Source organism: Callithrix jacchus, chromosome 5, assembly GCF_049354715.1.
Source record: "Callithrix jacchus isolate 240 chromosome 5, calJac240_pri, whole genome shotgun sequence".
Taxonomy (NCBI): Eukaryota; Metazoa; Chordata; class Mammalia; order Primates; family Cebidae; genus Callithrix; species Callithrix jacchus.
This window is the reverse complement of record NC_133506.1, coordinates 82,960,083-83,081,978: the sequence shown is the minus strand read 5'-3', so window position 1 is coordinate 83,081,978 and position 121,896 is coordinate 82,960,083. Positions and strand designations below refer to the sequence as shown.

Below are 121,896 nucleotides of genomic sequence, written 5' to 3'. Positions count from 1 at the left end.
GTGGTGGCTCACAAGGGCCTTGAGTGCCAGGGACTAGGGCATTACAAGAGGCACCAGGGTTTAGGAAAAGATGGAGGGTCATTGGCAAATTGGTGAATTGGGGGCCAGTATCTGGTGCCATGAGACTCAGAGCCTGAGCCAGCAGGACGGCTTTACCAGTCCTCCAGATGCCTCTGTTTTACAGATGACAGAATGTGGGCACAAGGGGGCCCCACTCCCAGAGCTTCAGGGAGACTCCCCCGGCACCATTCCTGGCACCTGGGGGCTGAGGTGGGGACCGAGCTGGCTCACAAGCCTCTGTTCTGTGACATGTCTCTGTTTCCTGTTTCTCCCCCATCAGGGGCAGTTTCAGTCTCAACTTCAAAAGAACAAACACGCACTCAAAACAAAGGAAGACGGTCCTCGACTGCAGAGGAAGCAGGAAGCTGTCGGCCTAGCTCTGAGCCCAGCTGCTGGAGCCCAGAGCAGCGACATGGAGTCCGTGGCCCTGTACAGCTTTCAGGCCACAGAGAGCGACGAGCTGGCCTTCAACAAGGGAGACACACTCAAGGTAGGGGGGCTGGAGCCAGCTGAGTTGGCCCCACATGGGTGGGCGTGGATTTAGGCACTGAGGCCTGGGACCATCCCAAGCAGACGGTGGTCACTGGGAGACAGGCCCAGCCTCTCCAGTTATTGGCTGTGTGACTCTGGACAAGCCACCTCCTCCCTCGGAGCCTCAGTCTCTCCATCTGGGAAATGGGGAGATAACTAATGGCTCTCCTTTGGGGCTACTGTGAGGATTCAGTGAGATATTGCCGCAGTGTCTGGCTGGAGTTAGTTCAACCCCCAGCTTCCCAGGAAAATGTTTGAAAAGAAAATTGTTGAGAAAGGGAGAGAATGAGAGCTAGAGAGAGAGGCAGACAGAATGTGGGAATGAAGGACAGAGGGAGAAAGAGGGAGGAGAGTTCTTAGGAAAGAAGTACACACGTTCACCTAGTAGGGCTAAAACAGCTACGATGAAAGCGTCAAGGATGAGCTTCCCAGGAGTGTAGAGAAAAGGGAAAATAGAGTCATACTGCAGTTCATTTCTCCTTGTCTGGGCTGCTTTTGACAGATATTGCAGCCTTCCAAGACGGTCTAGACAGATGGGCCTGTGGAATCTGTCTCTGGAAATGTCCTTGTTTAAGGTTTGCATGTGAAAGCCAGGCCCAGGATTCTGGGACTGGCCATGCCAAGTCTTCTGCACTGGAGTTACCACTAAACCACACTAAGGAAGTCGCTGCCCTTCCCTGGGCCTCAGGTCTCCCCGCTGGAGCAATGGGTGTCACACTGGATGCCCCTCCATGCTGAGCCCTGGGCACTGCTCTTGGCCACAGCTTCAAGCACATCACGCCGTTATAGCCAGGCCCTGAACTCAGCAGCATGCCCCACGTCCCATTTAAGCAATGGGAACTGACACCCCCATTTCACAGGTGACTAAACTGAAGCACAGGGAGGCGACATGAACTGCTTGGTATGGAGTCAGTTTTGAAGCTGTGCGTCTTTGACTAGAACCTGCGCTTGGTCTGCGCTGGGCTGGGGGTTGGGGTCCAGAGGAGAAGGAGCAATTCCTCCTTCTCTATGTTGGGGTGCTGGCACCTGGTGTCACTGCAGAGCTAGCTGTGGGCCTCATGGACATGTGGCGAGATGGGGACAGGGCCAGGCTGAGCACCGGGGCTGTGAGCCCAGGCGTGGCCCTCTGCAGAGGTCCAAGTCTTGGTTTCTCATCTGAGAGCACCTTGAGGTCTCTAGACCCAGGTTTGGTGTTGGGAGGGAGCAGGGCGCACAGCGGGCACGGAGCCAGGCTTAGAGGGATCAGGTGGCCGGGGTGAAGGCTGAGCTCCGTGAACATCCTGTCCTCTTGTCCAGTGCTCCCTGTGGGTTATCCCCTGCCGCTCCACCACCTGCCTGCCGAGCAAGTCCAGCCTGGAGGAGTGGGCAGTGAAGCCCATTCTTCAAATCTCAACCTTGGTCTTGGTTGAAAACTCGGTGACTCATAGACTCACTCCGGACAAATGGCCCCAAAAATCACCTCCCTGGGGCAAAACCTCCCTCCCTGATGGGCCAGGTGTTTCTGGGTGCACTGCATGCCCCTGCAGTGGCCAGCTGGAGGGACATGTGGGTGGTGGCTTCACTGCCATCTCCCCAGGAGCAGCCTGGATACTGAGACCCAGACTTAGGAAACCCTTGTCACCTTGACCTCCTTGGGAAAGGGCGAGGGTCCAGACCCAGCTCAGCCAGCCGGGGCTCCTGCACCTGCTTTCTGCAGCTCCTCATTTTCTTGTCGGCAACTCTGGCAAAGCCCAGCTGAAGCCCCTCCTCTGGCCCAGGCCTCCATTGTCACTCACCTGGCCTTGAGCAGTGGCCATTACTCAGAGCCTGGCCCTCCCCTGTGCATCTCACACCTGCTCCTCCTCCCGCGGCTCCACACAGCCTGGCCTCCTTCCTGTTTCAGGAACACGGCTTGCTCCACCTCAGGGCCCTGGCACTGGTTTTTCCCTCTGACTGGGACACTGTTCCCTACGCTTGCTTTCTTTCTCTTTCTCTTTCTTTTTTTCTTTCTCTCTCTCCCTTCCTTCCTCCCTCCCTCCCTTCCTTCCTTCCTTCCTTCCTTCCTCCCTTCCTTCCTTTCTTCCTTCCTTTTCTCTCTCTCTCTCTCTTTCTTTCTCAGAGTCTTACTCTGTTGCCAGGCTGGAGTGCAGTGGTGTGATATCGGCTGACTGCAACCTCCACCTCCTGGGTTCAAGGGATTCCCCTGCCTCAGCCTCCCGAGCAGCTGGGACTACAAGCACCCCCCACCACGCATGGCTAGTTTTTTTGTATTTTAGTGGAGATGGGGTTTCACCATGCTGGCCAGGATGGTCTCTATCGCCTGATCTCATGATCTGCCCTCCTCAGCCTCCCAAAATGCTGGGATTACAGGCGTGAGCCACTGCACCCAGCCGTTCCCCACATTTTCTTACCACTGGTTCCTTCTTGTAATTTGGGTCTCAGCTCCCATGTCACCTCTTCAGAGAGGCCTTTTTGGACCACCCCACCTGTCCCGTGTGGACACTCTCCCCGCTCCCACCCAGCCATTCTCCATCTGTCACCTGATGTGCATTTCTCACAGCACTCACGGCTACATTAAACTACCTGGACTACTTGTTTCTTCCCTTGTTTGTGGTCTGTCTCTGCCCGCTGGAATGTGAGTTCCTTGTTCCCTGCTCTGTTGTGGGGTGCCTGGCACACAGTGGGTGCTGTCAAGCAGCAACTGCACTGGGTGAAGTGGGACGGCAGGGCCAAGGCTCGGGGCAAGCCAAGGGCTGCCTTTCACCTTGAGCAGTGGTGCTCCTCCAGAGTTGGCCTCCCTCCCCTGTGAGAATTCCCGGGTCTCAGAGGGTCTGGGGCTTTTGAAAAATGTTCACAGTAAGAAATCAGCTCATGTGAGGTAAAGAGATTAAGACCAGCCTGGCCAGCATGGTGAAACCCTGTCTCTACTGAAAATACAAAAATTAGCTGGGTGTGGTGGCATGCGCCTGTAGTCCCAGCTACTTGGGAGGCTGCGGTGGGAGAATCGCTTGAACCCGGGAGGCAGAGATTGCAGTGAGTTGAGGTCACACCACTGCACTCCAACCTGGCGACAAAGCGAGACTCCATCACAAAAAAAAAAAAAAAGAAAAAAAAAAAAAGAAATCAGCTAATGTAACCAATGGGACATTCCTGGGTCCTCTGAGTGCAGATGACAAGGAGATAAAATGAAGCAGGGATTGCATGAGGTATATTCCATGCCATGTCCACACCGCTGCATGCAGGCCAGGCCATAAATGCGCCCATTGGATAGATGAGGACACTGAGGCCAAGGCACAGAGTCAGAAGCAGCCAGAATGTTCTGGAGCCCCAGGCTCCCGGGCATCCTCCTGGAATCCATGGCTGTGGCATGTGGCCTGCTGGCCCTCATTTTCTCCTTAGACTGGGGGAGTTGTTTCCTTTTGTTTGGTTTTGTTGAGATAGAGTCTCACTCTGTTGCCCAGTCTGGAGTGCAGTGGTGTGATGTCAGCTCACAGCCTCCACCTGCTGGGTTCAAGTGATTCTAAGAAGCTGAGATTATAGGCTGCTCCACCATACCTGGCTAATTTTTTGTATTTTTAGTAGATGGGGTTTCACCATGTTTGCAAGGCTAGTCTCAAATTCCTGACCTCAGGTGGTCCGTCCTCCTTGGCCTCTCAAAGTCCTGGATTATAGTCATGAGCCACCGTGCATGGCCTGTTTTGTTTTGCGTTGAGTGAAAGTTTCCCTGAGTCAGCCACCTGCTTCCGTTCGCCCCTGGGGTTGCTGACCTGGCCCAGGCTGCAGGGGCAGGAAGGAAGGGGCCGAGCCAGCCTAGCCTGGCGGACAGAGCAGGGGCAGGGATGGGGTTGCAGCGGCCACCTGTGAGGGTGGGGCCTCAGGCCTGGCCCTAGGACGCCAACCCAGCTCCTCTTGGGAGAATCTCACTGCTGGAGCGGATGGCCTGAGCCTTTGGTACCCCATACCCACTTTTTTTTATCTCAACAAGTACCCCCCAAAGGATTGAGCTGACATGGAGCCTGCTCCAGAACTGACAGGAAAGATGTCCCCTCAAGCTGGGTTCCAGAGACAGAGAGGACTGGAGATGAAAATTGGTGGAACGGGACCCCCCGTGAGCCAAAGACCCCAGGCCTTAGAGTCCTGGCTGACCAAACAGTCTCTGCCTCTCCCCTGCTGTGTGGCCTTGGCCAAATCACTTCCCCTCTCTTGATGTTGACCTTGGGGGGCTAAATGAGAATCCGGGGACACACGGAGGGCATGTTCAGGGAATGGAGGAAGGAGCTCCACCTTGTGCTATGCCCCTCCCTCCCGTGCCTGGCCCTGCCCCACCTCAGTCGCTTGGTTGCTCCCCCCCAGGGACTCCCACCCCCGCTCCTGCTATTTCAGTTCCTCCGGGCCCACCTATGGGACGACGGGGGCCTCACAGGCTGGGAAGAGGAGCCCGCGTGACCAAGCAGGCCATGCTAGGGCTGAGAAGCAGTGTGTCTCAGACCAAAGCACCCCCTTATCTGCTTCCCAGAGCCTGAAATCCCCCCACTGAATTGTCACCCCTGAGCTGTTTAAACGTGAGGGACCCTAAGTGACTGCTGGTGGCAGTGCTCAGGCTGGACCCCCCCCGACCTTCACCCCAAGGCTCGGTGTGTGACATCCAGGTGCTGCGGGCCTCCCAGACTCAGGGGCACAGCCCAGGAAGGGACTCAGGTCCCCACTTCTGTTCCCCCAAATCCCGTGGTCCGCAGAGCTCCGGGTGGTAGATCCTGAAGGTCCGGTCCAGCCACCCCAAACCTCTTATGAGTCCCAAGTCCCCGATGTGCCTCCCTTGGAGTCTGCGGATAGCCTGAGGATGGACTGCCCTGGGGCTGGGGAGTGGGCAAGACTTCGGGACGAGATTCTAACTCAGCCCTTGTGACTATGGGCAGGTCCCGGCCCAGGCCCCCAGCCCTTCTCTGTGAGAGGCACAGAAGCCGGTGCAAGCGAAGCACCCCTGGGGCCTGGCGTGCAGTGGGATCTCCGTGGTGATGGCCGTTCCTTCTGGTGATGGCGTGGCCTTGTGTCTCCTGCCCACAGATCCTGAACATGGAGGATGACCAGAACTGGTACAAGGCCGAGCTCCGGGGCGTCGAGGGGTTTATTCCCAAGAACTACATCCGCGTCAAGCCCCACCCGTGAGTGGACCCCACCACTCCGTCTCTGAGGCTCTCTCTCTCGCCATGGGACCCCCCCTCACTCCTGGGCCTCTGTCCATCTGTCTGAGGCCCCCAGGCTCCACAGAAGCTGCCAGCCTGGGCAGGCACAGGATACTGAGTTCTGAGGACTTGCTCAGAGTGGGGGCAGATTCAGGGCAAGCCCAGGCCTCCACCTGAGGACCTGAGCACCAGAGGATGTCCAGAAGGTCCCCGAGAGAGGACAAGGCCCTGGGCTTTCAGCTGGCTGGGCCACTGGCTGCTGTGTGGCCTCAGGCAGGTCCCTGCTCTCTGTTCCTCAGTTTCCGTATCTGTAACCCCAGGAGGGCAGACACTCCAATCTGTTCAGACTGTGGAGGGTTCTAGAGCTCTTGCTGAGAGCTGGCCCGGCCCTGGGCAGGGGCTGGGTAGAGGGCAGGCCAGGAAGCAGATCCTGTAGGCCCTGCCTTTAGGGTATCGGGGGACTCACATTGGCAGAGCAGAGTTTAGGACCAGGGTGGAGGGGGAGGGGGTAAAAATAAAGATAGGGCTAGGGTGGAGCAGGAGTTGGGGCTGCGGCCCAGCTATCCTGGGGCCTGGGACCTGCCGGCCTAGGGATGTCCCAGGTTGGGCTCTGGGCGGGTGACGGCCAACACTGCTGCCCTGAGAATGGCTCCAGAACAGGCATGGGGCCCAAGAAATCTATGCGAACTAATCAGATACACTTTAAATGACAGCTGAGGCACCCCAGAGACACAGCCACTTAGTCATTCACTAAACACTGGCCACAGCTCCAGGGGGCCCAGCCCAGGTGATGCTGGAGACACAAGGGGTCAGAGCAGCATGTTCTGGGGAGAAAGACAACATAAAGGTCATACCACACGGGAAGACAGTGAGCATTAAGGTGATTTCCCAGGGAAGGCTTCTCAGAAGAGGTGGCAATGAGTGAGGTTTTGAAGGATGTATAGGAGTTGGTTAAGTAGAAAAAGAGAAAGGTGTCTCTGGGAGAGGGTCAGGATGAGCAAAGGGAGAGCAATGAGAGAGAAACTGTGGTGTGTGGCACTGGCAGGAGGATCTCAAATGCCAAGCCATGTGGGGAGCCGTGGAGTGTTAGGGTAAGATTCAGTCAGATGTGGAGACAGGTGACAGGGCCAGGCAGGCTGGAGGGACAGTTTGGGAGCTGAGATGTGTGTGTGGCTGTGGGGTGGGAGAGGAAGGAGGTTCAGGGCCAGGGTGGGGCCTGACAGGTATTTCCTCTTTATCTCTCTTTAAGTTAGTTCCAAAGCTGCCACCACCTCCAGCTTCCTGTGCTGGGCGAGGCCCCTCCCACCCAGGTCCTCAGCCACCTGCCCAGGCCCCAGGCACTCCAAGCCTCCCCCACAGAGGCTGCAGCTCCCACTCTGCAAGCGGGGCTGCAGCCTGGGTTCCAGGCCCCGCTACGTCCCTTGTGGCTATGTGACATTGGGAGGTTTTTGTGGTCTTTCTGTCAATTAAAAGGGAGGAGGAGGGGAGTCTGTAAAGAGAGAGGGACAGAGAGAATCCGACCCAGGGCCACAAGCTGGAGCCAGGCCCCCAGGCCCCTGGAAGCCAAGGGTACATTCAGACAGGCCAGGCCAGAGGGCACGGCGGGGAGCAGTCTCCTGGACCGAGCTGTCAGGGAGGGGCCTTCAGGTAGAAGAAATGGCCTGGCAACGTCTGGAAGGCCGGCCCGCAGCTGCTAAGAGAGTCGCATTTGCTCAGGCAGAGGAGAAAAGATGAGAAAAGATGGCAGTGCCCTGCCAGGCCTGTTGCGGGGATGCCAGTGGTCGAAGCAAGACTTTAGCAGGGCAGTTGGGAGCCATGGAGGGTTCTAGCCTCCCATGCCTCTAGGGTCATCTCTGGCCACTTGTGTCTGGGACAGAGCGGGAATGGGGTCAGGCCCTGACTAACCTGCCTGAAATGGTGCCCAGGTGTGTCCTCAGCTGACCTCAGCACCTGCTCTGCTCCCAAAATAGCTATGGGGAAACTCCAGCTCCACACCTGACTCAGCTCATAAAGGCCCCAGGATGTGGGGGCAGAGGAAGGACTGGGGCCTCAGAAGTTCAGAGGTAGGCCTCATGCCTAGACCAGGCCCTCTCCTTCCCTGAGCACCCCCTCTCACCCCTGTCAACCCCAGGAGCCCCTGGGGGAGGCACAATCTACGCCAAGTGCTCCAGCGCGAGCCCCGTCAGCAGTGGCACCTGCCCCAGCCTCACGGCCTGTGGGTGTCAGGGATGGCTTCCTAGAGGAAGGCTGTGGCCCGCTGGGCCTACGAGTTCCAGTAGAAGTCTGCAGGGCAGGCAGAGACAAGCCTGGAAGAGCATGTGTGGGAGGAGCAGCAACACCCGCAAGCAGCAGCCCATTCATCCATCCTCCCAAGGCCCTCTGAGCTGAGCACCACCATCGCCATTTTTCAGATAAGCAGACAGAGGCACATAGAGGTTGAGTGGCTCTCCAGGATCTCACAGCTGGCATGAGATCGAGCAGGACTGCAGCTGTGTGGCATGGCCCTGGGCTGGGACGCCCTGGAGGGCAGCGGGGAAGCTCATAAGAACAGCTGTGGGGAGGCCAGGCACCGTGGCTCATGTCTGTAATCCTGGCACTTTGGGAGGCCGAGGCTGGCAGATCACCTGAGGTCAGGAGTTTGGGACCAGCCTGAGCAACATGGAGAAACCCCGTCTCTACTAAAAATACAAATAATTAGCTGAGTGTGGTGGTGCATGCCTGTGCAATGGTGCAATCCCAGCCACTTGGGAGGCTGAGGCAGGAGAATTGCTGAAACCAGGAGACAGAGGTTGTGGTAAGCCGAGATTGTTCCATTGCACTCTAGCCTGGGCAACAAGAGCAAAACTCCATCTCAAAAAAAAAAAAAAAAAATGTGGGATGGGGAGAGTCCCAGGCCATGCACTTGCTATGCAATCTCATGGGGTGTGGGGGTGTCTCTGCCCCTATCTGGGCCTCAGTTTCCACATCAGTAAGACAGGGATGATTCTAGGTGGCCACAGATGTAGGACACTGGTGTGGGGGAAGGAGCCAGGCCCTGGGGGTTTCAGGAAGTGCTTTCTTCTTCCTGCCTCCATCTGTCAAACCATGGTGGGGGCGGGGCTTGCAGGGGATGTGGGAGACTCCTGGGAAGGTGTGATTGCGGCACTCTCTGAGGGAAGCAGCCACCCACATACTGATGCCGCCTGCGGGGTTTTGTGTGTTCTTCGAAGAAACCTGGCCCCTCAGGAAACTCCCGTCCTGGGCCACACTGGGCACTGTTCCAGGACGGAGCTGGGGGCTTCCTGGTGGAGGAGCTCTTGGCTGCTCCCCTCCCTGGTCACCCCAACCCTGGGTCCCCTGTGCCCCACTCCTGCTGCAGCCTGTGGCATTCACCTCCGGCCTTGAGACACCCAGGCTGGCTGGGCACCCGCCTTCAGGTCTCCAAATCCCAGAAGACCCAGGCCGGCTCTCCGGATGGTTGCCCCGAGCCCCACACCCAGTGGCTACCTTCCCCACATCCCCTCCCAGGAAGAAAGTCACCATGACAGGGCTGAAAGGCCCGTTCGTTTGCTGGCAGCAGTGGTCTAGAATCTTGTGTCCAGGGGATCGGGCTTTTCCGTAAACCATCGCTCAGACAGGGGCCTCGGAACAAGGAATTTATTTAGCCATGGGGAAGACGACGGGGAAGTGGGGAGCCAGTGGAGCATGCTGTCAGTGTCATTGCTGCTGGGGGCAACTGAAGCTCCATCCGGCTGGTGATCGCCAGCTGGAGACAGCACAGAACGTGCAGCTTGGAGTCATCCCTCTGGAGGGCCGGGTGCTGGGGCACCTACCCCAATGCCCCATCAGTCACCACTGGGAGTCAGACGGTTCCTGGGGGCCTCAACCTGCCCTGAATCCAGGCCAGGTATGTCCGTCACCAGAACAAAAGCCCCGAGGTCTGTGCTGAGCAGCCTTCATCCTGCGGAGGCCACCCAGGGACACAGCCAGAACACTATTGGCACTGGCACCGAAGCCTTCTGCACTCAGCCCGAGGGGTCATCAGCATCCGAGACAGCAGGAAAAGCCCCGCCCGGCTTCCACCACCTGCGCCAAGCTCAGCCTGACTCAGGGAGCGGAGCATTTGTGGAAGGAGTGAGGGGAAACAGTCTGTCATCGTCCCACCATGAGGCCTCCGGCTGCTCTGGGCCTCAGTTTTCCCATCTGAACAATAAAGGGGTCAGAGCCAAAGCAGGGCTAACACACTGGAGCTAGGAAAGCCTGTTAGAGACCAGCCAGTCCCTCCCATGGGGGTGTTTTAGTCCTGCAGGCTGCTGTTGCAGAAGGCCATCCGCTGGGTGGCCTGTGAACCACAGACTTTGCTGCTCATTGTTCTGGAGGTTGAAGTTCAAGACAAGGTGCCAGCTGATTCATGTCTGGTGAGGCTGTGTCTTTTAGCTGTGTCCTCAGGGCAGAGTGGCAAGTGAGCTCTCTGGGGTCTCTCATAAGGGCACCAATCCCATTCATGGGGGGCTCCAAATCACCGCCCAACCTCTAATCATGGCCCCACCTCTAAGTACTGTCGCATGGGGGATTAGGTTTCAATATTTGAATTTTTGGGGGACACAGAGTCAGCCTATAGCAGTGGCTAATTCCTGAAGAGGCCACCAGGCGCCACACAGCAAGATCAGCAGAACTGGAAGAGGAGTTTCACTTCCAGACCCTGGGGGTCTTGCAAAAGTCTAAGCATTTGCCGGGCGCTGTCTGTATACCCAGTTCTGTTTGCTCAGCAGGAAAAGGAACCTGGACCTGTGAAAAAATCTAGGTGGCCCGAGTCTGTGCAATGGGTACAGAGAGAGGTATTTCCTCACCAGATCAATGCTACTGTGATTTTTGTCATCTGTTTTTATATTTTTTGACTTAAGTGTTTTATAGGAATGGAGGTGAGGGGGTGTCTCACTGTATTCCCCAGGCTGGTCTCAAATTCTTGGCCTCAAGTGATCCTCCTATCTCAGCCTCCCAAGTAGCTGGACTACAGTCACGCACCACCAAGCCTGACTTATTTTTTGGCTTTAAAGAATCTGCCATCTCAAAGGGAAAGTGACACTGAGCTTGGCTGGGTTGTGGCTCACTGGAGTATGACTTTTCTGTTTCCATAGGGTATATGTTTACTGGTAGGATAGGCTGGCCTCAGGAGCTAAATGCTGCTGGGAGTGTGTTCCAGCTCCTGCCTGCCTCTGCTGTGTGATTTTGGATGTATTGTGTCACCTCTCTGTGCCTCAGTTTTCCCATCTGTAAAATGGGCGCAGTCACCTCTCCCTTGTCTCAGACGTTGAACGCCTGGCACATGGTGGGAGGCTGGCTGAGAGCCTGGTTTCCCATGGCCTTCACTGGCTCCCTCTCTCCACAGGTGGTACTCGGGCAGGATTTCCCGGCAGCTGGCCGAAGAGATTCTGATGAAGCGGAACCATCTGGGAGCCTTCCTGATCCGGGAGAGCGAGAGTTCCCCAGGGGAGTTCTCCGTCTCTGTGAAGTGAGTTCTGGCCCTTGGGGGTGTGTGCAGAGGACGGTGGGTGGGTAGAGGGGCAGCATATGAGTTGAGCCTTGAAGCCTGGGATGGTCTCATGGAATGAGGGTGGAGGGATGGCATCCTTGTAGAGGGAGAAGCCCGGGCAGAGGCCTGGAGACAGGCAGTGGTCTGGGCACCCCAGAGTGCAGCCCAGAGCAGTGGGGTGTGTTGGGAAAGCAGGCTCAGGCCAGCTGTGCAAGGCCTCAGGGTCCAGGCTTTATTCTAGGAGCACAGGAGCATCCTAGATTCTTTATCAGGAGGGGGCGATGTCCAGGGTGATGTGGATAGATACTGGGGGCAGGAGAGTGCTGAAGTGCCCAGAGCATGTCCAGGATGTGCTTGGGACAGGATCTCACCCTCTGTGATGTAGTTGGGAAGATGCACCCTAAGGCCAGGCTGCCTGGGTTCGAATGCTGCTTCTGCCACTTCCTGGCTGTGTAAGCTTGGGCAAGTCACTTACCTTCTCTGTGCCTGTTTCCTCACACGTAAAATAGGCCATTGCATGGAATAAATGATTTGGTATATTTAAAGCAATTAGAATAGTTCCTGGCAGGGAGGCAGGGAACATCTGGCACTGGATTAGGGGGGGTCCTCAGCCATGGGCAGCACGGAACCCCATCCCAAAGGCCACACAGGGGTGATGGAGGAATCCCGGCTGGAAGGTAGCAGCAGGAATGGGGGTAGGGAGAGACATGGTCAGCTCCTGGCTTATCGCTGTCCTTCCTGCTTTCAGGGCCTGGAAGAGTAGAATCTAGATGCATTAATTTAAGGAATATTTGTGGACTACGTGCCCTGTGCCAGGATGCTCTAGCGGTTGGGGAAACCATAGGGGAAAAAATGAAGTTGCTGCTGTTGTGGGTTTCAGTCTTAGTGAGTGAACAAGAAAACACATGAAGACAGAATGAACCAAGGTGGTCAGGAAAGGGCTCTGAGGAGGTGGCATTGCCGAAAGATCTGAACTAGGAGGTGGAGGCTTCCCAGGTGCCCCGGAATGAGGAGGACCTGGGAGGAGAGGCTTCCAGGCAAACGGAACAGCGTTTGCAAAGACCCTGAGGTGGGAATGCGCTTGGGTTGTTTAGGAACCCAGAGGAGATGGTGTGGTTGAAGCAGAGTCAGTGAAGGGCAGGGGCTGAGTTCCAGCCACATCTAGTAATCATGGAGGGCCTAAAAAGAGGCCGGTTTTCTCTCAGAGTGAGAGAGAGCCATGGAGGGTCTTGAGCAAGGGAGAGATGTGACTGGACTCCTTTTTTTTTTTTTTTGAGATGGAGTTTTTCTCTTGTCGCCCAGGCTGGAGTGCAGTGGTGCGATTTCGGCTCACTGCAACCTCTGCCTCCCTGGTTCAAGCGATTCTCTGCCTCAGCCTCCAGAGTAGCTGGAATTACAGGCGCCCACCAGGCTAATTTTTGTATTTTTAGTAGAGACTGGGTTTCACCAGGTTGGCCAGGCTGGTCTCCAACTGCCGATCTCAGGTGATCCAACTGCCTCGGCCTCCCAAAGAGCTCATTACAGGCATGAGCCACTGCACCTGGCTGGACTACATTTTTAGCAGATGCCTCTGGCTGCTGTGAGGAGAAAGAAGTGTTGGTGGGGGAGCATGTAGGGGGAGGGCGTGGCTGCAGAGAGACTGGTGGGGAGTCAGGCAGGAGGTGATGGCCTCTGGGACTATAGAGGTAGGGGCTGAGGGGACACAGAGAAGTGGCTGGGCCCAGGCGTGGAGGTGTGTGCGGGGCCACCAGTAATGCCAACTCTCAGGGTTGCTGTGGGCACAGAGCATGGAATGGAGGAGGCGCTCACCCTGCCAGCTCTTACTGTCACCATCAGAGTTAGGACGGGGTGGCAAAGAAGCCACCCAGAAGGAAGGAATGAAGGAAGGGGTGGCCTGAGAGAAGTGCAGCATGGCCTTTCATGACCTTCTAAAGGATGAAGGCCAGGTGTGGTGGCTCATGCCTGTAATCCCAGCACTTTGGGAGTCTGAGGCAGGCAGATCACTTGAGGTCAGGAGTTCAAGACCAGCCTGGCCAACATGGTGAAACCCTGTCTCTACTAAAAATACAAAAACTAGCAGGGCATGGTGGCGCACACCTGTAGTCTCAGCTACTCAGGAGGGTGAGACATGAGAATCACTTGAACCCAGGAGGCAGAGGCTGCAGTGAGCTGAGATTTTGCCACTGCACTCCAGCCTGGGTGATGGAGGGAGACTCTGTCTCAAAAAATAAAAATAAATAAAGGACAAAGCAATACAGGCCCGTGTCGACAGCCAACACGGGCTGGGTGTGGAGAAGGAAGCGTGACGGGCTTGGGGTCAGGGGATCCCAAGAAGCAAATGAAGGGAGATTCAGACAGGCTGGGCCGTAATGGCCCATGAGGGCTCCTGCTGGGGGGAAAGCATCACCACCTGATGCCTTCCAGGCTCTGCGGGGTCCCTGTGGCTCCCCTGTGTTCATCTGGCCCATTTTATAACAAGCTCTTCACTGTGTGGGCTCAGCACATCTGCTGGCCCTGCAGGGTGGTGAGCTCCCCTGGACCGGGAGGCACCGAGAGAGGCAGGAGACTAGGGTCAGGAAGGTGGCTCATTTATTGTTGTGATAAAGGAACACCTAGCAGGGCACGGTGGTTCACACCTGTAATCCCAGCACTTTGGGAAGCTGAAGCAGGCAGATTGCCTGAGGTCAGGAGTTCAAGACCAGCCTGACCAACATGGAGAAACACCGTCTCTACTTAAAATACAAAATTTACCAAGTGTGGTGATGCATGCCTGTAATCCCAGCTACTCAGGAGGCTGAGGTGGGAGAATCGCTTGAACCCGGGAGGCAGAGGTTGCAGTGAGCTGAGATCGTTCCATTGCACTCCAGCGCAAAACCACATCTGAAAATAAAAAGAACACCTGAGGCTGAGTAATTTATCAGAAAAAAATGTTCATTTGACTTGGTATTCTGCAGGCTGTATAGGAAGCATGGCGCTGGCATCTGCCTCTGGTGAGGCTGCAGGTTTTATGCATGGTGAATGCGGAAGGGGAGCCGGCATGTCACAGGGGGAGTCAGGGGGCAAGTGGGGTGGGAGGTGCCAGATTGTTTTCAATGACCAGACCTTACTCATTACTGCAAAGAGCCACTGATACAGGTCTGTCCCATGACCCAAACACCTCCCACCAGGCCCCACTTCTAACTGGGAGTCAGGTTTCAACGTGAAATTTGAAGGGGACAAACATCCAAACCATATCAGGGAGGCAGATCCGACGTCTGAGGGGTCACAGCCCTCCACTCACCCCTCGCCCCCCCAATTGGTGGAACCAGCCATCAGCCTTGTTCCCTTCCCTTTTCTCCTGGGAGCAGACTGATGATCCTGAGGGTCAGGAAGGGCTTGTGCCCCCCTCTGAGCCTCTATTTCCCCATCTTAAAAATTCAAGCACTATCAGCATGTGCGCGCGCGCGTGTGTGTGTGTGTGTGTGTGCGCGCGCGCGCTGGAGGGTTACTGGCCCTGATTGCCCACCCCCAGGGTAGTGTAGGCACCTGGAGCCTGGAGTCCTCTCGGGACCGCCCCCCACCCCTCAGCCCCCACTTCCCTGCAGCCCCAGGGAGCCGCAGCTTCTTCCAAGTGTTGGCTGACCAGGGCCTGGTCATCTCCTGAGAATGGCATCCGCCAGGCGGCCTGGCCTGGCTCTGAGTGGCTCCTGGAACCAACCCCAAAGCCCAAGGTTACCCAGCAAAGTGGGGGCACAGGGGACTCAAACCATGCCTGGAGCTGGAGTTGAGGGGGAGGGGCTGGCCCTCCCTTAGCCCTCCTTCCTCCTCTAACAAATCATGCGGCCTCACCCTCTCCATTAGCGCCCCGGTGTGCTGCCCTCTTCAGGCGCCTCTCTGTAAGTGCAGCCACCTGTGCACACGCACGTGATCAGGCCTGAACACCCCAGGCTTATGAGTTTGTTCAGCACGCATTTATTGAGCATCAGCTGTGTGAGAACCACAAGGCAGGACTGGAACAGGAGAAATGGTCACAGCATGGGCCAGCGGTCTCTATGATGAGCAAATGAATAAATGAAATTTGGTGACAGTGGATACATTCCACATAGTGAAGGCACCAGAGAGGAGGTGACATCTTAGTTGGGCTCTAAAGCATGAGTAGGAGTTTGGTGCACAAAGAGAGTAGTTGATTTGCCAGGCACGGGGAACAGCATGAGCAGAGACCTAGAGGTGGGAAGCGAGGGGTGTGTTTGGATAACAATGTGTTTTCTGATCAGGAGGGAAGATAGACAGCCCTAGGGAGCAGTTCTTGAGCAGGAGAGCCAGCACCAATGTTTCCCTGGAAGGGATCTGGAAGCATCCCTCAGAGAAATCCTGTGTCCTCCAGCCCCTTCCAAACCAAGGCACGCTGGCCAAGTGTGCCCAAGTCAGAACCATCAGGAGCTTCCTGGGCTCAGCCGGCTGTGGTTTGCACACAGCACCCACAGGTGGTGCCCTTGATCCTTGCTTTTTCCCTGCCTGGGCCTGGGCTCCTGGGTCCTGCTCCCACTCCGTCCATCCTCTGTCATGGGGCCTTTCAGTGGTCCTTGGACAGCCACCAAGCAACGGTCAGAGTAGGAAGCTGAGACTCACATGGGGTATGTGGCTAAGAGCATGACATTTTAAGCAGCAGTCAGCTCTGAAACCTGCTAGAGGCTGGCTGTATAATCCTGGGCAAGTTACTCCTCTGAGCCTCAGTTTCTTCATCTGTAAAATGGACAGCTATGTAGCATGTTTTGTGTGATGACTGGCACACAATAAGTTCCAGTTATCATAATTCTATTAAGCCTCCAAGGACCAGACACCATGCTGGGGAGGGATTAGAGAGCCCCTCCTGGCCTGGAAAGCTGCCCCCCACCCCCGTTCATGAATCCAAGGCTCTTAGAGAAGAGACAGCGGCACAGCGAGGCAGGGAGCCCAGACGCTGGGAAACCAGGTGACCCAATGGCCATCTAGGAAAGCAACAGCCTGGCCAATTTGTAAGAGCTCTTCTGCCTTCGCTGGTTGGCCCTTGGGAACTCTGATGCCACTATGAATGGCATCGCCAGCATATTCACGCCAAGCCCTGTAAAGCTGTCAGAGGTGGGTTTATGGGCCTCATGCTGCCTCCCAGAGCAACTGTGGCCACAGCTCGCTGCCCTTTACGAGTTTACAAAGGGCTGTCCCCTCCTCCTCCAGGGAGCATGTCTGAGCTGGCGGACAGCAGGCCAGGGGCCAAGGCTGGCGTGCCGTGTCTGGGCTGCCTAACTTTTGCCCCATACTCCTGTCTAAGCTACTGTGGACTCTTCTGCCACAAATGACAGTTTGTTCCCAAGTGATGTATTTGCCTCTTTCTAGCCAGAGGTACCCTGGAGTCAATGCACATGGGTTTGTCCCGCCCATCTGGTCATTGAGCTCCTGCTGTGAATCTCAGGGACTGGGATTCAGCCACCAACTAAATAGGACAAAGCTCTCTGTCCCTCAATCGATCGAGTGCTACTGGGTGACAGACAATAAGCAATTAGGAAATTATATAAAATCTTACACAATGACCAAGACTTTGGAGAAAATGAAACAGGAAAGGGGTGGGGGTGCAATGTTACAAGGAAGGGGCTGACTGCAGGCAGGGACGGGGAGAAAGTGAGGAAACGTGCATGATCCCCAGGAGCCCTGCTTGCAGGTAAGGAGATGGAAGCAGGAGAGGCGCAGCAGCCTCCCCGAGGCCACACAGCAAGGAACTTAGAGCTGATGCCCACCGACCTCTGTGCCCTAAGAGACCTGGTCTGTCCTCTCTGAGCTCCAACGACTAAGCAGGAGTCTGTCTGCACTCTCCCAAGGCCAGCTTCACTCTAGGTCCTGTCTGCTACATAACAGTGTGTCCACCCTTCCTTTTGGGCCAACTGAGGCCAGAGAGGACCATGCCTGAGGGAGATCGCCCAGCACGGACTCAGCGCCCAGGTGGCTCTGCAGGTCCACAGGCCCTGGTTGGGGTAGTGGGGGTACCTAGGGCTCCTGCCCCCTCCCCAGTCTGGTTTTTCCTCTCTGGGCTGACACTGTTACCTTTGCTGCTGCTGCTGTTCCAGGCCAGAAAAACCCGCTGGGCAGGACTGGCTGCTGCCAGCATTAGGCCTGACTTGGTCCCTTGGGGTTTTTCAGACAGCCCAGGGGCCAGCCTAGCCCCTGTCCCCTGGGTAGGTGGATATAGAGATCACACAAAGAGACAAAGACACCCATGACTGCTTAGTGAGAGACTTGCACATAGCAGTCACTCCCCAGAGTGGGAAACACACACACACACACAAACACACAAGCATGCCGGGAATGCATACTCAGACACAGTGGAGACGCTCTCACACCCCCAGGCACTGCCCACTGGAGTGAATGGCTCCAGCCGCTCCTCCGGTCCCCAGCACAGGCCCACAGTCCCAGCGCCCCTCCCTCCTCCAGCTCTGGGAGGCTCATGCATCAGCGCTGGCTGCCCTGGATCCAGCCCTCCCGGTTCCGGGGCCATCCAGACTCAGATTCAGTTCCTCCCGCAAGCCCTGAAGTTCCCACAGGCCTTGGGAAGGGAAGTGGAGTGGAGTCTGGAGAGGATCCAGAGGGAAGCCCCAGTCAGAGGGGTTCTCAAGTGCTTTGAGGCTCTGCCTGGGCCTTGAAGGATGGTTAAGGCCAAGACTAGACAGAGAAGAGGGAAAAGGCAGTATTCCTGGTGAGGGCTATGAGCAAGAGCCCAGCTAGGCTGGAGAAACAGGCCAGGCTGGGAGAGGGAGTGACTGAGCACGGGAGGTGGGAGATGGAGGCAGCCCTACTTGGCCTCAGGTAGGGGCCGGCTCAGCAGGAGGGGCTGCACCCAAGCCTCATTGTCCTCTGCTGTCAAACAGGACATTTGGACCAGGTGGGAGAAAGGATGAGATTTCCCATTTACTGAGCACCTAGTGTGTGCCACACACAGACTGGGGGGGTTGGCACATGTGTGTTTACCAGATTTGAGAATTCTCCAATTCCCAGTTAGAAAGCCCTAGAATTCCTGGGTTCCTGGCTCCCTTTCCCTTATCTCTGGTCCTCCACTCCCTGACCAGAGAACTGCTCCAGAGAACTTTCTGTCTGCTCCAGATAACTTTCCGAGTGTCTAAAGATGACCCTCAAGTACCATAAAATTGAAAGTTGCTGTTGTTTGGAGTTGAAATCCTTTTCAAACCCACCCCACCCTTTCTGTCCCCTCACCCAGGGGAGTCGGGCCACCTGTATGCAGGCCCCTCCTCGTGGCCAACAGGGAGTCAGGGCCTTCTGCCTGGGTACCCAGTGCCCCAGAGTTGGAGCCATTGGGACCCCTGTCTCCAGGCTTCTGGCCTGCCCAGCTGTGGGTCACTCTGCTGCTTGGAGCAGCACTCCTCCCTGTGCACCACAGCCAGAGTCCAGGAAACCCTGGGCTGGTTAGCATGTGGCACTGGGGAGTCATGGGGCTCAGAGGCTGCCTCTCGGAAGCCTCTCTCTGGGAGGCTTCAGTAAGCCAGACAGGGCAGGAGACACCTGTCTGCCTGCATACCCGCCTGGGTGTCATGAACACATGGACACAGGTCCCAGAGCTGGCAACACAAGTGGCTGAGTCACTGGGAACAAGGCCCGCTGACGGCACAGGAGCAGCTTTGTCTCAGGTTTGGGGACCATTGCTCCACCTGTCCAGAGCATCTGTTCTCATGCGGAGAACTGGCTCCGTTTCTGGCGGTGTGACCCTGAAGACCAGAGGCATCTCAGAGCCATGGGTCAGTAACCCCAAGGTCAGGGTCAGAACACCTGGCAGGCTGCAATCCCAGTTCAGAGCCAATAGCAGAGGGTTTCAGGAACAAAGCATCACAGTGAGGTCCTGAGGCTTGGGCAGTGATGCTCGGTTTGCTGAGTCCCAGCTAGACCTGACCTTCGGGGTCCACTCCTGCCTCCCTGCCTCTTTAGCGTCTCATATGCAAGCCCTTATGAATAGAAAGTTACAAGAAGGCTGTGAGAGGGGCTGAGGGACCCAGGAAGGCTCTGACTCTGAGTGATGGGGTCTGATGTAGCTCTCAGAGGATGGGCCGTTTTATCTGGGCCTTGAGGCATAAGTAGGAGTTCAAGAAAAATTCCTTCCAGCTGGAGGAAATACTGTGTGCAAATGCCCGGAGGGATATTTAGAAGTCATTTGGGGCTGGGAACTGTGGCTCACACCTGTAATCCCAGCACTTTGGGAGGCCGAGGGTAGGCAGATCACCTGAGGTCAGGAGTTTGAGACCAGCCTGGCCAACATGGTTAAACCCCATCTCTACTAAAAATACAAAGATTAGCTGAGCATGGTGGTAGGCGCCTGTAATCCCAGGTGGGCGGGAGGCTGAGGCAGGATAATCGCTTGAACCCAGGAGGCGGAGGTTGTGGTGAGCCAAGATCAAGCCATTGCACTCCAGCCTGGGGAACAAAAGGGAAACTCTGTCTCAAAAAAAGACCCCTTGACTGGGATGGAGTAGGGGGAATCCCATTTTTCCCTACTCCTCACCCAGATCAGAGAGTGGGAACCTTGAATACATCTTTATCTTAAATCTTTCATCTTAAAACATCAATAAGGCAGCAAGCGGCCCCAAGGGTGACAGATGGAGAGACTAAACCACAGGCAGGGATAAGACATGGAGCAGCAGATCTGGGCAGCTGGGGTGACACCACCCTCTTGTTCAGGAGAACCATAGGCCTGAAGGAACTCAGGCTGTGGGTGAACCCCAACTTGCAAATGTATTACAACCAAATTGTTTAACCAGATTTTAATTTGCAGCCCAGGAGGGGCGTGTGTGTGTGTGTGTGTGTGTGTGTGTGTGTGTGTGTTCGCGCACGCACCATCAAGTGCTTTGGACTGGTGGTTGGATCTCATTTAGCCCAAATGTGAACAAAATGATCCCTAGCGTGTGGCTCAGGAGGCTGAGGGGCACTGCCTCCCAGTGGCTGTCCTGTGCCCCTACCCTGACTCACTCAGTTCACAGGGTCCCAGGCTTTCCCAGCTCTCAGCTCTGCCAGACACCTGAACAGGTGCCCTCCCTTGGGGTCCTGAACTGTGTTCTTTCTGGTCAGGAGCTGGGGCTGTTCTGTGTTCTCCCCATAGCCTCCAGCCCAGCCAGGTGGGCCCAGGGCGGCTCTGTTGGCAGCACCTGCACAGCCCCTGGGTCCCAGGCCTCTCAGCTCCCTTGTAAGGAGTGCACCAATGCCCACACGGAGGCCTGGAGAGGTGGGCTGGGTTATAAGTCCAGGAAGGCTGGCTGTAGAGCTGGGAAAGGTGGCAAAGGTTTGGCCAGGCAGGGAGGGAGGAGGGCCTCCTGGGGGCGGGGGTCACAGCCCAGATAGCAACATGGCAGAGCAGAAACAGACCTGGAATCATGAGCTCTGGGACAATAGTAATATCATAATTGGAATAATTATTATTGCTATTGTTATGTGATAATAACCAATCAGGAGCACATTAGGCAATATTTTACATGTGTGAGGTCAGATGTGGCCCCAGCTCTGACCTTTCTCACTGTGTGGCTCTGGGCAGGCCACAGCTGCACTCAGGGCCTCAGTTTCCCCACTAAGGCATGAGTAGGAGTTCAAGAAAAATTCCTGACTGGATGCAGTAGCTCACGCCTATAATCCCAGCACTTTGGGAAGCCGAGGCAAGCAGATCATCTGAGGTCAGGAGTTCAAGGCCAGCCTGGCCAACCTGGTGAAACCCCATCTCTACTAAAAATACAAAAATTAGCCAGGCATGGTAGAGTATGCATGTTGTCCCAGCTACTCAGGAGGCTGAGGCAGGAGAATCACTTGAACCTGGGAGGCTTGGAGATCACAGTGAGCCACGATCGTGCCACTGCACTCCACCTGGGTGACAGAGTGAGACTCTGTCTCAAAGAAAAAAAAAAAAGGAACAATTCCTTCCAGCTGGAGGACATACGGTGTGCAAAAGCCTGGAGGTGGGTTTAGAAGTGGTCTGAACCCCTTGACTGGGATGGAGTAGGGGGACCAGAGGGTGGGAACCTTGAACACATCTTTGTCTTACAGTTTTGTTTTGTTTTTTAAGATGGAGTCTTGCTCTGTGGCCCAGGCTGGAGTGCAGTGGCACCATCTTGGCTCACTGCAACCTCTGCCTCCTGGGTTCAAGGGATTCTCCTGCCTCAATCTCCCTAGTAGCTGGGATTACAGGCGCCTGTCACTATGCCAAGCCAAGTTTTTGCATCTTTAGTAGAGATGGGTTTCACCATGTTGGCCAGGCTGGTCTTGAACTCCTGACCTTGTGATTTGCCCAGCTTGACTTTCCAAAATGCTGGGATTAAAGACATGAGCCACCTCGCCAGGCTTCTTTATCTTAAATCTTTAATCTTTTTTTTTTTCTTTTGAGACAGAGTTTTGCTCTTGTTGCCCAGGCTGGAGTACAATGGCACTATCTCTGCTCACTGCATCCTCTGCCTCCTGAGTTCAAACAATTCTCCTGCCTCAGCCTCCGGAGTAGCTGGGATTACAGGCACCCGCCACCATGCCCAGCTAATTGTGTATTTTTAGTAGAGGTGGGGTTTCTCCAGGTTGGTCAGGCTCTGGTCTTGAACTCCTGACCTCAGGTGATCTGCCCGCCTCGGTCTCCCAAAGTGCTGGGATTACAGGCATGAGCCAACCGCGCCCAGCCTTTTTTTTTTTGAGATGGAGTCTCACTCTGTCACCCCCACATCCAACTAATTTTTGTATTTTTAGTAGAGACGAGGTTTCACCATGTTGGCCAGGATGCTTTTGAACTCCCAACCTGAGGTGATCCACCCACCTTGGCCTCTCAAAGTGCTGGGATTACAGGCATGAGCCACTGTGCCTGGTCTCTTTATCTTTAATCTTAAAACATCAATAAGGCAGCACGCTGCCCCAGGGATGACCGGTGGAGAAACTAGACTACAGGGCCCAATTTGCTCCTCCTGGGCAGTGAGGCAGTCCAGCCACCCCCACAGCACAGCAGGGCAGTGCCGTAGTCATGTCTGCCAAGATCTTGACCCACAGCCGCACTTGGTCCAGTCGCAGCCCCACAGGGCCCGTCCTGGGTGGGACATGCTGAGTGTGAGAGGCTCCAGTTAGGTCCTTCTGCCTGGTCCCAGCCAGGACAGGCTCTGCCCTGGACAGTTTTGAAGAGCAGGCTCTCTCCTCCACTGGGCTGGAAGATACTTGGGGTGATTTGGTGGCAGTGGGCTGGAAGGCTGGGCACAGACTGGGAATGAGAGAGAAAGGGGCCCGTTTGCTTCATCAGAGAGGATATAAAGGAAATGAAGCTGGATATGTAAGTGAGCCAGATCTTGAGTCTGAGGTGTTAGAGTTTACCCTGAGGCCAACGGAGAAGCCATAGAAGGTTTTTGGGAGGGGGAGGACATGAGACATCCAACATGTCTGAGCTCCTCTCATACCAGGAGACTGGTCTGAGTCAGGATGAGTCTAGGACCTGCTCCCCAAGGGACCGTGGGACTGGGAGGAGCAGGGAAGCAGGGAGAATGTCCAAGTGGAGGGGAATGATGAAGAGATGTGAAGGAGATGCTCTCTGATCCCCACACACTCAGAGCCACTCATTTCACGTTGCCAGTATGCGGGAGTCACTGTGCACCTGTCCAGCACGGAGATGGTGTCATCGTGAGGAAATGGAGGGTCAGAGAAGTTGAGAGACTTGCATGAGGTCACATAGTGAGAAGGTGGCCTGGTTCAGAGCCACACCCTTAATCCCCGTATTCCACCGTCAGATGGAGCACCCCAGACCTCATGTGGAGCTGGCTCAGTGGGGCCTGTCCCACCTGCACCTTATCTGACTCCAGATGGTAGTGAGACGGGAGAGCCCCTGGGCCAGCCAGGCAGGGCCGGCCACCGTCTGACACGGCCCTGGGGCCTTTCCCCTAGCTATGGAGACCAGGTGCAGCACTTCAAGGTGCTGCGCGAGGCCTCGGGGAAGTACTTCCTATGGGAGGAGAAGTTCAACTCCCTCAACGAGCTGGTTGACTTCTACCGCACCACCACCATCGCCAAGAAGCGACAGATCTTCCTGCGAGACGAGGAGCCCCTGCTTAAGGTAGGGGCGGGTGAGGGCTGGCCTGTGGGAGCCTCTCTGCATCTCCTGCCTTCTGGAGCAGGGGAGATGCTGATTCCAAGACCAAGCACAGGCCTGGCCTCCCTTCTCCAGCAGTCTGGTGTTGCAAGAGGGGTCTGGCCGAGGCTTCAGACTTATATCCTGGTGGTGGCTGGGGTGAGACTTGCAAGGGTGGGAAAGGCGAAGAGGGAAAGAAAAGCAGAGGTCAGAAGGAAAATCCCATGGGGATAAACCGTCTAACTTGTTCTCAGCTCCTAGAATAGTGTGTGGCACACAGTAGATGCTCAATAAATGTTCACTGAGTGAAGGAAGGCACAGACCCCTGCTGAGCCTACTGGGTACCACGCACTGACTGGGTCTCTGTAGTCTGGGAGCCTCGTCGTGCCCATTGTACAGATGAGGAAACTGAGCCTCAGAGAGTACATGACTCATCCAAGGATACTTACCTGGTAGGCTTAGTCCTGATTTCTGCTTCCAGAAGAGTTGACCTTGGGTGTGAGGCAGCTGAGTGCTCGTGGGTGGCTGGCCACGGGGTGAGGAGTGGGGGTCGTCAACCTCTCCACCTCACAATAACAGCAATTTGCCAGACAGCCCTTTCATCAAAGGGCCCCAAGGGCCAGCTCTTAAGCTGATTAGGATGCCGACAATAGCCACTGGGGTTAATAGTCCAACAGGCTGTTTTCTTCAGGAGCAAGGATGTTGGCAAGGCCTGGGGCTGGAGATCATGACCCTGGGACATTTGAACTTGGGCTCTGCAGAGGATATGGGGAGTGTGACCAAGGCCTGGCGGGAGGCTGATAATCACGGCAGAGAAGCTCCAGCCAAGTCCTGTTCCCAGCACCTCCCTGCCATCTTTCCATGTGATCAGAGGCCAGTTCATCCCCTCAGTTTCCCCTCTGTTTAGTAGGATGAGCCCTGGGGTCTGATATGCCAGGAAAGTCAAACTGCCTTGCAAGACCCTCACTAGCCCCTCTTCTCTTGGCCTTCCCTGCCCGACCCTGAGTGCCCAGATTGCTGTGAACTGCCAGTCTCAGGCACCACTTCTCCCCAGCTGGCCCCTGTCTGCCAGATCTCCATCCTCTTCCCTGTTAATCCCCTGGGCCAGCTCTGCTCAGAAAATGTGAGGGAGCCAGGATGGAGCTGGGGTGGGGGCGACTGAGCACTCCCCTACACCCACCACCTCTCTCTGGCCCGGGCCCTGGGGTCCCCCACCCTGTGGCGTGACTCCAGAGCTGCCTCAGTCCCCTGGGACCCATGACGCCTCCTCCTTCCTGGGCAGAGAGCTGCTAATTACAGCCTCTCTGCTGATCCTATCACTCGTCCTGGATGAGATTCTGCAGGTTCAGAGCTGAGATCCTGGTGGGCAGGCAGCACCAGGGTGCTTGGTATAATAGTCATGGCACCGGGCAGACGACCTGCAGAGTGCTCCTGTCCAGCTGCTCTGCACAGGTAGGGAAGCTGAGTTCCACAAAGGGCAGGGACCTACCCAACACCACACATGGGGCATAGATGGGACCGGAATCCCAGCCTGAGAGCTCAGAGTGACAGTTCTCTCCCTCAGTGGCTGACCAAGGGCAAGAGCAGTAAACACGGCTCTTAGCTGCACACCACTTTACAGTTTATGAGGCCCATTCTCATGGCTTTGCGGCCTGGAGTCAAAAGCTATCATGGCTGCTGCAGTCAGGGAAATAAGACCCCAAGAGAAGCAGGGACCCAACCAAAACCCACCCTAAGGACCAGGACTCAAGTCCCCTGACCCACCAGCCCTATGGTCCCAGCTGGTCGGCTGGGAAAGCTGTGTTCTATGTAGATGCAGCATCTGCACAGCAGACAGTCAGGGGTGTGGGCAGCAGGAGGCCCAGGGGTGGCACCGCCACTGATCTGGATTTAAAGTGCAATTGCAGTGCTGCCCCGAGACCCCTTCCTGCCTGTGGCAAATCACTTCTCTTGGGCGCCTCCAAGGGAGAGCAGGTTGCAGGGCTTCTGAAAGCACCCTACTAACCACTTCCTCCTCTTGCAGTCACCTGGGGCCTGCTTTGCCCAGGCCCAGTTTGACTTCTTGGCCCAGGATCCCTCACAGCTCAGCTTCCGCCGTGGCGACATCATCGAGGTCCTGGAGCGACCAGACCCCCACTGGTGGCAGGGCCGGTCCTGTGGGCGAGTTGGCTATTTCCCACAGAGTTACGTGCAGCCTGTGCACCTGTGAGCGGCCAGGCAGCTAATCTGGCCAATGGGCCATTTTCTAGGAACTGAGGTCCAGAGAGGACCTGGACACCCCCAGCCTGGTCAAACAGTCAGCGGATGGCCTTGGACTGAACGTGGGCTCCTAACTGCCTCCTGCCACTTCACACAAACTGGGATGGCCCAGGTCACCCAGCAAGGGTACCTAGCAAGGGTGGCTCCGGGGCTTCTGGGCTGGTTGCTTCCCGTTGGCTGCCAGCTGTCTGCCACCACAGGGCAGAGTCTGTGGAGGCCCCACCCACCTCTTCCTGTCAATGGCCTCAGGAAGGCTGAAGACTCCCAGGTTTCACCCACTGGAGGCTCAACCTGAGGAACCCTGGGTGTGGTGAGTGGGTTTACCTTGGACTGACCACCCCCTGGGCCTGCCTGCCTCTCCCTCAAAAAGCCCTTCTAGTTGTAAGGGCCCTTGGGAGGTGGCTTAGCCTCGGAGGACAGACTGCACAGCTGTTGACCTAAATGCACTGGACTGACTCCAGGTGGACACCAACTCCTCAAGAGCCTCATGATTTCAGCTCCGCCCTGGATACTGAGCACCCCACCCCACCACAGGGGGAGAGGCCCAGAGAGCCAGAGCAAGGGGCGGGCAGTGGGGAAGGTAGAGGCACACCCTTCTCCTGTTGGACAGATGACCCTAACGCCAAGCCTTGGGCCCAGCCACGCAGAGACCCTGGCTGCCCTCCCTCTTGTTTGTCTGGGCCCAGGTTCTGCCCGGACAAGCTCTCAGGAGGCTGAGAAACCTACAGGCCAGACAGAAAGTTGGGGCCAGAGCTGAGTTTTAGAGATTGTACAGGATCTTGAATGGGGGAGCTGCCTAGGTAGAGCATGGCCCCTACCTGAGAATGGGAGGGTCCTCCAGAGAATTGCCACCATCAGGGATAGGAGCAGGGCCTGCCCAGAGCCTGGGCAGCTTTGGAAGGTGAGGGGGGACTTGGAAAGGCTTTGAATACCAGGCTGATGATGGAGGGGACAGTGGGCAGGGAGGGAGGGCGAGGAGGCTCCTTCTGGCATTTGGGAGCAGGTGAGTGGAGGGAGCAGTCCCTGGAGGAGGCTGCAGTCCCTTGGTGGAGGGCCTTGCTCTGGCCATGTGGGGCCCTCCCTCCATCCAGTGCTGGCCCAAGACCCTAAGAGCCCTGAGTGTTAGCAAATCTCACTGCTCCTGACCCGACCTGTGTATTCAAAATGAAAGCAGTAAAATCAACATCAGGGTGTCCATCAGAAATCTAATTTTCTTTCCAATGATGACTGCTTTGATGCTATTTTTGAAATGTCACTTTCTTTTTTCCCATTTCTCCCCTGATTTTTCAGGGCTCCTGCTCTGCTGGCTTGGCCAGTTCTTGGGGACTGAGCCGTTGTGCAGCTGTGAGGAGAATCTGCCCCTCTCAGGGTCCCCATGAGGGAAAAGGGTGGACCTGAGGATTTGGGGCTCCCGCCTTCCTGCCTAGGGTGGCAGCATCAGGCGAAGTAGGCGTAGAAGAAGATGTTGACGCACATGAGGAGGATGGCATTGAAGCCACAGACACGAGCCCAGAAAGCGTATTTCTGGGGCGTTTGGCCATCACCTGGTGGGGGTTGCAGAAGGAGAGGGACAGATGAGGGACACAAGGCCACACCTGGTGCCCCTGCCTTCAGCCCAGTGTCAAGGTGGAGGAGCACCTAGGGTCACCCACTTACCTGCTTTGGTTACCAACGGCAAGTCCCGAGCCAGGGTCCACCAGGTAAGGTTCTCAATCTGTAAGAAATGAGTGGGATAGGGATAGAGGTGGAGGGGTGGCAGGGTGGGGGTGACCCACACAGGATCAAAGGTTGGGGATGGCAAGATGGCAGCTTAGTTCAAAAAGAGATAGGGTGAGGGAGTCCAGGGCTAGAAAATTTGGAATCAGAGAGGGTCAGGGACCAGAATAGGACTAGAGTAATAAATTGTTGGGACAGAGTCAGGGGTCAGGGCTGCCTCACCTGACCACCCTGCGGGGGTGGGGTCAGCAGGCTTCCGACCACCACCACAACACCACTGAGTGTGAAGAGGGCGACCGCAAAGTGCAGGTAGTGCATGCTCCCCAGGATGGCCGGCCGCGTGTCTGGCTCTCCACAGGGTGGGGCCGGGTTCAGGAATTCCAGGACCAGCCTCGTAGCCCCCACCACCAGCCCTGCTATCAGGCCCCAGAAGGCCCCCTGGGGAGGAGGGAGGCAGGGCATGTGGGGCTACCGGAGGAGGACCAAGGCTCCCCACAGAGGCAGCAGAGGAGGACTGGAACAGACTGTAGCACGTCCCCAGGGAGACCTGTCCCCCGACACCCACCTGCTCGTTGGCACGTCGCCAAAAGATGCCCAGGACAAAGACTGCAGTCAAAGGGGGGGCCAGGGAGCTAGTCACTGACTGCATGTAGATGAAGAGCTGCCCGCTGTTGGAGCCCTGCAGGACGGGGATCCAGGCCACGCTCACGCCGATCAGCGCCACTATGACCAGCCTGTGGGTGGGTGGAAGGCAGGCGGAGGTGGGCCTAGGAGGCCCTTCCTCAGCCCTCTCCCACCTCCCCTGGTCACTAAGACTTGCATTCTCATCTTTCCCCTGCTTCCCCAGCTCCAGCCTCCTCCCTGGCCTCTGGTCCATGCCACCAGTGACCTGGCCAGTCCTGCCTTGCTCCAAACCCTTTGGCGGCTCCCTGCCTCCTGCAGGTGCAGCTCCTGACCCTCAGTGCTGTCTGCTCCTTCACTGCCCTGGGGTCTCTGCGGAGCCAACCCTTGGAGCTCTGTGCTGGCCACCCAGCCTCTACCTCTTGTCTCTCCTGCAAAGCACTTGCCCCAACCACTACAGGCAGATTCACCTGGTATCTACTTGTTTACTGCCTGCCTTTCCTTCCCCTCCCCTGCACATTAGCTCCTGCCCGCTTGTCCCCGAGGCCAAGAGCCCCCTCCATAGCAGGCACATGCTTCACTTGTTCATCCAACTGGTGAGGTGGCCACCTGCGTAGGACACTACCAGAGGATCTCCAAATGGGTAGAGTGGGATCTGGTGCCTACCCAGCATTCACAGCCCAGTGAATAAAACAGATGAGCCTGTCACCTACACGCAGGGCTGGGCTGGAGTAGCCCAGAGGAAACATCAATCTAGTAGGGATTCCAGGAGGAGGGGCCACCCCAGAGCCTTGAGGGGCATGGGACCCAGCTAAGGGGACAAAGCTGGGGCAGGACATCCATCTGCTCCTCACCTCTGTGTCCTGGGTCACAGTTGGCATTCCTCACCCCCAAGGTGGGTGGTGGGTGACTCCCTGGAACCCTGGCTGTGGTGGCAGGGGTGACAGAGGCTATGTGTGCAGCTAGGGTGGGTCCTCCCCACTCCTGTCTGCCTTCCTCCCTCCCTTTCTTCCCTTCTAGGCCTGAGGGAGAGGGTGGAGGAAGGAGGTGCCACCTTGATTAAGGCTAATTAAACCATAGCCGGGCAGGCAGGCAGGCGCTGCCCTCATCAAAGGCCCAGGCGGGCCTCCATTAACGCCTGCCCACCCCGCCCTCTGCACACAGCTCCCCCACCCAACACCAGACGCTGCATCTCTGTGCCAAGGCCAGGGCCACTCTAGCCAGGCCCTCACCTTCTTACCCTGCTTTCTTACCTGGCTGCCAGAGGACCCCCAAACCCAGAGGGTGCTCCTTCTGCCTGGAATGTCACTCCCTCCCACGCCACCATCAGGGTGGACAGTGCCCTCCAGCATCTCCCTGGGCTGCGGCCACTCTTACTGTGGAACCCCTTAAGGAGGGATGTCTGAGATCTCTCTGAGTCCCACACAGGATTTCCAGGAGGCTGTGGGCCCCATTTGTGCAATGAACAACTGAGAACACAGACGGGAGAGTGGAGAGGGCAGTGACGGAACAGCAGGGCCCAGAGGCAGGGTCATCTCTGGCCCCCAGCCTGTGATGGCTCTCCAGCTCCTCTCAGCTGGACAGGACCATGGCGGTCACCGGCATGGTCCTGCACCCGGCCCTCGATGGCCTCCTCTCCAGGCCTCTGCACTGTTGGTCTGCTCTCTGTAAGCCCTGCATCTCCCTGACCGAGGCCCTTGTGGGGCCATGTCACCCTGCCAGAGATCTGCGACCCACAGGGCCTAGGGGATGCCGCTCTGATGGTGGTATTCAGGGCAGGGGAAGCTGAGACGGCTTGAAGGGGCTAGGGGTGTTGGGGGTATTCCAGTGCTGCAAGAGGGAGGGGAAGTCGAGCTGGTCAGCCTGACACCTGGCACAAGGCCCCTTCTGCTCTACCCAGCTGGCAGCTGAGAGAACTGGGGTCCAGAGAGGGTGAGCAACCTGCCCTGTGGCATACAGCCTGTGCCCTGCTCCTAAGGGATGCTGAACACTAAGCTCACAGGCCTGGGGGGTTGGGGGTTGACTTGGCAGAAGAGGTGGGAAGGAGGGTCAAGGGCACGGGCGTCTGGGTGGGTGGGTGAGCTGGCACAGCAGGAAGCCAGGTTAGGACTTTGGTTGCAGGTGGGAGCCTGGGTAAGGAGGCCAGGAAGTAGTGGGCAGGGGACACAAGGGCCACTGGGCAAGTACAGGGGCTACCAGTGTCCCAGGGTCAAGACACATGCTGGGTGGCATAAGGGCATCCAGGTCCCAGTGCCCAGGATGCTGGACCATGGAGGGGCTTAGAGCAAGGTCTGGCTGCAGAGGAGATGCATGGTCAGAGAGGGGCAGGGTCTTCCCCAGGCCACACAGCATCTGAGGAGAGGCAGGGGAGCCAGACAGGGAGAGGTGGTCAAGGGTCTGAGTGCGCAGGACACGAAGACAGGGACGTGTCCTGTGCTGTGAGAGGTGGGAGGCTCCTTGTTTTGCAGGAGCCGTGAGCCCATGGATGAGCTCATTCGCACCTGCCTCTGGCATGTCCCAACAAGGCCCTTCCAACAGAAGCCTGGCTGTTTTGCATCCCCGGGATGACTGCCTGGAGCTCTGGAGCAGACCCCACCCCAGGATGGGTACCCTGGGCTCCTGGTCAGGGGATGCACCGTTGGTCAAGCTAAGTGCCAGAAGGCTTGACCCCCAACCAACAGAGTGTGGGCCACACTGCTCAGAGGACAACAGGAGGGCGGGACTGGAGACGTGGGGAGGGCACAAATAGACAGACACGTGCACATGGGAGCTAATCTCTGAGGATGTAAAGGCATAAGAGTGACAGAATGCACTGGGGACAATAGCTCATGCCTGTGAGCACTTTGGGAGGCCAAGGTGGGTGGATCACCTGAGGTCAGGAGTTTGAGACCAGCCTGGTCAACATGGTGAAACCCTGTCTACTAAAAATACAAAAATTAGCCGGGTGTGGTGTTGGGCACCAGTAATCCCAGCTACTCAGGAGGCTGAGGCAGAGAATTGCTTGAACCTAGGAGGTGGAGGTTGCAGTGAGCCAAGATCACGTTACTGCAGTCCATTCTGGGTGAAAGAGGTGACTGAGTTTCAAAAAAATAAAAGACTACGCATTGGGTACAGTGTACACTGCTTAGGTTGGGGGGGTGGGGTGCACCAAAATCTCAGAAATCACCACCGAAAAACTTATTCATGTAATCAAATACCACCTGCTCCCCAGACACAGCCCCTGTCCTCTTGAAGAGCTCACACATGTGCAGAAGGGTGTTGGGGAGACCTCTTGGCCTGTAATGGCCACATGTGCTATGGGAAGAATCTAGCAAGAGTCCCTGGGGTATGGAGGGGAGAAGGCTCACTCCTTGGCTGAGGGTCTTGGGGAGGACTGCACAGAGAAGGATGACACAGGCAGAGTGTAGACAGATCAGCGTGAGTCATCCAGGTGAAAAGGGAGGGGACAAGCTGGGCTGGGAGGAAACAGGCTGGAGTTCAGTGGGGCCAGGGCCACAGAGGCTGAGGGATGTGGCAGCCCAAGCATGGCCTGTCTTGAGTGCTGGCCCAGGGGCCCTCTGTGGGGCAGCGGGGAACCATCAGGAGGGCTGGGGGCCCAGTTTTGTGGGAGACAGAGCGATCTGTAGAGTGGCTGGGGAGGGGAGGGCTGGACCCTGCAGAGGGAATCAGAGTCGGGACAGAGACACATCCCAGATAAGGCTGCCATCACACAGAAGTGGACAGGAGAACAATGTGAGACGTGGTGTGGACAGGGTACACTGGGCCCTTCTCCTCCCTCCTTCCTGGCATCCACCTTTCTGTCTTTCTTTTTGAGAAGAAGCCTCACTCTGTCACCAGGTTGGAGTACAGTGGCATAATCTGGGCTCACTGCAACCTCCACCTCCCGGGTTCAAGCGATTCTCCTGCCTCAGCCACCCAAGTAGCTGGGACTACAGGTGTGTGCCACCATGCCCAGCTAATTTATATATTTTTAGTAGGGACAGAGTTTCACCATGTCAGCCAGGATGATCTCAATCTCTTGACCTCATGATCCTCACGCTTCGGTCTCCCAAAGTGCTGGGATTACAGGCGTGAGCCACCATGCCCGGCCCTGGCATCCACCTTTCTCTAAGTGGCAAACTCCTGCTCATCCCTCAGTCAGTACCGGTGCCACCCCATACCGGCCCACCAGCAGAAGCTCCCTCTCCCCGGAGCAGGGCCGCAGCCGCCTCCAGATGTCCATGGTGAAGAGTGTGCTGCTGCTGTTGAAGATGGAGGTCAGCGAGGACACCAGAGCGGCCAGCATCACTGCGATCATCAGCCCCCGCAGACCTGGGGTGGGACAGAGGAGGCGTGACACTGCCTGGCCTTGCTAAGGCCCAGGAGCCCCTCCACCTGGGCTCTTCTGTCTGAGGCTCCCCTGCCATTCACATGCCCCTGCAGGCGGAGGGCCAGGAGGGAGAGAGGATGAGGAGGGTGGTGGTGAGCAAGACCCCAAAAGAGGAGCCTGGGGAGGCCAAAGACAAACTGTGGGGCCTTCGGAGCTGGCTGCTGGTGCCTACGGCTCAACAGCCCCAGGCCGAACCGTAATGACTCATATTGCTGAGGCTGCGATCAGGCCTCTTCTTTCTGCAGAGCCCTGCGTTGACAAAGCACTTTCACACCCATGCCTTCGTCTGGGGAAAGCATGATTAACCCACCTGACAGATGAGGAAATGGAAGCTCGGAGAGGGGAGGAGATGGCCCAGGGACTCGCAGCAGGCGTGGTGGGGTGGGACAGGAAGGCTAAGGTGGACCTCCGCTTGGAGGTCACACCCTGGGCCAAATGCACAGCTCACCCTAGCATGCTGCGGCCCAGGCTCTGGAATTTTCTGCCAAGTCTCGTGCATGGCAGGACCCGGCAGGCATAGTGGATCCCTCTCTCCTTGGCTCTGTGGTTCTCCAGAATGGGAGTGAGGGCTTCCCTAGGGGTTCGGGGAGCATTGCTGTGCAAGGCCTTCTGGGAGTTGTGGGCTCAGGAAGGCCTGAGGGTGGGGAGCCCTAAAGAAGGTAGAAGGATGCTTGCCCACCCACTCCATGCTGTGTGGCTTCAGACTGGTCACCTCCCCTCTCTGGGGATTAGTCCAAGTCTGTCTCTAAGGACTCTTGCAATTTTAAGTGCCTCCTTGACCTCCATAAACTCTTGCCCATCTGTCTCAGGATAAGCCTGACATAGGCCCCCTGCTCCGAAGGCACAGCCATTTATTGCCTGCCTGGGTTCTGCATCTGATTTGCTGTGTGACTTCCAGGCATCTCTAGGCCATCTGTTCACTTGTCAGAAGCTGACTGGGATGGAGCCCAGAGGAAAGTGAGTCAAACCACGGTTTTCCCCAAAACATTGCTCCACCCCCTTGTGTTGTTCATGGAGATGGATTAACTTGGGGCTTATTCCATCCATTTCTCCGAGAGGAACTCAAAGTCTAGAGAGGGACTGCGGCCCAACAATGGCTCCATGTCAGCCCTGGGGGCTTAGTGAGTGCCCGTGCCCAGAACAGAAGAGGAGAGCGAAACCCCAAGGTGGAACCACAGTGTGGCCAAGCCTGCACCAGGCATTCTCCTTGTCATTATGTTTAATCCCAGCAACAACGCTGAGGGTGGGTAGATGCCATTATCTCCAATTTACAAATGAGGACACCCAGGCTCCAAGCAGGGAAGTGGCATGCCCCAAATATCTTGGCCAGCGAGTGGCAGAGCCAAGATCTGATCCCCCGTCTGTGCATTCACTTCCCTTGGGCCTGAGCTCTGCAGGAGGGAGGGAGGGAGGGAGGGAGGGAGGGAGGGAGGGAGGGAGGGAGGAGAAAAGAGCAGGGTGGGACTCACCTGGAGGACCAAAAGCTTTCAGGAAGAGAGGATTAGAGGGAGGGGGTCAGCGGGAGGGGACGAGGGAAAGCTCCAGCACCTGAGAATCTGTAGAGGAAAGGCTCAGGCTGCAAGGGCTCAGGAAGCTTTCCTCTTTTTGCTTAGGGTCTGACCTCTCACACCCCTTGCTATGTTGCTTTTATTTGCATACCTCCTGTGAGGGGGAACTCATCACTTCACATTAGAATGACAAGGATGCTACCACCACGAGAAACATGGAAAAAGCTAAACTTGCCCCCTAGTTCTCCCTGTTGGCTTGCAGTGCCTCAGGGTGGGGGTGGAGGTGCAGAGGATAGACACTGATGCCTGCAGATGTAGCGGACTGAGCGTTCCTGAGCACCTGATCCTAGCAGAATAAGCAGTTTGTGTTTTGGGTATGTGTCGCAGTCACTATACAACCTCAGACAAGTCACTTTCTCTCTCTGCCTCAGTTTCCCAATCTGTAAAATGGAGCCAATAACCCTATCTCATAGCACTTAATAAGAAACTATTAGTAAAGTGCCTGGCATCCAATAGGCATACAAGAAGAGAGAATGGGTGGCCTTTCTCAAGAGATGGTACAGCACAAGACAGGAGGCTGGGATGTGCAGGCAGATGCATCGGTTAGAATCCAGCTTTGCAGCTTACTTGCCATGTGACCTCGGCTAGGTCATTTAACCTCTCTGGGTCTCAGTTTCCCTATCTTTAAAATGGGGAGGATATAGGCCAGGTGCAGTGGCTCACGCCTGTAATCCCAGCACTTTGGGAGGCCAAAGTGGGTGGATCACCTGAGGTCAGGAGTTTGAGACCAGCCTGGTCAACATGGTGAAACCCTGTCTGTATGAAAAATACAAACATTAGCCAGGTGTGGTGGTGCACACCTGTAATTCCAGCTACTTGGGAGGCTGAGGCAGGAGAATAGCTTGAACCCAGGTGGCAGAAGGTGCAATGAGCGAGGATCATACCATTGCACTCCAGCCTGGGCAACAAGAGCAAAACTCCATCTAAAAAAAAAATGGGGATGATACTAACAGCACTAGGGGTTCTCGAGAAAAGAAAGCCAGTGCATCACCTGGGAAGCTCTGGGGATGGTGGCAGCACACAGTGGGTGTTTGAGTGTTTTCTATTATGAGTGCGTCCAGTCTTCTCCGCTAGGAGCAGAACAGCCCACCTGGATGTCATCCAGCATCACACTGGATCCAGAGTGGCCTCTGCAGCCCTCACTCTCATTGGGCCCCAGGTTCCACTCCACGCCCCCACCCGGACCCGCACCCACACCACCTTACCGATGGGCATCAGTTCCATAACCAGCTTGGGGTAGGCGATATTGGAGCAGCCGACCTCGGCCCCGCAGGCCCGCAGACACTCCGATGGCACCACGCAACCCACGTCATCTGTGCAAGAGAGGGACACTTGGTGTCTCTCCCCATAGATAGGGGCACCTGGGTGGGGAAGACAGGGCTGGGGCCCAGACCTGCTCCATCTATACCTCTGACCTGTTACCACTTGGCCCTGGGCCTCAGTTTCTCAATCTGAGGATGGGGAGGGTGTGGCCTCTGAAAACCCTTTTCCCACCTGCTGCTCTCCATCCTAACCTTCTCCCTGATCCCACTTCCCTGGGCCGGGGACTCGCCTGTGTTGGCCCTGCTGTGTGAGGTCTGCCATTAGAGTTTATCTGGGGCACGAGCCTCCCTTCCCTGACTTGCCCCCAGCCTTTCTCCCCAAAGGGGAGAAATGAGAGGGGAGAAATGGAGGCTAGAGAGGGAGAGGCCAGCAGGATGGGCCCTGCCCCAGGCACTCCACCTGTCCCTGGGGCTTTGGGTTCACTCAGAGATAAGTGGACCAGTCGTGTCAGGGGGCAGCCAGCTTGAGCGTGCTGTCGCCCAGCTGCGACTCATGCAGGAGGACCATGGTGAAAGCCCACGTGCTGGCAAGGCCTGCCGCTCCAGCTTCCTGGCTGTAGGACAGGGGGTCAGAGCCCATCCACACCCCTGTCTCCGACTCGGGTCCAAGCTTTAGGCCAGGCTATTTCCTGCAGCAGAGTGCTGAGCCGACACCCAGGACTCTCCAGTCACTCAGCCTCTCCACAGTCTGCAAGACCGTGGGTGACCCAGACCCTTAGCCCTTCCCGCACGTCTGTCCTCACTCCCACCTGAGGCCTCCCCAACGACTGCCTCCTTCACGCCTTTGGGTCTGTCCTCCATGCCCCACTCTCCCCTCTTCATGGCTTTCGCTCTTCCCTTGTCATCCCAGGGAGGACTTGGACATGTTTATTTGGTTCTTGCCTCCCCTGTGGCAGGAGAGCCCCAAGAGGATGAGATTTGCCTTGTGCCATCTCCCCCATGGCTGGGGTGCTGCACAGGACTCATCTGTTGAGCCTGCATCCACAGCCCTGAAGTAGGGAGCTCCCTCACTGCTCTGCTCAGTGAGATTTTGCTGGTTGGGGTTGGCAGTCTTAAGGCAGACTTCAGCCTAGCGATATGTAGGGATGGAAAGAGTTGACTCACATTCACTTTTTCCTCCCACAAAAGACTTTCTAGGGTTGGGCGGGGTGGCTCATGCCTGTAATCCCAGCACTTTGGGAGGCCGAGGTGGGTAGATCATGAGGTCAGGAGATGGAGACCATCCTGGCCAACATGGTGAAACCCCATCTTACTAAAAATACAAAGTTAGCCAGGTGTGGTGGCACATGCCTATAATTCCAGCTACTAGGGAGGCTGAGGCAGGAGGTTCCCTTGAATCTGGGAGGTGGAGGTTGTAGTGAGCTGAAATAGTGCCTTTGTACTCCAGATTGGGGAACAAGAGTGAAACTCCATCTCAAAAAAAAAAAAAAAATGTCATAGAAACCTTTGGCCCCTGCCCTGATGGGTTTTCAGCAGGGCACAGAGTGCGGAGCTAAGCAGGAGATGATGATTACGGGAAGTTGAGACACAGCTGATGGGCAGCGCTGCGGCGGCCTGTGAGGGGCAGACAGAGTTGCCACACAGCCGCAGTATGGCGGCCGGCACTGACATTTCTGCGCCTTGGGGCTCCCTGTGCAGACTGCCCCCTCCAAAGCCCCTTTCCGATACGTCCCTTCTTAGATGCCCAGCCCATGGGGAAGGGCAGGTCTCAGACCCCTTCCTCCAGGTCAGCTGGGCTGGGGCAGTGTCCTCTACTCTGGCACCCTTGACTGGGTCCCAGTCTCCAGCCCAGCCGGTTTGAGCTATAGGCTTCCTGGACACCTGGTCCCAGTCATCCCCATAGGCACTTCCCTGCCCCCTCCCATCAGCACCCCCCCATGGCTTCTCCCCACTCCCCTCTGGGGCCCAGCCCAGTCCCATGTTCCTCCCAGCCTCCTGTCCATCCCCTCTACACTTTGGAATCACAGCTCTCAGCAGATCCCTTATTTCTCAGGACCCTCCTCCCTGCCCCTACCTCTCAGCCTATGGCATCCTGGGGAGAAAAAAATCCTTTCTATGGCATTCGAGGCCCTTGACAATTGGTCCCAGAACCTCCCAGCACCACGCACCGGCTACCCTGACCTGCTTGTATTTTCTCACGCACACCCAGCCCTTGGACGCCTCCATGCCTTTGCAGATGCAGTCCCTCCTCCCAGGGCACCACTGTCCGTCTGACACCGACCTCCACCCTTGTTTACCTCCCTTTTCAAGGCCTATTGCAAAGGGCTTGTCCTCTAAGGCCGTCCCTGACTCTCCCAACCCCGCAGGCAGTAGCAGCTTCCTCCCAAGGGCTCCTAAGGCGAAAGATTGAATCACAGTTGTTTTTTTGTTTTTTTTTTTTTGAGATGGAGTTTCGCTCTTGTTACCCAGCCTGGAGTGCAATGGCGCGATCTCGGCTCACTGCAACCTCTGCCTCCTGGGTTCAGGCAATTCTCCTGCCTCAGCCTCCTGAGTAACTGGGATTACAGGCACGTGCCACATGCCCAGATAATTTTTTTGTATTTTTAGTAGAGACGGTGTTTCACCATGTTGACCAGGATGGTCTCGATCTCTTGACCTCGTGATCCACCCGCCTCAGCCTCCCAAAGCACAGTTGTTTGTTTACATAGTCTACCTTCCCCACCAGGATGGAAGCTCCCCTAGGGCAGACACTGGGTTTGAATCATCTCCAAGTCTCAGGTATCGCCTGCCCCGTCCAGGGTGGGGCCCAGAAGAGACTTCCTGGGAACACTGGTTGAATGAATGAATAGGTGACTGCATAGTGAGGAGGAGGGAGGAAAGGCACAGGAGGAGAGGAGGAGCAGAGAAGTGATCCCAGAAAGAGCCACAAGGAGTTCAGGTGCTGTTTGATCCAGCTGTCCTACCCTGCCACCTCCACCCCCATTAGATTGGCAGGACCAGAAAGGACATAACTTGCCTGGGGGACATAGTCAGACCCAAGACAGAGCTGGGGGCCCCGTGGTAGAATTCTGGGGGCATTGGAGTCCAGGATTCAGAGGACAGGTGATAGACCACTCCTGATGGGCTTTGAGTCTAGGGAGGTTGAATGGGACTCAGAGGACCCAGCCCTTCTGGGAGAGACAGGTGAGGCATCGCAGCCATAGAATGGCTCAGAAAGCCGGAGTCAGGAGATTCTTTGTGTTTCTTCAGCCCATTCCCGCTATCTGCATGGGAAACCGCCCAGAGTACCACTGGTTTGACCAAGTGTCTGTGCTGAGCAGCAGGAAAGAACCTCTCCTTTATGAGAACAGTGGCGGTGGTGTCACCATTGAAACACAGCACACCAGGTACGGACTCCAGAATAAGCAGCCCCGGGGAGGCAGGGGGTGGGGGGAGCGTGAGAGTTGGGGAGCTGGCAGGGGTCTATGGCTTTGCCAGGGTGCTGGCTTCTGAAGTCCTGGGAGCTTCCCACTGGGCCCCATGTTTGCATCAGCACCCTGCCCCGCCCCCTCACCCCCTCCAGCCAAGGCCCACACCAGATCCTGACAGTTGCCCCTTCTCGCCATCTCCCTCCCGGTGGCCAATGCCTAGTCCTGTTTGGTTACTGGGGGAGCTGCAGCCCCTCCTCGCTATGACTCCTAATCTACTCCCCCTGCAAGCAAGTCAAGGGAGCCTCTAAAAGCACCAGTCCGCCCACGATCCTCCCTGCTCTCACCGCTCTGTGCCTCTCAGCCCCTGCGGGGGGGATCACAGGCTCTAATCACGGCCTCCCACGCCCCTTGCTATGGCCACCTTGCTCAGCCACCCTCTCCCTGACTAATTTCACCCAGACTTCCAGCACCCTCCATGCTCTCCTGGACACCTCTGGGTCTCTGTGTTTGCTGTTCCTTCTCCCTGGAACACCCTTCTCACCTTCCACCCTTCCCTGGGTTTATCCCAGGGAACTTATACTCATTCCTCTCCATCCATGTGGACATCTGGGCTCGACAGGCTTTGGGGCTGTATCCTCCATGGCACCAATAATTCTATGACCTATGATTGTCCCGCCTCCTGTCCCCCCATGCCAGACTATGATTATGGGGCCTCAGGGAAAAGTCTGAGTCTCAACAATGCTTAGCACAAGCAGACATATGATGGCCTCTGCCAGTATCTGTTGAATGAGTGAATGATTCTCTCCCAAGGAGGTCACTGGACATCATCCCTTGAGGAGTAATCAAGTTGCTCTCCTGCAGCAACCTCGGTTTGTATCCGAGTCACGACACCAAAAAATTTTTAATTTTAAAAGTAAAATAATGATTTAAGGTAAAAAAAATAAAAATAACTGAAAAAACAAGTTGCTCTCCACTCCCTAACCAGGCCCGGCCCATCCCCAGGAGCCAGTCCGGACATTGCCACTGCAGAAGGGAGCAGGAGAAAGTCTCCCAGACCTGGGTTTGAATCCAGTTCTCAGCCAGGCAGAGTGGCTTACGTCTATAATCCCAACACTTTGGGAGGCTGAGGCAGGAGGATTGTTTGAGGCCAGGAGTTCAAGACCAACCTTACCAATATAGGGAGACCCCATCTCGATTAAAAAACAAAGCCTGATGAAAACACGTTTCTACCAAAAAATTTTAAAAATTAGCATGGTGGTTCATGCCTGTACTTCAGCTACTGAGAAGGCTGAGGTGGGAGGATTGCTTGAGTATGAGAGGTCCAGGCTCTGAGCTGTGATTGCACCACTGCACTCCAACCTTGAGGTGAGAGCAAGAACCTGTCTCAAACAAACAACAACAACAGAACAAACTCAGCTTTCTCAGTCCCTTGCTGTATGATCCCGACTGGTTATTAAGATCTCTGAGGCGGCTGGACGCAGTGGTTCACACCTGTAATTCCAGCATTTTGGGAGGCTGAGGCAGGCAGATCACCTGAGGTTGGGAGTTCAAGACCAGCCTGACCAACATGGAGAAACCCCATCTCTACTAAAAATACAAAATTAGCTGGGTGTGGTGGTGCATGCCTGTAATCTCAGTTACTTGGGAGGCTGAGGCAGGAGAATCGTTTGAACCAGGGAGGCAGAGGTTGTGGTGGGCCGAGATCATGCCATTGCACTTCAGCCTGGGCAACAAGAGCAAAATTCTTGTTTTGTCTTCTCCAAAGGGGGGAAAAAAAATCTCAGCGGCTGGCCAGATTTTTTCAAAATATTTTTTCAAAAAAATTTGTTTCAAAAAAAAAAATATCTCAGGCTCACACCTATCATCTTAGCACTTTGGGAAACTGAGGTGGGTGAATCACTTGAGGCTAGGAGTTTGAGACCAGCCTGGGCAAGATGGCAAAAGTTTGTCTCTACCAAAAAATACAAAAATTAGACAGGTGCAACGGCGCGCACCTGTAGTCCTAGCTACTTGGGAGGTTAAGTCATGAAAATCACTGAACTGGGGCGATGGAGGTTGCAGTGAGCTGAGATCAAGTCACTGCACTCCAGCCTGGGAGACAGTGCAAGACTGGGTCTTCAAAAAAAAAAAAAAGATATCTGATATCTGAGACTGTCTCCTTCTCCTTTATAGAAGAGTATAAAAACTCTTCTGGGAACCTCCATAGGCCAAAAACCTACCCTCAATCTAAATTTCACACCTTTTTTTTTCTTTTCTTGAGACACAGTTTCGCTCTTGTTACCCAGGCTGGAGTGCAATGGTGCGATCTCGGCTCACTGCAACCTCCGCCTCCTGGGTTCAAGCAAGTCTCCTGCCTCAGTCTCCCAAGTAGCTGGGACTACAGGCACACACCACCATGCCCAGCTAATTTTTGTAATTTTAGTAGAGATGGGGTTTCACCATGTTGACCAGGATGGTCTCGATCTCTTGACCTCGTGATCCACCAGCCTCGGCCTCCCAAAGTGCTGGGATTATATGTGTGAGCCACCGCGCCCAGCCTTAAATTTCACACCTTATATGAAAATTAGCTCACAATAAATCACAAATTTAAAGGTAAAAATGTTAAAAAAAAATACTATCAAACTTTTAGGGAAAATAACAGGAAAAAATCTTTAGGACCTAAGGTTAGGCTGTAAATGTTGATTATACACATTGGGTCAGAGTTAAGAGATGGGGTGGGTTGGGGGGAAGCACTCAGTGTACATAACATTGTTCAAAAATGCAATTGCCTGTGAGTTTGGCTGGTGAAACTCCCTGTTATAACCTGAAATCAATTTTATATATAGCTGCTGAGATAACTTGCTACGAATCTAGGACTAACTTTACTCACCACTGTCACTTACCAATCAGAACTCTCCAGCTCCCCAAATCCTGACGAGTGCTAAGGAACTTTCTCAAAGAGCACTAAGTAACATGTCTGCTTTTTAGAAACCTCTAACCTTCTCTGTGTTCTCCAGACACATCAAAGACCACCCAGTCTTTGTGTATGACCCGAACTGCAATTATTTCTTCCCAAATAAAATGTTAAATGTAGAGGTTTGTCTCTACATAAACCGCAATAAGATATAACCTACCACACATTGTTGGTGAGAATGTGAAATGGTGCAGCCACTCTGGAAAAAGTGTGGCAGTTTTCAAACATGCAACCTACTGGGGCCCAGGAATAACACTCTTGAGCATTTACGCCAGAGAAATGAAACCTGATGTTAATATACATACATATATGAATGCTCATAGCAAGGTTATTTGTAATGATTAAAAGCTGGAAACCCCACATATCTGTCAATCATTGAAATGGTTAAGCAAACTGTGGTATATCCATACTGTGGAATACTAGTCAGCAATGAAAAACACAAACCACTGATGCGTGAAACAGCCTGGATGACTTGCTGGAGAATTATGCCAAGTGGAAAAAAAGATCAGTCACAAAAGTTTATATACTGTATCATCCATTTATATAGCATTCTTGAAATAGCAAAACTGTCTAATTGTAGAATAGATTAGGGGTTGCCAGAAGTTAGGAATAGTGGTCAGAGGATGGGGTGGGGATGGCTACAGAGAGAGAAATCTCTCTTTGTAGTGACAGAACAGCTCTGTATCTTGACTGTAATGGTGGTTACACAAATCTATACATATAGTAAGGTTGTATACCCACAGGCAAATGAGTGCATGTAAAACTGGTGAAATCTGGCCGATATAGTGGCTCACGCCTGTAATCCCAGAACATTGGGAGGCTAAGGTAGGAGAAACACTTGAGGCCAGGAGTTTGAGACCAGTCTGAGCAACACAGTGAGATCCTGTCTCTATAACAACAACAAAAAAGAAAAGAAAAGAAAGGAAAAGATTAGCTGAGCACAGTGCCTGTGGTCTCAGCTACTCAGGAGGCTGAGGCAGAAATATACCTTGAGCCCAGGAGTTCAAAGCTGCATTGAGCAATGATTGTACCACTGAGCTCCAGCCTAGGTGACAGAGCAAGACCCTGTCCCAAAACAAACAAAAACCTGGTGAAATCTAAGTAAGCTCTGTGGATTGCACCAGTATCAATTTCTGACTGTAATATTACTGTGTTATAGTTATGCAAATCCTTGCTACTGGGGAAAACTGGGTGCATACAGCCTTCCTGTTCATCAACTGCAGAAGTGTGGGGGTGGTGGAGGGGAGGGTGAGGCTTTAGCCTCCCTTCCTGAACTCCCCAGCCTCTGTGCATTGGCCAGAACACAGCGAGAAGCTGAGGCAGCTCAGAGAGGGTCTTGCAGGGGATCACAGTGGCAGAGAGGCTATAAGTGGGTCTTCAGGACTCTCAGGGCAGGCCTCTCCCTCTGGGACTACCTCTCCTGTCTGGCCCTGAGACTACCTCCCCTGTCTGTCCCTGCAGGGCCACTGCGTTCAGTAGCATAAAGCCCTTGGGGCTGGGGTGGGGGCTGTATGGCAGAGTGTAGGACTTCAGGCTTGAGGGGTTGGGGACTTGGGAGGCCAGTCATTGCCCAGGGCAGTGGACTCATCAGCCTGATGGGCAATGGTTGGTAGAGAAGGCCTTGAAGGGGCGGGGGGGGGGGGTTTGAGGGCACAAGGCCTAGAGATGTCACCAGTGACCGAGAGCAGCAGTATCCTTAAGGGCCCCAAACCAGCCCCATCCAGATCCAGAGCAAGTATGGGGGATGGGAGGAAGGGCTGGGCTGGGTGCCTGGCAGACTGGTTGTGGCACGCGATGGGGTGGGGGCTGTTTGTTGGGCCAGGTTTAATGGGCTTTGCTGTACCACCCTCACAACCTGCCTTCAGATGTGGTCTCCAAGCTCCCCATAACCCGGGTCCCAACCCCAAGGGACGCTCAGCAGAGAGCTGGGTCTGACCCCAGCCCACAGCGGCCCTCTTGGCCCCTCCCTGTCCTAGGGTTCAGGTGGAGTGCTGCCCACCACGCAGAAGCAGTCCAGGGACCCCTCCTAGAAGGGATTAGGGCTCAGGACTGAGAACTGGGTACCAGCTCAGAAAAGCCCTGAGCTTGGGCCAGGCAGTGCCCTAGCCCTGCCTGGGGGCTCCCAGCACAGTACCCTAGACCTATTTCCATTACTGGACAGCTGGGTATGTATAGGGCCACACGGACTTCCCGCCACACAGGCGAGATGGCACCGCCAGGATTGATCCAGGATCACCAACAGACCCTGGGGACCCTGGGGGTGCCAAGGCTGTTGACCCGCTGTGTGACCTCAGGGAGAACACTGTCTCTCTCTGGTCTAGGTTTTCCAGGAGTTCTTAGGTTTTGGCCCCTGAGCTTTTGGGAATTCGGCCACCAGAGGACCGTGGGCAGTGCGCCCGCCCCAGGTCTGTCTGCTTGTAGAGAGGTGAATCAGCTTCCGGCCCCGCCCTGGGCGGCACGTGACCGCAGGTGGCGGCGGTGGGGTGGGCGGGGCGGCCCTGAGTCACCCGCGCGCCCTCGCCCGGCCTCGCGCCTCTGCTGCCGTCCAGAGTGCGCCCCGCTCCGCTCCGCCCGCGTCCACTCGGTAAGCGAGTACCGGCTGCGCCCCCGGGATCCCGGGTCTCAAGGGGCGCCGCCACCCCCAGCCGCGCTTCCGGGTCTCCTGGACCCTTCTTCGAGCCCCGACCTCCTCCAGGCTTGCCAGCACCCGGGGATTTTAATACCCCCCCTTACCCGGAAACCCTCGGCTTGCCGGGCACCGCTGTGCCGGGGCCGCCTTCCACTCTAAGAAGCTACTGGGAACATCTCCGGCTGCCCTATTTCCCCCTCAGAAGTTGCTAGGACTTCAGGCAGCTCCGGAAATCTGGGATGTGGGTTCCCTGTCCTCTGCACGCAGAGGCTCAATGAGCCCTGGGACGTGGCCCACCGCTCCTCGTCCATGTCCCGATCCCCTACTTTCTCCCCATCCCAGTCCCGTCCCCCACCTCATCCTCCCAGCTCCAGCCCCAGTCCCAGTCCCGTCCTTCCTACGCCCCGTGGGCTCCGGCCCCGCCCCCAGCAGCCCCTCCCCGCGCGCCCCGCCCTCTGCGCCGAGCTGGGCTCATCAGGTTTTTCCCTCAGGTTGCTCATGGGCAGAGGAGCAGAGGCCGCGGAGAGGCCCCCGAGCGCGCGGTGCCCCAACCGGGTCGGAGCTAGGAACCGGACCTTGCCCACCCACCCCCGGCAGCAGTGCCCGGGCAGGCGGCACCATGGCCTTCTCCCAGGTGCAGTGTCTGGACGACAACCACGTGAACTGGCGCTCCAGCGAGTCCAAGCCCGAGTTCTTCTACAGCGAGGAGCAGCGGCTGGCGCTGGAGGCCCTAGTGGCCCGCGGTCGGGACGGCTTCTACGAGGTGCTCAAGCGGGAGAACATCCGTGACTTCCTCTCGGAGCTGGAGCTCAAGCGCATCCTGGAGACTATCGAGGTGTACGACCCGGGCTCTGAGGACCCTCGGGGCACGGGCCCCTCCCAGGGGCCCGAGGACAACAGGGTCGGTGACGGCGAGGAAGCCAGCGGGGTGGATGGGGTCCCCACCGAGGCCGAGCCGCTGCCCTCCCTGGAGTACTGGCCACAGAAGTCGGACCGCTCCATCCCGCAGCTGGACCTGGGCTGGCCCGACACCATCGCCTACCGCGGCGTGACCCGGGCCAGCGTCTACATGCAGCCCCCCATAGACGGGCAGGCCCACATCAAAGAGGTGGTGCGGAAGATGATCAGCCAGGCGCAGAAGGTGAGGCAGCGCGGGGACTCCGGCAGCGCGGGGACTCCTGCAGCAGTGGCCCGACCAGCCTCTGGACCCCCTCAATATGGCCTCACTCAGAGCCCAACGCGGTAGCCAAACATGGGCCCCTAGGGGTCTCTGCTTCCCTGGTGGCCTCCTGGCTGGAGGTTGCCTCCTCACCTTCTTGGGGATTGCACTTTCTTTGCAGGGTAGGGTTCCCAGGTCCTCTAGCAGGTGACAGTGGGCTGCCCCGTCTCAAAGGGCCTCTTTGTTGTTGGGGGGATGTTTTAGTTTCTGCTGACCTGGTGAGCAGGTTCCTCAGAAGAAGGCACGGAAATGGGGTGGAGCAGGGAGAGGAGGAATCGCAGGGCTTCCTCTTACTCTCCCTTAGAGTGATTGATTCACTGTGAGGGCGCGCGCACACACCATGAGCTCTCTGATGGGAAGAGCTTTTGTTGTGGGCTGGGGGATAGATAGGTACGGAGATTAAAAAGCAGCCCCAGTCCATCTGAGACTGGCCTGGAGGTCCTGGTTCAATATTGCGTGTTTCCTGGCTGTGCTGAGCAACTTCTAGCAGAGTGCACACCCTCTCTGAGTCTCTTTGTGTGCTTTGCAGTGGTGGAAACTTTCCAGGCCAGGATGCACGGGTGAAGGAGGTGTGGTCCTCATTCGTGGAAGTGGAGTGAGTCCAGCTGAGCATTGTCCACCTGAATTTTGCCACTGAAAGGAACCTCAAGCCTTCTCTGGCCCTCCCCTTCTCCACCCCTGCTGGACTGTGCAGTGCCCTAGCTGTGGGGGGACCATTCTTGGCTGACACAGTCACACATTCTGAGAAGGGGTACTTGCCACTTGCTGGATAGCTGTGGGCATGAGCAGGTGCTAATGCCTGCTGCACATCAGTACCTTCTCATCGTTCCCAAGCACATCTTGACTTGATAGAGCTTACCTAGAGAGCTGTGTTGAGGATTCTGAAGCCGGGTCTGGCCTCAGGTTGTGGAATGTTCCTAGCTGGGTCTAACCCCTTCATACTTCCAATCCCAGAGCAGGGCAGCCAATTGCACAAGACCAGAATGCTGGCTTCAGGGACCATCCTGGGTAACCGACAGGGCCTCAGGGAAGCTCATGGGCAGAGAAACCAGAAGTGGGTCAAGAACTGACAAGGTGGCCACGGTGGCCCCTGGCCCCAGCTCCAGTTTCCAGGAAGGTGGAGTCCCTGCCCAACAAGGGGACTGGCTGGGTTAGCTAGCTGGGTGGGGGTGGCTGGCCCCTGGCCTACCTGCTCTCAACTCACTGTCTGACCCTGGGCAGCTGTGAGGCTTCGGGTTTCTGGTCTGTAAGACGGAGGCGCTGTGGATAAAAGCTGTATCTTTAGCTATTGTGAAGATGGAATATCTGGTGACAAAAGTAAGGAAGGAGTTGGAGGAAGAGGAGGTAGAGGGGGAGGAGGAAGGGAACTGCATAGTTTGCAGACCGAGAGACCCACCCCACACCTGCCCCAGTGTGTAGGAAGTGCAGCTGACGTCTGTGCCTAATGGACATGACTGTCTGGAGGCTCGAGAACCCTGTCCCCCCAGAGAGCCTGCCGGGATCCCAAGACCCTGCCTCAATTTCCATCTTGAAATTAGGGAAACTGAGGCCCTGGGTAGGGGGGACTTGACCTGCCGTGCTAAGGTTCCCACTCCTCTGTGCCTCCCCTCCTCATCAGTGACAGGAAGGAGGCAGTGCCCCCCACAGCTGGGGCACTGCATGACCTGGCGGGGTGGAGGAGAGGAGGGCCAGAGAAGGCTTGAGGTCCCTTTCGGTGGCAAAATTCAGGTGGATAATGCTCAGCCAGAGGGTCTGAAGCAGGAGCGCAAGGAAATAAGCGCAGAGCTGGGCAGGGAGTGCTCCCCGCCTTATCTCTCTCCATGAATCACCTCTCGTACCCCTGCTGCTGCCTCCCCTTCTCACCCTGACATCGGGAAGGGAGAACTGTGCCTGCCCCCTGCCTGGGATGGGACTCCCTCTACCTGGGCCCCATGGCCGCACGCTGGCCCTTTCCCACCCCACCCAGTGATGGGCCAGATAGGGGCTTCCCAGCCAGGGCTTCCCCTGCTGACCCCAGCTTCCTCCCAGAGTTTCTGTGGCTACAGCTGTGACCCAGCCACTCCCTACAGTCCTGTGGGCCACCTAGACCTTCCTTTGCTTCCCACAAAAGCCCCACAAGGTTATTAGTGTCACCTGCCTAAGGTGACATTGCCTTCCTTTGCTTCTCACAAGGTTATTGCTGTCACCTGTCTAAGGTGACATAGCCAGGAAGATGCTGGTCTCCAGTTTGGGTGCCAGTCTGTCTACATGGCACCACAGTGAGTGGTCTCCTGCAGCCTCGGACAGGTGGGCCCTGCCATCTGCTTTTAGAGGCCTCAGGATGGGGACTCACTGCTGAGACTGCCCCACCCCCACCAGCTCTCAGACATCAGGGAGTCCTCAAGGGTCTCACAGAGGGGGCCTCAGAGGCAGTAGAGGCTGAGCCCCTCATCTGACAGGGACACTGAGGCCCAGAGAAGGACAGGGATTTGTTTATGACTCCACAGCACTGTGGTGAGCCGAGCCCCTGACTTCTGCTGTGGGTACTTCTTTCACTGCCACATCTGTCCTGGGACCCATGGCCAGCATGGCGTGTGTGGGCGGGTATAATAACAATAGCAACTGCTGATTGAGTACGAGGCACTTTATAATCTCAGGTAGTGTTATCTGTCCCATTTTTCAGATGTAGAAACTGAGGCCTGACTGGTTAGTCCCTGCTCAAGGTCACCTAGCTAGTTCTCGGGTGGAGGGGTGGGGACCAGGCCTGTGTTTCTGTGAAATTCTAGGCTACCCCTCATGCCCTGGCCTGGCAGGACAGAGTGACAGGCAGGGCCTGGGAGGGGCAGCTGATCCAGGCCACTGCAATCCTCCAGCTCTCCTGCCCCGTCTGCCTCCCAGGCTCACAGGGGCAGGGCCAGGACGCTGACGGATGCTGACGGGGCGCTTTGTCTGCCGGTCTGCCCGTCTGTCTGCCTGCCGGGAGTGCTCCCTGCCTTATCTCTCCCCATGAATCACCTCTGTGCCCCTGCTCCTGCCTCTCCTTCTCACCCTGATACCATGTAGGGAAAACTGCCTGCCCCCGCCTGGATGGGGATCCCTCTGCCTGGACCGCCTGGCTGCACACTGGCCCCTTCCCACCGGGGGCTTTAGGCTGGGGCTACTGGGGCTGAATCAGGACAGCCGAGCCCGCCACCTCCTCACTCACCTGCCCTGTCGTCAGCACAACAGGCAGACCCTGGGGCAGGGAAGTGACGCAGCACCCAGGGGAGCGGCTGTGTTCCCGTCAGTCTGCTGCCAGCACTCCCTCCACCCCCACCTGCCTTCCCGTGCCCAAATGACTGGAAAGGAACTAGTGGGCAACCAGACCAGGAGCCAAGAGTCCGTGCTCTGCCTCCTCCTGGCTTATGACTGGAACAAGCTCCAGCTCCTTTCCAGGCCCCGGCCATCCCATCTGTAAAATGGGTACAGGTCTTGAAGACTGTTAGGGGCCCCTTCAGCCTTGAACCCTTGCTGCCCTTTGATCCTGGACTCAGGACAAGAGGCAGGTGGATGCCAGGTCTTACTCCCCAGCAGCTTGTCCCCTTCGAGCGTCCCTCCAGCCCTAGTGGCCTCCAACTCCAGGGGGAAGGTCACTGCCTGCCCCTCCCACAGCCCCAGGAGCCATGATTTCTCTGGGGGAAAACCTGCTGTGGGGCTCCAGCCGCATACCAGAGGCCTGTAGGATCATGCCTGGGAGGGACGAGCCCTGGCCTCGCTTGGCTGCAGCCTAGGGAGGGATGAGGCTGGGTGGGGTTGGGGCTCCCTCAGCCAGCACTGGGAGTAGATGTTCCAGCTGGTTGCTCCTCACGCAGGTGCTGAGCTCCCCAACATGACTAGTAGGATCCCTTACCAGTCCCTGACAGCCCAGGGTGAGGCCCCAAGAGTGGGCGCAGATCACACCTTCTCTACTTCACAGTTGAGGAAGCTGAGGGAGGGTGAGGCCCCGGTGACCAGGGCCAGAATGCCCATCTCTGCATGCCAGGCCAGGGCTTGGGAACAGACCCAGAGAAGGAAAGTTGAACCCAGGTTTCAGGATGCCTGATTCACCCCACATTTTTTCTGTCAGGCCCCCGCCTTCACACGCTGGAGTCCTGGCCCACAGCTTGGCTCTAGGAGAATAGAAGCGGCTTAATGAGGCGTTTCCTAAATGCCAGGTGCTGAGTGGGCACTTTATCCTGCTGCGTAATCCTCCCCACGACTCTGGAAAGTAGGTGTTGTCTCTATTGTGCAAATGAGGAAACTGAGGCTTGGTGGGGCTCGGGATGGCAGAGAGCTTGCCCGAGCTCACAGAATTGACATCTGGAGGGCCTGGCCCAAAACCCCAGTCTGCGGGTCCTGAGGACTCCCATTTCCCTGGAGAAGCAGTGTCACTGTCCTTCCAAGCCCTACCCCTGCATGGGAGCACCAGAGCCTCGCTGCTGGCCTCTGTTGACTCAGGATAGTAAAAGCGTTTTCACAAGGCTCCTTGGCAGCCAAATACTGGGCTCTCTGGAAGAGGGCTGGGACGGAGACTCACAAGAACAGGGGTGAGCTCTGTGGACTGGGGACCAGCAGGAAGGGCACTCATTGCTGGGCAGTGCCAGGACAGCCCCCCACACTGCCAGAGGCCACAGGTGGCCCAGCTGACACCATAGGTCAGGAGTCGCCTCCTGTATGCCCAGGGCCTGTTGCTGTCAGGGTGGGGAACCATCTGATAAAGTAACCCCAGTTGACTCCTGTGTGTTCCAAAGTCTCCCTTCCCCACAGCATTTGTGTCTTAATTAACAGGTTTTTTTTTTTTTTGAGATGGAGTTTCGCTCTTGTTGCCCAGGCTGGAGTGCAATGGCGAGATCTCGACTCATCACAACCTCTGCCTCCCTGGTTCAAGCGATACTCCTGCCTCAGCCTCCCAAGTAACTGGGATTACAGGCAGGTGCCAGCAGGCTGAAGGTCCTGGCCCCTGGGCCGGCAGAGGGTGCCAGTCCCACTTAGCCACTCGTGTGCTGCAGGACCCTGGGCCTCAGTTTCTTCACCTGTAAAATGGGGATAGGGCCTTGTCTTAAAGCAGTGACAGACATGAGTGTCTAAAAGCACCAAGCTACTCTCTGCCTTGCAAGCAGCTGGGGAGGAAGATGGGGTCCCGCCCTGTGCGGGACCTGGTAGGCCTTGGTCTGGGTGGGCTGTCCTAGTCCCCTTTAAGGGTCTGGATGACCCCTGGGCTTGTGCCACGTGGGGTGGTGGGAGGAACAGGCCTCCGTATCACTGGGACCCAGGCACAAGCCCCAGCTCTGATGTTATCCTTCGTGGCTGCCCTGAGATGGTTGCTTGTCCTCTCTGACCTCCTGTTCCTTCTTCCTCCATGTCACGGTATTGCTAACACCTGCCTCAGAAAGTCAGTGAGATTTAAGAGGGAAAAAAGTAAGGTGTGTAAATGGGGAAAAGGTAGGGTGTGTAAAACACTCCATGTCTGGCAGACCTCTCCCCTCATCTCCTCCGCCTTCACTCCTTATTCCTGAGAGCCTCTCTTTGGGAGCAGTCTGGGGTGGAAGTAGGGAGCTCCCTATCCTGGGAGAAAGTCAAGCGGGGGCTCAGTGGAATGCAGTAGAGAGCACGTGGGCGCCAGGTGGCCTGGCAGCCTCAACCCTGCCCTGGCGTGCTTCGTGACTTTGGGCAAGTCCTTTCCAAGCCAGGCTTTCTTCTTCTTCTTTTTTTTTTTTTTTGCAAACCAGGCTTTCTGGGGCATTAGGGTGCTTGGTGGCCCCAGTGTATGTCGCTCTTGGACCCTGGAGAAGCTGAGGTTTGAAAGGCTTTTGAATCCATAGTTATGAGATTTTCCTGTTTGAAAATTCTCGGCTGGTGCCATTTGCTCTCCACATGGGATGGTCTGGTTGGCTGGATCCTGCGCCTGCAGGCCTGGAAGCGCTGAGGATTCTGAAGCTCCTTGTGGCCAGCAGGAAGTAGGAGGGATCTTACCCTCTTGCCTCATCCACAGGGAACAGTCCTGGTCACCTGATGGCCTTTCCCCAAGTTCTGGCAGCCCCTTGTCTCCACTGTATTCCTGAGCCACAGCAAGGAAGCTGATGTCCATCTGGGGGAAGCAGGAGACTCAGGGTAGTGCCGCCATGCCACTGGGCTAGGCCGACGAGGCTCCTGGTCAGAGCGTTCTGGGCATGACCAGCCTGGGCTTCTTGACCTGACCCTCTGCAGCCATTTGGTGCTCAGAAGGCCTGATCTCCCTTTAATTGGCCTTAATGAGGCTTCAGTCTTAATAGTCAGAGGGTGGGGAAGGTGTTCACGGAGCTGATGAATGTTGAAGGGGAACAGGACCTCAGAGTTCATCCAATTTAACTCCCCATGTTACCACGAAGAGAAACTGAGGCTTAGAGTGGGAAGTGACCTGCCGTGGGCCACCCAGGGAAGGCAGGGCAGAGCTAGGGAGGCCCAAGGGCATTGACTTTCCAGACAGTGCTGAGAGTTAGGTATTTGTTTTAGGACCTGAGGTGGACTCTGGGAGGCTGTGGGTTAGTTCAGAGCTTGGAATGGACACAGGGTCCCCCATGAGGAGAAAGGCCTAGGAGCAGGAGACCTATGCCGCTAGTTGACAGACTGGCCCTGGGACAGTGGAAAATGGGAGTGGTCATCACCTATGGTCTCCAGAAAAGGGACCACCCTCTCTGGTCTCCAGAAAAGGGACACCATGCATGCCAGCTGGTTCACCCTATTATCCTTGCTCTGGCTGGGGTCAGTATTCGTTACCAAGTACACAGATCCCCTTTACCCTGTTAGGCAAGATGAGACTGTTACCTAAACTAGTCCTCTCGATGACAGGCTTTCAGAGCCACTGTATGGGGAAACTGGTTAGGAGAGTGCCAGGAGGTGGCAGAGAGCATCACCCAGAGATCCTAGGAATCCTTCTTAACCCAGAGAACTTTCTTGGGCCTCTTCAGATGGCATCTCACTAATCCTGCCAGCCCCATGGAGGGGAAGGGGAGGAGCAGGGAGTGGGACCACGTCATGAGCATAGAAAACCTGAGGTACTGCAGCCAGGTCTGTCCCAACCCAGCTTCTGGAGGAGGGGGTTAGGGACAAGTGAGTAACTCTTCCTATCTCCATTCCACTCCCCCAATGTGGAGGAGAGGCCTAAACCCTGCAGTGGAAGCAACTGCAGTTCTCTGGAGCCTTAGTTTCTCCTTCTCTACAAGGGGGTGGTTAATAACTGTAGTGCAGGTCTGCTGGTAATGAATTCTCTCAGCTTTTTTATATCTGAAAAAGTCTTTAGTTTGCCTTTGGTTTTGAAATATATTTTTACTGGGTATAAAATTCTAAGCGGATTCTTTTTTTTCCATTTGGCACTTCAAAGATATCGTCCGTTGTCTGTGGCTTGCAGTGATTCTGATGAGAAGTCCGTGTACTTTGTTCCTCGATATGCAGTTGTCTTTTCTCCTCTGGTTGTTTTTAAGATTCTTTCTTTGTTACTAAGTGATTTGATTGTGATGTGCATTGGCATAGTTTTCTTCATGTTTCTTCTGCTTGGCAGTCATTGAACTTCCAGGACCTGTGGATTTAGTCTTTTTTTTTTTTTTTTTTTTTGAGACAGAATCTCACTCTGTTGCCCAGGTTGGAGTGCAGTGGTGAGATCTTGGCTCACTACAAACTCCGCCTTCTGGGTTCAAGCGATTCTCCTACCTTAGCCTCCTGAATAGCTGGGATTATAGCTGCGCACCACCAGGCCCTGTTAAATTTTGTATTTTTAGTAGAGACAAGGTTTTGCCACGTTGGCCGGGCTGGTCTTGAACTCCTGACCTCAAGTGATCCACCCTCCTCTGCCTCCCAAAGTTCTGGGATTACAGGTCTGAGCCATTGCGCCCAGCCTTGGATTTAGTCTTTAATCAAATGGTGGAAGTGTTTTGGCCAATTTTTTCTAATTTTTTTCTTTTGGTCTCTCCCTCACTTCCTACCCTTACACCTTCTGTGACTGCAATTACACGTATATTGGATGGCTTCAAGTTGACCCACAGTTTGCTGATGCTCTGATCATGTTCTTTCAGCCTTTCTGTATGTCATTTTGGATAATTTCTACTTATGTGTCTTCAAGTTCACTAATTTTTTCTTCTGTAGTGTCTAATCTGTTAATTCTACATAGTATATTTTTCATCTTAAGTGTTGCATTTTCACCTCTTGAATTTCAATTTGTTGGCTAAAAAAAAAAAATTCCACATCTCTACCTAACTTTTTAAACACATGGAACACAGTTATAACTTTTCATGTTTTTGTCTGCCAATTCTAACATCTGTGTCAGTTTTTGGTTGATTTTGATTGCTGTTTTTTTCTTGTGTGCATCATGTTTTTCTGTTTCTTTTTGTGTCTGGTAATTTTTAATTGGGTACCAGGCATGTTGGATTTTATGTTGTGGGCTGCTTGTGGGTTTTGTTTGGTTTTCTCCTTTAAATATTTTGGAGCTTTGTTCTGGGATGCAGTTACATTACTTGGAAACAGTTTAATGCTTTTGTGGCTTGCTGTCAAGCATTATTAGGCAGGACTAGAGTAGATTTCAGTCTAGGGTAGGAGTTGCAAATTATGGACCCCAGACCAAAGGAAGTCTGTTGCCAGCTTTTATAAACAATAGAACATGGACATTCATTTGTGTACTTTGTTTGGCTGCTTTTGTGTTACAATAGCAGATTTGAGTAGCTGTGACAGAGAACCTATGGCCCTCAAAACCTAACATATGTACACTCTGGTTCTTTAGGAATTTGCTTGTGCCTGGTCTAGGACTTATGTGTCCACTGCTGAGGCAGTATCCTTCTGAGGACCCCCTGCAGGCACTGTGTGTTGTTAGGAGGGGTTTCAATTCTGGATGGGGGCACATAAACTAGCCGCCCCTTTCCAGTGGTTCTCTGCTCAGCCTCAATAGTTTCTCACTCGACCATCAGCTGAAGACCCCAGGGGGGCCCTCTGCAGGTCTTTGGAGTTCACTCTGTGGAGCTCTCTCCCCTGTGGCACTCTGTCCTCCGAATCCTAGCTGTCATATTCAGAGTGAGCCCTGTCCCATCAACTCAGGGAGACCACAGGACTCCACGGAGGCTCCCCTTCCTATGCCACAGCCTGGAAGTCGTGGGGTGATCCTAGGGCTCAGCTGGTTTGTTCCTCTTTTCTCAGGGATCACTGTGCTGATTGGCTTAATAGATTCTGTCTTTTTTTTTTTTTTTTTTTTGAGGAGACAGAGTCTTGCTCTGTTGCCCAGGCTAGAGTGCAGTGGCACGATCTTGGCTCTCCCCTGCCATCCCTCTATCTCATCCCCTGCCAACTCTGGAATGTTCTCATTTGGCATCAGGTCACAGCTCAGCTGCAAACTCTGTCCCCTGCCCCCCAGCCTCCTGAGTAGCTAGAGTCACAGGTGTGTGCCACCATGCCCTGCTAATTTTTTTTTTTTTTTTTTTGAGACAGAGTTTCGCTCATTACCCAGCCTGGAGTGCAATGGCGAGATCTCAGCTCACCACAACCTCCACCTCCCGGGTTCAAGCAATTCTCCTGCCTCAGCCTCCCGAGTAGCTGGGACTACAGGCGCGCACCACCATGCCCGGCTAATTTTTTATATTTTTAATAGAGATGGGGTTTCACCATGTTGACCAGGATGGTCTCCATCTCTTGACCTCGTGATCCACCCGCCTCAGCCTCCCAAAGTGCTGGGATTATAGGCGTAAGCCACCGTGCCCGGCCAATTTTTGTATTTTTAGTAGAGAGACGGTTTCACCATATTGACCAGGCTGATCTTGAACTCCTTGTGATCCATCCTCGGCCTTCCAAAGTGCTGGGATTACAGACATGAGCCCCCGAGCCCGGCCTGAGTTTTTTAATTGCTAAGGCAGGAGGGTAAATTCCATCTGTTATTCCATCATGGCAGTCAGTGGAAGTAGAATCCAAGGTCTTGATGGCCACCGCCTCAACCTTTAAGACAGTCTGTGGCATTCCTGTTAGCAGCCCTGGCTCGTCACTTACAGCCTTCCGGCTGGCCCGGAGGGAAGTGAGACACTCCTGGCCTGTCCACCCCAGAGGGAGCCTTGAGTCTGGTGGGCTGGGACTTGGGTTGGTGGGAGGACGAGGAGGGGATGTGCCGCTGCAGTTTGTGGATCCCATGCTGGGGCTTCATCTGCATTAATTCACTTTTATTTCCAACAATCTTGTGGGTGGGGATTGTTATTATCCTCAAGAGGAAACTAAGGCACTTGCCCAAGGTCATGCAGCTTCCCGGGAGGAACTGAGATTAGAGCCAGCGGGTGCAGCTCACACTGCCACTGTCTGGAGAGCTGGAGAAGAACAGACCCCAAGATGACTCTCCCCACCTCCTGCACTTCCCAGGTGGGAAGGTGAGGCCCAGAGAGGCCTGGGGACTTGTCTGCAGTGTGCAGTATCTGTGGCCGCTTCAGGGCTCCGGGCTCTGGGGCAGGCTGGAGCATGGTGAGGAGAGAGAACCTGGCTGGCTCTCTCTGAGCCACTTCTAGGGACCTCTGAGGCCTGGGAGGGTGAGGCAAGTGGAGGGCTTTTCACGTGCAGGCTGGAAACTCCCCTCTCACCAAGTCTTGGGACTCAGTCCTTGGGGAGACTCCATTGCTGTGCCTGAGAGGAAATGCACATGTGATCCACACTCAACCTAGAGAGGCCAGAGTGATGACAGGGAGGCTGGGGCTGCATCTGAGTTGGGATCTGAAGGACAGGTAGGAGGTGTCCAGGCAGATGCAAAATGCGCGGGTGGCAAGGAGAACAGCATGTGGGAGACATGGTTGCTTGAGGCAGGACACGTCGGGGAGAGGGGTCGGGACGCATTGGCCAGGGCCCCCTGGAGAGATGCTGCTGCAGAGGCTGGGCTTGCACACCACTGGTTTCCCACCATGCTCAGAACCAGGCCAGCCCATCTCACCCCACCCCTCCTCCCCGGGCACCTCTGCTGATACCTGTTCTACCCACTTGCCCTATGAGGGCACTTCTGCATCAAGAGTAGTTCTGTGGTTAGGGGAAGGCTGGGAAATAGCTGTTGTGGGTGTTGGCACCTGTGAGGCAGGAGCCCTGTGGGGATGCAGGCGGAGAACCGCCACCAGCATTTCCTCTCCCAGACCCATGGGCATGATGAGATGTGCCAGCCGCCCAGACTGGCCCAGTCAGGGTCCCTCGGCAGGGACATCAGAGACTAAGGGTCTTAGACATCTTGTCACCTTCTCCTTTTGACAGATGAAGAAACTGAGACCTGGAAAGCAGGTGTGCTCACCCAAAGCCCAGCCTAGAGCTCAGACGCCGCTGCTTGGCCCACTCCGCCCACTCCACCCTTGCTCAGGGGACTCCAGCTGGGGTAGGAGGAGATTGAGGAGGCCCACACCTGTGCTCCCTGCCTCTGTGACCTAAAGCCCTGTCCAACCCCCAACCCAGCAGCCATCGTTACTGGGCTTCAGGCCATGTCTGCTGGGGGGCAGTGGCCACAGGTGGGGCACTCCTTTGTGTCACCTCTCCACTCCAGCTCAGGTGATGGAGGTGCTCCTGGCTGGGCACCAGGGATCCACATGCAGCACCACCTCGGACCAATGCCCTCCCCCTGAGCTTCAGTTTCTGCATCTCTCACATAAAGGCGGATGTCCACCAGACCCAGGACACAGAGGGAGGCAGGGGTCTGGAGACATAGGCAGAAGGCAGGGTGCAGAGGCCGGCGGATCCACTGGGCGGGGAGGGCACAGCACCGGAGAAGGGACTGGGAGGGTGGGGCACCAGAGCGCTTGCACAAAGGATACCCCAGACAGACGTGCAGGAGGCGTTTAGGCACCAGGAGTCCCCAGGGAGAGGCCTGGGCCGGGGCAAGGGGAGGCTCCCTGTTGGCCCACTTGAGCCGGTGCCCATCCACATCCCTGCTGATGTCCCCCTCTGCTGCAGCCCCCCTGCCTCTGCCCCCTAGGCATGGCCATCCCTCCCACACCCTGGCAGGAGCCAGATGGTTGTCTTGGGCATTGGCCTCCCAGGTTCTGCAGCTGCATCTTTGAGGCCTCAAGCCTGCCCAGCAGAGGCCTGTTCATCAGTGAGATGGGCGGGGCCCACTGGGCTCCCTCCTTCCCCTAGCCAAGCTAGGCTGCATGGCTGGCACAGATTTCAGGCTGCTGGGCTGGGAGCTGCCCATCGGCTCCAAGAACGGGGCATGGGTTGCAGGACATGGACGTATCCACCTGCTATGCCTGCCCGTGCCAGCTGCTCAAGGGGCATGGCTGGTTCCAGCCTCAGGAGTGGAACAAGCTCAGTGCTGGGACCCAGCCACCTGCCTCCTGCCCAGTGTGGCCCAGGACATAGCAGAGCTGGTCTCCGGAGTCAGCCTCCCCGTCTCATTTCCACAGCCTTGGCCCTGCCCCGGACCTCTGAGGGAACGTGCCTGACACTTGGGGCTGCAGGAGGCATCTGGTGCTTTTCTTGACTTGGGCCAGCTCTGCCAATGTGTGAACTGGATAGAACCACAGGGGCAAGCCAGGCCCACAGCCCCATTTGGCAGATGGGGAAACCCAGGGCCCAGGAGGGGCTGTGGTCACAGGTGCTCTGACCGCTGCAGTCGTTCCCAGGCCAAGCCAGCTGGTCTTGTCCTCAACTGAGGAAAGCTCCCCGAGACCTACGTTAAGCCAGGTCCCATCCTGGGCCAAGACAAGGGCTCTGTCCTTGCTGAGCTCACAGTGTCACAAGTGACCTGGGCCTCCCAACAGAATTAGGCAAGGTAGCGAATGGCTCTGTGCCTCAGTTTCTTAGTCTGTAAAATGGAAAGGAGAACCACTGCCTCACAGTGTGCTTGTGAAGACTGAATAAGGTAACAATTGTCAAGGCTCCTTATGAACCATCAAGCAGTGCAAGGGCCCAGGACTGATGTCCAGTCTCTTGTGCAGAAGGTGCTCTGGGTGGGTGGTCCCCTGGGTTTTAGCCTCATCGTGGATTCTGATCCCAGCTTTCCTATCTATAAAATGGGGAGGGGCATGACAGGACTCAACAGTCCCCGAGAAACCTTTGTGGCTCCATGGACAGGACAGGCTATGAGGGGCTTGCCTGGGGAGCATCAGGCACCCCTTACATAAGCTTGCAACTGTTACAAACCCATCTTTGACCATCCCAGGCACTGAGCCCAATGCCTGGGGCAAGCTGGCACTATGGGGGGATCCATTTTGGGGTGCAGGCCCCAACAAATCCAACCTGACAGCAGATGGTCCCTGGATCAGGCACACTGCCTGGCTGAGGGCAAGGTGGGGAATGGCACATGTGGTGCAGGTCCTGCTGGGGCATGTCCCCCAGCCCAAGCCCAGGGCAAGTCCCCATCTGCCATGGTAGGCAGGGCTCGGAGCCCTCCAGGGAGAAGTGTGCCTGCTGCGCCCTCATTAGGCTCCTTTCCAGGGTGGCATGTGAGGTTGTTTGCCTGCTCAAGAGTGGCTTAACCAAGGGGATCCCTGGGCTGGAGCAGCTTTGGGTCTGGGAGATCCCAGGCAGGAAGGTCCCTGCTGCCACCACACACCCCCGCCCAGGGTTTCATCACCCTTGACTGGTGGCTCAGTCCAAGGTCATGGTGATCTGTCTGTCTTGTGTGTCCTCTGCCCTCTCATCCACCCTTGTCCAAGCAGTCTCTGGCCATACTTGAACATCTCCTGGGTTGGGGAGTGAGCTCCCTCTCAAGATCCCTGTCTAACCTTGGGCAGCCCTGGGGGCAGCAAGTGCTTCCCTGTCTGGTGCCCACATCCGTCTCCCCTGCCAGTCGTAGCCCCTGCATCAACCAGCTACTCCCTCTGCCCCAAAACAGCTCTTCAGAGACTGAGAGATAGGGAGCAGTCGTCTCCCCAGAGGACAGAGAGGACCCTTAGGCCTTAGAGTTCCGGGAGTCCCACAGCTCCGCTCTGGGTGGACCGCCGTTTCTCCCAGGTCCTCCGAGACTAAATGTCCAAGGGAAGGGGCAGGAGACCAACTCTGACCTGACCAGGGGTCGGTCTAGGCCCTGGCCCAGCTTGCTTCGTGACACCCAACAAGCCTTACAACCTCACTGAGCCTCAGTTTATCCGGCTGCATGCTGGGCTCTCGCCACCATGGTGCCTGTGAGAAGCTGCGGGACTGAGGCTGAGAAGACCCCCTGTAAACAGGAATGTGTGGGTGACTATAGGAGACAGGCAGCAAACGGACGTCACCAAGCCCTTCCTGGCCGGGCTCTTCACAGGTGCTGTGGCATTCGGGTTTCCTCGGTTCTCCTGAGAGATGGAGTCTGATGTACTTATGAGAAAACTGGGTCCAGAGAAGCCAGATGTCTTGCTCAGGGTCACACAGTGAGTCTGAGGCAGGGCAGGTGTGGGGCCCTCCCCTCTGCTGGAGTCTGGGCTTTGGTGTCAGATGAATAATGGGCGTCAGTAGGGGCCTGAGGCCCAGGAGGAGCCCAGATGGGCCTGCAGGGGCCAGCCTGGTGAGCTCACCGTGGAGTGTGCAGACACATCCCCAGCAGGCTCCAGGCTGCCTCCATCACCCGGAATCTCTGCATCCCAGCAAGGCCAGTCTCACAATGGGGGTGGGAGCTGAGTTCTGCTCCCTGGCAAACCTGGGTAGGCTGTAGCCAGACTCTGTCCCCAGCTTGCTGTGTGCCCTAGGGCAGGTCCCTGGCCTCTTCTCCACATGGTCATCATCCCTGTGGTGCCAGGGATGATGGTGCCAGCCTCAGAGGGTGGGAGGGATGGGGCCACCCACCCAAGAGTGGGACATGTATCTGTATTAGCAGTGTGGGCGGCTGTGACCAGGCACAGGCCCTGGTCTGACTCCTCCCACTTGTGCCCAGGGACAGGGAGGGGACCAGGTGCAAGAGAGAGACCTGACTCCCTGAGCCCCACTGGGGCCCGGCCCACACCACCTTAGCCTGTCCCTCTGCCTGCTCCACCTGGGACCTTCACTCACCCGGACCCCCTACCCTGTTGGTGGGGCTTGGCTGGGCTGGGGGTAGGTAGGTGTACTCTGACTACTGGGGCTCCACCCTGAGCCAGGTCCAGCAGGAGGTCACCTGCTGTGGGGACAGCTGTTGTCAGCTGACAGGAAGAGCAGCTGGGTTTGGGCACTGACCAAAGTCCACACCAGCCCAGGGATGCAAGGGAGGCCCAGCAAGCTGCCACGCCAGCTGCTACCCTTCTCCCTGGGCATTGGCACGTCAGGTTCATCTCAGCATCCCCAGGTGTTATGAGGCAGGCAGAGTGTAGCCGGCTCTGGCCTGGGAAGGCACCAACACAGGGCCCCTGGGTGAGCCCAGAGCAGGCACTGAAGCTTGAACTTCAGGCCAAGAAAGGTCCCTGGCCCCTCACTTCCTGGTCCGGGTCCTGAGCTCCAGTTGTGGGGCCAGAGTGGGCACCCACGAGAGGCTGGTGGCACGGGAGAGCTGTGCATTCTGCCGAGACTTGCCCCACTGCTGCGCTGCCTGACAGTCCCCAGTCTCTCTTCTTGCCCCCAGGTGATAGCTGTGGTCATGGACATGTTCACCGATGTGGACATCTTCAAGGACCTGCTGGATGCCGGCTTCAAGAGGAAAGTGGCTGTGTACATCATCGTGGATGAGAGCAACGTCAAGTACTTCCTGCACATGTGTGAGCGGGCCCGCATGCACCTGGGGCACCTCAAGGTGAGCAGGCCGGAGGGCTGGGGTCATTCCGTCTGCTCTGGAAGGAGTCCTGTGCCAGGCACTGAGTCCAGTAATCCTAGAGCCTCCTGCCAGGCAGTCATATAACCTCTGCTTGAATTCCCCGAGGGACAGGATACTCACTACCTCCAACGTGGCAGAGATAAGATAAACATTGATTAGGTGCTTGCCGACCAGGTGCTGGAGCTCATGCCAGGTGATGCCTCACGTGTGATTTCAGAGCAGCCCATGCCACACTGGTTATCTGTGTGCTCGCATACCTCTGGTGGTAGTGTGCTCACTCCCTCCTCAGCTAGCTCGAGGCCTATCTGGAGAGCTTCAACTCCCAGGAAGTCCTTTCTTGGGTTAAGCTAAAAGCTGTCTCCTTAGAATGTCCACTTACTGGTTTTAGGATCTGGTTCAGACAGAGGCCAGGGAAGGCTTCATTGATGGTTGCACAGTTGAAATGACTTTGAGACGCAAGAGCAGAGTAGAAAGAACCTTTGGGTGAGGGGAAGCCACAGAACAGAAGTGGATCAGAGAATGCTGTGGTTGGGGTCAGGGTGGGCTGTGGTTGTCAGCACTGCTTTGCTGTGTGTCCTTGGGCATGTCACCTCCCCTCTCTGGGCTACAGGATCTCACGGGTCCAGTGCTCTTCTGCCCAGACACCCTGGGCATTTGGTGTCTGGAGCCCTCCTTCTGCCAGCCATCGCTTGGCACCTGCTGTGTGCAGAGCGTTTCCCTGAGAGCAGGTCGTGTGCATGATGACGGCGAATACTTCCATAGCATTGGGGGTGCACCAGGCCCCGCCGCAGGCACTTTGCATTGGCTAATTTAATCCTCACGACAGCCTAGTGGGTTAGGGAATTGTGGTCCCAGGAGAAGGGGCACTGCCAGTCTGGTTAACAAGGGGCCGGGCTCCACGCCTGTAATTTGTCAGCATGTCAAGCACCCCCACCCCGACCCCAACACCTCTGGCTGTGTCCTTTTTTCTTTTCTTTTTTTTTTTTTTTTTGAGTTGGAGTTTCGCTCTTGTTACCCAGGCTGGAGTGCAATGGTGCGATCTTGGCTCACCACAACCTCTGCCTTCTGGGTTCAGGCAATTCTCCTGCCTCAGCCTCCTGAGTAGCTGGGATTACAGGCATGTGCCACCACCGTGCCCAGCTAATTTTTGTATTTATAGTAGAGCTGGGGTTTCACCTTGTTGACCAGGATGGTCTCTATCTCTTGACCTCATGATCCACCCGCCTCGGCCTCCCAAAGTGCTGGGATTATAGGCATGAGCCACTGCACCCGGCCGAGTCCTTTCAAGTGGTTGTGAGCACTTGGTGCTGAGTCTCTAGCTCTGGGAACATTTTTAATGTGGTCTCTCTCTGGTGGGTTGGCCCCAAGCCCCACGCCCGCCTCGTCTCCTGCCGCGTCATTAGCACTGGGAATCTATTCCAGTGGCAGACAGCTCATGCCCGAGAGAGCCACAGTGTGGAAAGGCTGCTTTGGAAACCTGACCTCAGAAGCCCTGGCCCTGCCCGGTGCCCAGAAAGAGACCCCAGTGGGGTCCCCCAGCACTGTGCCCCCGCCCAGGCCCAGCGAGTGCTTTGCACTTGCCCCCAGTGTGCAGATGCAGGCAGGGAGAAAGCCTGTCAGTTTGGAGCAGGGAGCCTAAGCTGGGGCCAGCCACTCCAAAGGCCTTACCTTCCACCCAGTGCCCTGAGGCCCCTTCTCAGCAGAGAAGCCCTGGCTGCTCCTCTAGTTGCAGAGTTCTGAGTTTCTAGGAAGCCAAAGGGAAGGGGCAGGTGGAGGCCTGGGGTGCCTGGGCCTGAAGGGGCCTTGAGGTTATTCAGACAAGGCTCCCACAAGACAGATGGGGAAACTAGGCCCGAGAGAGGCCATGCCTTGCCCAAAGCCATTCCCATCAATTTAGGGGTGGCGCTTAAAAGCCAGTAGTGAGAAATCAGCTCCAACAGGAGGCTGCAGATGCCTGGTGCTCGAGCCACAAATGATAACAAACAGTAACCGCAAATAATAATGGTGCGGAGCTGAAAGGATGGACCGGATCCCTTACATAATTCCTCTTCTCCTTTTTATTGGCTCAGTCAATCTTCTAGGATTCCCATCCCACCCATTCACACCAGCTACTCAACTCTCACTAAACCTAGGAATGGCCATTCCACCATGGGCCGGGGAAATCACCACTGGCTTCCGTTATAAAACCAAAAGCAAAACCATCCTGCCAGCGCAGGCTGCCCTGGTGCTACCCACACGGCTCACTGGCCGTTGACCTGCCGTGGGACCTGGGTGTGTGCCTCTACCTCTTGGGGCCTCCAGTGCCCATGGCCATAGTGATGCCTCCCGGGGTTGTGTGAGGGTGAAACTGAAGGAGATGGTGATTGCAAAGTGCTCTGTGTGCTGAGAAAGTTATACAGCTGCTGGGAAGAACCACACATTCTAAACCCCAGGTCCTGGGCTGGGTCAGGGGCTTGGGTGTGAGCCCGTCCCACTGCCAGCCCTTCTACTGGGGAGGGCAGCTGGCACTGTGGGTCCTTGACTCAGTCTGCCCTGCTCAACCACCTCTCTCCCCCAGTGAAGGAAGGTGGCAGGATCTGGAGGGTGACGTATCCAGGAACTGGACACCTCCATGGGAAAGTATGACCTGGCTCCCTCCTTCTCACCTCTAAGCTTGCCCTTCCATAGCCCTGGGCAGGTGGCCAGAGGCCCTGAGAGCCCAGCCCCAGCCAAGTGTCACCCTCTGGAGGGCCTGCCTTCCCCGCCTACCTTCCTCCCCTCGAGCTAGCTGGGCCCAGACCTGTTCCGGGCGCATTTCCTTTGCCGAGAATCCCTGGGCCTGCCCTCAGCCTCTGCCACCCCTGCCCAGCTCTGCACCGACCTGCCTGGCTCCTATGGGCCCAGGGTACAGGTTTTTTGGGGGTCATCCTTATGACCTTGGGGTGTCAGGTGCCCATTTGAGGGTGACACCAGGAGCCAGTCCTGAGCTCCTTATATAATTCCTGTGCCACCTGCATGGTCGCCTTGGACGGAGTCCCTGAATCTAGGCCTCCATTGTCTTGTCTGAAAAACGGGGATGTGGTCATTGATTTGTCGGGGCTGCTGCGAAGCGTGAAGGAGGCTGGGTGTGGGGTTGGCTCTTAGTCACGAGCTCCCTTCCCATCCTGTCTTTGGCTGGGGACAGGCACAGCCTCCTGTGAGACACAGCTCTGGTCTGAGTGCCAAGCGGCTTTCTTTCCCTCCGTGCCAGGGCCTGGCGGCAGTTCACTGTCACTTGGCTCCTTCCTCCAGAGGTAGAGCCCACACGAGCACACCCTCGAAACGCAGCCTGTTGCTTGGGCCAAGCCCATTCCTGGTCCCCAGGTAAGGTGGGAGCAGCATGCACCAGTGTCTCCCCAAGTATGGGACTCCGATTCCTGAGCACCCTAGACGGTCGGCCTGGCCGGCCCCTGATGGCCCTCCACGTGGGAGTATGGGAATGGTCACCCCAAATGACAGATGGGGAGCAGGCCTTGGGAAGAGGGTCAGACCTTTCACCCCGCCCCCTAGGGTCATAGGGCCAGGCTGCATGACTTGGCTGCTTTTGGTCCACCAGGAGGCAGGCCGGGCCTGAGGCTCTCAGCTTAGGACAGGTGAGAACCATGAGATGCCTGAATCATCTGAAAAGCTGGTTGACTTTGTGCAGCCCACTGGAAAAACCAGCAGCCCCTGGGCAAAGGCCAGACCCACTTCCCATTTCTGATGAACAGAAACATCAGCTGGGATGGCCATGGGAGGCACGCGGTGAGGGCTTGAGGATCGCTGCCGCTGAGGCCCCACCCAGCCCTTCTGCTGCCCAGGGGAATCCCTGGGTCTTGCTGTCTTTACCCGGGCCTGGGTCTGTGGTGGATTCAGGGGTTCTCAAACAAGTGACATTCACTCTGCTGAGGGACATCCGGCATTTGTAACTGTCACACTTTGGGGTACTACCTGCATCAAGTGACCAAGGATGTTGTTAAACATCCTACATCGCTGGGGACAGGTCCCACACAAAAGGGGACCTGAGCCCTGGCCTAGGGGAGAGAGGACCCCTCAGACAAGGGCCTTGGAGCTCGGCTGGCCCTGCCCCTACATGCTGTCACGTGCTTCAGGTTCACAAAGGGCCTGCCACCCCAACTTCACAACAGCCTGGAGAAGGCCAGGGTGAGTGTTGGCCGCCCCTCCCCGCCCTCCCTCCACAGAGTGAGGCAGGCCCTGTAGAGGAGAGTGGAGGCTGCTGAAGGCCAGCACTGGGGGCAGAGAGTGGAGGCAGCCAGGCTCCAGCAGCCATGTCCAGCTCTGTTCCTTACACTAGGCCTGGCCTGGCCTCACCATTCCCAGCTCAGACCTGGTCAGGATGCGTCTCTGGGCCTCCCCACTCCTCTACCGGCCCAGGAGATGCTGGCTGGGCCCTGAGGAGGTGGGTGATATAGGAGCCCTGTCCTCAGTCCTGGCCCAGCCCAGGCCTTCTGGGAGACAGTGGGCAAGTCACTACCCCCACCCCGAGCCCACCACCCACCCACCCAGATCGGCTGACAGTCCTGGCTCTCTGGGAAACCCATGCCACCCTGGATGTTTTGTGGTTTTCTGTGTTGGTACCCCACAGCCCACTGAGCCACTTTGAGTTCATGGGGCACCCGCTGGGAGCTGGGCACCTTTCCTGGGGGAGCCCCACCTGCACTGGGGCTCTGTTGAGTCCTCGCAGCGGCCCTGCAGCACAGCTGAGTGGGCCCTTTCACAGATGAGAAGACTGAGGCACGGGGAGAAAGGCCTTGGTTGGTGTCCATTTGGTGCTAGGACTGGAGCTTAAGAGTGCCTAGACCCACTCTAGCCCAGGGGCACCTGCTCAGCCCCCTCTGCCTCCCTCCAGCCCAGGCCTGGGCTCCAGCAGGCTTGGTACAGTTGGCTCATGTGTCCTTTGAGCACATGTGGCCTGTAGCCTGCCGGGCTTGGGTGCTGTAGTTTGCCCCAGCCCTGGAGACGCCCTTGCCCGTACACACTTGGGGCAGAAGCCAGCCTCTGGCACCCCCTGAGAGCAGATGAAGCACCACCCAGCTGTCCTCCCCTGCCCTGACTCGCCCTTGACGTCCTCTCTTACATATGAGGAAACTGAGGTCCCAGAGGGTCCAAAGACTTGCCCAGGGCACCCCTCTTGGGCCAGCCCCAGCGTTCCTCCACCCATCTGCCATCCTCTGCTGGGGGTGTCCTGGGAGCTCAGAGACAATACGCCTTTGTGGGATCCTCCATCTGTGCGCACTGGAGCCCAGAGTCCTGAGACGTTACCTCATTGGGGCCAGGCCCCATGGGGTGGGGCCCACCCAGGCACAAGCTGGGGAGCAGGCCACGAGGCAGGGAGTGGGGGGCCCTGCTGCAGGCCCCCACCTGCTGCTGAGCCCCAGGTAGAATAGGCCGAAGAGTTGGAGGCCCGCCCTGCTGTGTGCCAAGGGGGACTGAGGCCCAGCAAGGGCCCAGGACTTGCTTCGAGTCACACAGCGGCCTGACTGGGGCCTGCAGCTCACATGGAGGCTGAGTCACTCTGAGATGGAAGTGATGATTTTTGGAGCCCTCATCAAGACAAGGTTTGGGATGGGTGGGGACAGACACTGTCCAGAGGGGTGCTAATGCTGGCAGCTGATTTTCCAGGCTAAGGAGGGGCCGGGCCAGGAGGCGGCGGAGCTGGGCTTGGTTGGGCTCAGTGACAGGGAAGGCCTTGTACCACCTCCAGGATCTTTGTCTGACTTCTCAACCCCGAGCGTGCTCCGTGTTGGGTACAAAGTCACCAGCGCTAATTGTCCTGAGCTGAGGCCAGCTTCCTGCTGAGCTGGCTATGTGCAGACCTGAAGCCTGTGGGGTGGGGGGCCGGCCAGGGCGGCCCTGGGAGCAGAGGCTTATCTGGCTTCACTGGGCCCCATGACAAGGCGATTGTTTATCCCACAGTGGACATCAGACGGGGACTCACCCAGGGCCTACACCCCACTTCCTCTGTGGTGACTGGCTTGAGGCCACCCCAGCCACAGAGGTCTGGGACCTGGAAAGGACAGGCAGGCAGGAGGCTGGAGGGCATGGCAGACGGTTCTGCGCTCTCAGGCCCCCCTCCTCTCCCATAGCATTCACTTCACACCCCTGGTGCCAGAACTGTTCCTGAGATGCACACCCAACCCTATCACTTTTGCTCTAAATCCTCCCGTGGCCCTGGGGCCAAGCCCAGGCCATTCAGCAGATGCAGGGTCTTTCACCAGGAGCTGGCCCTGCCCGCTCTGCAGCTCTGTCGCCCACCCCTCCTCCCCCAGGTGCTCTTGGACAAAGGTCTCTCATGCCTGACCTTTGAGTCCCTTGCCTGGAATGCTTCCCACCTCCCACTGTGACCCATGTCATCCTTTCGAGGGAGCCTCCCGGCCAGCCCTTCCCCCGCTGGGTGATTCCTCTGCAGTCCCGGGCACTCGGTTTGTTTCCGTTTGCTTCCCTGCCTGCCCTGCGCCTCCAACGTGGGATCCTCATCATAGGCATCTCTGTGTCTGCAGCTGGGGGCCTTGGCAGGGGTTGTTGATTGTGTGAATGAGTGGGGTGAATAAGCTGGGGCCAGTGAGTGGGTGAGGGGACAGGTCAGTAAGTCACAGCTCAGTCTGACTGGGAACATCTCATAACCGAGAGCCAGAAGGCGGTACAGAACCCCTCGGGAGAGAGTGAGACTCCCGTCACAGGAGGCATGCAGGCAGACCAGTCAGGAATCCCTGGAGTTTGCGTTAAAACTGAGATTCCTTGCCAGACTGCAGGCCTCCTGATTCAGACCCTCAGGGCATCTAGGAGCCTGCATTTTTTACACACAGTCCTGGACACAAGCCAGATGAGCCCCAGGTCCTCTTTACATCTGAGGTTCTACTTCAGGATGCCCTCGGCCATCCTTGATACCTGGGTCTCAGCCAGGCTCGCCCTCCCCTTCCTGGGTTCTGCCATGCCCAGCACCAGCCTTTACCCTCAGCTCCTGCCTCACCACAGGCCCTGCTACCTCGGGGAGAGGAGGCAGCGCCTGGACCTCATGTAACACACAGGCCCTTGGCAGCTCCAGAGACTCCACACTGGGACAGGGGCCTATGTGGCCAGGTCCAGGAAAAGGCCGGTGACGATCCGGCCTTGGAGCTAAGTCAGTTGAGGGGTCTGCTGTGCTCCCCACCCCCCAGGAGCCTTCTTCTCACTAGTCTTAGCTCCCTGTGGCATGGGCTCTGAGGGCCTTCCTGGGCCAGACAGTGTAAGCCAGCACGGAATTGAATCTGACCATTTCCAGGGCCTGCCTGGGTGTGGGGTGGTATCCTGGCCGAGGAGAAGGAGAAAGGTTTGCTGTGAGTCCTGCCCTTGGAGCAGAGCCCAGCAGAGACAGGGGCGCTGAGAAGCACAGGGGAGAGACTGGGCCAGGCCACTCACCCTGGAGGGCCACAGACTATTGGAGTGTGAAGCCCAGATTCCGCAAGGTGGGCCCCTCTTCCTGCCCTCCCCTGGCACATCATGCCCTCACCATCCTCGAGACACATCTAAAATGTGTGCACGTCACCCTCCCGCTCAGGACCCCAGCACAGCATCCCCCACCCTCAGCAGCATCACGGCGCACTTCCCAAGCTGGCCAGCTGTGCAAGCCTCTCCTGCCTGGTGCTGCTCTTCAGATACCTCTGGGGCCACGGCCCAGACCATCTTATCCCACCTGCTTTGTCACCGGGGCCTGCCCCCTCTGTAGCTTCGTAGCTCACCGAGTCCCTCCTTGCCCCAGGCCCTGCAGTCGTGGACACATCAGCCCCTTCCTCCAGGCCTCACTGCCTCTTCCTTCCCCTCCTCACTACCCCGAAGCCCCCTCTGAGCCCCAGGCAGCCTCGGTTCTCCCTTCGCCCTGTGTGATCGGTGCTGTGGTCATATAATTCTGTCTCATTGTTCCCAACACAGAATCTCAGAGTACGGAGCAGCGGGGGAACCGAGTTCTTCACTCGGTCGGCAACCAAGTTCAAGGGTGCCCTGGCCCAGAAATTCATGTTTGTGGATGGAGACCGGGCTGTGTGCGGCTCCTACAGGTGACTCTCGGCTTTCAGGGAAGTTGCGGGAGAGGTACCTCTGGTTCCCAGATGGCTTCTGTCCTTCATCCTGACTTATGACACCCTGGTTTTTCCGGTTCATTGGTCCCAAGGCTGCTGAGGTATGCACAGGCCTGGGCCCCCCCTGCCTGCCCATCTGTCTCTGGAGGCAGGCAGAGAAGGGCTTTGTCTGAGGATGCTGTTGTTCCAGCTTGGAGATGTCGCCAGCCTGGAGGTGGGGTGTGGCTAGGCCAGGCCGTGCCTTTGCAAGCCTAGGGGGTTGCTCTGAGAGCCGTCGTCAAGGATGAGGCCAGCTCTGTGGGGACCAGCACACGGGTCATGGGGAGGAGGCTACTCACGGTCACATGGGGGTTGGTAGCAACCTAGACACCTGACAGTAGCGGCCACCACATGCAGCACCACGCATGGTGTCCAGGGCCTTCCCAAGCTGCTTAGCAAATCATGCACCAGCCAGAGAGGAACACAGTGCCATGCCATTTGCAGAGGCAGGAATGGGCTCTGTGTGACCCACCTGCTTGACATCCCAGCCTCAGTCTGACCCCACAGCATGTCCCTCCCCTCTACCCCCATTCACTTCTTGATCCCAGGGCCCTGTGGCTACAGTCTGAGGCTCAGCAGCAGCGGTGCATGGGCCAGGGGAGGAAGTGGAGCCCTGTGCCTGACCAGCGCCCCTCCCTCTGTTGCAGCTTCACCTGGTCGGCCTCGAGGACGGACCGGAACGTGATCTCCGTGCTGTCTGGCCAGGTGGTGGAGATGTTTGACCGGCAGTTCCAGGAGCTATACCTCATGTCACACAGCGTCAGCCTCAAGGGCATCCCCATGGAGAAGGAGCCGGAGCCAGAGCCTATTGTGCTGCCCTCTGTGGTCCCCCTGGTGCCCTCGGGCACTGTAGCCAAGAAATTTGTCAACCCCAAGTATGCACTGGTCAAAGCCAAGAGCGTCGACGAGATTGCCAAGATCTCCTCTGAGAAGCAGGAGGCCAAGAAGCCCCCAGGGCTGCAGGGCATGGCATTGGCCGAGCGCCCAGGGGATCTCCCCGAGCTGCCGCCGCCCGTCCACCCGGGGCTGCTCCACCTGGAGAAGGCCAACATGTTTGAGTACCTGCCCACGTGGGTAGAGCCAGACCCGGAGCCTGGCAGCGACATCCTGGGCTACATCAATATCATTGATCCCAACATCTGGAACCCCCAGCCCAGCCAGATGAACCGCATCAAGATCCGTGACACTTCCCAGGCCAGTGCCCAGCACCAGCTGTGGAAGCAGAGCCAGGACAGCAGGCCTCATCCAGAGCCTCACCCTCCCCAAGAGCCTGGTGCCCCCCAGGACGGTGTCCCAGATGAGAACGGCCTCCCCCAGGGGAACCCTGAGCCATCCCCCCCCGTGCCCAAGCCCCGGACAGTCCCTGTGGCAGACGTACTAGCCCAGGACAGCAGTGGTATTGGCTGGGCCCTGGAGACCCCCAAAGAGGAGGCTCCCCAGAATGGGACAGACCATGGGCTACCCAGGATGGCAGGCCTAGGCCACACCCCGCTCCAGCGGCAGCTGTCTGGGACTGAGGATGACCCTGACGGCCTCGGGGTGGGGGTCCCCAATGGGCTGGATGGGGTGGAAGAGGAAGATGATGATGACTACGTAACCCTCAGTGACCAGGACAGCCACTCAGGCAGCTCCAGCCGTGGCCCTGGACCTCGGAGGCTCTCCGTGGCCTCTTCCTCCATGTCAGAGGAGTACTTTGAGGTGAGAGAGCACTCAGCCCCTCTTCGGAGGCGCCACTCAGAGCAGGTGGCCAACGGGCCAATCCCGCCACCACGCCGGCAGCTGAGTGCCCCCCACATAACCCGAGGGACCTTTTCTGGACCCCTGGGTGGCTCCCCATGGGCCCAGAGTCGGGGGAGAGAAGAAGCTGATGCGTCGAAGAGGATACAGGCCCAGCACTCCATAGACAAGGAGGCACAGGTAGGTCTGGGTCCCGCACGCCAGGGGTCACGGGCCCCTCCCTGCCAGCCACCCAAGAGCCCGAGCTGCTGTCTTCTGGGTGCCGATGACTTCAATTCCCTTGTTATGGATGGGGAAACTGAATAACAGGCAGGGTGGGAACCGCCCAGGGCCATATGGAAGGCCATCATTAACACTGGGGACTCTTGGTCCCAGAGGCCTGAAAAGGCAACCTAAGGAAACGCACATTTCCCCACCTCAAGGCCTCAAATGCCTGTAGTTAGAGGATCTTGATGTCACCTGCCAGGTGGGTGGCACAGTCCCTAGTTTGCAGATGAGGAAACGGTGGGGCACAAGGACGTTCATTTATAGCCTGAGGTCACACAGGAGTAAGCGATACCTGTCCCGACCTTGTGCCAGGCCACATCCATGCCAATCCCTTTGATTGTGGCTCCGAGGTGCACGCTCCCCACTGCTCAGGTTGGAGAGCAGTTCACATCTATCCTTCACCTCTCCTCCTAGTGACCTTTGCAGGACAAGGACCCAGAGGCCTGGGTGCCCTGCAGCCTGACTCAGTGCGCAGAGCCCATCCTACCTGGGAACAGCGCACGGCTGATCATTCCTGGCATGATGATCAGGCCCATGGGGAGCATCTTGAGGTAGCTGGCCAGGATAGAGCCCGCCTTGGCATGGTTCAGGTCCCGGGCCGACAGTGACCGCTGCACGATGACCTGGGGTCGGAGGGTGAAAGGGATTAAGTCTGAGCCTGAGGGACGCTTGTGTCAGAATTGGTCTTGGTGGGCCTCAGGTAGTGGGCATGAGGCACGATGTCCCATTAGCCCCCAACCTGCCCAAGACAGCCACACTCAAACCCCGATACCATCAGCAACCACCAGGAGAGCTCCCTCCAGCAGGCCAAGCCCCAGGAGCCAAGGTACACTCACTCCCAGGGACTCAGTCCCCGTGCCTGTTGAAAGGGGAGGTGTGATCCTGCCCAGCCCACCACCCCTGGCAACTGTCAGGGCTAAAGGAGACCCTGGGTGGGGTGGTCTCGGGGACGCCACACCCCTACCCTCATCTCCTGGACTCTCATGACAGCAGCTGGCACATTCATGGCGCCAGGAGCAGACGATAGTGCCAACTGTGTGTGCATGGCTGGCAGAGTTCAGGAGCTTTAAGACCTGGGGTGGGAAAGCTTGCCGTTCAGTCGCAGAGGGAGGCTAGAAGCTACCTGAGGGCACCAGCCCTTCTGGAGCCTCAGCACATCCTAACCAGGGCTTTCCAGATTTGTAGGATGGGAGGAGGGAGCAGTAATTCGGACCCATAGTGTCTGAGATCCTCTCAGCTCTGATACTAAGATTCTACTTCAAAAGAGTTACTTTTCAAGCAGCTTCATTCAGATATTCACACACCATAGAATTCACCCACCTGAAGTGTACACTCCCATGATTTTTAGTGTGTCCACAAAGTTATACGACCTACGACTCTGAAACAATAGTAGTTTTCCTTGGTGGTTCCACAATTTAAGTCACCTCCTGCAACTCAGAAGCAGGAAGCCTCCGTGATTTTAACTTATTTTCTAAGCGTGCTGGTTTACTGAGAACTCCCAGCATTTACCCCTGGGCTGTGGATGTTGAGGAAACATTGATTACAGAAACTGGGAGGGCCTGCGGCCTCTGGGGGCAGGGCAAGCTGCTTTCCTTCCTGCTTCTCTGCCAGCTTGTGGTGATGTGGGACAAGTCCTTGCCTCAGTTTGGACCTCAATTGCCCCATCTGGACAATAACCAATGAGAGAGTTAGGGGCCGGGCACAGTGATTCACGCCTGTAATTCCACCAAGTCAGGCGGATCACGAGGTCCAGGAGTTCAAGACCAGCCTGGCCAACATGATGAAACTCCGTCTCTACTAATGACGCAAAAAATTAGCCAGGCATGGTGGCAGATGCCTGTAATCCCAGCTACTCAGGAGGCTGAGGCAGGAGAATTGCTTGAACCTGGAAGGCAGGGGTTGCAGTGAGCTAAGATCGTGCCACTGCACTCCAGCCTGGGGGGCAGAGTGAGACTCTGTCTCAAGAAAAAAAAAAAAAATGAGAGAGAGTTAGATGGTGGTTCTATCTAGGTGCTTGGGAGATAAGCATTTCTCTAAGACCCTGCATGTCTTTCTGCCCTTGGTGGGACAGTTGCCTCCATATTTCAACTTGTGCTCATGGCAGCTGAGCCTGGGACAGGTGCTGTCACCCCAGGTGGAGAAGCTGAGGCTGAGTTTCCATGAGCTATGAGGCCTGCCAGTCCTCCTGAATAGGTCAGAGGCTCTCCCCACCCCCGAGTGTCAGGCAGCAGGACTGCGTCCTCCCCTCAGATGTCAGCAGGCCATAGCTCACCGCACCTCACAGCACTGGCGTCCAGCCCCAGCCAGGCCCTCTTCCCTGAGGATGTCAGCACCCACTCCCCGAGTGGCCATTTCACCTCAGGCCTCTCATCTGCAAAATGAGGAGTGTTGTTGAAAGGACTTAAGAGTGGGGCTGCTCGTGTAGCCGGCCACGCCTTGCCTGGCTCCTCCCGCGCCTCCGGTGGGTATGAGGTCCCTTTCTCAGTGAGTGAGTTTTGGGGTGTGGCCATCAGAGTCAGCACGCTGCCCACAAAAGCTGTGGTTGCTGTTATGACAGAGGCAACTGCTGCTGACTAAGGGAGGACACCCCGACTGGAGCTGCAGCATCAGCAGGTGACAGAGCTGGCAGGACCCCAGGGGGCCTTCTGGTATGTGCACCGCCCTGTTTCACAGACAGGGACACCAAGGCCCAGGGGGAAGGCAGGGACAGAGCCCAGACGGGAGCCCAGGCCCGGGGTCTGCCCACTGGACCCTCTGCCTCTTTGTCACTGGTTTTGTTTCTGGTTAGAAAAATGCCACCTACTTGTGGATGGATGGATGAGCCAGAAGATAGAGAATGTCCCACGCCTGGCATCCCAGCATTTTGGGAAGGCGGTGGATTACTTGAGGTCAGGAGTTTGAGACCAGCCTGGCCAACATGATGAAACCCTGTCTCTACTAAAAATACAAAAATTAGCCAGATGTGGTGGCAGGTGCCTGTAGTCCTAGCTACCTGGGAGGCTGAGACAGGAGAATCACTTGAACCCAGGTGACAGAAGTTGTAGTGAGCCGAGATTATGCCACTGCACTCCAGCCTGGGTGACAACAAGACTCTGTCTCAAAAAGAAAAAAAGAAAAACGCTCCTATGATCTCAGCACACAGAACTGCTGCCTCCCTTCTGACTAGACCGTGGGGGTCCTGGAGGGCTACCTTGGCCACAGAACAAAGTGGAGTCAGACCTCTAGGTGTCCCCAGAAGCCCCAATGTTAGTGAGCGCCACACAGAGACCAGGAACCTCAAGCAGGACTAGTGCCTGTGCTTCTGAACCGAGACTGGGCGTCCGCCAGGCAGACCCAGCCTGAGGGGAAGACAATGGGAAGCAGGGCAGAGGCCAGGCTTCGGCTCCGATGCTGGTTGGTGCCCTGGACCACCTTAGGTCAGGGGCATCCCTCCTCCGCCTCCCTGTGTGATCCTTTCTGGGCCTCGGGCTCCTCACCTGTGCAGTGGGGCCTGCCCAACCCTGACCCCAAGGCCAGGACATGTGCAGATTCGTTTGACCTTGATGGGAAAATCTCCTAACTGATGTTGCACCCAGAGATGCCTGTGCCAGGCCAGGCCCATGCTGCACTGGGAGGAGGTAGGAGGCAGCCGGGGTAAAGGGGCTCAGCCTGGTAGGGTACCACATGCCTTGTATGCCCTCCATGGCCAACCTTTCACCAGTCCCTGGCCCACTGGGGCTGGCCCTCAGCCCTCCCAGAAGAGCTAGTCAGATGCCTGCTGTGAGCCCACAGGCTCCCTAGGAAGCACTCACATGGGGCATGGCTGATGTGGGCAGCTTATGAGCCCTGCTTGAGGACCATGTGTTATAGATGGGGAAACTGAGGCCCAGGCTCCCAAAGCTTCTGATGCTCCCAGCTGGGGCCAGTTCTTCTGTTGGAACCCAGGGAGGGTCTCTGGCCAGATACTGACCGAGCCCGTGCTGCTTGGGAGAGGAAGAGCCGAGTTGGGAGCCAGGGGAAGTTCACTCCACTCTGGGCTCAGATCCAGCTCTGTCTCTGGCCTCACTGCTCTGGCCTATGAATGGGGCTGGCTGGGTAGGCCACATGGAAAAGGCTTGTGTAAGCACTGTCATCATTCATTCCACAGAGGCTGGCTGTGGCTGCCTTGCTCTATGGTGGACTCCTGGGGCCAGGTCCAGAGGCGTGGACAGTCGTGGGGCCTGTGCCCACCTTTTCACAGGCCTTTTCCCACCCATATGCTCCCTGGAGCTGCCCATAGCCTTTGGGACAGGCAAAGCAAGGACACCATCTGCTTCTGCCCAGAGACAGGAAGCAGCTCATCTGAGGTCACCTGGAGGGCTGGTGACAGGGTCTTGGGGGCAGGACCAGAGTCACCCTCCTGCACGCAACAGAAATCCCTGTGCTGCCTCCGACAACTTCATTCAGCCCGTTTCCAACCACATCCAGGCCTGTGTAGGGATAGAGGAGGCCGAGGGTGTGGGCTACAAGGAAGCTGCCTTGCTATACCCACAAAGGGCAGGATTATTCCCATATTACAGATGGGGGAACTGAGGCATAGAGTGATTAAACCAACTGGTTGTCCGGGTGTGGCGGCTCATGCCTGTAATCCCACACTTTGGGAGGCTGAGGCTGGTGGATCACGAGGTCAGGAGCTCAAGACCAGCCTGGCCAACATGGTGAAACCCTGTCTCTACTAAAATACAAAAAATTAGCCAGGCATGGTGGCATGCGCCTGTAGTTCCAGCTACTCGGGAGGCTGAGTCAGGGGAATCACTTGAACCTGGGAGGCAGAGGTTGCAATGAGCCCAGATGGTGTCACTGCACTCCAGCCTGGCGACAAACAACAAACAAAAACCACTGGTCTAGGCCCACTTGCTGATGAATGGCAGAGCCAGGAGGTGAACCAGGGTCTGCCGGCTCCCTTGTGACTGGGCAGGGTCTTATGCTGGGGCAGGGTTGGCCCTTCTTGCTCAGCCTCACTCTCTCCTCTGTCTCTACTAGGGCCAGCAGTTCCACCATCACGGGGTCTCTGCCTCAGGGACTAGGGATAAAGATGGCCTCCCAGGACCCCCTAGGTACCACTCTGCTGCTGATGGCGTCCAGAGGTCTACCAGAAACACGGGCCCAGCCATGGCCGGCCTCCGCCACTGGCAGGCCAAGGGAGGCCAGGGACCCCGCCTGCTGCCAGATCTTGGCAGCCCAAGACTAGCCCGAAATGCCCGCCCCCTGACTGATGGCAGGGCCACTGAGGAGCATCCGAGTCCCTTTGGAATACCGTACTCCAAACTGTCTCAGTCGAAGCACCTCAAGACCAGGACGGGTGGTAGCCAATGGGCCTCATCGGATTCTAAACGGAGGGCTCAAGCCCCCCGGGACCACAAGGACCCCTAGCAGCCTGTTCCAGCCTGGAGCCACACCTTCTGAGGGCCCAGCCCAGACTCATGGTGCAGAGGGCAGATAGGCCACCTGGGCCTGCCAGAGACCGCTGGGACAGCAGGAAGGTGGGATGGGCAGGCGACATTGGCACTCACCTGGTCGGTGCACCAGTACCAGGTGGCCATGATGGTCAGGCCGAAGGTCATCCCAGTCCACGGCAGGTCCCCTGTGTGGGGGTCTCGAAACATGTGCATGGCGTCTGCACGCGGCAGGTGGCAGGTGGTGTTGGCAATGGTCCTGGAGGGAATGGCCTGGGCGTAGGCTGCTTCCAGCTCCCCGTAACCGCCGATCTGGTCAAAAGCTGGAGGGGTCGGGATGGGACACGGAGGGTTTAGTGTTTGGGCTCCCGTGTGCCTGGGCCCTGACTCCCTGGGCTCCCTTTGCCTTCGTCTCACAAGAAACTTGCAGATGCATCAAGCTTGAGTTTTCCTACCTCATCGTTTCCAGTTTGGAAAGGTATGACGGTAGAGGGTTTTTTTTAAAAGGTGAATTTGAATGACTATTTTATTTGTATTTAAAATAATACTGTTAAGTGAGCATTTTGCACATGGACACCCCAGGGTCCTGCTGGCCCGGCAGGAGTCCCTGCTGGCCTGTGGACACCCATCGGGCCTTGGGCAAAGCTTCTCAGCCAGGTTTCCGATTTTCGATTCAAGGAAGCAAAAGTAGTTTTTCTTGGCATTCAAGGACCTTCCTGAGGCTTCTCAAGTGTTCATCCTGACCCGGGGCACCTGAAGGGTGTGATTTTAGCAGAGCTGAGAGTGGCTGGTGGTGACGTGGCCCCAGCCCCCAGAGGCACAGAGAAGACAGACAGAGGTCCAGAGAAGGGTGGGGACTCCACCAAGTCCACACAGCCCTTCTGGCAGGGTCAAGCCCAGAACACCTCACTGTCCTGTCTACCTCAGGGTCAAGGCCCTGCACGGCCAAGCCCTGCCCGTCTATGTTGGTGTCACTCACCTCCCTTCCAGACTGCGCCTGGCTGCTGGGATGCCTCTCAGGCAGTGGGTTCCAGGGACACCAGAGCCCCTGGTCTGGAAGGGAGAAGCCTGGATGTGGGAAAACCCCTGTTCCCACCCCAGACTCCACTCCCTGGCCTTTTCCAAGTGGGACATGGAAGAGGTAGCCTGCTGCTTGGACGCTGGTCCTCCTGGAATCACTGTCCCCATGGAGCCCAGGCCAGGCTCTGTATTCAGACTGAGAGTTCATGTGAGGCTCAGAGCAAATGACCAGTGCCATTCAAGGGTTAGAAACTGCTCAACCACAGGGTCTCTGAGTCTGGATGAGTCTTTGAAGATTTGTTCACTGTCTGCGGGCTCCTCCTGGCACTGCTTACATACTTCTAGGGATGGTGAGCTCACTCTCCGGGCAGCCCTGTGAGCTTACTGTCTGTTCCAGACTAATATCACCACTCTCCAAGCTCTCTCCTTTCTTCCCTGGCCTTTGTCCTGCAGGAGGTAGCATCAGCTCTTGGGATTTTGTCCATGCTTTTAAACAGTTGGAGGAGCTGCCCAGGCAGTTTTGTGGTCTCCCAGTTGTGTGCCTCACACCCGCCTCCAGCCCCACCTCACCAGCAATTGCGGGTGTGGCTGGCCCTGAGGTCCTGAGTCAGCTCCTTGCCAGGGCCAGAGCTGGTAACAGCGGGGCAGTGGGGTGGGTAGCCTCTACCAGCCTGGGGGCTGACTGCCTAGTGGCTCAACCTCCTGAGCCTACCCACCCAGCAATGCCACCCAGAGCCCCAATAGCAGGAGTCCTGCAGAGTGCAGGGCAGTGCCAGACTCCACAGGGCTGGCTGTGGGGACAGCCCCGCCATGGCCACAGACCCTATCCTCACCTTTGACCGTCAGGATGATAGCCCCCACCAGCATGATGAGTGTCTGCAGGGCGTCCGTGTAGATGACAGCAGCCAGGCCCCCTGCAGGTGGAAGCAAGGTTGCTGGAGGGGCCCTGGGTCCAGGGAGGGGGGCGCAAGGAGGGACTTCCAGGGTTCCTGCTGGGGCCATCCCCCGGGCTGCTCCCTCGGGCCTGGAGGGGGAAGTGGCCTTCTGTCCCCTTTATGCATCCCCTGGTTGGCCTTCCCTGCTGTAGGTGCCATACCTGCGATGGTGTACAGGGCTGTGATGGCGAGTGTGAGGACGGTGGAGAGGTAGAAGTTCCAGCCCAGGCAGATGTGCACGAACAGAGCCCCTGCGTACAGGTCCAGCTGCAGAGGGAGAGGGCCTTGTGTGTATAGCTGTGGTCGATGTTAGACCCAGGGCTCCAGCAAGCCACTCCCTGGGTGACCTCAGGCAGGGCCCCCTCTGGGCCTCAGTGGCCTGTGGATGAGGGGATGAGACCCCCACTCGCCTGCCTGCATCTCGGGGGCCATTGTGAGGCTGGAGGAAGAACTGGCCATGGAGAAGCTGCAGGCTGCGTGCGGATATCAGGGACGCTACTGTTACTAATAAAGTCCAAAGTGGCCAACGCCCTTCTTGAAAGCCGTGTTGTTATTGAATCTGGCCCCTTCCACAGGGATTAAAAGGTGAAGCCATGTCCCCTCAGTTCCCAGGAGGACCTTGGTGAGGAGTCTGAAGACCAGTAGTTCTCAGGAAACGCGTGTGCTGGGGCGGCCAGGGAGCAGAAGGCAGTAAGCCCCTAGGAGCGGCTCAGGCTGGATCCCAGGCTGAAGCTGGTTTCCGGACTGACGGGACACACACAGCCCCTACCCTCCCAGAGCCTGGGGCTGCGCCTCCTAAAGGCGGGAACCTTAGCCTGGAGGCCAGCCTCAGCCTGACATGAGGTTTATGACAAGAACCCCACCCTCCACCTGGCAGTGGGGGCCCAGAGAGGGAGGGCAGGAGCCTGTCCTCCAGGACGTGGGCTACTAACAGGCTCCACCCCGCCCCAGCCCTGAGTTCCTAAATCTACTGTTCTGCATCGGCTCAGGAGATGGGAGATGACCCACACACAGCCTCTGGGGCCCTGCACCTCCTCACTTGGGGGCACATCTGCAAGCAGCCCAGAAAGTGCAGGCCCTAGGCCCCTTCCAGCTCCCCAGAGCCTAGCCCAGTGAGCCCAGCTGCAGGGATCCCTGCCTCCCCCAGTCCCAGGGACACCGGCCAGGTTGGGATGGGATCTGACCGCAAAGCCTGTGCTTCCTGTACTTTCCCTCCGGGTGCTTCTCTCACCCTGTCTTAGAGAGACCAACCAGTTTGGAAACTGGAGAACTCTGGCCCCTCACTGTGTTCCTTGGCTTTGACTGTGTGTGTGTGTGTGTGTGTGTGTGTGTGTGTGTGTGTGTGTGTGTGTAGGAAGGGCAGGTAGTTCAGGGGAAGGTGAGGTGGGGGGTGGGGTGGAATCTGCCTCCAGCCCAAGCAGAGAAGAGCAGAGGGGCTGAATATCAGCAGGACACGCTCTTCCAGTCCCTGCCCCATGGGACTAGAGGAGAAACTGAGGCCCCAGGAAGGGAAGGGACTTCCCCAAAGCTGGTACCTGGTAGGTATCAGATTGGAGTTGTCAGGAGAGGGAAGGCCGAGAGGGGGCAGGAGGCTTCTAGAAGGCCCACAGCAGCAGCCCTGAAACCTCTGTCCCATAATCACCGCTCCAAACTCCAGCTGGACCCTGGCTGCCTCAGGACAGAACCCGGCCCTGTGTGCCTGGCCTCAAGCTCTACCCATGCCAGACACCTGGTCCTTCAGTCCGTGCCCAGCACTTAGCTGCCTCTAGGCCTCTGTTCACCAGCTCACCAGATTCCCTCTGTCCTGGAACATCCCAGTCTCTGCCTCTTATCTTTCAAAACAGCCATGCTAGTCCCTCTGCTCCTTGGGTACATTGCTCGTGCACCCTCCCTCCTGCCCCCTCCTGCCTGCCCTTCCTTCCCTGGCAGTGGGCTCCAAAGACTGAAGAGAAGTCCCACAGGTGCAGGAATGGCACTGGCAGGCGTGGGAGGTAGGGCTTTAACTGCTGTCACCCCTGTAGACTGACTGACACATAGGGTCAGTGAAGGTTTGCTGCTGCTACTAGAGGCCCAGTAGGTGTGCGGCTGCCTGCAACTCCCGGGAAGCCCTGGGTGAGGAATTCAGACATCACCTAGCCCTATCCAACCCCTCCTGCAGCCCAAGCTCTCTTTTCTGTGGGCCCAGGCAAGCTTCAGTCTGACAGATGCCAAGAGCCCCACACGGCCCTGGCTCTGTGTCCCTGGCTTGCCGTGTCCTAGCCACGTGGCTTTGAGCCACTTCACGCCCTGAACCTCAGTGGCCCTGATCTGTGACATGGGGAAGTGGGTGTGGAGCACACATAGCCAGCCACCCGGCCCCTCTGTCCCTGCACGGGCCCCACAGCCCCTCTACCGCCTCTCCCCAGCACCGGATGCTTCCTGGGACCATCTGAGAGGGCCAGCTCTTCTCTCTGCCTCCCTCCCTGGTGACTCGGGAGCAACTGCACAGTCTTTTTTTTTTTTTTTGAGACAGAGCCTTGACCTGTCACCCAGGCTGGAGTGCAGTGGCACAATCTTGGCTCACTGCACCCTCCATTCCCAGGTTCAAGCAATTCTTCTGCCTCAGCCTCCCGAGTAGCTGGGACTACAGGTGCCTGCCACTATGCCTGGCTAATTTTGTATTTTGGTAGAGATGTGGTTTCGTCACGTTGGCCAGGCTGGTCTCGAACTCCTGAGCTCAGGTGATTCGCTCGCCTCAGCCTCCCAAAGTGCTGGGATTACAGGTGTGAGCCACTGCGCCTGGCCCAGAGTCTATTCCAGCTCCTAGAAAGCACGGATGGGGAGGCTGAGGCCCAGAGAGCAGAGGAACTTGCCCATGGAGGCAAAACTCTGGGAACAAAAATCAACAAGACTGTACCAGGGAACTCCCCCTCCCCCCAGGAAGGGCCACTCCCAGGGCACAGGCCGAACCAGGGCCTCGGTCCAGGCTGCCACCCACAAGGCCAGAGCAACTGATCCACCCCCCAGCTCAGCAGCCTGATCCAGGCTATGGTCCAGAGGTTCCCGCCTGCTCCTGTGATGTGGCCCCACACTCACCCTGCACACACTGTCCTTTCCACCTTGCTGCTCCCTCCTCTCCAAGCAGGACCCCCATGATTCCTCTCTTCATGATTCCTCTCACCCAGACACCCTTCGGGCCCTTCACATCCCTGGTCATCTCCCAGGAAGCCCTGCTGACTTGACACCTTTGACAGGTGACAAATGTGCCTGTGTGCCACGTGCTGCCCTGATGGCTTTCAGGTCTCCCCCAGTGCTCATGGCCCCCTACCAGGTGGGTGTGATAATCCACTCCACTCCACAGTGTAGGGCACCTGGGCATGGAGAAGTGAAACAACTCTGTCAGAGTCCCACCCTCCTAAGAAGTAGGCTCCAAGGACGCACGCTTCCTGCTGGCTAGCCTCATGGCAGGGGACCTCCCAGACAGCACACACTGTTGGCAGCAGGCCTCTCCCCTCCTGGCACCATTTAGCCACCACTGGGGTCTGGCAGAGGTGGGAGCCCAGCATGCAGGGAGGGAGCAAGGCTGAGAGGATGCGTGGGCCATGTGGTACAGAATGGGGCTGATCTGGTGGGCTCCCAAGCTCCCCACATGCATGAAGGAGTCTCACTCCCTCTCCCAGTCAATGGAAACTTCACTCCAGGGCGTGTCTGAGGCTGAAGGAGGTTGGGAACCGATCCTAGTGCTCTGGCTGCCCTGGCCTGGGCCTCTGCCCTGCCTCCACTGGGCCACCTTCCCACATGGAACTTGTATCTATCTTCTATCCCCCCACTTTTTTTTGAGACAGAGTCTTGCTCTGTCACCCAGGCTGGAGTGCAATAGTGCAATCTCAGCTCACTGCAACCTCTGCCTCCTGGGTTCAAGCAATTCTCCTGTCTCAGCCTCCTGAGTAGCTGGGATTATAGGCACCTGCCACCACACCCAGCTAATTTTTGTATTTTTAGTAAAGACTGGGTTGCACCATATTGGCCAGGCTGGTCTTGAACTCCTGACCTTGTGATCCACCCACCTTGGCCTCCCAAAGTGCTGGGATTACAGGCGTGAGCCACCGCGCCTGGCTGTATCCTCCATCCTTCGTGGGCCAGCAGAGAAGCTGGGTTGGGCCCTGCACTGACACTAGGCATTGACAGTGATTCCTCCCAGATCTTTTTGGTGTCCTCTGCCCCAGAGCCTTGCCCATGTCCATGGAGGTCATCACCATCCTCCAGGGCTCCCTTTCTTTGCCACACTCCCTGCCTCTGACCCACCGGCCGCTGCTCTGGATTCACTCTTTGAAACACACACCCACTCGCCGAAACCTCTGCTGTCCCCACCCTGGGCGGGATCCTCTTGCAAACCCCTCACTGGTCCCTCCTGCATTCCGCTTGTGCAGAGGAAAACCTAGGGTTCTGCATTTCTGGTTTTTGTTTGTTTTGAGGCAGAGTTTCACTCTTGTCACCCAGGCTGGAGTGCAATGGCGTGATCTCAGCTCACTGCAACCTCCGTGTCTTGAGTTCAAGCAATTCTCCTGCCTCAGCCTCCTAAGTAGCTGGGATTACAGGCACCCGCAACTATGCCCGGCTAATATTTTGTATTTTTAGTAGAGATGGTGTTTCACCATGTTGGCCAGGCTGGTCTTGAACCCCTGACCTCAGGTGATCTGCCTGCCTTGGCCTCCCAGACTGCTGGGATTACAGGCATGAACTTCTGCATTTCTACCATTCCAGGAATAAGGTGCACCCCCTCCTGGCAGAGGCCCTGCATGGCCCCCACTACCCCTCCGCTCTCGGTCATTGCTACCCCCTCCATATCCCCATGCCCCAGCCCCACCAGCTTCCAGCTCTGGACCTGCCAAGCTCTCACCCTGAGGCCACTGCAAGGCTGGCATTTCCCCCAGAGACCGCTCTGTCTCCAGTGAGCCCACTCCCTGCTCCTCTCTCCATTCTCCTCTGACCCTGCCCGTGTTTGCTGCTTTTATCACACTTTTACCACTTTTTATGATTTCCTTGGTCTGTTTCCTTATCTCTTCTAGAAACCATCTGTGGGTATGGGGTGCTCACCCAGGGCCTGGCACACAGCAGGTGCCCAATAAGTAGGCTCTTTGCATAGGGCAGAGAGTGACAGCCCTGAGCCCACAGGCCAAGCCCAGTCCTGCCTTCCAGGATTGTCCGCAGCCACTTTCGGGCCCCAGGGGCAGAGCTGAGGAGTGTGTGGCCTGTGAAGCTGAAACTATTTCACTGACCCTTCACAGAAAAAAACGAGCTGAACCCTGCCTGACATAAATTCTCTCACCTAGACCCACGAGGCAGCCCTGGGAATGCACTAGTGAGCAAGGGCACCAATGGAGCACATGCCAGCAGTCGTTCAGAGTCCTCTGTGGGAGATCAAGGAAGGGGGCTAGCCCACGGGGGTGGGGGTGAAGAGGGAGAGAGTGGAAAGGTTTGAGGGATGTGAGGGAGCCATGTGGATATCCAGGCAGAAGGTTCCAGGCAGAGGCCATAGCAAGTGCAAAGGCCCTGAGGCAGGACCATGCCTGGTTTGTTCATGGAAGCCAGTGTGGCTGGAGAGGGTGGGGGCACGGGGTGAGGGAGGGATGAGGTCAGTAAGAGTTCGAAGCAACCCCATGGAGGACCTTTACTGCAAGTGGCATGGGGCATCGTGCCCGGTCCTGCTATTTTCCAGAGGTTAAATGACTGACTAGAGCCTCACAATGATGGAGCTGGACATGGTTCCCCTCATCTGAGGGTCAGGTTGGTGATTCTCCATGCCCTGTCATCGCAGGTCCTCCTGTGGGCCAGTGCCCTGCCTGAGGGGTGGTAGCACGCACCCTAAGATCTCTGTCCACACAGGCTGCGGCCGGGACGGGTACTGAACGCACAGACACATGAGGCATTCCCCGGGCTCAGCCCAGTGAGGTCGGGGCCTCTGGGGACTGGCAGGGTGCGTGCGCTTCAAATGGCCAGGGTAGCCCCAGTCCTCTCGCAGCCAAGCCCAGCAAGGAGTGTGCCTCGAGCTTCGCCCTCTGCTTCACCCAGGCAGCCCCAGCGTCGGTTCTGAAGCACAGCCTTGATGTGAGTGGTGCTCCCTGTTTTATAGTTGGGTGAGCTGAATCACCCCAACACAAAGTGAAGTTTGAAGGGCCACGACCTGGCGGCTCCAGGGTAGCAGGGCCGAGGTTGGGCCTCTTGGCCGGAGGCACAGGCCTGGGTTCTGACAGTGGTCTTGGCCTGGCTCACTGTGACCTGGGCCTGGGTTGTCTCATCTGTAAACTTGGAGGGCTGGACAAGATTGTCCCCAAGGACCTCCCGCCTCACTGAGCTCTTTCCTCTGCCTTTCTTTTCTTTTTTTTTTTTTTTTTTGGAGACTTGGCTCACTATAACTTCCACCTCCCGGGTTCAAGCGATTCTGCTGCCTCAGCCTCTCGAGTAGCTGGGACTACAGGCACCCACCACCACGTTCTAATTTTCTGTATTTTAGTAGAGATGGAGTTTCACTGTGTTGCGCAGGCTGGTCTTGAACTCCTGAGCTCAGGGAATCCACCCACCTCCGCTTCCCCAAGTTCTAGGATTACGGGCGTGAGCCACCGCACCTGCCCCCTCTGCCTTTCCAGAAGTCCCACCCAAGACACCCACTTTCCGCCCTCTCCGAGTGTGAGGTATGTCTACCACAGAGAAGCTGGCAGGGGAAGCTGAGAACCCTGTGCCCGCGACTCAGCCTCCCTCCCTCACCAGACCTTGCTGGGGCCTCCTCACAGGCCTGGCCTCCTCTTGTCTCTCTCCCCTCCAGTCCACCCTCTGGAAGTTTCCAGAGAGCACAAAGTATAAGCACGACCATGTCGCTCTCCTGCTTAAACGCCACCCCTTCCACCCGGGCCCCTTGGGCACTCAGCCTCTTACAGTCAGACCTCCCTTGTCTCATCTCAGTGCAGGCCAGAGGCTGAAAACTGGCAGCTGACAGGCAAATGCGGCACCCGAGCCTGTTGTGTGTGAATGTTGGGGCTCGGCCTCTAGTTTGCCTTTGTCCCCACCACTACCTGTTTTTTTTGTTTTGTTTTTGAGACAGAGTTTTGCTCTTGTTGCCCAGGCTGTAGCACAATCTCAACTCACCGCAACCTCCGCTTCCTGGGTTCTAGTGATTCTCCTGCTTCAGTCTCCCGATTAGCTGGGATTATAGACATGCACCACCACGCCCTGCTAATTTCGTATTTGTAGTAGAGACGGGGTTTCTTCATGTTAGTCAGGCTGGTCTCGAACTCCTGACCTCAGGTGATCCACCCGCCTTGGCCTCTCAAAGTGCTGGGATTACAGGGTGAGCCACCACGCCCGGCCTACTGCCTGTGACTCACTCCTGGCTTCTCCCTACACTATTCTTTATCTGATCCCCAGAAGTGTCTGACTTAGTTACCGCTAAAGTCTAGTCCTCTAGACCTGCCCACCCCCAGACGCATCCTGCCTCTTCCCACGTCTCTCCTTATCATTTGCTCTCCTACCACATCAATATCCCCATCTCCCTCAGAGTCCAACTCACATGTACCCCCAGCACCCGCCGTGTCCTCTTCGGAGCTTCATGCCTGTCTGTTCCAGGCATTCATCTACTCCTCACTGCAGCGTGAGCCCCTGACAGGCTGGGGCCAGGTCTTGTTTATTTCTGTATCCTGGCTTCCAGGGAGGGGGCTGGCACGGGGGTGGGGTGGAGACCAAGAGATACAGGAGAGGAAGGGGGAGTGTGAGCAGAAAACTCTAAACTCAGCCTGATGGGCAGGCCAAAGCCAAGCCCCTCTGGACTCAAAAGGGCTCCCTGAGAAGGCAAACCTCCTACAGTGCTCCAAGGGCACCTGGCAAAGACGGCAGTACAGGGTTTGCTGCTGGCCACCCCTGAGACCTGCCCGCACGAAAGACGAGACACTCTGGGGAGCCCCTCGGAGTCACCCAGCAATGCCAGTGCAGATGGACACCCCAGGAGAGGAGAGGATGGGTCAGATGCTGCAAGGGACCCCCATTGGGGCCCAGTGGGGGCTCTGGGTGGACATTCTCAGGACCCCATTCCCAGATAGCCCTGCGCACAGCTCCTGGCTGACCAGCAAGGCCTCTACCTCTCTGGCCTCTGCGCCTCCATTCTCTCCACTAAACCGACGCCTCTTTGGGCTGTCTTAGTCCCAGAGCTGAATGAAGAGGGCCCCCGGGGGGCATTTGCCTCTAAGGAGAAGGCTGAACACTTCCCATCGACACAGCAGCCCTTACCAACCTCATGGGAGGCCTGCTGCCCTCCTTAAGGGGAGGAGCCCCAGGTACACGAAGGCCTGGGGGCCTCAGAGGATAGTGTCGGCTCCCTCAGCCAGAATCAGGCAGCTCCAGGACCCAAGCCCCTTCAGAAGCTTGGGGCTGGACGAAGCTGGCTGCCCCCAGGGACTTGGAATGAGCACAGAAGGCCTGGTGTTGCCATGAGGTCACCAGAGAGTTGGGACAAGCTCCTTCCCCTTCCTAGGCCTTGGTTTGCCTCTCTGTGAAGTCAGCGGCTTAGACAAGACAAGCTCTATGCTTCTCCTGACCCTGACATTCAAGGTGTATGCCTGCTCTTAATATCCCAGTGGGACCTGCTGTTGATATGCCAGGCCCCCAAGGACAGGGTGTCAGTGATGGAGCCCACCAGCCTTGGTGTGAGAGGCAGGTGGGCTCAGTGCAGACCACACATGGCCAAGACCATGTGGGCTCTTGGCGCCCCCTAGTGGGAGGTCCTGGCTCACCGCAGTGCCGGCCCCAGGACTGACCTCAGACTGAGAATCCTCCTAATACCCTGGGTCTAGAACCAGAGGCAAAGCAGAGGTCACCAGGTTGTGTTCTGTCCCCGACTAGAGCTGGCTGCTAAGCCTACACCCCGGGGGCCCTGGATCACCTGCCAGAGTCGCTGCATGACCCTGGGCAAGTCATTGTCCCTCTCTTGGCCTGTTTGCCCAGCTCTTAACAAAGCAGAGATGAATAAGAAAATGTCAGGTCCATTTGAGGGGCCCACAGACGGAATGTTTCCATGCCAGGTGGCAGGAAGCAGGGGGCAGCTTACCGATATCTTGGTGAAGACAGACATTAGCAGCGACAGGATTGACAGGTACACGCGGATCCGCTGGCCTCCGTAGCGCTTCTGAATGTACTCAGGTAAGGTGACAATCTGGGGAGGCACATGGTAGAGGATAAGCATCCCCCAGACAATGCCAATGCTCCAGGCAGGGCTCGCCTCAATCGCTCTGCCTCTCCCCCTGCTGCAAAGCAGCTGCGAGCCTCTAAAGGGCAAGGCCCAGGCATTGACCCCTGACAGGCCCAGCACCCGGCCTGGAATCCCAGGTCACTCCGCTGCATCCTGAGGGTGTCAGGGGAGTGGCATGCTGAGATCCCAAACTGGCTCTTTAGGGCTGAGACAAGGAATGGATAAGAGGGACCGTGACTGGGGACAGAGAGACAAGTTTAGAGGATGTTATGACAAATCCAGGTGCGCTATGATGAGGCAGGACGAGGGAGGTGGCTGAGAGGGGAAGAGCTGAGGACAGGCTGAGAGACAGCCAGGAAGTGGAGTTGACTGGACTTATGTCTGCATGGCCAGGGCTGAAGGAGTGGGCAGAGTCAAGAATGGTGCAGCCAGGTGTGTGGTCCAGGTATGTGGCCCAGGTGTGCGGTCCAGGTGTGCAGTCCAGGTGTGAGGCCCTGATGTGAGGCCTAGGTGTGTGGTCCAGGTGTGCAGTCCAGGTGTGCAGTCCAGGTGTGAGGCCCAGGTGGGCGGCCCAGGTGTGAGGCCCAGGTGCGCAATCCAAGTGTGAGGCCCAGGTGTGAGGCCCACACGTGCAGCCCAGGTGTGAGGCCCAGGTGTGCAGTTCAAGTGTGATGCCCAGGTGTGCGGCCCAGGTGTGAGGCCCAGGTGTGTGGCCTAGGTGTGTGGCCCAGGTGTGCAGCCACTGTGCCCAGCTGGATGGGACATTATTCCAGAGATGCAGCAGTCAGGGCAGTGGAAACCAGCCAAGAAGGCACCTAGGCTGAGGTCCGAGGGGACATACCTTAACAGGTTGATAGAAATGTTAGTTGGGCTAATAGCAAGCCCAGGCCTGAGAGTTCACACGCCTGATGTGAGGCCACAGTAGTCCTGCCCATTACTACCAGCAACTTATACCAAGGCCCAGCGCCCTGGCTGGAGGCCCCATGAGTAGACTCACTTCCGAGGAGATGTAGATGGGCACGAACACCCACGCCAGCGCCAGCAGCACATATGTGGCCTGTGGGGACAGAGGCAGGTGAGGACTGCAAGTGCAGCACCTACAGCTCTGCTGCAGACACGCTGCAGACACACACCAGGTATGGCTGGGACAAGCCATCTGGAGGCTGGCTTCCCCCAGCCACTCCTGACTTGCTATGAGACACTGGGTGGTTCCTTCCCCTCTCTGGGCCTGGGACAAGGCCCACAGCTCCCTGCCAGTTGTGCCATCCAGCACCTTGGTATTCTGAAGACACGATTTGGCCCAGGAACAGCACTGCCCAGAGCCCACCTGGACATCGGTTGACACCAGCCGCTGGGAGCTGCCCCCCTTCAGGGCTGGTCACGGTGACCGTGTACCCTGTGACCCAGCCCTCCCACAGGCTGCCTGTCCTCCAGGGCTCACATTCCACTCGAAGCCTGCCACAGCCACACCTCCTGCCGCGCCTGAGCCTGCCAGTCCAATGAAGAGGCCAGAGCCCTCGCTGCTGGCAAAGAGGGAGGCTCCGATCTGGAGGAGAGAAAGGGAAACACATCAGCACAGGCTCACTGCGCCAGACTCACCCTGGGCCTAACAGCTTCTCCATCCTCACAAACCTAAGCAGGGTCCTAGCCCCACTTCATGGATGAGGAACCCGGGGTGTGAGTTCTACCCGTGACTAGCTGCACAGCCAAGGAGCAGATATAAGTTTCGAACTCCAAAGCCCCTGCCCTTTACACCCTTTCTAGCAGCTCAGTCCTACGCCCCTCAGGACCTCCTGCCAGCCTCTGGCCTGCTCCATTGAATTGGACTGGCTCAGAGATGCAGGTGCCAGCCAATCTAGGTGTCAGACACAGCCCCATGGACAAAGGAGGGAGTGTGAGAAGTCAGGGTGCACTCACCGGCCACCATGTCATGTCCCGGCCTGCCAAGAAGTATCCCTTCACTGTGTTCCTGCTGGCCCGACAAGAGGACTGCAAGGACAGAAAGAAGAGGCAGGAGTTGGAAGCCCGTGCACTGCTGGTGGGAATGTAGAACGGGGCTGCTGCTGCAGAAACGGCGTAGCAGCTCCTCAAAAGGTTAAGCATAGAATCACCATATGACTCAGAAGTTCCATTCCTAGGTATATATCCAAAAGAACTGACAACGCACATCCGCTCAAAAACCTCTACAGGAATGTTCATAGCAGCATCATTCATAAGAGCCAAAAGGGAAAACAACTCATTTCTATTGGCTGATGAATAAACAAAATGCAGTATAGCCTATTTAAGGGAATATTATTCAGTTTTCAAAACAAATGGAGTTCTGCTGGGTGCAGTAGCCCATGCCTATAATCCCAGCACTTTGGGAGGCTGAGGCAAGCGGGTCACTTGAGCCTAGGAGTTCAAGACCAGCCTGGGCAACATAGTGAGACCCCATGTCTACAAAAAAGACAAAAATTTGCAGGGCATGGTGGAATACACCTGTGGTCCCAGCTACTTAGGAGACTGAGGTGGGACAATTGTTTGAGCCCAGGAGGTGGACGCTGTGGTGAGCAGTGATTGTGCCACTGCACTCCAACCTGGGCAACAGAGTGAAATCCTGTTGCAAAAAAAATAACGAATATCTTGGGAATGAAACTCTGAGGCATGTCCAGCTTGGATGGACCTTGACAATGTGATGCTTCATGAACAGAGACAAACACCAAAGGCCACGACTTGTATGATTCTGTTTATATGAAATTTCCAGAACAGGCAAATGTATAGAGAGAGCTAGGAAGCAGATGAGTGGTTGCCAGGGGCTGGGGAGCAGGAAGAGCAGTGCTGGACTGCTGATGGGGACAGGTATCCATTTGGAGTGATGAAAATGTTCTGGAGCTAGCTACAGGTAATGGTTGCACAGCATTGCAAATGTACAAAAAGCCATGAATTGCACTTTAAAATGGTTAAAATGATGAGTTGTGTATTATGTAAATTTTATCTCAATTTTTATAAAAAGAACAGATGCAGTCAGTTTCTCACCCATGTATTCCCACATGCCTTTTGTTTAGGGGGAGGATAGAATTTTGTCTTCCGGGTAGATGAATAAAAAATCTGACAAAATAGACAAGACAGGAATAGAGAAAAAAGGATAAAAAGGAATGAGCAAAGTCTCCAAGAATTATGGGACTATGTGAAAAGACCTAATTTATGTTTGATAGGTGTACCTGAATATGACAAAGAGAATGAATCCAAGCTGGAAAATACTCTTCAGGATATTATTCAGGAAAACTTTCTGAATCTAGCAAAGCAGCACAACAGGTGTTCTCTGTATTACCTGAGAACAGGTAATACAGAGAACACCACAAAGATATTCCTCAAGAAGAGCAACCCCAAGGCACATAATTGTTAGATTCACCAGGGTTGAAACGAAGGAGAAAATACTAAGGGCAGCCAGAGAGAAAGGTCAGGTTACCCACAAAGGGAAGCCTATTAGACTTACAGCAGATCTCTCAGCAGAAACCCTACAAGCCAGAAGAGAGTGGGGGCCAATATTCAACATCCTTAAAGAACAGGACTTTCAACCCAGAATTTCATATCCAGCCAAACTAAGCTTCACACTGAAGGAAAAATAAAATCTTTTATGAACAAGCAAGTACTCAGAGATTTTATTACCACCAGGCCTGCTTTACAAGAGCTTCTGAAAGAAGCATTACACATAGAAAGAAACAACCAGTATTAGCCTTTCTAAAAATATACCAAAAAGTAAACAGCATCAACATAAAGAAGAATTTACATCAATGAATAGGTAAAATAGCCAGTTAACATCAAATGGCAGTAACCCTAAATTTAAGTTGACTAAATCCTCCAATCAAAAGATACAGCCAAAACCTAATGATACGCTATATCCAGACCCATTTCACATCCAAAGATACACAAAGATTAAAACAAAGGGATGGAGAAAGATTTACCAACCAAATGGAGAGCAAAAATAAATAAATAAACAAAAAGCAGGAGTTGCAATTCTCGCATCTGACAAAATAGATTTCAAAGCAACAAAGATATAGTGGTAAAAGGATCAATGCAACAATTAAGAGCTAACAACCCTAACACCCAGATACATAAGACCTATAAAGAGATTTAGACTCAATGAGACAGAAAATTAATAAGGATATCCAGGACTTGAACTCAGATCCAGAACAAGTAAATTCAATAAATATTTATAGAGCTCTCCATTTTAAATACACAAAATATACATTCTCCACCTTAAATACACAAAATATTGATCGGCCATTATTAATACCCATTTTTAGAATAAAGCTGCATTCCTGTTTTCTCTCCCTCTTTTTCTTCCTCTTTCTTCCTTTCCTTCACTCCTTTTTTTTTTTCTTTCTTTCTAAAAAAAAAAAAAAAAAAAAAAAATTTGCAATTGGTGTGTCTGGAGGAAAATCCTGTCTTCTCTGCTTCCTGGCTGTGTTACCTTAGGCAAGTTATTGAATGTGGATGCCTTGGTTCCTTCCTCTGTAATGTGATCCTAAAAAGTTCTTCCTTCATGAGGTTTTGTTTTTTGTTTTTTTCTGTTCTTTGTTTTTTGTTTTTTGTCTTGCTCTGTTACCCAGGCTGGAGGGCAGTGGCGCAATCTTGGCTCACCGCAACCTCCGCCTCCCGGGTTCAAGCAATTCTCCTGCCTCAGCCTCCTGAATAGCTGGGACTACAGGGGCATGTCACCACTCCCAGCTAATTTTTTGTATTTTTAGAAGAGACAGGGGTTTCACCATGTTAGCCAGGATGATCTCTATCTTCTGACCTTGTGATCCGCTCTCCGCAGCCTCCCAAAGTGCTGGGATTACAGGTGTGTGCCATCGCGCCCAGCCTCAATGGGTTTTGCTTTGTTTTGTGTTTTGAGACAGAGTCTCACTCTATCACCCAGGCTGGAATGCAGTGACAGAATCTCAGCTCACTGCAACCTCCGCCTCCCGGGTTCAAGCGATTCTCCTCCCTTAGCCTCTTGAGTTACAGGCCTCAGCCGCCACACCTGGCTAATTTTTTGTGTTTTTAGTAGAGACAGGTTTAGCTGTGTTGGCCAGGCTGATCTCTAATTCCTGACCTCAAGTGATCTGCCTGCTTAGGCTTCCCAACCCTCATAGGGTTTTGATGAGCTTTAATGAACTAATACATGTAACAGGCTGAGAATGCTGCCTGGCATCTGGTAAGTGTTCTATAAGGGTCAGTGAGTATGTGGATTTTTCAAGCCCCTCCTTAGTGCTGTTTGGATGGGAGGAATTGAGGTTAAATCAGCCAGGTGTGGTGGCTCATGCCTATAATCCCAACACTTTGGGAGGCCAAGGAAGGAGGGTTGCTTGAAGCCAGGCATTCCGGACCAGCCTGGGCAACATAGAGGGACTCTGTCTCTATAAAAAGGTTTTTAAAAATATAAAATTTAAAAATAAATAAATTTTAAAAATGAAAAAAAAAATTCAGTTCTTGCCATAAAATATAAAATTTAAAAATCTTTTAAAAATGAAAAAGTTTTAAAATTAGCTGGGCATGGTGGTGCATGCTTATAATCCCAGCTACTCAAGAGGCTGAGGTGGGAGGATCACTCGAGCCCAGGAAGTTGAGGCTGCAGTGAGCTGAGACGGCACCATTGCCCTCCAGCCTGGGCTGCAGAGCAAGACTCTGTCTCAAAAAAGAAAAAAAGAAGAAAAAAAACAGAAGAATTTGAAAAGAGGGGCATAGGACAGGTATTTAGATATAGATTTTGTATTTCTTTTCAGAACATACATAAGGCTGGGTCACAAAATATATCTGTCAATACGCAGGTCTCTTTCTTCCTGACTTTAATTGCCCTGCCCTGTACTCAGCGTGATTGACTTAATCATATGGACTCAGCATTCAAGGATTTATTTACCTATTTATTATTATTATTATTGTTTTTGAGACAGGGTCTCATTATGTGGTCCAGGCTGATCTTGAACTCCTGGGCTCATGCGATCTCCCTGCCTCAGCCTCCTGAGTAGCAGAAACCACGTGAACAACACCACACCCAGCTTCAGAACTTCTGATGTGGCTCCTGCCTGTTTCTCTTCAGCTCCAGCTCCCACCACTTTCTCTTTGTGTGCCATGATCTTGCTGTGCTAAATGCAGCACAGTCTGAAGACTCACAGTCTTGGCGGGGATGGCCATGTCCAGATGTGTACTCCGTGCACTGTAGAACTCCAGAGCATCTCCGATTACAGCCCATGCTTTTTCCTTCTCATCTTTCAAACCTATAGTGGGCATTGCCTGTTGCCTTCTTATATCCATTTTCCTTCCTAAAGGGGCCTCACCTTTACCAGAAATTGGTTTGTGTGGTCCTGACACAATCTCTGATTCTGGGGACCCGAAGACATCTAAGTTGCAGAGTCTATCACATTCCTTCGCTGTGGTGCCTGGTTCAGGGACAGCCACTCACTTAAGAGGGTACAGTCGGAGCGCAGCTGGGATTGTGTTCTGGCCACCTTGGGGGTGAGCAAAAAAGATGGGGCTCTGGGGGCTGCTGGCAGTTTCTGGGGGCCACATATACCCATTTAAGGCTCACTGAGGGTCCCATATGCCAGAGTTGGCTTCAACTGCTTGACCTGTGTGGAGTTCTTAGTCCTCGAAATTGCTCTATAAAGTAGATGTCATGTTATCAGTGAGGAAACTGATGGTCTCAGAGATGAAAACACACCCATCTAGCAATCCAAACACACCCTGGATTTTAACTCAGGCTCAATCACCAGGCTGGTCATTTCACCTCAGGACATGAGGGGAACTGGGCTTAGAACAGAGCTACACATGGATGGAAGCTGAGAGAACTGCAGTGAGGCATAGCGGCATCCTTGATAATGCTGTGAATCCCTGGATCATACTGCACCTGAAGCCCTTTTTATTGCTGGACACAATTACATTGCCTGTGTTCATTTTTTTTTTTTTTTTTTGGAGACAGAGTTTCACACTTGTTGTCCAGGCTGAAGTGCAATGGCACGATCTCGGCTCACTGCAACCTCTACCTCCCAGGTTCAGGCGATTCTCCAGCCTCAGCCTCCCGAGATGCTGGGATTAGAGGCGTGCACCACCACACCCAGCTAATTTTTATATTATTAGTAGAGACGGGGTTTCACCACATTGGCCAGGCTGGTCTCGAACACCTGACCTCAGGTGATCCACCTGCCTCAGCTTCCCAAAGTGTGGGGATTACAGGCATGAGCCACTGTGCCTGGCTCATTTCCTGTATTTTTTTTTTAAACAGAGTTTCACTCTTGTTGCCCAGGCTGGAGTGCAATGGTGCGATCTTGGCTCACCTCAACTTCCACCTCCCAGGTTCAAGCGATTCTCCTGCAGCCTCCCAAGTGGCTGGGATTACAGGCATGCGCCACCACGCCCTGCTGATTTTTATATTTTTAGTAGAGATGGGGTTTCTCCATGCTGGCCAGGCTGGTCTCCAACTCTCGACCTCAGCTGATCCACCCACCTTGGCCTCCCAAAATGCTGAGATTACAGGCCTGAGCCGCGGCGCCCAGCCTCATTTCCTGTATTAGAGCTCATTTGAAAGTGGTTTTGTCACTTGTTAACAGATACCTTAATGAATGCAAAGGCTCAGCTCAAAGTCCCCTCCTTCAGGAACATATCTTCCTTAAAGGCCCTCCCCTCGACTCTCCCAGGCCCACCATCTAAACATCTTGGCAGAGCGGCATCTGCCCGGCTTGCTCTGCCTGATTCTCCCTGTGGGATGCAGCTCCAGCATCCTCCCTGTCTGGTTCCGATCTTTTCTGGATGTGCTCACTGCTCGCTGGCCAGCTGCTCCCAGCTAGGCCAGCCTGGCCTGCTTGGAGGGACAGGACAGAAATCTTACAGCCCTACTGCCCAGGGCATCAGCCTGCAAACAGCAAGGCTGAGCTGAGAGAGGTGGGTCACAGGCAACAAGGGCTGGTGGCCCAAGTTACTGGGCTACAAAGGGCCTGGCATCAGCTGCCCAGAACACCTTTTTTTTTTCTTTTTTTTTTTTTCGGTCGATTTAAATTTAGTAACGCTAAATTTTTTTTTTTTTTTTTTTTTTTGCCAATCAGTTTGAGCTTATGAGGTTAGCCTTGAACTGATGACCTCGCCTTTGCGAGCGCCATGACCTCCAGCAGGAGCCACTTTGGAACCCGTAACCCTAAATTTAAATCTACTAAATCCCCCAATCAAAAGATACACCCAAAACCTAACGGTATGCTGCATCCAGACCCATTTTATATCCAAAGATACACAAAGACTCAAAACAAAGGGTTGGAGAAAGATTTACCAACCAAATGGAGAGCAAAAATAAATAGATAAACAAAAAGCAGGAGTTGCAATTCTCGCATTTGATGAAATACATTTCAAAGCAACAAAGATACAGTGGTAAAAGGATCAATGCAACAATAAGAGCTAATAACCCTAACACCCAGATACATAAGACCCATAAAGAGATTTAGACTCAACGAGACAGAAAATTGATGAGGACAACCAGGACTTGAACTCAGATCCGGAACAAGTAAACTTAATAAATATTTATAGAGCTCTCCACTTTGAATACACAAAATATACATTCTCCACTTTACACAAAATATTGATCGGCCATTATTAATATCCATTTTTAGAATAAAGCAATATTCCTGTTCTCTCTCCCTCTTTTTCTTTCCCTTTCTTCCTCTCCTTCTCTCCTTTTTTTCTTTCAAAAAAAAAAAAAGAACACCTTTCTTTTTCTTTTGAAACAGAGTATTGTACAAGCTGGAGTGCAGTGGCATGATCACGGCAACCCCAGCCTCCTGGGTTCAAGCAATTCTCCTGTCTCAACCTCCCGAGTAGCTGGGATTACACACACACGCCACCACGCCCGGTCAATTTTTGTATTTTTAGTAAAGATGGGGTTTCACCATGTTGGCCAGGCTGGTCTTGAACTCCTGACCTCAGGTGATCCACCAGCCTCAGCCTCCCAAAGTGCTGGGATTACAGGCGTGAGCCACCGCACCCAGCCCAGAGCATCTCTCTTAGACGTGCACTTCTAACTAAATCCCACCCTGTGCTAGCCAGGACAGCTTTGTCTCTCCTCCTCTTTCCCTCTTCAGAGCTTGCCTGGCTCTTACCTCCTCTCATGCAGAAACCCTCCACTGCCTGTTCTGTCCCATGTGGGAACCCTCTCCTCTGAATTCTAGCCACCAACTCTTACAGGAATATAGCACATCACAGTTTATAAGAGACTTTCACTTCCATTGGCCCCTTGCTCCTTGGAACAGCCCTGAGACGCGGGCTGCACAGAAACCTGCATTGCGTGTTTGAGGAAACTGAAGCCCACAGAGGCTGAGTGACTTCACTTAGGTACGCAGAGCAGAACCAAGACTAGAAGTCAGCTTCACTGGGCTACTTGTGAGTTAATATTTACTCACATATAGGTTGAGGAGCCCTTATCCGAAATACTCAGAACCAGAAACGTTTTGGGTTTCGGACTCTTTCAGTCCTGGGGATATTTGCAGAATACCTGCCAGTTGAGCATTCTCAATCCAAAAATCCTAAATCTGAGATGCTCCAGTGAGCATTTCCTTGGAGTACCATGTTGGTGTTCAAAATGTTTCAGATTTTGGGTTTCAGATTTTTGAAATTCAACCTGTAATAATTAATTTTAACTACTGTGGCTGCTACCATTATAATCACCAGTGCCACAGCCACCACCACCACCACCTGGTCCCATGTGGGCCTCTTGATAGGAGATCTCACCCCAGGTAGGTGGTGTCTTTATGTCACAGATCAAAACACTGAGGCCCAGAAAGCTGAGGGGATGTGACCAGTCTCCTGTTTGCCAGGCCTGCGGGCTTAAGCCAGGGGTAACAGAAGATAAGAAGGGGCACTCATTCTTCCCAGGAGGTTGTCAGGGCTCAGGGACTCTGGCCTGGGGACCTCTGGGCCCAAGGAAGTGTGGCCCAACCTCCCCAGGTGCTAAGCGTGGAGCAGGTGACCTGGACCAGGTTGTGTCCACCTTCCTTCGGGAAGGCCTCCATGATCCACCAAAGGAGAGCCCTCCCCTCACCGCAGGGCCACAGCCTCAGGTTCTCCATCTGCACATAGGACGGCCTGTCCCCAGAGGCACCGTTGCCCCTGCAATCTGTGCATGGGGTCAGATCACTTTTCACTTCTCATTCTTATCAAGGGAGAAAGAACCAGCTTAGAATCTAGGGCTAGGCCACAGGACACGAATCTCCAGGGAGCTTGTTAAAAATCAAGGTCCCCAGCTCCAGGCCTCCCTGCCTCCAGATTCTGATCCAGCAGCTCTGAGGTGCAGCCAGGGAACCGCTGGGAGCCTACTGCTCAGGGCAGACGGGAGACACTTACACCGCAGAGACTGGGCCCAGGAGGCTGATGGGCCAAGCCCAGGGACTCCAGCTGGGCAGCAGCGCAAAAGCCCAGTTACTCGTTAGAGAGACATTCCTCCTCCTCACTTTGCCATTACCCAAAGAGAGAAAGGGCTTGGTCAAGGTCTCCAAGCAAATCTACCCCAGGCTGGGAGGAGGACCACAGTGGGACCAATGCTGAAACCACAGGGACACGCTGAACTCCGGTTGCCACCACAAGCACCCACCCTGACAGCCCAGTTGGCCGCCCCGACAGTTCCCCTTACCCATATGCCCACAGCCACATTCAGAGCAAAATACACGGTGATGACGACGATGTCAGCCACGCTCAGCTGCATCCTGGGAGCGTGGAGGTCGCTGGTGGCGTTGGCGGCCATGGCTGTCCTGCTGCAGGCACCAGGTCTGAGCTGGAGGGACTGAGGGGCAAACCAGGTCAGAAAGGGCTTCCTGGCAAGAAACTAATTGATCATTAAACCAAGCGGGACAGTGGCATCTCCAGCCTACAATGTGGCTGCGTGCAGGGCAGCTGCATCACGGCGTAGCTCGTCTTCCTCACCCCGTGGTGGGGAGCAGATTGCAGAGTACAGGAGTCAGGGAGGCTGGGAGAAGCCAGTGGGAGGAGGAAGGAAGGGAGCCTCCTTCAACTTGGAGGGGACTTGGGGGAAATTAACTGCGTTTAGTGGACCCAGAGGCAACCTGAATAGTCCCAGAAAGGCTGGATTGCTTAATGGGTGGCTTCACCTATATCTAATTTGTATAAGAAGCATAGAGCATTGGGATGAACGCCTCACCACCAGAGACAGCCCCATGTTGGACAATAGAGTCCTGCTGCCAACGTTTCTGCTCTTTTTCAGAGCAGTGAAACAGTCCCAAGCCCCTCAACTTGACCATCTGTTTGGCGCCCCACCCCCAAGGTCTGCCTGGGACCACAGAGGGACCCAAGATCTGTCAAACACCAAGCACCATGCGTGGCTGTTCTGCACATGATCCCATTTCATGCTCACAGCAGCCACGCCAAGTAGGCAATGTCTCATTTGAGTCTAGGAAATGGCCATCTGCCATTACATAGCCAGTGAAGGGGCAGAGTAGTATTCAATGCAGAAGTGGCCCCACCGTTGCCACTGCAGCGACAGTTCCATTTGGATTCCATCAGTGGGAAGCTCGCTCACTCATTCTGTCAGTGTGCACAGCAGGGCTGGCTGGCAGTGTCACCTCTGCTCAGTGACAGGACTCGTGACTTTGCAAAGCATTCACAGTTTAACCAGACACACAGCACTTCCAGAAATGTTAATGAGTGAGCAGCTGCCGCCAGGAACATGCTGGCCCATAAACCCAGCCGGCCTGTTACTCGATAACCCTGAGATGCAGGCAAAAATTAATTTCCTTGGCCAGATACGGTGGCTTATGCCTTTGGAAGGTTCATGCCTTTGGGAGGCTGAGGTGGGTGGATCACCTGAGGTCAGGAGTTTGAGACTAGCCTAGCCAACATGGCAAAACCCCATCTCTATTAAAAATACAGAAATTAGCCACATATGGTGGCACACTCCTGCCATCCCAGCTACTTGGGAGGCTGAGGCAGGAGAATTGCTTGAACTCGGGAGGCAGAAGTTGCAGTGAGCCAAGATTGCACCACTGCACTCCAGCCTGGGTGACAGAGGGAGACTCCATCTTAAAAAAAAAAAACAAAAACCCACAATTAGTCCCCTAACACACAGGACTAGGCACAGGAAGGGGAAAAGGAAGTTACTGCTGAGAGAACCCTCAGCCAGGCTCCATTGCCTGCCTGCCATCTCCCTATGCCTCCAGCCAGCCTCAGATGGTATTGCTCAAAAATGTTATGAAAAAAAAAAAAGGCTGCTTTGCACTGATCAGAAGGACGCAGCTGGAAGGATCCAGACATATCCAATCTATCTCATTCAGATGGAATAGTTCCACCAGCAGCATTGGCTCTGAGACCCTTGGCTAGGTCTCAAGGAAATAAACCACTTAGTGATAACTGCCGCCGTTGGACCAAAAGGCCTTGGGATTTTTGCCACTGAGTTTAAAGGAAAAAAAATGAAAAAAGACAAAAATCCTAGGGAAAGAAAGCACCATTGAAGGGGCTCTCAAGGGGCAGAGGTTCTGCCTCGAAGGACGGGGACAGGAGGAGGGTGGCAGCAGAGGACACCGAGCGAGGAATACGAAACAAACTGGGTCATGTCTGCGGGGGACGAAGTGCCACCCAGAGCCCGGTCACACCCACATTCCCACCCCACCCGACCCAGCAGGATCACCTGTTCCACTCACCCAAAGAAAGATGGAGACCGTCCTAGCTGAGAAGTCATCTCTGCCACACCCCTTTAATCCCTAGAAGAAGTCCCTCAGACTCATGAGAACCAGAAACAAGGTTGGGCGTGGAAGCTCACGCCTGTAACCCCAGCACTTTGGGAGATCAAGGCAGGCAGATCGTAAGGTCAAGATTTCAAGACCAGCCTGGCCAATTTGGTGAAACCCCGTCTCTATTAAAAATACAAAAACTAGCCAGGCATGGTGGCGCATGCCTGTAGTCCCAACTACTTGGGAGGCTGAGGCAGAAGAATCTCTTGAACCCAGGAGGCAGAGGTTGCAGTGAGCCGAGATCGTGCCACTGCACTCCAGCCTGTGTGATAGAGGGAGACTCCATCTCAAAAAAAAAAAAAGAGAGAGAGAGAGAACCGGGAATGGGGAGTGGAGGGGTCACTGAAGCCTAAGCAGAATGACTGGAGCCATTTGTATCTTGTGTGTGTGTGGGGAGGGGGACATCTATGAGTTTATGAGTTTTTTTCTTGAGTGCTTCAGGATTGGGACTGAGGCACGACAAACCATGGGATGAGCTGGGTGGAACTGGAACTGGCTGCGCACAATTGAAGGGAGCCCGAAGTCACATGCCGCAGCTTGCAGAAGCCCTCCAGAGCCTCCTCTGCCTGCCTGCCAGGTCTAGCTCCAGCTTATTGGTTGCTCCTGCTTTTGTAATAAACACAAGACTGATCATTTATTCCTGCTAGGTATTGTCTGCCTGTCTGCCTGATGGAAACACTCCCACAAGAGTCCTAAGCTACAAGGGCAAGGATGCTCAGGGTAGCAGGAAAAAAAATTGTAAATTTCCTACATAACCACCCAGAGAAGGTGGTGAGTGAATGATGAGACCTCCAAACCATGGAACACCATGACCATTAAAAAGATTAGGTGGCTGGCTGGGCGTGGCGACTTACACTTGTAATCCCAGTACTTTGGGAGGCCAAGGTGGGCAGATCATGATGTCAGGAGATTGAGACCATCCTGACTAATACAGGGAAACCCCGACTCTACCAAAAATACAAAAAACTAGCTGGGTGTGGTGGCACATGCCTGTAGTCTCAGTTGCTTGGGAGGCTAAGGAAGGAGAATGGCTTGAACCTGGGAGGTGGAGGTTGCAGTGAGCCACGATTGCGCCACTGCATTCCAGCCTGGGTGACAGAGCGAGACTCCGTCTCAAAAAAAAAAAGAAAAAAGATGAGGTGGCTTTATAGAATGGCAGACATGAAAGGATGATAAACTTGTAAGTGAAAAAAGCAAGATACAGAATATAGATATATCTATGCTTATCCCCTCATTGCGTATAATGTAAGGGGCTGAACGGTCACAGTGTTTTGAAGGACACACACCAAACTGCAAAGGAGAGGGGAAAGGAGAACTATCACTTGTTTCTTCTTTTTTTTTTTTTTTGAGTTAGAGTCTTGCCCTATCACCCAGGCTGGAGTGCAATGATGCAATCTCAGCTGACTACAACCTCCGCATCCTGGGTTCAAACGATTCTCCTGCCTCAGCCTCCTGAGTAGCTGGGATTATAGGCCCCCGCCATCACGCCCAGCTATTTTTTCTATTTTTAGTACAATCGGGTTTCACCATGTTGACCAGGCTGGTCTCAAACTCCTGATGTCAGGTGATTTGCCCATCCTTGGCTTCCCAAAGTGCTGGGATTACAGGCGTGAGCCACTGTACCAGCCCTTTCTTTTCTTTTTTTTGAGACAGAGTCTGGCTTTGTTGCCCAGGCTGGAGTGCAGTGGCACAATCACAGCTCACTGCAGTCTCACCCTGCTGGGCTCAAGCAATCCTCCCACCTCAGCCCCTCCAGAGTAGCTGGGGCTACAGGCATGTACCACCATGGCCAGCAAAGTTTTGTGTTTTCTTTGTAGAAACAGGGTCTCTTTTTCTCTTCTTTTTTTATTTGCAATCCTGCTCCTTCTGTAGGGTCTCGTTATGTTGCCCACGCTGTTCTCAAACTCCTAGGCTCAAGCAGCCTAGTGAAGTGCTGGGATTATAGGCATAAGCCACTGCATGGGGCCAAATCTGCCCTTTTAATATTAAACTCCACCACCCAGCATGGCTCATGACAGGTATTCAGTAGGAATGACTGACATCCCCGAAGCCCCTGGGGTCCCAGCCAAGCCCACCGAGTCTTGGGAGAGGGTGGGTTTGGGTGGGAGGTGATGGAGGTTGGACTGTCGAGCCTGAGACCCTCAAGGGGAGTGGTTGAGTGGGCACCTGGATGGGAGAACCCAGAGCTCAGCCAGCAGAGCAGCAGAGTGGAAGGGAAGTGAAGGCAGCCAGGAGGGCTGCTGGAAGGTGATGGAAGCGATGCAGACGCAGGCGCCCAGCACAGGTGGGCACGGACCACTCCTGCCTCTAGGCTTATCCTTTTGAATCTACCCACCACGCACAGGATGTCAAAACACCCTAAAAGCCTAACCCTGAACATGACACGCCAGTTTAAAACTTACCTTCAACGGCCTTTACTGCTCCAGAAATCAAGTGCAAGGCCTTGGGTTCAGCACCAGGGGCCCTGAGACCTGGCCCTGGCCCTACCCAGCTTCAGTTCCTGCTGCCCCCAGTTCCTCCCTGGGTGTCCAGTTCCTGCGGCCCCCAGTTCCTCCCTGGGTGTGCTCAAGCTCCCTACCTCTCAGTCTGCTTGGTGAACTTCTAAACTCCTCCTTCCAGATGGTACTGAGACGTCACTGCCTCTATGAAGGCTTCCTCAGCTCCTCCCTATTCTGTGTGTTGGTGGCCCTGCTGGGCTCGTGGCTCTGCTGCCACAGGACACAGTATCTGCCCCCTCCTCCCGCCATCCCGATCCTCCAGTGACTGGCACAGGGTCTACCCTCACCACATCCCCGCAGGAGGTCCGGGGAGCCCTGGCAACTGAGGATCTTCAGCTGCTGAGGGTCCTGAGGCCCTTACATCACAGAAGCTTGTTATTTTTTATCATTATCAAGGGAGAATGCACTTGACGTCAAATCCATCATTTTAGCACCTTTAAAGTGTACAAGGCTGTGGCTTCCAGCACCTTCACAGTGTTGTGCATATATCGCCATTATTTATTCCAACATTTTTCTTTTCTTTTTTTTTTTTTTCCGAGATGGAGTCTGTCACCCAGGCTGGAGTGCATTGGTCAATCTCAGCTCACTGAAGCCTCCACCTCCTGAGTTCAAGCAATTCTCCCACCTCAGCCTCCCAAGTAGCTGGGATTACAGATGCATACCACCATACTCAGCTAATTTTTGTATTTTTAGTAGAGACAGGGTTTCACCATGTTGGCCAGGCTGGTCTCGAACTTCTGACCTCAGGTGATCCACCCGCCTCAGCCTCCCAAAGTGCTGGGATTACAGGCATGAGCCACCGTTTTTCATCCTATTCCAACATTTTTCATCCCCTCCAGATGAAACTTTGTATCAATTAAGCATCCATCTTCAGGCCAGGTGCGGCGGCTTATGCCTGTAATCCCAGCACTCTGGGAGGCTGAGGTGGGTTGATCACCTGAGGTCAGGAATTCGAGACTAGCCTGGCCAACATGGTGAAACCCTGCCTCTAAAAAAAAAAAAAAAAAAAAAAAAAAAGCATCACTCTTCATTATCCACAAGCCTTTGGCAACCACCAATCTACTCTCTCTCTTTGTGATTTGCCTTCTGTGGTGCTGTGGTATCATAGATGTGTAGGAGTTGCCTAGTGTGGTGTTGTGGTGGTGTGTGTATTTCCTCAGGTTTTCACCCCGGGTTCCTGAATAACTCCACTGCCCTTGCTGTGTTCTATTGTTAAAGCATCTGGCATGTCAGGCTTCAGGAAACAGAATCTCTCTAACCTTCTCTGGCCCTCCTCTCACCTGCCCCAAGGCGGCCTCTAATCTTCCCCTGCCTTTCTAATTGTGGGTCATATAACCCTCATTCCAGAGAGGGTCCTGCTCCACACCCTGGGGGAAGGAATGCTAATCTCAGGAAGTTTTCATTAAAACTAAAGAGGACTGGGTTCAGAGAGCTTCCAGATGGCGGAATCATGTGGAGGCAGAGGAAGACGGGAAGGTGAACCAGAACTCATCCTCATGCTGGAGAGGGGCACTCCCCAACTGCAGACAGAAGCTCTGACACTCAGGACCCTCCAGACCTGACTCTGTGTATCTGTTCATCTGGCTGTTTATTTGTATCCTTTAAAATACCCTTCACACTAAAGCAGCATGCCTCCTAAGTGTTTCCCTGAGTTCTGTGAGCCGCTCTAGCAAATTAATTGAACCCAAAGAGGGGGTTGTGGGAACCCAACTTGAAGCTTGTGAGTCAGAAGTTCCAGCGGCCTGGGCTGGTGGGAAGGAGGGGTCAGCCTTGGGAACTGAGCCCTCGCCTGGGTAGATTGTGTTGGATTGAATTGGAGGGCACTGGCTGGCGTCTGCTGCAGAATTGATTGCTTGTTTTTTGGCGGGGAAAGGTCCCCACATTTGGTCACAGAAGTCTTCCGTGTTTGTTGCGGTGTGAGAGCAAAGGTAAAACCCAGTTTGGAAGTTTTCCCAAAACAGGTATGTTATAAAGTGCAATCACACAATGAGTGGACTTTTGCATCTGGGAGTCCCTGCTCAGTCATGTTCGGACTCCTCTGGATCCCACTTAGGATGCTTTCAAGGTTCATCCATGTGGTAGCACGTCAGCTCTTCATTCAGTCTTCTCAGTGAGTAATTGTCAACCGTATGTGTATGCTATAGTTTCTTTATCCATTCATCGGTTGGACATCTGAGTCTTTTCTACCTTTTGACTATTGTGAATAAATTGCTATGGAACATCAAGGTGAAAGTATCTCTTTGAAACCCTGCTTCCTTTTTACACATTTTTTTCAAATTGAAAACATTTGTTTTTGTTTTGTTTTACTTTTGAGACCTAATCTCATTCTGACACCTAGGCTGGAGTGCTGGAGCTCAGTCTCGGCTCACAGCAACCAACCTCCACCTCCTGGGCTCAGGTGATTCTCATGCCTCAGACTCCCAAGGGGCTGGGATTACAGGCTAAATTTTGTATTTTGGGTAGGGACAGGGTTTCACCATGTCGGCCAGGCTGGTCTCCAACTCCTGGACTCAAGTGCTCCACCACCTTAGCCTCCCGCAGTGCTGGAATTACAGGGTGAGCCAACTCGCCCTGCCAGATTTTTTTTTTTTTTTTTAACTTCTAATAGTACTTTGGAAAAGGCCTTACTTTCAATGCCTTTGGGCATTGGAGTGGGATGGCTGCGTGTATGGTAATTCTGTTTACCTTTGAGGATGGGCCAAACTGTCTTCCAGGAGAGTTCACCACTTAACATTCCCACCAGCAAGGAACTCGTGCTCCAGTTCCTCCACATTCTCACAAATACCTGTTATTGTCCTTTTTTTTTTTTTTTTTCAGGCAGAGTTTTACTCTGCCGCCCAGGCTGGAGTACAGTTTGGCATGATCTCGACTCACGGCAACCTCTGCCTCCTGGGCTCAAGAGATCCTCCTGCCTCAGCCCACCAACTAGCTGGGACCACAGGTGTGTGCCACACACCCAGCTAAGTTTTGTATTTTTGGGAGTGATGGGGTTTCACCATGTTGCCCAGGCTGCGTTTTGACATTATTGTGATAGCCATCCTAGCAGGCGTGAAGCAGCACTTCATTGTGGCTTTGATTTGCATTTCCCTGAGGACGAGTAATGTTGAACATCTTTTCATGTAATTGTTGGCCATATGTCTGCCTTCCTTGGTAGAGAACTATCCTGACCCAAATGCATAGCTGTCCCCATTATCAAAACCCCCAAGCAAAAGTTGTTGCGCTTGTTACAATTGCAGAACCTGCATCAATACATCTCCCAAAGCACATACATTATATTAGGATTCACACTTGGTGCTGTGGTCTATGTGTTTGGATAAATGTATACTGACATGTATCCACCACTGTAATGTCATAGGGAGTAGTTCCACTGCCCTAATGCCCTCCTGCATTCTACCTCTCCTTCAGTCCCTCCTCCCTAACCCTTGGCAACCACTGATCTTTTTCCGTTGCCACAGTTTTGCCTTTTCCAAAATGTCATATAGCTGTAATCAATCACTTTGTAGCCTTTTCAAAAGGCTTCTTCCACTTAGTAATCTGTACTTCCATTTCCTCCAGGTCTTTTTTTTTTTTTAAAGATGGGGTTTCACCATATTGGTCAGGCTGGTCTCGAACTCCTGACCTTGGGTGATCCGCCCACCTCAGCCTCCCAAAGTGCTGGGATTACAGGCGTGAGTCACCGCGCCCACCTCCTCCAGGTCTTTTTATGGCTTGGTAGCTTATTTCTTTTTAGCACTGAATAATATTCCATTATCTAGATACTATGATTTATTTATTCATTCATCTACTTAAGGGCATCCACCAAAGTTTTGGCAATTATGAATAAAGCTGAATTCATAATGAATAAACATCCGTGTGCAGGTTTTTGAGTAGATGTAAGTTTTCAGCTCCTTTGAAAAAATAGCCAAGAGTGTGATTGCTGAATCATATGGTAAGGGTAGGCTTAGTTTTTAAGTTTTTTAAATTATCTTGCTCAGTTACCAGATGGAAAGGGGTTCACATAATACTTGTATCAAAGCACATTTAGATTTGTAAGAAACTTCCAAACCGTCTTCCAAAGCAGTTATACTAGCCAGGCACGATCGCTCACGCCTGTAATCCCGGCACTTTGGAAGGCCAAAGTGGGCGGATCACCTGAGGTCAGGAGTTTAAGACCAGCCTGATCAACATGCTAAAATCCCATCTCTACTGAAAATACAAAATTAGCTGGACCTGGGGCATGAGCCTGTAGTCCTAGCTACTCGGAAGGCTGAGGCACAAGAATGGCTTGAACCCGGGAAGCAGAGGTGGCAGTGAGCTGAGATTGTGTCACTGCTCTCCAGCCTGGGCAACAGAGCAAGACTCCATCTCAAAAAGAAAAACAAACGAACAAGCAAAGTAGCTATACCATTTTACATTCCCACCATCAATGAATGGGAGTTCTGTTGCTCCACATCTTCCCCAGCATTTGGCGTTATCTATTCTGGATTTTGGCCACTCTAATAGGTGTGCGGTGGTGTCTCACTAGAATTTGCAATTCCATGATGACATAGAATGTAGAGCACCTTTTCACGTGCTTATCTGCCATCTTTATATTTTCTTCGGTGACATGTCTGATCAGATCCTTCACACATTTTTCAATTGTTTTCTTATCGAATTGTTTTTGTTTTGTTTTTTTGTAGACAAGAACCTCACTCTGTCACCCAGGCTGGAGTGCAGTGGTGCCATCTTGGCTCACTGCAACCTCTGACTCCCAGATTCAAGTGATTCTTCTGCCTCAGCCTCCTGAGTAGCTGGGACTACAGGTGTGCGCCACTATGCCCAGCTAATTCTTGTATTTTTAGTAGAGATGAGGTTTCACCATGTTCATGTTGGCCAGATTGCTCTCAAACTCCTAACTTCGTGATCTGCTCACCTTGGCCTCCCAAAGTGCTGCAATTACAGGCGTGAGCAACCGCACCTGGCAGTCGTTTTATTTTTTTGACAGGGTCTTGCTCTGTTGCCCAGGCTGGAGTGCAAGGGTATGATCTCAGCTCACTGCAACCTGTGCCTCCTGGGCTCAAGCAATCCTACCTCAGCCTTCAGAGTAGCTGGGACTGCAGGTGCACACCAGCTGGCTAATTTAAAAAATTTTTTTCTTTTTTTTCTTTATTTTTTTTTAGACAGAGTTTTGCTCTTGTTACCCAGGCTGGAGTGCAATGGCGCGATCTCGGCTCACCGCAACCTCTGCCTCCTGGGTTCAGGCAATTCTCCTGCCTCAGCCTCCTGAGTAGCTGGGATTACAGGCACGTTGCCACCATGCCCAGCTAATTTTTTGTATTTTTAGTAGAGACGGGGTTTCACCATGTTGACCAGGATGGTCTCGATCTCTTGACCTCGTGATCCACCCGCCTCGGCCTCCCAAAGTGCTGGGATTACAGGCATGAGCCACCGCGCCTGGCTTAATTTTAGAATTTTTTGTGGAGACAGGGTCTCCCTGTGTTGTCCAGGCTGATCTCGAACTCCTGGGCTCAGCCTGGGATTACAGGTGTGAACCATCAGGCCTGCCCTAAAGTTCTTGCTGTTTTTTGAACAACGCTTCTTTAACAGATATGTCTTTGGGAATTATTTTCTCCCAGTCTGTGTCTTATCTTTTCATTCTCTTGACACTTGTCTTTTGCAGAGCAGGTTTTTGTTTTTTTTTGAGACGGGGTCTCTGTCACCAGGGTTGAAGTGTAGGTGCTCGATCTCGGCTCACGGTAACCTCTGCCTCTCCAGCTTAAGCCATCTTCCCACATCACCCGCTCCCCAAGTCGCTGGCATCACAGGCATGCGCCACCATGCCCAGCTAATTTTTTTTTTCCATATCTTAGGTAGAAACAGGGTTTTGCCTTGTTGCCCAGGCTGATCTCAAACTCCTGAGCTCAGACGATCCAACCACCTTGTCCTCCCAAAGTGCTGGGATTACAGGCATTAGCCACCATGCCCAGATGCAAAGCAGAAATGTTTAATTTTATGAGGTCCAGCTTATCAATTCTTTCCTTTATCAATTGTGCCTTTGATATTGTATCTGAAAAGCATCACCAAATCCAAATTCATCAAGATTTTCTCCTATGTTGTCTTACAAAAGGTTTATAATTTGTGTTTTACATTTAGGTCCATTTTGAGTTAATTTTTGTGAAAAGTGTAAGGTCTATGATTCATATTTTTTTTTTGGTATGAGGATGTCCAGTCGTTCCAGCATCATTTGTTAGAAAGACTCTTTTCTCCATTGTAGAAGATCAGTTACTATGTGTGGGTGAGTCTATTTCTGGGCTCTCTGTTGTGCTTTGTTATTTTGTTTTGAATTTTTTTTTTTTTTTTTTTTTTTGAGGCAGAGCCTCGTTCTTATTGCCCAAGCTGGAGTACAAAGGCACAGTCTCAGCTCACTGGAACCTCCACCCCCCAGGTTCAAGTGCTTCTCCTAGGCTGTTATTTTCAAGTATAAATGTTTAGTGTTCCATTACCCAATCTGTGCAGTAGACATAGTTATAAGCGCAAGTTGTGTGAACATATTCCTTCTTTAATGTTCTTTCTTTCCTTTTATTTTTTTATTTTTTTGCCACAGAGTCTTGCTCTGTCCCCCAGGCTGGAGTGTAGTGGTGCGATCTCAGCTCACTGCAACCTCCGCCTCCCTGGTTCAAGCCATTCTTCTGCTTCAGCCTCCTCGGTAGCTGAGATTACAGACAGACCCCAACACTCCTGGCTAATGCTTGTATTTTTAGTAGAGGTGGGGTTTCACCATATTGGCTAGGCTCGTCTCGAACTCCTGACCTCGTGATCCACCCACCTGGGCCTCCCAACTTTCTTTATGTAGATCCAGATTTCTGATCTATATTATTTTCCTTCTTTCCTTTAAAGAATTAATGGCCAAGTTGTTTACACCTATAATCCCAACACTCTGGGAAGCCAAGATGGGTGGATTGCTTGAGCACAGGATTTTGAGACCAACCTGGGCAACATGGAGAAATCTTGTCTCCACAAAAAATACAAAAAAATTACCTAGACACAGTGGCAAGTACCTATAGTCTCAGCTATTCAGGAGGCTGAGGTTGAAGGATTCTTGAGCCCAGGAGGTGGAAGCTGCAGTGAGCTAAGATCATGCCACTACACTCCAGGCTGGTAAACAGAGTAATACCCTGTCTAAAAAAAAAAAAAAAAAAAAAGAGTTTAACATTTATTACAGGGCAGGTCTACTGGCATATTCTCTCAATTTTTGTTTATCTGACAAAGTATTTCTCCTTCATATATAAAGGATATTTTCAGGGCCGGGTGTGGTGGCTCACGCCTATAATCCCAGCACTTTGGGAGGCCGAGGTGGGTGGATCACGAGGTCAAGAGATCGAGACCATCCTGGTCAACAAGGTGAAACCCCGTCTCTACTAAAAATACAAAAATTAGCTGGGCATGGTGGTGCGCACCTGTAGTCCCAGCTACTCAGGAGGCTGAGGCAGGAGAATTGCTTGAACCCAGAAGGCGGAAGTTGCGGTGAGCCAAGATCGTGCCATTGCACTCCAGTCTGGGTAACAACAGCGAAACTCCATCTCAAAAAAAAATAAAAAAATAAAAAATAAACAAAGGATATTTTCACAGGGTACAGAATTCTAGGTTGGTAGAGTTTTTCTCTCCACACTCAAATATTTCACTCCACTCTTTTCCTTTTTGCATGATTTCTGAGGAGTCACATGTAATTTTTATCTTTGCTTCTCTTTATGTAACATAATTTCTTTCTCTCACTTCTTTCAGGATTATTTTCTTTATCTTTGATTTCCTATAGTTTGCAAATGTCATACTTACCTGCAGGGTTTTTGTTTTGTTTTTGTTTCATTTGTCATTTATCCTACTCAGTGTTCTTTGACCTTCTTAGATCTGTGGTTTGGTGTCTGACATTGATTGAGAAAACTTGCAGTCCAATATTTCTTCTCTTCCAGGCTCTCTTCTCCTTCCACTATTCTCATTACATGTATGTTACACCTTTTGTAATTGCTCCACATATTCTGTTCTTTTTTTTCTTTAAGTCTTTGTTCTCTTTGTTTCTCAGTTTTGGAGGTTTCTTTCTTTTCTTTTTTTGTTTTTTTTGAGACGGAGTTTCGCTCTTGTTACCCAGGCTAGAGTGCAATGGCACAATCTCGGCTCACCACAACCTCCGCCTCCTGGGTTGAGGCAATTCTCCTGACTCAGCCTCCTGGGTAGCTGGGATTACAGGCACGCGCCACCATGCCCAGCTAATTTTTTATATTTTTAGTAGAGATGGGGTTTCACCATGTTGACCAGGATGCTCACGATCTCTTGACCTCGTGATCCACCCGCCTTGGCCTCCCAAAGTGCTGGGATTACAGGCTTGAGCCACCACGCCCGGCCAGTTTTGGAGGTTTCTATTAAGATATTCTAAAGCGAGGCTGGGCGCTGTGGTTCACACCTGTAATCCCAGAACTTTGGGAGGCCAAGGCAGACAGATCACCTAAGGTCGGGAGTTGGAGACTAGCCTGGCTAACATGGTGAAACCTCGTCTCTACTAAAAATACAAAAATTAGCTGGGCGTGGTGGCGTGCACCTGTAATTCCAGCTACTCAGAAAGCTGAGGTGCAAGAATTGCTTGAGCCTGGGAGATAGAGGTTGCAGTGAGCCGAGGTCACACCATTGTACTCCAGCCTGGGCTACAAAGTGAGACTCCATCTCAAAAAAAAAAAAAATCTCGAGATTCTCTGTTCAGTCATGTTCAGACTACCGATACGTCCATCAAAGGCATTCTTCATTTCTGTTACAGTGTTTTTTTCTGTCACATTTAAAAAAAATTATTCTTAGGATTTCCACCTTCCTGTTTTCATTGCCCATCTGCTCTTGCATGCTGTCTGCTTAATGAGAGCCCTTGGCATATTAATCATAGTTGTTTTAAATTCCTTGGCTGGGCACAGTAACTCATGCCAGCAATCCCAACACTTTGGGAGGCTGAGTCGAGCAGATCACCTGAGGTCAGGCATTTACGACCAGTCTGGCCAACATGGTGGAACTCATCTCTACTGAAAATACAAAAATCAGCTGGGCATGGCATCACATGCTTATAATCCCAACTACTCGGGAGGCTGAGGCAGGAGAATCATTTGAACCTGGGAGGCAGAGGGTGCAGTGAGTCGAGATCACGCCACTGCACTCCAGCCTGAATGATGGAGCAAGAATCTAACTAAAAAAAAAAAAAAAAAAATCCGTGTCTGGCCAGACACAGTGACTCATGCCTGTAATTCCAGCACTTTGAGAGGCTGAAGTGGGCAGATCACATGAGGCCAGGAGTTCAAGATCAGCCTGAGCAACATGGTGAAACGCCATCTCTACTAAAAATACAAAAATTAGCTGGGCATAGTGGCACATGCCCATAATCCCAGCTACTTGGGAGGCTGAGGCACAAGAATCATTTGAACCCAGGAGGAAGAGGTTGCAGTGAGCCAAGATCATACCACTGCACTCCAGCCCGGGTGACAGAGTGAGACTCTTTCTCAAAAAAAGTATTCCACGACCGATAATTTCAGCATCCTTTGTGCCATGTCTGGTTCTGATGCTTGCTCTGTCTCTTTGACTGTTTTTTGCTTTTTAATGTACCCTGTACTTTTTTCCTTGATAGCTGGGAGTGATGTACTGGGTAAAAGGAACTTCCATAAATTTGCCATTGGTGGGGTGGTTTGAGGTGTAAGGAGAGAGTCCTACAATTAGGTCTCAGTCTTTTCTGGTGACGCTGTGCCTCTGGACTGTAAATGTCACCAAGCTTTTCTCAGATTTTCTTCTCTTCTTTTAGGTGACACAGGATGGCGAGAGTGGCCTGGGATTGGGTACTGTCCTTCTGCCACATGGAAGGCTAGGGTGAGCTTTAGTTGAGTATTTCTCTTCTCCCATGTGGAAAGTTAGAGCTGGCTAGAGTTAGGTTTTACCCTTCTCCTAGTTCACTGAGGCTCTGATGAAACCCCAGAAGGTTAGGCTCTGGTTAACTAGCTTCTCCTGAGGGCAGAGTTTGTTAAGAAGAATACAGTGCTCTGAATTTTCAGAATGATTCCTATTTCCATCTCCCTGCTGGACACTCAAGGGGATTTTTCTTGAGAAGATAATGTTGCATTGAACTTAGCACAGAAAGTCAACACCAGAACAAAAGTATGCCAAATTGCAGGGTTTATTGCCGGCGACCACGGAGGACTCACGTCTCTCCAACCCGTGGCCCCGTAAAAGAGGGTGACAAGACCTTTTATACCCGTAAAATCGCCTTGGGGGTGAGGGGAGAGGATGGGGTGAGGGGCTTCAGACATTCCGAGGGCCAGTGGATTCAAATCAGCTTCTGGGCGGAGATGAGGGTGAGGGGGTTCTGGACATTTCGAGGGCCAGAGGACTATTCTGATTGTCATTTAAGGAGTTCACAGATGCTAAGATTAGCATTCGTTTACACATCGTCTGGGTAGGGGTGGGATCCATAGATTTTCAGTTGCTTGGCGCCAGGATGGAATGATCTTGGGGTGCCTACTCTGGGAAACAAAGGCCAGCAATTCTGATAGATAAAAGGAGGTATGCAGCTTTACCTCTCTTTGCATCCTGCAAATGATCTAGCAATTTACAAAAGCCAAGGTTAGCAGTCATTGTGAGAATGGAAACAGCACTGTTCTTTTAAAAAATGGCATTATACAGGTTCTAATTCTAGGCCAGCTATATCACATTCCCCCCTGTTCTTATAATCATGTATTAAATCTTTAATAGGTGTCTTCTTCTTGACACAGGGGCCCATAGTTAGATCTTAGAACCATTAATTTTACCGAATCTATTCTTTCTTGGATAAACTTGCGGAGCATGTTTAAAAGGCATGGTCCAAATGTCAACCCTAGGACCACTAACATTAAAGGACCTGCTAAGCCAGTGAGCAAGGATGTCAGCCAGGGGGACCAAGAGAACAGTTTTTGGTACCAGTTTCCTGAGGCCTCTCTGAGGTGTTTCCTTGTTTCTAAGTTTTTCCTAACCATAGCAAGGCTGTCTCGGATAACTCCAGAGTTATTTGCATAGAAGCAACATTGCTCACCAAGAGCCGCGCACAGTCCCCCTTCCTTCAAGAACAACAAGTCTAACCCCCTTCTATTTTGTAATACCATTTCAGCCAAGGAATCCACTTGTTCAGCTAATTTGGTGATGGAATTTTCCAGATGGGTAATATCTGCATCTATTTGGTGTGAAAGAGCTTTGAAATTTTGGTCCCCAGTGACTAAGGCAGAGATTCCTATAGCGGTGGATCCTGCTATTCCAAGTCCCACTAATAGGGGTACAATTATGGGGGCCCGTTTCCAACGTCTGTCTGTATCAGGTGCTATGAGAATTTCACCTTGGGGCCCACTGTAAACATTTACCCGGGGTAATATATACACGGGGGTACAAAGAATGGGTTTTGAGGAGTTGTTGAACTGGTAGGTGGAAATACAGCTCGTGAGGCCAAAAGTACAGGCAAACCAGACCGAGTCTGGGGCAGCGTAGTAAAAACTTGTTTGACTATAACTTAAAATGAGGGTATTTTTGCAAAAACGTCGGTAGGGGGAGCTGGTGAGATTATAATTAGGGGAGTGGTAACATCTGCCTTCTCCCTCTAGATCACCTAGTGTTATGTGGAACTGCCTTTCAGTACAAGAGGTGTTTGAGGGGGCTATGTCGGGTTGGGCTGCTAGACCTATGTAAAACGGTGGCTGTGGATTTAAGCATAGCCAGCAATCTTTTCCTAGATCTGGGTTTGTCTGGTTGAGCAGGTGGTGTGTGGAGGACAACATGTTTAGAAGGTTCAAGCCTTCTATGTCTGGGGGGGCTTCTGTGAACAGGTTTGGAATGGATATAGCAGAGCTAGGAGTGGGGGATAGATTGGGAGTAACAGGGCTAGGACTGGGGGCTATCTGGACCTTGGAGATGATTTCTGGGGGCCTTAGGACCTCGGCAATGGGTCCCACTGGGCGGTCAGTTCTGGGCAATGGTATACGCTGGATGGTAAAGATGTTTCCCTTATCCCATCCACTCATATATACCCTAAGACCCCAGGTTCGCCCTGTTGCCCATCTCCCATCTGGATACAGGACCGTTATTTTGAGTGGGTTACAAGAACCGGTGTGGCAAGGGCTCGGGGGAGAGTCTCGGGTGAACGAGATGAAAGTGTCTCTGTTTGTAGTATATCCTGTTATAGTGGAGATAGACTCACAGCCCCAGTAGGGGCAGAAGAACTCATCTAAGTTTCCACAATTCCATCTCTTATCTGGTGTGGACCCTGGGCATAGATATAGCCCTATTGTCTGAAGCTGCTTTTCGGCCCCCACATTTCCACACCCGGGTTTTGTTACATCTAGGGCTGTTACTCTGCCTCCCCAAGCGAAGCCTGCCCTTTTTCTCCTGACACCTGTTTCCCCCTGGTTGAGAGTAGCTCCCAAGAGGGCACAAAGGTCCAAGGAAAAGGTTATGGGGTTTCTGGGAATGTATTCCAGGGTTACATTTATAAGGGTGGATCCCCTTTCAGTTTTAGAACTAACATATCCACCAGTGGCCCCTTCAGTAAGGATCCATCGGTAATAGGTGGGTGTCAAGGGGGGTCCTCTCCGAAGGGCTACACCATGAATCAGGGGGGCAAGGAAGGTTACTGTGAGGAGCGCGAAAGTCTTAGCTTTAGGTGGTCTGCTGAAGCTGAGGTCACTTTCCATTGTGCATCCGGCGGGGCAGTCTTGACATGTGAGTGGTGAATCCAGGCAGTTAGTCCGTTCACCTTGACAGCCGTGGGGGTGACCAGAATCACGGTGTAGGGTCCCTTCCATCGAGGAGTCAGGCCGGAGGTGGTGAATCTCTTTATCAGGACTTCGTCGCCCGGCTGGAAGGGGTGTACCGGCTGGTCAGTGAGGTCCCCTGAGGTAGGTTGAGCTCCCCTGATGAGTGTGTGCACCTGGGACTGGACAGACTGGAGTGCCTGCAAGGACTTAAGGAGTGTATGGTTATGGATTTCCGCCTGTATGGTGTCTGCAAGTTTGGGGAGTAAGGGAGGGGGCCTACCAAACATGATTTCAAAAGGAGTAAAGCCTTTCTTATAGGGAGTACATCGGGTACGGAGGAGAACAAAAGGAAGCAGGTTGACCCAGTTTTCACCGGTCTCTAGGATAAATTTTGTTAAAGTCTCTTTGATGGTCCGGTTCATCCTTTCAACCTGCCCAGAACTCTGGGGGCGATAGGCACAGTGTAGCTTCCAGGATATGCCCAGGGCCTTCGCCAGGCCCTGGGAAACTTGTGCCGTAAAGGCGGGGCCATTATCTGATCCCAGTGTCAGGGGCAAGCCGAACCGAGGAACCAGGTCCTGTAGCAATCTCTTTGTTACTACCAGTGCGGTTTCTGACCTACTAGGAAAAGCCTCGACCCATCCAGAGAAAGTGTCTACAAACACAAGGAGGTATTTATAGCCACAAGCTGGGGGCTTTATTTCTGTAAAATCTACTTCCCAATGTTCCCCTGGGCTAGTACCCTAAGTCTTATCCCTACCTGACTAGACCTACTGGCCCCTGGATTTACTCTGGCACAGACGTCACAACGAGTAGAAGTTTCCTTAACAATCTCATATAAGTGTGGAATGTAGTATCTGGCCCTCAGCAGCTCAGTTAGTTTTGTTTGCCCTAAGTGGGTAGCCTGATGTATGTCCTTAGCTAGAACCCTTCCTAGGGCCTCGGGGAGCACAATCCTTGTGTCTGGTAGAATCCACCATCCTGTGGAATCTTGCCGTCCCCCCTGTTCTTTAGCAAAGTTTTCTTCCTCAGGCGAGTATATCGGGGTAGGAGGCAGGTTTGGGGCCGGCAGAGTCACAAGAAGAGTCAGAGGTTTTACCGGCCCCAAGGCAGCCTGTCTGGCTTGCAGGTCCGCTGCCCTATTTCCCCTTGCATCTGGTGAATCTCCTTTCTGGTGTCCCTTGCAGTGTATTAATGCCACTGCCTTAGGTTTCCATATAGCTTCTAGTAAGGCTAGGATTTCCTCTTTGTTTTTTATGATTTTTCCCTCTGAGGTAAGCAGCCCTCTTTCTTTATAAATGGCTCCATGTACATGGGCTGTAGCAAAGGCATATCGACTATCCGTGTAGATATTGACAGTTTTTCCCTCTGCCCAGTTCAAGGCCTTTATTAGAGCTATGAGTTCTGCCTTCTGGGCTGAGGTCCCGTGTGGGAGAGCCTGGGCCCAGATAACCCGCTCTAGGGTAACCACAGCTGCCCCGGCGTACCTGACTCCATTGACCATGAAGCTGCTTCCATCTGTATACAGTACCTCTTCCGGGTTCTGCAGGGGGACGTCAGTGAGATCCGGTCTCGCAGCATGGAGGACGTCTATTGTCTGTTGGCAGTCATGTAAGGGCTCCTCTGGCTTGCTGTCAGGTAGCAATGTAGCAGGGTTTAAAACTGTGGTTTTTAAGAACTTTATGCGGGGCTGATCCAAGAGTAAGGCCTGATATTGAACTATGCGGGCGTTTGACATCCATTTTCCCGGGGCTCCACGGAGTAGCGACTCCACTGCATGGGGAGCTACTAAGTTTAACTCCTGCCCCAAAGTCAGCTTGTCCGCCTCCTTGACTAATAAGGCTGTGGCCGCTACTGCTCTTAGGCAAGCTGGCCATCCGGAGGCTACGGGGTCAAGTTTTTTTGAGAGGTAGGCGACTGGCCGGGACCAGGGTCCCAGAGTTTGGGTGAGCACCCCCTTAGCGACTCCCTGTTTTTCATGCACAAACAACTGGAAAGGTTTAGAGATGTCTGGCAAGGCCAGGGCGGGGGCTGCAGTCAGGGCAGTCTTGAGTTTGTCAAAAGCCCGTTGCTCTACCTCTGTCCATGTCAAGGGCTGATTTCCTCCAGTGCAGGCATACAGGGGCTTGGCTATCTCAGCAAATCCCAAAATCCATAGTCTGCAGTATCCTACTGCCCCAAGGAATTCTCGAACTTGACGTTTCGTAGTGGGGGTGGGTATTTGCAGCACTGCTTGGATTCGGCTGGGTGCCAATGCCCGGTTGCCATTCTCTATAATATAGCCCAGGTAAGTAACTCTCGGCTGGCAGAGTTGGGCCTTTTTAGCTGAGACCCGGTACCCTAAAGTCTGCAGGGTTTTTAATAATGACTGAGTGGTCTCTTTACAAGCCTCCTGGGTTTTTGTAGCCAAGAGTAAGTCATCCACGTATTGGAGCAGGGTACATTCTGGGAACTCAGCTCGGAAAGCTGCAAGGTCTTGGCTCAATGCCTCATCAAACAGCGTAGGGGAATTTTTGAAACCTTGCGGTAGTCTCGTCCAAGTGAGTTGCCCAGAAACCCCCGTGTCTGGGTCAGTTCATTCAAAAGCAAATAAGGGCTGGCTGACTGGAGCCAGCGGTATACAGAAGAATGCGTCGTTTAGGTCCAGGACCGTGTAGTGGAGGTGGTCCGGGGGCAAAAGACTCAGGAGGGTGTATGGGTTCGGAACTGTAGGATGAACAGTTTCCACTCGTTTGTTTACTTCCCTCAAGTCCTGAACAGGTCGATAATCCTTTGTGCCTGGTTTTAAGACGGGGAGTAAGGGAGTATTCCAGGGGGACTTACAGGTAGTAAGGATTCCTCCTTGTAGAAGTCTGGTTATATGTGGAGCAATTCCCCGTCTAGCTTCCTGGCTCATGGGATATTGTCGTACCTGGACTGGAGTTGCCGTTGCCAATAGCTGGACCATGACCGGGGTACGGTGACTTGCCAAGCCAGGGGGATTTGTCTCAGCCCATACTCCAGGTACCTTTTCTTGAAACTGGCGGAGGAGGTCTGATGTTGGCGGTTGGTCTGCTTCTGAGGATAAAGCTTCCTGCAAGAGATACTCGTCTGATAGAGCACAGGTGATGAGGATTTGCTGAGGTGGCCCTGATGTCAAGGGGGGAGGAATTGAGAGGCAAGCCTGACTCTCGCAAAAAGAAATACTTGCTTGAAGTTTGTGGAGTAAATCCCGTCCTAGGAGTGGATATGGACACTCTGGGATAACTAAAAAGGAGTGGGTGACAGTACCATTGCCCAGATCAACGAGTCGGTTGGTGGTCCAAGGGCTTGATGTGGTTTTTCCTGTAGCTCCCTGAATAATTGTTTTTCTGTTGGACAGAGGTCCCAACGGCTGAGTAAGGACCGAGTGGGCCGCGCCGGTATCGACCAAGAAACTGACAGGTGTGCCCCCAACTTTCAAAGTGACCCTGGGCTCCTGGGGGCTTAGTTGATAAGAGCCCGGGGTCTGTCAGTCCTGGGTTTCCAAGCTGAAAATGGCCCTTGGCTGTCTCTCCTGTATTACCCCTCGACTCCTTCTTTCTGGACATTCCTTCCTCCAGTGTCCCTCTCTTTGGCAGAATGCGCATTGGTTAGGACCCAACTGGGGCCTCTGTCTCCTAGGGCCTCTTTGCTGAATTTCTGGTCCCCTTGATATAACTCGGTTTTCCTGACCTCCAGTGGAGGTGTAGGTTTCCTGGAGAGCTGCTATTACTGCCCTAGTAACTCTCTTTTCTTGTTTGGCTTCTAAGGTGTCTCTATTGTTAAAAACTTTTTGGGCGATCTCTAACAACTGAGTTAGATTCATTCCCTGGAACCCCTCTAATTTTTGTAACTTTCTTTTGATGTCTGGGGCTGACTGGGAAACAAAAGCCAGATTGATGGCCCTTTGATTCTCTGGGGCCTCAGGGTCAATAGGGGTGTAGGTGCGGTAGGCATCCTGTAGGCGCTCAAGGAAAGCGGCAGGAGGCTCCTGTGGACCCTGGGTCACGGTCCCTACCTTGGAGAGGTTGGTGGGTTTTCGGGCTGCCCCCTTAATTCCCTCTAATAAGTACCGGTGAAAATTGTTCAAAGCCTGCATGCCCCCTGGGGTGTTTGGGTCCCACTGGGGCCTGGTGGAAGGAAAAAGTTCATTAATTTGTTCCTGGCGGTCTTGTACTGACCCTCCCCCTGTCCCAAGTATTGCTTTATGGGCTTCTTGTCTAATTCTACTTCTTTCCTCCGTGGTAAACAACACCAGGAGCAGCTGCTGACAATCATCCCAGGTTGGACGGTGGGTTTGTAAAACTGACTCCAGGAGCCCTGTGAGTGCCTGGGGTTTTTCAGAAAATGGAGGGTGTTGAGCCTTCCAGTTATACAAGTCACTAGAGGAAAAGGGGATATGAACAAAGAAAGGGCGGCCCTGGCTGCTGCCATCTGCGGGAGGTGCCTCCCGGAGGGGCAACAGCTCTGGCGGGTGTGGGGCCCCGCTTCGAGTGTGGAGAGGAGACAAGGGCTGGTCATTAGTACTGTCCGGGGAGGGGTGTCGGGACCCCACCCCTGAAGGCCGAGAATATGGTGGAGGCAACTCTTGGTCCTCTGCAGGGCCTGGAAGCACAGCCGGCGCTGAGGGGCCCTTCTTTGGGCCTGCTAGCATAACCTGAAGTCCAGCACGCTTTATACATTTTTCAAGCCAAGGAGGGGGGTGCTGGTTCAGCCTCAACCATTGATCAATGTATGGAAATTGATCAGGGTGGCCTGGGGACCCTGACACGATGTTCCAGACAGCCTGAGTTATCTTGGGGTCATATGTCCCCGTATCTGGCCAGCCTACTCCAAAGGCTGGCCACTCTAACTCACAGAGGGTTTGAAGCCTCTGTGGGGTTAGTTTAACACCATACTGGCCAGAGAATCCTAATTTAAAGTTTTCCATCATGCATCGGAGCGGGGTGCATGGTCGGGACTGAGATGAGCCCATTTCGTCCCTCTTTTTTCTCTCAGTTTTAAATTTTTTTTCTTGGGAAATTTTACTAATTAAGACTGGCTTTATTTAGGACTTAAACTAACAATTTTGTAGCTTGTGGCCCCCCCCTAATTTTAATTGCTGTGCTAACAAATAATTTGCACTGCTAAGAGTTAGAAAAAGCTTTTCTTAAAGCCGGTTTCTTTAGATGCAAATGCTACACTCTGAGGCAGTGTGTCCTGCCTGAAAGCCGGGTGTGGCTGGCAGCTGGCAGAGGAGAAAAAGAAAAAAATGCTTTTTGTGTCAGTTTAAACTGAGCTCCAAGCCGCTGCTGGGCTGACTGTGAGTTCCCCGCCCGCAACCTTTTTTTTTTTTTTTTTTTTTTTTTTTTCACCTTTACGCAGGGACCCTGAAAAGCATTTAATTCCTGTCTCCCTCTCTCTCCCTATTTCCTCTCACTTGTTTTCTTTTCCTTTCCTTTGCAACTCTTGCTTACTACTCGTGTCTTTCTTTTTCTGTGGTATAGCCAATTTTGGAAAACCTCCAACTCAAATTTTGCTCTCTCTAAAGCAGGTTTTAGTAAGGCCTCCGCAGCCAGGTCCTGCAAGGACCAGACAATTGAATTGGTGGGTCTGTCTCTAGTCCTATCCAAAGGAACAGGGGATAAGGGCCAGGGTAAGGTGGCGGTCTCTTTCTCCCCAAACCACAGCTGGCGAGAATAAGCTCTATGGAGGTTTACTGCTGCTTGGGCATAATTCTCCCGATTATAGGCTCTCCTATCCAAAGCCCGTGGAAAAGTGGGGATATGGCAAAAGAGATGAACTAACAGGTCAACTGGGTGTGTATTTTGTACCCACCACAATTCATACAGTGAGCAAAAGAGTTGCCAATCTGTCTTTAGTGGTTTATGGCACCCAAATTCCCAACAATTGGGATGATGCCAGTATGCCTCCCTGTGATACACCACCGGGCACTACCCATAACAACATTGGACACTTTTCTGGCAGAATAGGCAGTTACCAGTTTTCCATCCCAATCTGACAAAGAGCTCTCGTAGACCCTGGTCTAGGACTTTGTTTCCTGCAACTCCAAAGAAACTGCTTCCGAGGTGCCGAGGGCACAACTGCCTTCCTGACATGGACTCAGACCCAGCAGGGGCAAAAGTACTCCTTTCCCGGTGGAGGTGGCTGGGAGAATTTACAGGCCACAATGATCATAACAAGGAAGAGAATAAAAA

General features: G+C 54.3%; 2 protein-coding genes across 2 annotated transcripts; both read left to right on the top strand.

Moving 5' to 3' along the window:
* Window positions 1-441: 441 nt before the first annotated feature.
* On the top strand, window positions 442-26,801 carry GRAP (GRB2 related adaptor protein). The gene is made up of 5 exons (XM_002747853.6): window positions 442-550; window positions 5,635-5,732; window positions 11,122-11,244; window positions 23,164-23,332; window positions 25,371-26,801. Exons 1-5 carry the CDS (start codon window positions 473-475, stop codon window positions 25,554-25,556), a joined length of 654 nt encoding a protein of 217 aa, XP_002747899.3. The 5' UTR covers window positions 442-472; the 3' UTR covers window positions 25,557-26,801.
* Window positions 26,802-44,052: 17,251 nt separating this feature from the next.
* FAM83G (family with sequence similarity 83 member G) lies at window positions 44,053-79,034 on the top strand. The gene is made up of 6 exons (XM_002747854.5): window positions 44,053-44,089; window positions 44,626-45,275; window positions 60,826-60,993; window positions 68,941-69,065; window positions 69,773-71,042; window positions 76,131-79,034. Exons 2-6 carry the CDS (start codon window positions 44,754-44,756, stop codon window positions 76,518-76,520), a joined length of 2,475 nt encoding a protein of 824 aa, XP_002747900.1. The 5' UTR covers window positions 44,053-44,089; window positions 44,626-44,753; the 3' UTR covers window positions 76,521-79,034.
* The last annotated feature ends 42,862 nt before the right edge of the window (window positions 79,035-121,896 follow it).

Excerpts from the sequence above, each read along its gene's own strand:
- GRAP (XM_002747853.6), top strand. The coding sequence starts at position 473 with ATGGAGTCCGTGGCCCTGTACAGCTTTCAGGCCACAGAGAGCGACGAG. Across the intron at positions 5,733-11,121 it reads ATCCGCGTCAAGCCCCACCC|GTGGTACTCGGGCAGGATTT; the intron begins GTGAGTGGACCC and ends CTCTCTCCACAG. Across the intron at positions 11,245-23,163 it reads GAGTTCTCCGTCTCTGTGAA|CTATGGAGACCAGGTGCAGC; the intron begins GTGAGTTCTGGC and ends CCTTTCCCCTAG.
- FAM83G (XM_002747854.5), top strand. The coding sequence starts at position 44,754 with ATGGCCTTCTCCCAGGTGCAGTGTCTGGACGACAACCACGTGAACTGG. Across the intron at positions 45,276-60,825 it reads TGATCAGCCAGGCGCAGAAG|GTGATAGCTGTGGTCATGGA; the intron begins GTGAGGCAGCGC and ends TCTTGCCCCCAG. Across the intron at positions 60,994-68,940 it reads TGCACCTGGGGCACCTCAAG|AATCTCAGAGTACGGAGCAG; the intron begins GTGAGCAGGCCG and ends TTCCCAACACAG.